Below are 121,896 nucleotides of genomic sequence, written 5' to 3' on the forward strand. Positions count from 1 at the left end.
GTGTTCTGCTGTGTCAGGCTAAGAGTACACGAAATGGGATGGGGGTAGATCCAGTTCAAGGCCATAGCGTTGTGCATTCCTAGAAACGGAATCCCTCGATTAGCGTGAACTGTCGTGAGGAGAACCGGGGACCACGGGGGTGATGGCTTCTTTGAGACATGCTGTGTCCATGAGCTCCTGTGGATGCCGTGCCTTTGTTCCTGGGAGAGAAAGGGTCAGAGTGCACTAAGGAAAGGGGTGAGAAGGAGGAGGCAGAGGGGAGACAGCTGTTCCGGCAAGTGGGGGGTATTTATTTCTTACCATTGCTAAATGCTCTCGTTACATTGCAGTGGATCTACTAATCTCCTAAGAAAATACAACCCTGTGTCTCTTCTTTCCTCAGAAGGGCATGAACTCTGTACAAGACAGCCCGCAAGTGCACAGAGGGTGTCACGCACACTTTCTGTACAAGGAACAGGGTCATGACTGCATCACCAGCCTGATGATACACACACACACACACACACACGCACACGCACACCCCGCATGACACGTGACCGCTCTGTTGAGGGGGTGCAAAAACCTCACTAAAGTTGTAGTGAGATGGAACATTGCACTTATACAAACTCCTTTCAGGGAGACAACTACGTGGAGTTGGAAGAAATACTTTGAAAAGCCATTTGGAAGTGAGGGGGAGGGGTGAGACCCTGTAAACGGGGATGCTGGAATGACAACAGATGGGCGCTAAATGGTCTTGTCTAAAAAGGGGGTCGGGGCTTTTGTTTCGGAGTGTGTTATGCACTTGGGGGCATGGCCTCCAATCCCCCCCCCCTTCCCCACGCCTACACACCACACCCAGAGAAAGGTGCGGACCATCCTATCCTCGAAATAAAATGTTGACCTCATGTTTAAAGAACGGCAGTTGGGAGGGGTGCCGAGTCTTTTTGTTATAACCACATTTCCCTCTGGTATTACGCACACTCACTCTCGCTGGTACTTCCCAGCCCCGTCTGACCACCACCACACTGATGCTGAAGTGCCAGAGAAGGCATTTGAAAATGGTCCATGGTCCACTGTAAGAGACCAGACACAAACCCCCATTTTTTTGAAGTTTATCTATTTATTTTGAGAGACAGAGAACATGTGCAAGTGGGGGAGGGAGGGGGAGAGAGAATCCCAAGCAGGCTCCACAATGTCAGCGTGGAGCCCAATGCGGGGACTTGAACTCACGAACCGTGAGACCATGACCTGAGCTGAAATGGAGAGCTGGAAGCTTAACTAACGGAGCTGCCCAGGCGCCCCACAGACCTCCATTTTTAATGAACTTACACATCAGTTTCCTAGTCCTGAGAATGGAGGTAACCAGTCAGCTGGGATGGAAGGGTCCTGCCAATGCATGAGGTTTACTGAGCACCTTCCCCTGCGCCTGGTGTATCGCGGGGCTACAGGTCTTAGTCAAGCAGGCCAGGGCTGCCTTTGCTTGCCACAACAGTAACCCCAGGATGCAGCCTGGAGAAGAGAATGGGGGTGGGGGTGGGGGATGGAGGAAGAGAACCAGAGAGAGAGAGAGAGAGAGAGAGAGAGAGAGAGAGACAGAACCACAGCCTGTTAGAGCTGCACCTCATATTCCAGATGGTGCCGCTCTGACGAGAAAGATTTCCTTGTGCTAAACACCAATGTCTGTGCCGGCCCCGAGGCTAGAAACGCCAGACTGTGGAAAGCTCACTTCCCTTTGGGACCAAAGATGGAAGCGTGGGGTGTCTCCCAGAATGTTCTAATGTGGGCTCCTGGGTCACTGACCAGACTTTCTCTTCTGGGAGATCATGGCCAAAGCTAGATAAGAACTCAGGTTCCCCAATGACCTCAGGCCAATCATTCATTCCCTTTCAGCCCATTTTCTCACTAGTTAAATGAGGTCATTGGGACTCCTCTCTAAATCTTTTTCTATAACTGTTACATGGAATGCCAGGACACCATGCCCAGTTCCCTTCGAGGCTCCGTGATGTTCACGAACATATTAGAAGGTCTGAGGAGTCCCACAGGGACTTTGTGTGGCCTCCTCTTTCACTTCCCAAGTTACCTGACTACAGTGCATTTTTTCATGGCTCATGCGCTCTTCGCGTCTCAGTCTGCTCAGGCTGCTAGAACAAAACACCGTAAACCGGATGGTTGATCAGCAGAAGTCGATTCCTCCCAGTCCTGGAGACCGGAAGTCTGAGATCACAGTCAGGGGCGGGTGAGGGCCTCCTCCAGGTGACAGCCTGCCCATTTCTCAGCGTGTCCTCACGTGGAGGAAGGGGCAAGGGAGCAAGCTCCCTGGGGTCCCCTTTCTAAGGGCATGGATCCCATTCCTGAGGGCTCCACATTAATGGCCTAATTATTTCACCAACACTCCCTCCTAATACCATCACACTGGGGGTTAGAACTGCAATGTATAATTTGGGGGGTACGTGAACATTCGGTCCAAAGCACTTGGGGAACTGCTGCCCTCCATAAAGTCTACGTTGGAGTCCGGTTCTCCTGGTATAGCCCCAGTGTGTGCGCATGTGTGAACACACACAGTCACCTGTGGACACGCATGCATACACATCGCCCATATGCACGTGCACACACGCACATACACATACACATGCACACTCATGGAGGGGAGGAAGAGTTGGGGTTTCTTAGAGGCAGGATGTTTCCATTCCTACTGTCCCCTCTCTCTTTGCTAAGATCTTACAGTGTTAGAGCTGGAAGAGGTAGAGAGATCCAATCTAAGAGACTCTACCCCTATTTTAGGAGTGTTTAGATTGGGAAGTTGACCGGCCAAACGCTGCACAGCAGGGACAGCAGCTAGGTTTCCCAGCTCTCGTCCCCCTCCTCCTGGGAAAAGCAAGTGCCTTTTGGTGGCACCACATGCTTTGGGCACTCCTGCTGGCAAAGATGTCGCTAAGGGCGTCGCCCAGTTTTCTGCATCAAGATGTAATATCTGGAGTAACTGGATATGAATGCTATCAAGACGTTAGTCCCAGAGTCCGCGAGTATCTTTCGAACATCTATTTTGCGGCGGGCAATTTTGTCGGCATTGCTAATACAGCAGTGAACAAACAATACAACCTTCAAAAAGTTACTGTATGAACAAATAAGTGCATGTAATTTGAGATACGGATACGAAAGTGTAACTGGATGGGTGTGGCAGAGAGGGCTATGCGGTGGCCTCGGGGAAGAGTTGGAGGCTGAGCAGAGGAGCCAGTGTGGGGCAACGTAAGGGCAAGCTCCATCTTCCACGGCCCCAAGAAGACTCCATTCGGATGCATGACGGTCACCACGATAAGCAGTCATCACAAGCTACCGCTTCCTAAGTATAGGTACTGTCCTAAGCCCTGTAGATCCAGCTTCCCCTTTAATCCCTCAGAGTCAAGGACAGAGCCAGTACCAGAGCCAAGTTTGTCTGTTTCTAAACCCAGCATCAGGAGCAGCCTCGTTTCATTTTCCAAAGACCACACATTTGCTCTTTGTCCTGGAGATTCAACACTGGAGTCAAGTGGTTCGTAATGTTAACAGTTTCTCCCTAACAATTTAGGCTAAACCTTACCTTTCCCTTCATTCCACCACTGGTGGGTCTACTCTCCAGAGACCCTTCCCTTCCCCAGTAAGACACACAAAATCAATTACGTCGTATTATCTGATGCCAGTTGTGTTTATGCCTCACGAGGGAGAAAAGTATGTTTTTATGAGCGGAGATTTTTTCTATTCTGTTCTCTTCTGGTGGGTGGGGGGGAGGATCTCAATACTTTTTCTGAAGTTAGATTATCGCTGGGGGGTTGGCGCTGAGTTGGCAGAGGGGATGGCCGTCCCTTATTTGTTTTCTGTGGAAGGGTCTCAGCTGTTTTTCCGCCCTTATTGAATTCTCTTACTCTTGAAGAATGACCCAAGCAGAGAAATTTCCCAAACATCTGAAATCTGAGAATTTGTGTCTGGAGTCCACAAGGCTCATGGTTTCCAGATGGAGAGACCGGAAGGAAAGGAGGCGGAGGCACAGAGGAAAGAGGGTGAGAGGATAAAAGGCCAGGGGAAGCCTGAACTCTGGATCACTTCTGACAGCCTTGTGAACCAGGCCAGGTCTCTTATTTGCTCCGCAAGTTTACCACTTGACAATGTGCCAGGCCTTAAGGAATGCAGCAGTGTGCGTGTCCTCCTGAGACTGTTCCAATGATTATGAGGAAGTAAGTCATCGTGAAATTGTCTTTTCTGGGGGCAGTGACTAAGCTCATAGCACAGTATAAAAGGAAGCTTATGGCTTGGCTATCAAGAGGGGCATAAACACTCCGGATAGATTTTCTCACCATCTCAGAAATGGCAAAAGACAGATACTTCTAGAAATCCTGGCTTCTTTGCACCACTAAGCCATAGGCAACACTGGACTCCAGGTGATCTAATTCTTCCTCCACATGTCTTGTTTTTATGCCAGAGGTGGGGAAGGGGGCTTAGCAGGCAACCCAGTTTTGAGTAAATTAATAGGCAAGTATAGTTTGGTCATAAGTGCCCATAAGGTCTGATCTCAGAAAGAATGCCCTTGTTTGATCAGATAGGCCAGTGTTTTCTAGGGAAAATAGATCAGAACCCACCTGTTAGCAAGTGGGAAATTGGTTTAAGAGCTGAGAAAATACCCATCTTTATTCTCACTAGTGGTTTCTTTATCATCACCTCCACCTATAACCACTCCACTGATATCACCACCACCGCCACCACCACAGAGCCCAAGAACAGTCTTGCTCCTCTATCATGGTTCTTTCCATTTGGAATAGGCTGAATTTGGTACCAGGATACAGCCATCCAGCCTGGTCCGAAAGGCCCCGGAAGGCCAAATGCGTGGAGAGAAACCAAACGCAGAAAACTTATTTCCTAACCAACACCTGCAATCTCTAGATATTCTAATAAAAACGGCGAGGCAGCAAACTGACATCTTGAAGCTGGAGAACCACACTCGGCCTCAATGTCGTCAAGAGCCAAGCAAAATATTCAAGCTCTCCTGAACCCGGTCTCCCGGCCTGGGATGTGTAAATGTTTAACTACACTCTGGCTTGGGGGGAGAAAACAAGCAGAGGCGAACACATTCTGGGATGGCAGAGCTTCAACAGACCACTCATCTCACCCTGAGGTGTGAAGGGATACTGCCTGCCTCCCCAAGCTGAGCAGTGCCCAGAATTTATGAACTTCTTCAGAGTATAACATGAATCTGGGGTCCAAGCCAGGCATTATAACATCGAGAAAAGGTGAACAATTTTCCTCCCTGCTGCTCTTCCTATTGCTGATTGTACTATTCAGATGTGAATTATGATTTAATCCCTTCTGTGCTGAGGGTGTTGCAAAATGTTGGTCGCAATGTAGTCATAAATATTTAAGTAAAAGGAAGAGAAAGAGGAAAGAAGGAAGAAGGAAGGAGGAAGAAAGGAAGGATAGAAGAAAGGAAGAAAGAAGGAGGGAAGGAAGGAAGGAAGGAAGGAAGGAAGGAAGGAAGGAAGGAAGGAAGAAGAAGAAGAAGAAGAAGAAGAAGAAGAAGAAGAAGAAGAAGGAAGGAAGAAGTTAGGAAGGAAGGAAAAAAGGAAGGAAGGAACAAATGAATGAAGGAAAGATGGAAGGAAGGAAGGAAGGAAGGAAGGAAGGAAGGAAGGAAGGAAGGAAGAAGGAAGGATGGAAGAAAGAAAGGAAGGAGGAAGGATGGAAGAAAGAAAGGAAGAAGGAAGGAAGGAAGGAAGAAAAAAAAGGAGCAAATGACAAAACTCATCATTGCCACCAGCAACAGATGGAGAGGCATGGAAAAATCCTTGCCTGTATACCAAATGGAATGCAGTTGACTTAGATCATTTCTATATATAATCAGCATGGCATGGGCTTTTACAATTATGCGGTGTTGACAGCAGTGCATCATGGGAGAAAAGATGGTTCACGTTGCACGCTTCTGGATTTCTTTATCTTAGGGTCATCAGAACGGGGCTACGTTGCCACAAAGTGCTCAGTGATCCATGGGAAATGGATCATGTCTTCATTCCAGGGCTTAATATATGCATTACACCACTATTAGAAGCAAGCAACTCTGTGGTTGATGGCTCCAAGGAGGATTAAGGTCAAAAGTGGCCCTGGAGACCAAATTCCCTAGAGAGGGCTTGCCACACAACTCCGTGTGTCCTTTCTTCTGAGTTTTCTTCTCTTAGCAACAACTACCCAACACCAGCTTCCCAGGCTGGTACCATGTCTACATAAGGTTTATTCTTCTTGCAGCGAAAAACTGGAGAAATACAAGGGAGAATGTGTTACTACAGGTTAAATCGTGTTACATCAACTTGTGGTGAGGGTCCAGTTTCTTTTTATTATACTCCAATTTGATTGTAATGACTATTGCTTGAAATAAATGGGCAATTGACAGGGCCTTAGAGATAACAGGGATGCTTAAGTGATTTTTATAGTAGCAGTATTTGTTGTAACAGAATTTGACCTGTATTCTGGTTATTAGTTTTATTCATCACATTGGAAGCCTGGCACTTCCATTGTTCATGCCATTATATGCAAAGCGCTGTAGCATGAAAGTCACTTGCAAAGTTACGGCAAAAACTCTCTAAACACTAGAGGCTCAAGGAACAATAAAACCTCAGGTGGGGGGGGATGTTTTGTTTAGCTAAATGCTCAGAGGTTTATTGCTAAAACCCCTAAAGGTGTTTGTTTTATTTTGTTTTGTACCATTTATGATATGAACACCTCTAAAATGTTTGATATGCAAATTCTTGCCTTCTTTCTGGGCACGATTTCATTTCTCTAGGTGTGATGCTCAGGGTCATCGTTTTGAATATGATTATATTGTCCTATAATACAGCAATCCCCTTCAAGAGTTGAGATGTGTGTGGAGCTGTTCTGAGCACTAAATAGCACAGTTTGAGTTCTTCCGTAGACTTACGTGTTTTTGTGTTTTCTATTGCTTTTTCCTTCTTGACCTAAGTTTCCTCTAGGAGTCTGTTTCTCACCCTTCTATTTAATCTGTGGTAGGCTTGAAAACCAGATGTCAAACATTTAGAACTATGTGTGATGTAGGAATAGTTTCTGAGAAGAGGCTTGATGGGTGGATGTATGGCCTTTCTCTTACGTATTTGCTTTGTAGCATTTATTTCAACTGGTCAGAGGCCTAGCTTGTCACTTCCTCATGCTCAGTCACTTGTGAGTGGGTCCAGCAGAGGTTCCAGATTTTTCCAGTTCTGTCTCAATTACTCATGGTCAGAGCACTTGTTTGGATTTCATCTTCCAGAAATGAGGATAAGTGAAACCGACAGATGGCTGAGCTGTAGGTAAATGAGTAGCTACTGAGTCCCCAAACTGGTGTGAAGTTTGTGGGCCATTTTTGTAAGGCAAATGGCCTGCTGTGTGCTGTGGCCACGATGGCGACACTCAGTAAATGGACTGTAAAATAGACAAGCTCTTTTTGCAGTCCTCTCCAAGAATATGAAGCTGGCCCGACATCAATCTGTTGGAGACATCTTCAAGATGTTTAATTAAATTACAGACTCAGTGTCACAGCTGGCTGACTTTTGGGATTCTAAGACTATGATAGAAGCCACGGCTTTGCCTCTTTCACGATTTATGGCCTTGGAATAAAGGAGACTAAGAAAATCTAATAGCTCCCTCCCTCCCAAAGTGCAGTTTCAGGTTAAAAGAGGTTTCCACTGCCATCCTTAGCCCTCCTTCCCTTATGTACCCTGTGCATCTGTAGACTGTACAGAGCAAGACCTAAAAAAAAAGGTCCAAGTCTGCTGCCCCACGGCCTTACTGTATGTGTGGTGGTCGGGGTGTTATTCACCAACACAAGGCAGACTCGGTGCCACTGAGAGCGAAAGATTAAGACAAGGGGTTGTGAACCCTTTTAGAGCTAGATTTAAATCCTGGCTTCTCATTTATTAGGATGTGACCTTGGGCAGAGCATCTAACTCTCTAAATCTGATTCTTGTGCAAGAAAATAGGAGATGATAATGTCAGTGCTCTGAGAATTAAATAAGATAATGTGTAAAGCAACGAGGCCAGTGCCTGGCCCGGAGAAAGAGCTCATTAAATGGTAGCTAGTATTATTAACACAAGGATTTAAAACTGGAGATTGCAGTTTTTAACAAGTACGGATACTCGGCACAGCCAGGTACTGACTTTAAGTGGTCTTTTCGGTTTTTTGTTTTTCTGTGATATTTTCTTCCCTTATTAAGATTGGCAGCCTGGCTTTCTCCCGGGCCAGGAGATGTCCCAGACAAGCTGCAATTTCACCTTTTTATGAGTGTAAAGGAAACGGGGCCACCTGGAAGTTGGACCAAGCAAAGATCAATGAAACAAAGTAGAGTTGTAGCTTTCCGAGGGAAAGACAATAAAATGAGAAAGGGCTGGGGCAATGGGATGTGGTGTTGAGATACTGGCACCAGGCAGTAGGGAAGGAAACCTCCAAACACGTTGTGGTTTGTTAAAACATGAGACTCTTGAGTGCTACAGGGCTTGGCAACCCCGTCTCACCAGGCAGAAATGGCCTCAGCAACCGGAGAGGGGAAGGAGGAGACGCTACAGGAGACAGAGAGTCTGCTGTCCTGGCTCTGTCGGTGTGGCTCGCCGGGCAACCTTGAGTGACCGACTCGCCTCCCTATCTTGGACAATTTCTCCGAAGTTCACACAGTCCCCCAGCTAACTAACGAGGTCTGATGGAGACAAATTTGTTCAAAGGAAATTCAGAGTAGGGTTCATAAATCGCAGCTCCTCCAGACACGCCTGGTGGTGGGTTTTAGGAGGGGTTTTTATACAGTGAATTGTAATGCCTTTAGGCAGGACTTGCACTTTTGGTTCACAAAGTGTCTACTCTCCTGGGTTCTCACATTTTGCTTCTGTGCATATGACTTTTGGTTTCACTGCAGCCCCACAGGTGGAAGTTGGGGGGCACCTAGATGGCTCAGTCAGTTAAGCGTCCGACTCTTGATCTCAGTTCAGGTCTTGATCTCAGGGTCATGAGTTCAAGCCTGTGTTGGGCTTCATGCTGGGCCTACTTAAATATATATATATATATATTTATATTTATATTTATTTATATATATATATATTTATATTTATTTATATATATATATATATATATCTCACATGTATAGCTCCAAGGTTCCACAAAGATGTTTTTGCTGGCCTACCTGTAATTTTCTCTACCAAAGATTTTTTATTTCTAGAAAATATAAAAATTAAAATCTGATGTGCCCCCTGGTTAATCCAAATTGTAAAGCTTTAATATTACTTGAAAACATCATTCAGGATCAAGTATTCTTTGGGTTATAATCTAACTTTGCTCAGAAAACTTAACCTAGGCATGGATTGTTTTACTTTGAGGAGAAAACATATCTGTAAATAACGATGACTTTAAGTGTATCCGCTTGCCCCTTCCCAGAGATCTCCAAAACCACTCTGGAGAAGTCAGGAGTAAATGAGTGTCCGTATCTAATAACCACACATCACCGTCTCCAACATCCCCACAGTTAAGGATGGAGATCATCATGAATATTTACACCTAGCAGACTCCTTTGTGCACAACTCTCAGAGACGAATGGTATTTCCAGTAATAGTTTATTGATTTCCAAATGCACAGGGGCGCTGAGTCCAAACATCCTGGGATAGCGGTAAATCTCTCTTACAAAATAATTTACAGTATGAAAATGATATACTGAAACATTAACTCAAATGTGTAATTCCCTTGGAAGAGCGAGTGTTCCCTTGTTTAACGTGAAGGGTGGAAGGAGAAGGTAAGGAGGGAATGTGACTGTGCACAGGAAAACAGGCAGAGGACAACGGATTCGTTGCTTGTCCCCACCCATGCAGTATGGCCTGTCACTGTACAAAGACTGGTCAGGTTTGATTCCTGTTAATAGAAGTCCACTGTCCCCTCAAGGTCCTATCAACCCCAGCATGGGCTCTGTGGCATGTTTTGCACCTTTATACCCACAAGTGTCTCAATTTGTTTTCATTTTCCTGCCCCGGCACTCCTTGTGCTGCTTCCGGTGTGTGTTCAGTTCCAAATGCTACTCTTCCACCAGGCAGGCCCCCTGGGCCTGAGTCTGGGAATGGGCTGGGTGGGGGCTTCAGAGCACTGCTGGGTGTAGGCCATATTAATGAGATCTCGAGTCTCTTCTCTCTCTCTTAAGTCTGGGCTGTGTCATCCCTAGGGAGATTTGTGTTTTCAACGGAAGTCCAGATGGGCTAGGCACACAGCAAACATGCAATCGATTTTCTGATTACGAAGCATGTACTAAACAGCCATTATGTGCGTATGAAACTTCAGGTGTTGGCAAGAGAACACTTTCTAGGTGGGGGGAGGGGAGGACTTCCTATACCCTGCCACCAGCACAAGTCACAAACTCTGTAGCTGTGCCCTCAGTCCTGACTGGAGTAGGCAGACTCCTGGGTCCTCAAAATGGCTGGGCTATCGTTTCCCATATCGTTAGACATCTCGGAGCAGGGCTGGAGCCCACCTTGGCCCCGTGCTTTAGGAGCCGACAACCTCTGCCAAGGAGCTGTTCTTCTCGTGAGCACCTTGTAAGCAAGCTCCTGAGCTCCAACTATGTGGTGACACTTGTGATCGGGGCTGGCAGAAGCCTCCGCGGTGGTGCTGTGGTACACAAGATCAGGAGGGGGCCGCTCCGGTCTCCCCTGAGTTCCTCCACTATGTGTGTGTGAGGGTCTATGCATGTACCCTTGTCATTTACATATACATATGTACTCAGTGTGTGTGTGTGTGTGTGTGTGTGTGTGTGTGTGTGTGTACACATGTCCATAGCAGGTATCAGCAGGAAAGTCTAGATTCACCGAACTTTGAGTTAACACATCGTCAAAGAGCACAGGACAGGCTGGGCTAAAATAGGAAGACTGCCTTCTCTGTGGCAGTGCAGCAGCAGACATTTTCAAATAAACTTAGCAGAATCCTCTTCACTTGGACCATTTCTAAGAACTTCTATACTCTTGAAGGCCTAGAAAAACTCTCATTTCTGGGGGATGGCGCCAAAAAGGAAAGGCTCCCCCAGCTCCTGGGGGCAGGCTCAAGTTAGCAATGTGGACTTCACGTATCTGCTACAGTGGCAGAATGAGGCTACCTCGATGCCATTTCTGAGCCCAAAGGATAGCCATGAAATGTAATTTTGGAAAAGAATCCATAAAGTGGGATGGTCGGATTGCAGTGGGGGGGGGGGGGGGTCTGAGGCCTCCTCCTCCCTCTGTGTCGTCGATGTGCCACCGACCACCACAAAGTGAGGGAGAGCTGGGCTCAAAATCTGGCGCCAATACTTCTAGCTGTGTAACTCAGGGCAACGGGGTCTTCCACTCCACATCCGTTTTATCAGCTGAGAAACTGGGGCCGAGGGCAGGGCCTGGCTCACAGCTGGTCCTCAATATAGGTCATTTCTCCCCCCACAGCTGAGACTCTAAGGACTTCTTAGAATCGCCCTGGATTCAATGATATCAAATCAAAGGACAAACCCACTCTCAGCCTCCAGAGAACCAAACTTTGGAAAGCAGCCAGGGATCGCTGTGGGGACCCAATTCGTTCTGGACACACTCGTGACCTGCCTCCCTCGGTGACTTCTCCCCGGGGATTTCTGCAACACCCACCCCTCCCCCCACAGCCTGCAGTCGGTCAGCACACACTTTCGAGCACTCTGTTACTGACCTGGCAGTAAGGCCTCATCCTGCTGGGGCTTGAGTCTGAGCAGCACGCTCTGGCTCCAGGGGGGGGCTGGTGCCACTGCAGGAAGCATCCTCGTTCTTACATTGATAAATGCTGCTGGCAGGAACTCAGGAGCCTGGGCAGAAGCTGTTGCACCATGTTTAATGCTTCCCTGGTTAAAGTTTTATCAGGTGCTGAAGACAGCAGGAGCCCATCGAGCAAATCTGAAATCCTAAGTAAAAGCAAAAGTGCTTTCCTTGAGGATTACAGAGATATGATAACATACGGAGATAGGCTGGCATGTATTTTTATACTTCTGTTCGTATCTACCGCATACATGCTCGAGTTTCCCAGAAACTGACTTTAAGTAATAACATATAATCAGGTATGGAGGAGCCAATGGTCTGTCCATTGCTAAGATAAAGCTACTACTTGGGAGATTCAACAATAATTATTGGGGAAAGACAAACACAAGCATCCAAATCCTCAAGTGTTCTTAATCTGTTGGTTTTTAAACTCTTGTAAGAGTGGCCCCTGGTCCTTTTTGGGGAGTTCTGTTGGGTGAGGCTGGGGGTTGTCATTAGTGGTATGCCAAATTCTCCAGTCTTTGCAGGCAGATAGGGAAAGCACCAAAACTGTCTTAGCCATTTGTTGACCACCAGTTTGAGAGAAAAAAAAAAAAAAATATATATATATATATATATATATATATATATGTTATTTTTTTTTAACTGCCCAAAGGACTCTTGGTCCCAACATCCTAACATATGTAGTGAGTCAGGGTAATCCTAACCCAGAAGCAGATATGCCCAGTAGCTTCCTGGCCTCAAAGAAATAGTTTCATAGCAAACACAGGATTGGACGATGACATAAATAGGCTTCCTACAGTAAGTATTGCTTCGGCCTCAAAACCGCCCCCCCCCCCCCCCCCGAAACCAGCTGGCCCTAAAGCTCTGTGATAGGTACACAGGTCACAGGCAGGCAGGAGGAGAGGGATTTCTCCAGGGCAGATGCCTTCAGCTCTGCTGCGGAGGCAACTAGAAGTCGAGGCCCTGAGTCAGCTGCGTGGATACAGTTCCGATTGTACTTCTCGGGAGTGAACACAAAAATACCACTAAAGGCAGAGGACAGGGAACGCATACACCCCACTCGCAAATAAGAATTCCCTGGGAAGTGTCCCATTTTATCTTAACTGCATGTACGAACATTCTATTTCATAATTAACTGTTTTATCTAAAAGTAAGGGCATCCCCTAACTCCAAACCATAAACTGATGTCTGAGAAAATGCAGGTTCTTTAGCTTGCGGGTTTGCACTCCCTAGAAATCATGGCTTACTTGGGAATAGAAAACCTGATGGTAAGGAAATGTGACTCGGGAGTGGGGAAGGGCTGGAAGTAAAACCAGGGTGTGCCTCTGCTCATGGTACTCGAGAGGGGAGAGCCTGGCTGCAGGAGAGGGTCCGAAGGCCGGTGGGTGGGGTGCCACGGGAAGAGGGGTTCCAGCTGGAGTGAAAGGTGGGTGCACCTGCTGGGAGACGGGGCTTGACTCAGCACACCAGAGCGATAAGAACTCTCCCTACACTGCATTTAAGCCAAATGAGGCCAAGGGGGTTGGGGCGAGGGCACCAAAAACCTACACTGAAAAATTCCCACTTTGCAATATACACTGTAGACTTCATGTTGTGACAAGACCCAGAAAACTGGCAGAATTCACCCAAATAACTCAGGCTCCATCAGATCCTTTAGTGACTATTTTGGAAACTCAGGCAATTTGAGTTCAGAAATACTGATTTCAACTTTTAATCAGATCTCTTTGGTCCTTTTTTTTTTTTTTTTAAAGTCATTTCCTTTCCACCTCTTCAATCATTTTTCTCATTTCCACAGCACTGAATTATGGATCTGAAGTGCTGGATAACCTCATATACTAAAAATATCTCTGTATTTCAAACTTTTAACTCTTTCTCCAACCCCATCTTCAGGCCACCCATCTTACTTCATGGAACCACATTTTCACAACTGTATAATGGGACTTTCAGAAACTATCTACAGAGCCCTACTTTGCCCCTCCCCCATTATTTCATGCTTCAGTATAAATAAAGTGGGGTTTTATTCGCAGGTAGGGAAAAAGTTCTGACTGCCCTTCAAGATTATTCCAGATCCTTCCAGATGAAGCGATGCTGTCTGGGTATACGATATTCCAAGGGCTGGCTTTCCTGAGTAAGTTCAAAGCAGCCATTGAGGGACTACCTGAAGGACGCTTCTTAATTAACTGCTCCTGGATGATCACAGGGGCACTTTTCCTTGACCTACCATGACAAGAGAATGACAAGCACAGTCAGTGACAATAAAGTTGGTCATCCCTTGGACAGATGTGTGCCTGCTGTGGACCTGGGGATGGATCCGGTGGAAGGACGTTTGTTGCTGGGCAGCTTTCACAGAAATCAGAAGCCGTTACATACACGCCGTCACATACACACAGGGGGAGGGAGGAGTTTCCACTGGGGACAGCAAGCCTTCATGTGTCCTCGTCTTCACTGGCACCGCTGCAGAGGAAAGGAGAACCAGGTGAGTTACGGCCTCACAAGAAGGGGAGTAGCCTAGTCTACCGGCTGAGGGCACAGGCCCTGTTCTCAGACCCACCTGGACCCCAGTCCTCAGCTACCACCGTTGGGCCGTTGGCCATGGGCAAGTTAGTTAGCTTCTCTAAGTTCTGATTTCTCTGACTACAGGGATAACTTTGATGATAAACCCTGCTTTACTGGGTTATTGGAGAATTAAATAAGTAAGATAATGTATGTAAAGTACACGATGCCTGGTACACAGTAAGTGAATAGCTCTAAAGGCGCAGGTGAAGGTCATAATATTTTTTAAGCTTACTTGACAAAAAGCTAGTAAAAATCAGCAGTTTGACTTCCCCTAAGCCTTAAATCCTCTATTGTTAGGAGAGAAAAACAAAGAGAAGCTCTGTCTCTGCACTGGCCAACAGCGCTTCTCATTTGGAATCAAGCCAACGTGTCAAGTCCCGCCCCAGGACAGTCACAGGGCTCAAATGTCACCTCTTCAGGGAAGGTACTCACTCTATCTAAGTAGGATCCCCTGGTCATCCCCCCATTTTATTTCTTTAATTGCCCTTATCACATCCTATGAATTGTCTGCTATTTACTCTCCACTCTACCTCTGACTGGAGCCTACAAGAGTAGCAACACTGTTTATTTTATTAGCACTATCTAATATTTTATTAGCAGTATCTAGCGTTGGTATTGTGCTAGGCACAGGGAAGTGCTCAAGAAATAGCTGCTGTCAAAAAGGGAGTGAGAAGTAAAAACAACAGGAAGGGAGGAAAGGAGGGAGCTGAAAGGAATACTTATTACTGCCCTGACCAGGTTGTCCTAAATGTCAGTGATATTTCAGGCGCCAAAAAAGTGAACTGTGAGTCCCAGAGGCAGGGCTAGGACCTCGGGCGCCTGAGGTTCGAGCCTCCCTGGCTCGGTCCCAGAAGGGAACACTGTTGATATAGGGACTGGGTAAGAAAAGGGCAGGGGCAGAAGTGAGCCCACTACAAAGGGCATAAGGAGCAAACTTGCCTGGTTTCTCCTCCTCTGCTTCTAGAGGCCACTGTCCTTAAAATCAGACGAGTCAACTTGATCACGTGCCTACTGTGTGCCAGGGACCCTGAGCTAAGCGCTGCTCACGATGATCCCAGAACATAGGGACGGGTGGCGTTATCCCCACTTTGCAGGTGAAGAAAGTGAAGCTGAGAGGTAGAAAATCCTCAGTCACCAGTGAGGTCTGTGTCCTTAAAACTTAATGATTAGTATGGGCTGGATGAAATCTGAAGTAGTGAAGTGGGGGGTGGGGGGGGGCTTACAAGGGCAGAAAAAAGTCTTCCTCCAGTAGAGATAGGAGCTGGAGAAAAGGGAAGGTCTGGGGTGCATCCACTCCCAGCTATGACCTAGAAATGTTTTATCTCGTGACAGATTATCTACGTCCATATAAAATCTGTGCTTTCTTGCATCCATTTGGGAGAAAGGAAAATATCCCAGGCAACAGACTTGTAGTGCTTCTGCTAAGAGCAAAAACATTTCGAGACACAGAGCCTGAAATTAATGTAAGTGTACTCTAGGAGCCAAAAACTCAGCAACCTGCACTATCCAAAACTCTGCCTTATTTCTCCCCTCTTCCTGCCTGTGGTCCAATCACAGGATGAAGGGTGCACGCTAGGAAGGGCTGGACAGTGGACTGTCATTCAGGAGTAGTGTTTGGTGGCATCTGTCCCAAAGGGAACAAAGGGTCTTTTACGCAAGCGTCTCACCAGAATCGAGGCACGGCTGGAACTGGCGCCATAGTCTCCCCTTTGGTACTATATCCAAAGCAAGCTCTTATTGTTCTCTTGTCAACTTTCCTTCAAATATGAGAGGTCTAGCAGGCTGACTGTGCCCTTTCCTTAAGCTGCATTTCACTCTTTAGCATTCTTAACTTGAGATGCATAGTTTAAAGGGTTCATGAACCTACTTAAATTGTACATCAAATTTTGTCTGTGTGTTCCTTTGTTTCAGAAAGGCCATAATTTTCATCATATTCACAAAAAGGTCAACAAGCCTTCCTCCCAAACTGAGTATAATAAAATTAAAAATAAATTGAGTGCTTTTCTAGTTGCTAGGTTCTTTATTCTAAGACTTGCAGGGTTGGCTTGGGGAAAGGATCAGAAGCCCATGAGAATCTTTTCTCATGACCCTAAAAGAGATCTATTCTGGAGTCTGAAAGATATAGTTCATCTCCTAGTTTAGAAGCATGAGATCTTAGATTCTGGCATATCACTGATTCTTTCATTTGCTAAATACTTATTGACTGTCTACTATGTGTTAGGCATGATGCTAGGCACAACAATGAATGATGGACACAGTAGCTGTCCTCATAGACTTTACAGCCTTGCAGATGAGGGGCGGGGGGAGAGGAGGGAGAGGGGAAGGAGAGAAATGTGGGGAAGGGACAGAGAGAGAGAAATTTTGTATCTTCAAATACAGCATATTTATTTTCACAATTAACAAACAAGCTCTTTTTCACAATAATGAAGAAGAAAAAGGATCTGAAGTGAATCGGTAACACAGAACTTTGCTCACTTTGTGTGTGGTCTCTTCTGGAAAGTTACACAATCCAATTAGTATGAGATAGCATCTCCGGAACGCTTCTTCACTTTGTATATAAGCTGGTATGTGTTCATAAGACTTTATCTCAAACAGTCTATGAAAGTCTTTACTCTCTCCTAGGGAAGTAACACAGCCTTCTACCTCAGCCACTTAACATCTTCCTCTTGAAACATCTGCTGATCACATTTAGATTTAGATTTATAATTGGATTGGTACTCGGATGTTACGGAAATTCCTCCTACTGTCCGCGTTGTTATTGATGTCATTGTTGTTGTTTTGAGAATGAACTAAGGGTGTTAGAAAGACAGCCTGTTCACGTGAACTACTCCAGAATAGTTAAATAAAATAAATAAAATACTTAATTTAAAAAAAAAAAAAAAGGAAAGACAGCCCACTCTATCGTAGGTATTGACCAATGAGAGAGGCAGCATTATAGGACTTTGAAGTCACCAAGACTGAACTAGGTTCAAATCTCTGCTCTGGCACTAATGAGCTGTGGGCTTGGGTGAGTTACTCAACCTCTCCGAGTCTGTTTTCCTCATGGTATTTCTATCTAATCTTACAGGTTTATTGTGAAAGTTCTATGTATTTCATGTAATATAAATGATTAAAAACGTGGGCTCCTTTCTTCAACCTACCTTCCTTCTGTTCCTGAATCCATACCTCCCGCCTCCTCCTAACTCCTTTAATGTTCCTGGTCCTGGCATCTGGAACACTACACTCCGGAGCAAATGTGTCCCTATCCGCAAATGCCCTTACGTTTCTGGAGAGCAACAGTGCCTTTCTTTGCTTGTTTGAGGAGTTTTGTTTTTATTTTAATGACAGCTTCAGACCTGACGAAATACAAGTACTGAATAGAAAGAAAGGCTGAGTTCTGTGGTTCTGACCCTTCCAGCTGACAGGTCTCTGCCAAACAGGAGTGAAGACAAATACCGAGTGAAGCTTAGTTCACTGGCTGCAGTCACAGACTGACGTAGTTGGAGAATGCTGTTGTAGCTAAAAGCAGGGGTTTTAAACTGGGGCACACATATCCTTGTGGTACATAATGATTCTCCAGGGGGTATGAGGGCATGTGTGATTTTTTTTTTTTAATTTTTTTTTTTCCAACGTTTATTTATTTTTGGGACAGAGAGAGACAGAGCATGAACGGGGGAGGGGCAGAGAGAGAGGGAGACACAGAATCGGAAACAGGCTCCAGGCTCCGAGCCATCAGCCCAGAGCCCGACGCGGGGCTTGAACTCACGGACCGCGAGATCGTGACCTGGCTGAAGTCAGACGCTTAACCGACTGCGCCACCCAGGCGCCCCAGGGCATGTGTGATTTTTAAGGAACTACAGGTCTAGATCCTTAACTTCCATGTGTACTCTTTCTTAAAACTCACTTGTCAGGGCGCCTGGGTGGCTCAGTCGGTTGAGCGTCCGACTTCAGCTCAGGTCACAATCTCGCGGTTCGTGGGTTTGAGCCCCGCGTCGGGCTCTGTGCTGACAGCTCAGAGCCTGGAGCCTGCTTCGGATTCTGTGTCTCCCTCTCTCTCTGCCCCTCCCCTGCTCATGCTCTGTCTCTCTCTAACTCAAAAATAAATAAAAACATTAAAAAAAAATTTTTTTAAACCCAACAAACCTCACTTGTCGAAGAACGTGCCCGTGATCTCTTAAGTCCCCACTGTAGGCCACTCCCGCCTGCACAATCACTGTCCTGCCCTTCAGAAAATAAATGCATGCCTCTCACCCTCCTGACTCTTACCAGGGGACAATTTTCAAATTCCTTGCCTCTAAGAGAGTCCTAGGAGAGCAAGGCAAGACACAATCAAGGACACAATCCTTCATTTTGCCCAGGCGACAAACTCTTGGCCAGGTTGTGTGCTCCTGTCTGTCTGTCCACAGACCTAAGGGTTCACATTCAGAAGTCAGATGCTTGTCACGATGTATGTACTGCTATTTGAATTGAAAAAAGGTAATCCGACTTGGATCTGACAGAAAGCAAGACTGATCTGGCTGGACGGTTTGACCACAAAGACCTCTGCCAGTTAGATTATGTAGCGAATCTTGCCCATCAACTTCATAGGCAGTGCCAGAGCTTTGCCAAAAACATGGGCAAGGCTCATCCCATGTCACATGTCAGATATCACACCCTTTGAACTATCTATACTTGATATGTAATTTCAGGAGTTAACTTTAAACTGGACAAGGAGGCATGTAAGTTTTCTTTTTTGAGAGAGAGAGAGAAAGAGAGAGGGAGACAGCACGAGTGGGGGAGGGGGCAGAGAGAGAAAGAGAAAAAGAATGAGTGGGGGAGGGGCAGAGAGAGCGAGTGAATCCTCAGCAGACTCCACACTCAGCTCAGAGCCCAACACCGGGCTTGAGCTCACCACCCTGGGGGCATGACCTGAGCCAAAATCAAGGGTCGGACGCTTCACCGACTGAGCCAACCAGGCGCCCTGGCACCTAATTTTTTCTAAATAATTTTAGCAGGTAGGAGACAAAGTTTCGCTAAGGAACCGAGAGTCCCTAAATCCGGACTGGGAGAGTGGCATGCCATCTGACACACCCCTGGCCGGGGAGCCAGGGTCACGGCGGGTTGGGGCTGGGATGGGACTAGGGAGCCCCAGCCAGCAGAAGGCCGTGCCCCCTCGGTCAGCCAGGCACACTGTGGAGGAGGGATTGCGTGAAATCGAGGGATCTGCCAGGGGTACAACACAGCCCCCGGCACACGCAGCCCCTGAACACCTGCTGACAAGAGCGGCGATTCTTCAGGCAGTCCACGCGGATAGGAGCTGAGCCTCTCCACTCGTGTCTCCGGAGATGGCAGCTTATGAGAGGACGTTAATAAATGAGGTGTGCGGCACTCTGACCTCGCGAGTTTAATAGCTTCTTTTCCTGAGAATATAATACAACTTAATTTGATTTGGCATCGCTCCTATCTGCTGAGTCCTTGGCTATTTATTAATTCATTATTGCCGTAAAAGGATTATTCAACTCGAGAGGATAGAGAAATTAAGAGGTATCAACAAGGGAGGAAGGTTAGATTTGAGAAGATAGATTTAGTAGTCTCCGAGAGTGAAGCCACACAGGCATCGTCACGGAGCTCACCGGCAGCCTCCATTAGCCACCTGAGGCTGTGGCTGCCCAGTTCCAGTAAGCGTGTGGCCGGTCTGGCTTCGGGGGTGGACCGCATGCCCAGATCCAGGAACACTCCTCCACCAGACAGAGCAGGACAGCCACATCTGTGCCCCTTGTCACCTGCCCTAGCCTGCCAGTGAGCAGGGGTCACCGTGCTGTAAAGAATTAGAACTTCGATTTTTAGCCGCTGCCTACGGAACTAAGTGAGGTATGAATATAACAGGAAGTGAAATGTCCTCAGTTTATCCCGGGTTAACTGAGAAAAACACGAGAGGACTTCAAAGTTTTAGTCCTGGCTTTGCTGGGGGACTCTGGGCAATCAGGATGCATCGTGTTCTAAGTGAAATTTAGGATAAGTCCAAACCGGACAAAAGCCAAGCTCCTTTCTGACACAGGCTCACTGAGCTAATTAACTGGCTCTCATTTATACTGTTTTCTCTCTTGCTTCCTGTGTACATCCCTCTCCCTGTCCCTCTCCAGCTCAATCTGAAGGCTGGCCTAAATGTTCCAGGTTCCTTCACCTCTTTCTCTGGCGGGGTCCAAACGCAGGTTGTTGAATAGCACTGCTTGATTAGGACCCACTACAGAGAGCCAAGAACTAAAGCCTGGTGGGAGCAAAAGCCCTCTGACTCGTCAGTTCATCATGGCTCTTAAAAAAGTCTCAGGTGGCTCCAGCCTTGCTGCATCTTCCTTCTCAAATCACAGGAAAGACGGGGAAAAGGATCCTTCTCCCCAGATCGCATTCTACTTTATCCCACGAACCTTCTCTTCAATAATAACCATTATTCACAGACGGCCGACTTAATGGTCCATGCGCTGTGCTGAGCAATTTATACACACAATCTCACTAAACCCTAATAGTAGCTTTTGGATGGGTATTATGATCTTCATTCTACAGATGAGAAAATGGAGGCCAAGCAAAGGTACGTAACTTCCTCAGGGTAAACCCAGTTGGTAAATGGTGGATCTAGATTATGCAGACTCCAGAACCCTGAGATATGCAACTGGGCTTGGGTAAGAGGTGTGACACAGGCCTGTATCTTTTAACACCCTGTTATGCAGTCAGTAAGTGATAGCCATGAAGTCTTCTGAGGCTTAATTTTTTTCCCCTGATAAATGGGATGATACCTACTTCCAAGGGTTGTTGTAATACGATGGAAGGTACACGCAAATTCTTTTTAGGATGAGACAGTGCCAGGTAAGGGTAGGATTACTACAGGAGGAGAAGGCAACAGACACTGGGTTTGCATCTCAGCCCTCCAGCTGCCTCTGCCTTTACAGACCAGTGTGGGCGCCTCTGAGAGAGGCTTGGGTCTCCAGCCTGGCCTCGGGTCCACCCTCTGACCACAGTGCCAGCTTTGATCTCCCTGCACCCTGCAACCTGTTTGCTGTTTTTATAGGTGGCTACCCTTCTTGCACTCCACAGGGGCTAAGTGGGTGGTGGCCTGTTTCTATGGGAGCCGGGGGGTGGGGGGGGGGGTCCGGGGGCGGTTCCAGCAGGTCTGTTCAGGTGGTGCATGTCTGTAGGGAGACACTCACTAGCCTGCCAATGCCCCATCTACTCTCAGAACTCCCTTCTTTTTTTTTTTTTGTTTTAACGTTTTATTTATTTTTGAGACAGGGAGAGACAGAACATGAACAGGGGAGGGTCAGAGAGAGGGAGACACAGAATCTGAAACAGACTCCAGGCTCTGAGCTGTCAGCACGGAGCCCGACGCGGGGCTGGAACTCACGAACCATGAGATCACGACCTGAACTGAAGTCGGCCGCTTAACTGACTGAGCCACCCAGGCGCCCCTCAGAACTCCCTTCTTAGGATGGAGTCTCCTGTTGCTGCGGCTGGATTTATAAAGGAATCATTTCCAGCCTTCTTTTTTTTTTTTTTTTAAATTGAGAAAGTAACACTTTACTTTTTGCTGATCTGTACTTTCTGTAACAAATACTGTTTCCATGAAAAGAAAGAAAAATCCATAGCATTATGCATCAGTGATAATTACCTTTAACACACTGAAAGATATTTATCTTTACCCCTTCATGCATACATAAAAATACATCCTTCACAGGCTCTTTCAGAATCTGCTTTTTCCACTCAACTAGCAATCATAAATACCTTTTCTTATCAAGAAAATATATGTCTAGGGGCGCCTGAGTGGCTCAGTTAGTTAAGTGGCTGGCTCTTGGTTTCGGCTCAGGTCATGATCTCACCATTCTTAAGGTCAAGCCCTGTGTGGGCGCTGCCCTGTCAGCACAAAGCCTGCATGGGATTCTCTCTCTCTCTCTCTCAAAATAAGTAAATAAACTTAAAAAAGAAAGGAAATACATGTCTATAAGATTGTGATCCAAGACTGAATTGTATGGATTTACTGTACCTGGACATTTAAATTATTTCTAATCCTCACTTGTTATCCCACACCTCTGTGACACATATCTATGTGGATGAATCTGCAGGTTCATCCTTAATTATTTCCAAAAGGAGAAGGAAGGGAAACACCTGGGTCACAGGGCATGTTTCTAAAATAAACTTTATTTTTTATAGCAGCCTTAGATTTACAGAAAAATTACAAAGATAGTCCCAAGGGTTCCAACATGTAGTTTTTTCTATTATTAACATCTTACATCAGTAAAGTGTGTTTTTTACAATGAACCAATATTGGCACACTAGCACTAAATGAAGTCTGTATTTTATTCAGATTTCCTTGGTTTTTCTCTGATGTTCTCGTGCTGTTCCAGATTTTACCCAAGTACCACATTTCATTTGGTCATCATGTCTCCTTAGTCTCCTCTTGGATGTGACTGTGTCTCAACTTTCTTATCTTTGACAACACTGGCAGTTTCGAGGAGTACTGGCCAGGTATTTTGTAGACTGTCCCTTGGCTGGGATTTGTCTGATGTTTTTGTCATGATTAAGTCATGGTTATGGGCCTTTGAGAACTATAGAGACGCCCTGTTATCCTCATCACATATCCAGGTCGCCAGCAATAGGACTTAGCACTGCTGATGCTGACCTTGATTGCTTGGCCCAGGCTGTGCTTGTTAAGGTTTTTCACCTGAAAGCTACTCTTTCCCTACTTCCCATACTGTACATTCTGGAAGGAAGTCACTATAAGCAAACCACACCTACGGAGTAAGGAGTTGTCTTCTCCCTCAATCAGGGCAGAGTGTCTGCACACATATTGTAAATTCTTCTGAACATGAGATTTGTCTCTTCTTTATTTATTTATTCAATAGTTTCTATCAGTATGGACTCATGGATATTTAGTTTTACACTTTGGATTATAAACCAATAAATACTATTCTGTTTATTATTGGTCAAATTGTTCAGCTCTGGCCTTTGGGAGCTCTTTTCATCAGCTCCTATGGCCCCTGACATGCCCTCATCAGTGAAGGGTTTGCTGGGGGTTTGTTTTGAGCACTTCCTTACTTTCTGGCACTACAAAATGCTCCAGGCTCATGATGTGTATTTCCTTCCCCAGTCCTAGAATCAGGTATTTCTCCAACAAGCAAAGGAGATGTACTTTTAAAGACATTTGATATACGACTGTTACACTGTCCTTCAGAAATCATCAGAGGCTGAGTTACAATCATTACTCAAATAGGTATGAGAGTGCCCCTTTCCCTACACTCTTGCCAACACTGGGCAGTTGCAAAGTGTCTGAGAATGGGGGTGTGTGTGCACACAGCGTACATGAGTGTGTGTGTGTATCTCCTCTCTGAAATGGCTTCCATGTTATTATTCAGTTTCCCATTGAACTTCAAGAGGAAAATGCCATGGGGGCATCTCTCTGTCTTTCTGTGGGCCTCCCCCAGCCTCCCTTTCTTCCCCCAGCACAACTGGATGTCACATAACTGATGACCTCCAGTGGTGGGGACTGGAAGGGAACCTTTCCTAAACCCCTATTAGGAGCCAGGCAACTCTAGAGGGTGGGGTGGCTGGAAGCAGAAAATAGCCCAAGGGCTTACCTTCCCTGCTCCCTGCACCTTCAGGAAATCCCCCTGACCCCATTTTCTCATCTTTTCTTGCAAGTGAATAATGGAAACCAAATCTCACTCAAGCAGCTTCCTTTCACAGAAATCTTAAACATAAGATTTCATAAAACGCTGGACTTCAAATTTCCTGTTGCCTCAGCTGCTGTATCTTACAAGTTACCAAAGGGAGAGGGAGAAAGGATCAATAAATAAATACATACTTGACACTAATCTCTAATCTCTGTATGAATTGTGGGCTTTTTTTTTTTTAAGTATTCCAGATTAGTTCTCAGTAGTTTTGAGTCCCACGGTGACCCTGAATTGAGGTCCAGAAGTTGAAAACTGGAAGCAAACCAATTCTCAAGACCCACTGTGGCTTCTTATATCACAGAGGGTTATAAATGTGGATTTAAGGGAAGAAGCACCTAGATTTGAGTCACAGCTTTGCCATTTACTAGCTGTGGGATCGTGAGCTCAGTGTTCCTACCTGGAAATGGAGAACAATTTAGTGCCCTCCTGGAAGAGTTGCAGGGAAGATTAAGCGGAGATGAGCATATACAGAGTGCTTGGCGTGGCATGGTACCTGGCACACAGAAAGTGCTCAAAACGTTTCATAGTTCTAGATGAAGAAATCAAGCCTAAGAGAGGCTGACGCTCATACAGTGAGTTGATGGCGGTGAGATAAACTGGAAATCAACATTTCTGGTTCCTGAATACACCGTCAAACTTGCAGGCCCCGTTTTCTCTAAAAATGCCATTTATTAACAAAGAGAAGAGCCAACATGGACATCACACATGTGCTGTAGGCGTCATGCCATCATTTGAATCAGTTCAAGATTCCTTCCCGGGCCTGTTCCCTTGGTGTCTGGTAACTGGCCATTTGTCAATGATGGCAGCAAACAGCTAGAGCCTATTAAGTGCATCATATGTGCTGACCGTTGTGCTCAGAACATTAGAAGCACCCTCTCCTTATCCCATCGAGTCCACCAGCAAGTTCTGCTGACTCACACTGCAGAATCCATCCCATGCTGGTTCCCTCTTCTTCTCCACGGCCACCACCATCTCTTGCTTGACCTACTGCCCTTGCCTTCTGACTGGTCCTCCTACTTCTACCCTTACTTCACTACTGCTTAGTTTTCAAGCTGCATTCAGAGTAATACTTCTCAATGTGCAACAGATTATGGCGCCGCCGCACTTAAAACTCCTTTAATGGCCTCCCATAGCCTTAGAAGAAAGCCCATCGTTCCCAAATCCCTGCACGATTTGGCCTCTGCCTCCCTCTCTAACCCGTTTCAAGCTACCTGCTGGCCACACTGGCTTTGCCTGTTCCTGCATGAAGGCTTTGGCATTGCTCTTTGATTCCCTAAGTTCTTCCCCTCATGGCTTGGAGTGACTGGCTCCTTAACATTCAGGTCTTAGCTTCAATGTCACCTTCTCAGAGGCTTCCCCTGACCAAGCAGTCTAGAGCAGCCACCCCAGTCCTGCACAATTACGTCAGACTGTTGTATTGTCTCCACAGCACCTGTCACTACCTAAAGCTACTCTGAGATGCTAAGCGTCCTTAAGTATTTTGTTCCCTGCTGTATCACCAGTACCGGATAATGTGCCTGACACCAGGGAAACCTCACCAAATATTTTTTGAATGAATGACCCAGTGAATTATCAAAATAACTCCTTGAGGTATTATTGTTCTAGAAACCTTCCAAACCTTCCCAGGTTAACTGCGGGCAGTTTGCCAGTCTCAGGGATACTTCCCAGGAATCTCATGGACAGCTGATTTCTACAGGTGAGCCCAAGCTCTATCTCTTTTCTGTCACTGCAATCACCGGGCACACAGAACCACAAGGGGGTGGGGGGAGGCACCAGGTGTGGCTGAGAATGCTGTATCAGACATGGTTACTCTTACAAATGACTAAGCCTTACTGGTAAAGGATGGGTGTGTCCAAGGAATGCTGTGTCACTGAGGGCAAAGCAGAAGCAAGCTCAAGTCCAGTCCTCCCCAAGCAAGGAAATCTGAGGAGCCAATCCCTCCGCGTGAGGAAATGTTCTCATCTGGCCTCCTTATAAAACAGCTGCATGTTTGGCAACTTCCAGCCCTCCACAATCCAGCTGTGAGCTGTGCTCAAGGCAGGTCTGGGTTCTCAACTTTAGCTATCCTCCCTTCCCCTAATGGTGTGCAGAGGGAGAGAGTCAAGCAGGCCAAGGTGGAAGTAAAGGGGGCCTTATTCGTGGTTCTCCTCCCTCCCTCTGTAGAAACACCAGCTGAGGCACGGGTCCAGAAGTGGGAGAGCAGGGTTAGCCACTGTGATGGTAGGGACGGTGGGAAAGGCACACAGCTAAGAGCCGGAGACAGGGCTTCAAGGCCCCGGTCCACACACATCAGCATGAGACCGTGGGTGGGAGGGCTCTTTAAACCGACGTCTCCACATCTGTGAAATGAAGATAGTGACACATGTAAGGACTCACTAAGTGGAGGCCATCGTTATTATCTGCTGGGCACTGAACTAATCCCTCTCCAACATGTTCACGTTCAGTGTTTGTAGCAAGAGCCCTAACAGCACCAGCAGTCCATTTTACAGATGAAGAAACACGAGGAACAGAGAAACGAAGTGACATCCCCAAGTCCCACAGGTAGGCGGAGTTGGAACTGCGACCAAGGCTGGGCAGGGGACTCGGTGATGGGTGACAGAGGCACAGGAGGGTGCACGTGAAGTCAGCCTGGCTGCGTTCCTCGCTCCCAGTGGCGCGGGCGGTGAGCTCTGCTGACCGCTGAAGATCTGTCCAAGGTCTTGGACACTGACACTCCAGTTTGGACATCAAAGACCAGAAACCTTCCTCCCTGCTGTAAGGCATCCCGACAGTCTCTCCGCCTGTGACCTCCCTGTAGGACCCTGGCTGCAAGTTCACTATTTTCCTCAGATGCTCACCTTGGTTCTTGTGGGCTCCAGCCAACAGTCGTGCCAAAGGGCCCGCCACCAAGACACCGTCCCGGGGACTTAGGGCAGGATGTCTCTGGGTCAGACACTGGTTTCAGTTTCAATCCTGTCTGTCCTGAGGTGAGAGGCATCCACCTCTCACCCTTTTAATTAGGATGCTCCTTTCAAGGTTTCAGCCGATTTCCACTCTACCCCCTAGAGGAGAACATCTGAGTTAAGTTGGGCTGACACCCCCTTATCTGCCTGCAGGGAGCCAGTGATGAAGGTGGTCTGACAGATCCCTGCTTCTCCCCCACAGCCTCAAGGGGTTCAGGGATTCAGCACAGCCCTCATGCGGTTGTATTATAAATGTGTCTTTGCCACTCGGGCTCCTGGGAGGCTGAATCTGTTTCTCATTCGCCATTTTATCCCCGGTGTTTAGCAACATGCCTGGCACTTAGGAGGCATCTGACGGCTGGCACACAGCACCTCACACAACCTGCACTGGCCTAGGAGAAAGGATTTAGCAGGTAAAGTGGAAGACGGGGAAGAATGGCCTTCAAGGCAGTAACTGTATCCAACAGAAAAGCAGACTTTCTCCTAGGAACACGAAGATCTGTCTCCTTGGAAAACACCTAACGAGGGTGGTATCATCTGTGAGGATCGTCCACTTTGGAATAAAACCAGGATTCCCAACCAAGCCCTTCTAAGCTGGGTGACTTTGGCAAAGCTATCTGATAACCTAAGCCTCAATCTGCTTATCTGTGACACGGGGCGTCTTCATTCACTCCTTTGCTCTTCCAGCGAACAAACGCTCCCCGAGTGCCCACGGTGTATTAGGCACTGTACTAGTGCTGGCATTGCAGCAGTGAGCACGACGACAAGGTCCCCATTCTCATGAAACTTCCTGTCTGGTGAAGGAGACAACTAAGAAACAAGGAAACAGATCGTTTCAGATAGAGGAAAGTATTGTGACGAAGGTAAGCAGGACGCTGGGGCGGAGAATGACGGGCGCATGGGTGCCGGAGGGCAGCTCAAGAAGGGGAAATACCAGGACCTCCCTCCTAGAGTTGCCAGGAGTGGTAAATGAGGTCATAGGTAGGGCGTTTAATGTACTTACTGACAAGTAACGAGCACTCAACCGCCTTCAACAGTTTTCATAGTACTCCTATCCCAAAGCCAACTGCTTCTATTTCATCTCACGGCGGCTGAGCCCCTACTGCCTGCCGGCGATGGAAAAACAGGGGGTTCGGCTGGAGCTCACGGACTGGCAAAGAATGCAGCCTATGTGCTATGAGACAAGGAAGAGATGGTAAATTCTGCTCACAGAGACCGAAAAGACCGCCACTCAGTGCTGACAGATGGACTGGTAGTTTGCAGGAAGCCTACGGGGCCAGAAGGAGGGCACGCCAGGTGGAGGGAACAGCCTGAACAAACTCCTGAAGACGTGGAGCAGCGCGGCATGTCCAGGGAGCTGTGGGAGGTTCCCAGCGGCTGGAGATAACGTGTGAGAGGGTGCATGAGGGAAAGAGCATCTCAGCAGCAGCTCCTAACACTTATCTTCATGGGTCATGTTCAAAGCGTCTCTCAAGAAGATGGGAGGGATGTGGGTGGGGAAAAGCAGGAGACGAGAAGGGGGTCAGGGCTCCACATGGCGTCTGCCACACGGCCAGCACTCCACAACGTGAACCGGGGCTATGTTTAGAATATTCAGCCTGGGTTCCGTGTGACATTCTCCAAGGCAGCGCAAGCAGAATTTTAGGGGAAAAAAAAAACACCCAGCAGTAACTCATAATAAAGCCTGCATGGGGGCCAGGCAGGCATCAAGCTGCTCACATGTGATTATGCACCATTAGAGCAAGTCCAAGACTCCCCTTGGATGGACACTACAGTTGCCAATGTATGATGCTGGGGGTCTGGAGTGAACAGACGCTTGCTCCCAAGCAGAGCCACAACTCCCTCTTTGCCAAAGCCAGACTCACTTGTCCAGGAGTCGAAGGCCTATGCCAGGGACAGTGAGAGGGCTCTGAAATAGGGAAACAGTAAACTACAAGGCGGTGTCTTATGCCTAATTAACAACTCAGGCATCTCCGGCCAGCTTATATTCTCTGAAATGAGCATAACTAAGAAGAGGTTTAGAAAAAGGAACCCTTCAGACGGAGGCCTGGCTCCCTGCCTCTTTATTACCCTGTCCTATCCTTGCCCTTGCAGTAAACACTCTTGCTAGGAGTCCCCCCGCCCCCCAGGAAGTGGAGAAGGTAAGAGAGCTATCCCTACCCCAATGTTCCAAAAGCTCACGGTACAGCCAAGATCTGGACCGTAGGAATCTGCTCCACTGATGCAGACAGAGAGCCAAGGAGAACATCCCATCCAATTTACGTTCGGCGAATCCTGCAAGAGGCTCTCCCCAGGTTCCACGTCAGTGCCATCAGATGAGAGAGGGCACCAGTATGGCCAGGAGAGAGGAAGATGACCCAAAGCGCACGGACACACCACACCGGAGAGCCAGACCAAAGAGAGAAAAGAGGAACGAGTGCTGCAGGTCTCCGCTCTTTGCACGCCATCACCCACTCTCAAGGCTGAACAAAGCCCACTGCTCTGAGTCAAAGGGCTGCCCTAGGCACCGGGGAAAGTCACAGGTACCCAACATGACATCATGGAAAAGGCAGCTACGGCCCCTGTCATGTTCAAAAGATCTCCCCATAAGCCACTAAACCTGAAGACCTTATCGACGTTGTTCCTTTAGTCTGAGGTACGACACTTTTGGCTGAGTCCCTAGAGTGAAAAACTTAGTAGCTATTGTAAGACAAGGGTAGGTCATGGGACCACGTATGCCACTTGAGCACAGATGAGTTTCTGGGTGAGCCAGCTGACGTCTTAGAAGCTGACGGGACAAGGTAGATGGCTAAGTTTTGTGAGAGAAAGAGAAATTATCATCTTTACAGGGCCAGGACTAGGGTGTAAGCGCAGGGTGCTGAAGGATGCAGATAAAGATTATTAAAGGCATCTTCTGCCTTCCTCCTGTTTTCTTTCTGAAGCCAGCTCTGCTGTAACGCTCAAATGACACAGTCCCACCTCTTCAGACCTGTTCTATCCATCTGCAGAACATCTTGATTATGGCCCAACATAAATCAGATGTCGGAACATTTATTCATGATACCTGAAAAGCAACTGTTCTCCGCTGGGGCCAGCCAGAACAAGATAATCCAAACGCCCCAAAGCATCAGGGGAATGTTCCCCTTAGTATCAAGGAAGGCCCAGCCACCCTCCAAAGCTGCAGAGTTGAGGGGCATCTGTCCGCAATCTAGATGGCTCCCTGCTGTCAGACTTTTTCCACCCTGGCTTTCACACTGAGAGGAGCAGGAAGGACAGAGAAATCAAGGTTTGAATTCAGTCCTTCCACTTATTAACTGGGTCCCCTGGGCAAAACTTACTCCACTGGGCCTCAGTTTCCTCGTTTGTAAAATAGGGCCGATGATTCCAGGTTCTTTATGAATGTAAAAGCATATGGCACATGGTAAATGCTCATGCTTAATGAGCTCTTCTCAGGAAACGGTGTGCAAGATAGTGCCTGACATAGCAGCCTTTCACTCCACGTTGCTCCGTTCCCTTCCTCCTTCCTGGATCAGATGACAGCTCAGGTTCTCACTTCTGCGTCCTAATCAGAATTCTGTTTTGTATAGGATAGTACACATGTCTGATGGCTCTTCTACACCAGCATGAGACATTACCAGGAAGTGTAGAGAGCTTGTGCTTTCCCCGCCCACTCACCCACTCACTGTTTAAAACATTCCACTGCAATCTTCACTCCGCCCGGCACTGAGGGGTGGAGGGAGGGAATGACAATGAAATAAATATGCCAGCTAACCACTTTGGGGAAAAGATGAGAGAATTCTTTCAGGGCCTGTTTTTAAATTAAAAAACATTTGCTGTGAGACAATAAAGCCACTCCTCTCTAAAAACTATTTTTAGGGCCCTTGACTGAAATATACACGAGAAAGAAAAAAAAAAAAGGTTAAAAAAATGACAATTCTGTAGATAGAGTTTCAGCAGAGCCTATGGAACCACTTGCTTTATGCTCAGCTGGAAGACAGTGCTTTCCCAAACTGCTTCCCCAAGCTCTCTGGAGTCTGGTCCCCCCCCCCCCCCAGCTTTATCAAGATATAATCGACACGTAACACCGTGCAAGTTGAAGGTATACGCTGTCATTATCGGGCACGCGTAGATGTTGTAAAATGTCTGTCACAATGAGGTTAACCCATCCTTTGCCTCTTGTTGTTGCTCTTATGATGTCATCTGATGTCCGACAGGCCTTGGAGCCCTGCTGGGCCGGAGGACTCTGGTGGCTAATCACATGCCTCTTCCTGCCCAGTGGAGATGGCAGACCAGGCTTTGGAAATGGGGTGAGATTATCTGTAGGGGCCTAGCAACCACGGCGGGAACTGCGGTCCATGTAAAAGAAAAGATGATCACCCACTTAGCTCTTACTCATCTTAACTGGAATGAACGGTCATATCAAGGCTTTATAAAGGGCACTCCTGCCAAGGGTTAAGACCAGACTCTCAAATCAGGCCCACCATAGGAATGCAAAAACTGTCTGGGGGAGGAGTGTAAAACTCCATGAATCTGACATAACTCTGCACTAGAGGCTTTATTTTCTCCTTCGTTTCAACCTCCCCCCTCCCTTGCCCTCCAGTAAAGAACAGTAATGGCATTGAAATCCACAGATAATCCTTAAATCTCTGTGGCAGCTCCAGTTCTAAACTCCTCCTTCACACTGACGGCTTTAACAGCTGTTAACAAGTCATAACAAGGGCCTCTCTTGCTCCAGCCTGGAATAGCAATATCCTCTCCCTTTCCCTGCCCAAATCAGAACCAGCCTTCCAGGCTACGTCTTCCATGCAGGGTGTCCCGACCCTTCTGGCCTGCACAGACCATTCAGCATTCAGCTCTTGGGCTCACAGAGCCTGGGACTTGGCGGTGACCCTGCTCACGGTAGGGGGGTGGGGGGTGGTACAAATGTAGAATCCCAGGGGCTGGTGAGACCAGCAGACCTAGGAGCAGCCTGCATGGGGAAATATGCATGAACAACTGCCAAGGACGCAGGGTTGGAGCTGGCAAGAGGGGCAGAGGGACAGCCGTGAGCCAGGTCCATGAACAGGACAATCCATTACAAGGTCCAAACTTCAGAAGGTCCAGGAAGGCTCGGGAGTGGACAAGGTGAGCAGGGCTGAGAGGTCAGGAAGGAGGCTGTGAACAGTGGTGGGCACAGAAGCCTCTTTTATAAAGTCCTGGCTGTGTGGCTTAGGGCACAGCCAAGCAGGTACAAGAGAGTCACACACGACTTAATGTGAAATCTGTTTCCCTGGCACTGGTCGCTGGCCACCACACGTGTCTCTTGGGGTGGTATTAACCCCGTAGGATACTTGGCTTTTTCTCCTCTAGACAGTGAGCTGTTGCTCGAGGGCACGTATTATGACTAAACGCTTACAACCCTGCTTAGCAGCTGTGTGTCTATTTGCGAAATGAAGACACAAGGGATTTGCATTTTTCCTCCATTTCTTGCACCTCATCACCTTCCCCTTGACGAAGACAGTCATATTTAGAAGGCTAAAAAAGAGTGGGAGGCAGTGTGGGCCCCCAGGTGGCAGGCAGTGGAATAATGGCTGGCTGGCGCTGGCAACTGCAGATGACCCTGAGGACACCGCAACGCTCCTCACAGCGCCGACCCAGAGCCACCGCGGAAATGTACTTCCAGCAGCCCTCTGTGCACTGTTCTTGTTTTTGCTTTGTTTGTGGCTGGTGTCAAGAATGTGGGAGTCTACCCATACCATAATCCTCTGCCGAGGACACTTCCGGACGTGCAGGAGAGAGGTGGCAAAGGTGTGAAGCAAATGTCTGCGGCCATTCCTCCAACTGCCTGCCGGCTGCTCAGGGACCCACCACCCTGCTTTGCTGGAGCAGAGCCTGACTCCCTGCTCACCCCCCACTGCTCTCCCAGAGGTCAGCCGCAAGTTCACATCAGGCAGCCAGCAGCCATTACAGATGGAGTGCCTGCTGGGAATATCTTTCTAGTGTCAAGCAGCCATTAAAAGCACTTAAGGAAATCACAAAAGGGAGGTGGGAGAATTCTTCAGGGAGGGTATAGGATAGAAAGGGCAGGAGGGAAGGCTTCAGCTGACCTCCCACCTTGGAGGGAAAAACAGGCCATAAAAATTAGAACTGGTTCTGAAGAATGAACCCGCCTCTGGGGAAACTGCAGAGCACTGGATCGCAACCATTCTCCTGCCGGGGCCAAAACACTTCAGGGTGCCTGGGAAACAGTCTGTTAACACACAGTAAAATGACATTTTAAGCAACCATGTTTTTTTTTTTTTTTTTTTTTTTCAACGTTTATTTATTTTTGGGACAGAGAGAGACAGAGCATGAATGGGCGAGGGGCAGAGAGAGAGGGAGACACAGAATCGGAAACAGGCTCCAGGCTCTGAGCCATCAGCCCAGAGCCCGACGCGGGGCTCGAACTCACGGACCGTGAGATCGTGACCTGGTTGAAGTCGGACGCTTAACCGACTGCGCCACCCAGGCGCCCCTAAGCAACCATGTATTTAAAAAAATTTTTTTCTAATGAGGGGCACCTAGGCCGCTCAGTTGGCTAAGCGTCTGACTCTTGATATCAGCTCAGGTCATGATCTTGCGGTCATGAGACAGCCCCACGTTGGGCTCCACGAGGAGCGTGGAGCCTGTTGGGACTCTCTCTCTTACCGCCTCCCCACCACCCCCCCCCACCCATGCTTGAGCTCCCTCTCTCTCAAAATAAATAAATAAACTTTAAAAAAATTATCCAAGGAGCATGCATTACAATTGGCAGCTATATACACTCTCCCATCCCATTTGGACCACATCTCTGGGAAGAAGGCATTATGATGCCCTGTTTCACAGATGTGGAAAACTGAGACTCAGAGAGGCCAGTGACTTGATCACATCTGGGGCCCGGATTTGCCCAACTGCAAAACCAATGTTCTTCCCACCAAAAAGAATGTGGGGCAGGGCAGTGACCCTTGCCAGGTGTGCATCGTGCTGACCTACCTGTTGGTACCTGTCACCCCTGGGTTAATTAGCTCTGGGTCTATAGACCACCATGGCCTTTCCTATCCACCTGATTAAAGTAAGAGGAAACCTATCTATCTTAAGTGGGCTAACAGAATCTCTTTGATGACATCTTTCTTCACTCTTCTAGTTGGCAATAACCATCTGAAAGGGAAGGACTGGGTTCTGAAGTAAGTAGATACAAAATCTTGGGAAAGTCACTTTCCCCTCTGCGTTTTAATACCCTCCTGTAAAATGGGTCCAAGAACCCCTACATCGTAGAGTAGTTGTGAGCACTAAACAAAATACCTTATTAAAGCCCTCAACATTGTATCTGGCACAAGGTCCATATAAATGATGGCTATTATTATAAATTGCTTTATTTCAGTGAACAGTTTTAGAAAATACAAAGATTTGGTGTCAACCTGTTCTCATTCAGTAGGTGCCACTTGTTGTTGAGGAAAAATGTAAAGACCCTGAATTTGTTTCACGGCTAAGGACAACTGTAACCAAAGGATGGCAGTGGAAGTACAGACAACTTAAGTCCAGGGAAGAGGGAGCCACAGTCTCTGTGGGGCCGGTCCCCCTGCTGTCCAATCATCTTAGAGTGGACTACGCGCACAGCTATTTAGAGACCAGACGCTTGTGTCTGCATATGGCAGGAACCTTGAACATTTCAGGAGGCAAAAGACATGTGTAGGATGAATTAACGCAAATGGCTCTGCATCTGGTTATATGGTCCCCTGAAGGCACATTTGCTAGAGGAACTCTCTTAAGATCAGCAGCTCCCCCAGAGAGCAGTTCAGGCTGCTTCCCGGGCTTGCCCGCCAGCTTAACCGAGCAGGTAGCAGTGAACTGAAAGAGAAGCAGGCTGATACTGTGTCCTCACCCCTGCTCCTCACTCTGGCCCCACAGCGGCGCACACCTCTGACCCAGAGGTTCTTGGGCTTCGGTCTCCTACACTTCAGATTCCAAAGCGCTCTGGTGGTAAACTGCAACTTCTTCTGCCGTCTGTCCGAGGAGGAGACGTGAAGCCATTGCTCTAGGAGACAGCTTCTATCTGCACCCTCATTCCTGCACTCCCTTCAGACCAACCCCGCCCCAGGGCAGAAGTGAAATCACTGCCCCTCACCTGGGTGACTCAGTCAGTGAAGCCTCTGATTCCTGATTTTGGCTCAGGTCACAATCTCCCGGTTTGTGAGTTCGAGCCCCATGTCGGGCTCTGCGCTGACAGCGTGGAGCCTGCTTGGGATTGTCTCTCTCCTTCTCTCCCTGCCCCTCCCCTGTTCTCTCTCTCTCTCTCTCTCTCAAAAAATAAATAAAAACTAAAAACAAAAAACAAAACAAAAAAACAAGTCACCACCCCTGAGGAAATGGTGAGCAATGGGGCAGACTGCCCAGCCTTGTGGCTCTGAAGTGTTTGCCTCCTGCTGTGTTCTTGGAGAGGATGCAGCGAGCAGTATGGGCATTTGAGTTCGTAATAATAGAGAATGTGGGACTCGGAGATTCAACTTAGAGCTGGTACGTTCATGGTGTTTTCTTTTTTTCTTTTTTAAGTGTTTATTTATTCTTGAGAGAGAGAGAGGCAGAGTGTGAGCAGGGGAAGGGTGGAGAGAGAGGGAGACAGAATCCGAAGCAGGCTTCAGGCTCTGAGCTGTCAGCACAGAGCCCGACATGGGGCTCGAACCCATGAACTGTGAGATCATGACCTGAGCCAAAGTCGGACGCTCAACCAACTGAGCCACCTGGGCGCCCCAAGGTACATTCATGTTTGAATAATGTATTTGGTCCAACAGAATTTCCTGTAAAATGGAATTTTCCATAGAGGACAGTGTTAGTAGATTTTTGTCATCAAAGAAGTAAAGAACAATAACTTCTTTAAGATTACTGCACTGGTCTTCTCTGGGTTCATATTTCTAGAAAGATTTGGAAAAACTAGTTCTTTCGAGTCTGTGTTCTAAGTATTGACAGAAGAGTCAGGTGATGAACTATGCAAAAATTAAGGCTGCAGAAACTTGGAGGGGAAAGCACTGCCTATGAAACAGAAAAGGACAAACAGTGAAATGCTACAGTCTAGATTCTGATAGATTTTCTTTTTTAGCAATAAGAAGCTAGTGAGATTTAAGATCACTTAGATATAAAAATGTTGCTCTCCCCCACACCAAATTTTAGAAAGGGTCTTTCCCTTTTTTGCTAAAAGAAAAACATTTCCAGACCCCCCAATCTATGCGCATACTGTATATACATGTGTATATGACATCAGGAGTCCTAAACTGAGCACACAACTTTTACTAAAGGGCAACTGGAATAGGTGTGATATAAAAATGTGGGATTTGACAGAAATTTAGGCTACTCTTCTGTAAACCACCAAGTCAGCTTCTTCTGAATTCCTAGAAGCCCTGAATGAAGATTCCTAATAATGGGGCTCACATGCTATCTTCCAGGGTGCCCTGTAACCACCTCAATACCAAGCCTTGGAAAGGATATGTTTGGCATAATGTATCTGAAAAGATACCACCCTAAGTATCCCCAACAGATAGGTCCAATGTCTAGAGACTTATGGCCCACATATTGTTTCAAACGTAGGGAAACCATTTCTTGGACAGCTGAATACTTCAGCCTCTCTCCACAAAGAAGCCACACTCTACCACAATTTGGCATTTCAAACTCTATGCCTATCATCATCCCTCCACCTCACAGATAGTCTCTCAAGGTAAGGATCGGTTCACACAACTAGCCCCAAACCAAGCACCTTCTGCTCCCCAGTGGGCCTGTCTCATTACTCACCCTCAATGTCAAAAAGGCTATAACAGTGTGTGGCTGGCTGATGGGGTGATTTGTTGGCACTGAACACATCAGCAACCTTGCCGGCTGTGCACATGAAGGCAAGCTCTCGGGATACCCCAGGACCTGGATCCCTCAATCAGCTAATCTTTCCCTCTTCCCTTTCTAACAAAATCTGACTATAATTTGTGTCCCTTCAGTAGGCCCAGACACTCATTCATAGAGAAACCTGCTTGCACAGGTTCGCCGATAGGCACAGCAAATTACCTCCAGTGTGTCCTTCCAGGAAAGGGCCAGACTCATTTCAGGCACACAATTCATTCTGACCAAAACATTCTATCTGCTGCATGAATGCAAAAACATATGCATACACACCGGGTGTCCCTCATTTCCTCTGGAGTAATGGGAGCCTGGGCAATACTTTAAGTATTCATTTTCCAGCATAAATTAGAATGGAGCATCGAAAACACCAGTGACATCTGCACGAATACAAAATGTACTCATTATGGTCGGTGCTATTACAATGAAAGGAAATGCATTCATAATGGCAGAACATTTGAAATAATGTGTTGCTGGATTCTCTGTCCATAAAGGCAATAATGAAGAAACAGGAGTGGCTCAAATAAATTAACAAGAGTAACAGGGGCATGGGATGGCTTCAAGGGCTCTGGGCAATGTCAGTGAGATGGCACATTTACTGGATCCATGGGGAGAAAGTTCGGAGAGGTTCCAGGTAGAAGAGGCAAGAAGAGCATTAGGAGGACTGAGGCTGGAATCCCGGCTCTGCTCCAGGCTAGCTCTGTGACCCTGTGCAGGTTATGTCAACATCTTACACCTCAGACTGCTCATCTATCAAGTAAGGAGAGCCTGTCTCTTGGGGCTGCGAGGACGAAATGAGAGAACAATGTAAAGTGCTTCGCATAATCTGGTGTGTAATAAGCACACAATCAACATCAGCCCTCATCTGTTGCTGTTGTTATTGCTAAATAAAGGTACAGCTCTGTGATTTCACAATCTCAGTTTCTTCTTCTGTAAAGTGGAGCCAAGAACACCTGCTTCTCCTACTCTTGAGCTTATCATGAGGAAAACTAAATTGAAATGTGTTTGGCAGACCACTGTTTGGTTGATCTAGTCATTGCCAACTTGCTTCCCTTGATGGTTTCCACTCTGGAGGGTGGAAGGGTTAAGTATGTGCATACACTGCAGGGCGAGGTGGGGGAAATGTAGCCTAGTCTAAGCCCATGACACAGAAGAATAAGTCTTCTGCTCTGGGTGGGGGATGTTCACTTTTCTGATTAAGACAGACATGGCCGTTTTTCTGACCCCTTTTTCATGCTTGAACACAGATATGATACCCAAAGCCATAGCCCCGTTTTGATCGTATGGCAACAAGTCCAGGGAGCCTCAGAGACATGTGGCAGACTGATATCATTAGCTACTGAACCAAAGCCAGCAGTCACTTCCCTCCAAACATAATATGTGCGACAAATAAACCTCTGTTTGCTTAAGCTACTGATACCAGAGTTTTACTCAAAGCCCAACTCAATTCTGATACAATGCATAAGCACTCTAGAGAATTAAAAGCCTTGCATCTAAGTATATGATCCTTCCACTGCCAAGAATTTCATTCCCTTCGACCCATCTGGCTAATTTATATATGTCCTTTAAACTTAGATTTAGTGATCCCTCCTCTAGGAAGCTTTCCAAGACCCTATGGCTAGCATTTGCCCCACTGTGTGGACTTCTCAAAGCACTCCATAAACACCTCTATCAGTACATGTTATAGTGCTTTGTAATGATCCATTTACTTGTCCCTTTGCTCTCCAGACGCTTAAAATGTCTCCACAGCAAGGATTCTTATTTTAGTCATTTAAAAAATTTCCTAGCACTTCGCATACTACCTGGCACACAGTGGATAACTCATTAAGGATTTGCTGCAATACGGAAGGAACCAATGTAAGAGTGACCGAAAAGGGCGCGGAGTGAATGATAGCCTGTCTAACCTTATTAGCCATTCATATTCCTGAAACGCTGCAAATAGCTTTCTAATTCCTATTACTACGTTCAGGGTGTAGAGGCTGGGAACGCACTGGTCGAGGCAGTGATTCTTAATGTTTCGGGAGTTATTCCACTTGAACCTTTTTGAGTTCATGGCATTCCTTCTACTTCCTAAATTATTTTATGCTCTGTATTTAGTCCACACTTTCCTAAAAAAAAAAAAAAAAAAAAAAGTTTTTTTTTGTTTTTTTGTTTTAATTTCCTTGTTGTTTTAGAATTTACCCGTTGGGATAACCAAAAACATCCCGGGAATGACCTCGTCTGGTACCAAAATAAGTGTTCTCATCATCGGGCGGCTCCCTTCCTAGATGTCCCAGTGCCGTCTGTGTGATCGGGGCTCCTGGAGGCCTCCCCCTGATCCTGCCATATCTGGGTCCTTACCATCCCTGAATGCAGTGTGCCACTGCCCAGGCAGAGCCTAAGGTATGTGGGTCTCTGCCAGGAAACAGAGGTGTCTTCTTCCTACAAACCAGCTTGTGTCCCTGACTTGTATAGCTCACAGGCTTTTTAAAGTAAGTTTACTAGCCGCACTGCCGAAATATCTAGAAAAATAATAATATCAAATAATATAATATTGTCATTCAAATTATAAATCAGAAACATTGCTCCACTGTTAAGCACATTACATTAAAAGAAAAAAAGTCTAAAAGGTGAAGTGGTCTTCCTGTGACAGTCCCCTGAGGCCAGCCTCTAATCTGAACTTCCTGTTCCCTTTGCCTGCAATGCCCCCCACGCCCATTTGTGCTTGACTGGCTCCTTTGTGCAGCCAGCTTTCAGCTCAGAAGTGACCTCCTCAGCTTTTCTCTGAACACCTTATCTACAGTAGTGTCTTCTCCCCAGTCCGTTTCAATCAAATCCCTTCTTTCCTTTCCTAATACTGACATCTGAAGTTATTTTATTTAGTGGTTTACTAGTGTTTTTGGTTTTTTGTCTGCCTCTTCCCACTAGAGTTAAGGAAGGGACCTCCTTTTATCTGGCTTGTTCACCCTGTATCCTCTGCAACAGCAGCTATTCCTGGCATAATGTAGGTGCTAAATAATCATGCGTTGAAAATGAGTAAGAAGAAAGTGAGCAGTGTGTATTCACTTAGTAAATCTACTCTGCTGGCCTTTACTTGAGCTTCCTTTTGGGAGCAGGGATGAGAATGGGTTGGGTGGCCAGCGTGAACCCTTAGAGATGGTGAGGTTGGCTCTGAGAGGCTCTGTGTGGTTATGGGAAGAGCCAGAGTCCTGTCCTGCCGTTTACAAGATGTATGAGAATTGGAACGTGTCTCTTAATCTCTCTGAGCTTCAGTTTTGTCATCTGTATAATAAACTGTTTCACAGGATCAGTGTAACAGTTATATGAGACAGTAATAACACAGAGTAAATAAGTCCATTCCCCTCTGCCTGTCCCTTAAGGCTGTGAAAAAGAGAAGCAAGCAGTCCAGGAGCCCTGGGAAAGTGGCCTAATGCGTCTTCCCATTCGGGCCGTCCCCTTAGCAACCACGATGCTTGTTCACAGAGATAATGTCAACCTGCTGTTTCGGGGAGTCTTAGCCTACAGGCCAACTCTGAAGTCCTGGGTACATTCTCAAAACACTAAGCACAAGTCTACCTTGCAAGATTACTGGAGATTTATTCCTCTCTTCTCAACTTTGTATCACCTTGTATTAACCTGGGATTGATATTATTCCACAGAGGTAAGCTTATAAATGTGTTTTACAGCAGTCTGGGTGCTGATTGTGCCACAACATGCGCTTTCTCTAGGCTCATTAAAACCAGAACATTCAAAGCCATCAAAAATCTGTGGTTTCCAGGCCTGCCAGGGACACTTTTGGTGACATCATCCTTGACAGCTATTTGCCTGTTTAAACACATTTAATTCTTTACACTTTATTCCGCCCACTCGCTTGTTAATTCAACAAGCATTAATTGAGTGCCAACTGCATGTCTAACCCTAGTAATCAGAGTCACCATACACTGGCAGTTATTAAATGTAAGGCACCATGCCTAACCCCTGATGACCATCAGGTCATTCAATCTGCATTTCACCCCACAGGCACTAAGATTATCCCCATTTAAGAGACCAGAAAACTACAGCTGAAGAGTTTACTTAAATAGCTTCAGTGGGCAATAATTGGCAGGTCAGTGCTCTGACCTCAGTCTTTCTGAGGTCATATTCTAGCAAGTAGGTCTTGAACCCGCACTTTGTACATACCAAGGTGATAGGTACTTTAATGAATTAAAAAAAGATGATGCTGAGCTGTGATATTCCTCAGGGTAGGACCTCCATTTTACTGTTCTTTTCATTCCCAACCCCCCAAACCATGCCAATGATGTTTGCTGAACTGAAGATGACAATGTGGTTCCTGTTGTCAAAGACATAGTAGAGCCAAATAGACAAGTGGGCATGAAAGACCTTAAAATAGCAGAATAAGAAGGCCAAGGCACATGGGGCACCTGGGTGGCTCAGTTGAGAAGTGTCCAACTCTTGATTTCAGCTCAGGTCGTGATCTCACGGTTCATGAGTTCGTGCCCCAAGTCGGGCTCTGTGCTGACAGTGCGGAGCCTGCCTAGGATCCTTTCTCTCCCTCTCTCTCTCTCTCTCTCTGTCCCTTCCCTGGCTCATGCTCTTTCTCTCTCTCTCCCTAATAAACTTATTAAAAAAAAAAAAAAAAAAGACCAAGGCACAAAACAAATGAATAAATTGGGCCAGGTGAACACTGGTAAATTGGAAAGCACCTGCCTATCTAAGAAGCCAGCTGGTCAACATCATGGAAAAATATGGATCTAGTATTGTCAGAACTTTTGAATTTCCAAAAGAAGCTTTAAAAATCTGTTTTCTTTTGGGGCGCCTGGGTCGCTCTGTTGGTTAATAAGCGTCTGGCATCATCTCAGGTCATGATCTCACTGTTTGTGGGTTTGAGCCCCACATCAGGCTCTGTGCTGACAGCTCAGAGCCTGGAGCCGGCTTCGGATTCGTTGTCTCCCTCTCTCTCTGCCCCTCCCCCACTCACGCTCTATCTCTCAAAAATAAAATGTTAAAAATTTTTTTTTAAAAATTGTGGGTTTTTGAGGTAAAATTGTCCAAGTTTTAAATGTTCATCAGTAATTCATAAAAGTATTCATAAAAAATACTTTAGGAGCCAAACAAAACACTTCCTTAGGGTAGATTTGGCTGATGACCCATCAGTTTGCAGTCTTTGGATTAGACTATATTTCACAATCTTTTTAACCACCAATGACCCCTATATACCTTTCAGGAGCTTCAGAATCTGAAACTCTTTGTCTAACAAACAGCATTTTTGAAAATTTAATTAGTTTTCTTGTATTAATTAAATAATCAATAACTGACAAATTAGGTCAGAAGGAGGGGAAATAGCTAACATAACTCAAAATCCTGTTATAGTTAAATGTTAAGATTTCCCATTACAATTTTATTTCTATCTTCATAGATCCTCTTGGATCTGAGAACCCCCATTAGAAATCACTGGATTAAAGTGGGCTCTAAGATCTGGTGCCAGTGACACATAGAAAAATGTGGGAATTTGAATCAGATGGAACTGGACTGAATCCTAGCTCTTCAACTTACTACTTGAGTGACCTACGACTCATTGTTTCTTTTACTTGTTTGCAAAATGGAAATAATTTGTGACCCACGTTTTTTTCCTCACCATCACCATCTAATTAAAAGCAACCCAGATAATAAAAGCACCCCAGATAACAGTCCATGTAATACCATTATAATGATTAAAAAAATTCCACCTCCGAAATGAACAGAAGGCCCTCTATCATGACCAGGAACCATGATGATATGCACACCGATGAAGAAGCATACACCTATTACCTCTCATTACACCTTTCATCCAACGAACTCCAAGTGGTTCACGACAGCCCTGAGACTTAAAGGTGGAGAGCCAGAAACTTGATGTTTAGGGATCTTGCCTAAAGCCACGACCTTCCTTGGGTAAGCAAATGACAGACGGTCTATTCCATAGCACCTCATGTTAAATGCCAAACAAAAAACTATATCTTTGTTCCCATCTCTAACATAATTTATTAATACCTGAACTCATCTGTATAGTGTTTTACTATTCACAAAATTATCCAACACACGTTTACCATGAGCTCCTCACAGAGCACCCAGAGAGGCTGGTGAGGAGCAAGTCAACCCCATTCTGTGAATAAGGGAACAGAATCTAAGAAGTTGGAGCTAGTTCACAGTCACCAAACTAGCAAGAGATGGCAGTAACTCCTGTGACTTCAGATTCATAGTTTTTCTCATATACCCTGGCTTGTAAGAAGTCACAGCAAATGAGAGACAGGGGTGCCATTAGGAACCGTATGTTGGTCGAGTGTTTCATTCTGTGAAACAGTTAGGTGAATAAGAAATGGAACTTGTCTGCGATGGGCACTCTGTTGTCTATCAAAAACCGTGTTAGGAAAAGCTAAATTGTCATCCTACATTATGCACTAGTTTGTCTCTCTAGGGGAGCATAGCAGAATTTCATTCAATTGTGCCTCCCTTCCCCAACTCACTTTGCTGCCCTGCCCCCTCCTGTGGAGAAGCCCTACAAACCACACATCCTCCCCTCCCCCTCCCCCCACCCCCTTTGTTACTGAAGCTGTCTGGGTGAGGTACGACCACCTAACTCAAGGGCAGATAATTAATAGACATGAACTAGCTGGGTCTTCTCTTGAGACCCGTGATGAGGCAATACTGAATCCTGCATCAGAAAACTGCCATACAGCTGGGCCCACAGTGGCACCAGGGCGAGCTGAAATTACAAGGGAAGAGGAGGGACAGAAGCAAGCACAGGAGGCTGCTCTGTCAGGTGGAAGTGAGGCAGGAAGAAGACAGGGACGAAGAACAGAGACGGAGAGTCTCGACCAGCTGACACTCCTGTCTCCACCAGGCACAGGAAGACTTCCTTCAATCGGGTTCTGTGAAATGCCCCATGTCCTTGCCGAAGCCGGCTGTGCTGTCTGAACTAGTTTGGGTGGTTCTGTTCATTACCAACAGTCTCACTTAGGAAGCTGTGCTTACAACACAGAACTGCTGAAAGAGGAGGAGACCGTTAAAAGGAAACTAATCTCCTTCTTTTACATTGCACAGAGAGGGAGAGAATGCACGAACGGATGAATGAATGAATGAATGAATGGATGAATGAATGAAAGTTCCAAGGTGAAAAGGCCCCCAAAATAGCTTCGAAATATGCCAAGTTTATTTCTATTATGTCCATGCTCTTTTTAGAATCAGAAGGATGAACGTTGGCAAAACTCTCTTCTCACGGAATAAAGCACAATGCTTACCAAGGGCTTAAATCATGAGATAGCCAACATCATGTCAGGACTTAAATATCTGCCAGTTAAAAGGCATATTTCAAAACACTGCCTGGTACTAGGGATAGGAAAGAGGCTAAAAACCTCAAAGTTGTTAGGTACAACTGTCATCCTTGGTGAACTTAGACTGCACAATAAAGTCGATACTGAAAAATCAAAGTAGTCATTTAACTGAAATGACCACATGAAAAAAGTAGCAAACTCAGCATTTTGGCTGAAGTGGTTAAAATGCCAGATACAGAGCTGGACTAAGCTTCCTAGAAACACAGCTTCCGGGTCAAGCAGACATTGGCTGATGGCCACTCAGCTTCATAAACACACTACTTGCTGTGATGCACGGTGACGAGCAGTCCCCTCTCTAACAGCTGCACTTGCCCACTGGAAACGCTGAGGAAGGGGGTCTGAAAGCCCTTACCAACCGCGATATGATGCCAGAAAGTGTTCTGTGGAAGGTCATTGTGCCGCTTCTTCACTGTATTCTCATTTCAAACAAGGACAGCAGGGACTTAAGGAGCTAAGTTGCCATCAAGGTGCTACTTTTGTTAATGGAGACCCAATTAATAAAGTTCCGTGCTGCCTGAGACGGACCCGTGTCTGAAGCTACACAAAGTGCCTCCTGCCACCAGGCCACTATCTCAAAGTTACCTGAATTGCAGGGCAGGAGTGACTCACTCATCTAGTCACCACAGATAGGGAAGCTGGAACAAAGACCTATCTGTGTCCTTGAGAGGCAATTCCTTCCTAATCTGCTTACCACAAAGGAGAGCAGAAGAGCAAGGGATCCCCATCCTGCCTGAACCAGGTGAACCGAGAAAGCAAAAGAGAAGAGAGAAAGATATGGCCATGTTGTCTTTTCAGTGCAGTGACTGTTAACATATTCGCCCTGCACAACACAGAAGAAAAGCCAAATGACCGCCAGACTCTTGCCAGTCAGACAAGTTACCCCTCTTCCCAAGGGCAGGGGCCAGTAGAAGCTAAGGGAGGCAGAAGCATGCCCTCGAGAGGAAGTGTTGGCAGAAGTTTCTCGCCGTGAGGATATATGGGGGAGGAGGCAGTAAGTTTTCTCCCCAGACCCCCAGGCTGACATCGTGAAGATGGTCTCATAAGATGAAATATGCTGGAAGAAGCGTATAAAGATGCCAGGATACCAAAGATACTGGAGAAACACTGTACACACAGCTACATAAGTCCCACGACCTCAGGCCCTGTGTGTCCACAGATCCCACTTTGGAGATGAAAAAAGAAATCCTATCTCCTGTTTTGGATTCACAACAAAGCCCAGGAGAAAGTGAAGATTATGAGCAGAGAGGCACAGTGGAAGGCAGAGAAGCCAGGGGGCTGAGACACATGCAAACTGGAGTTCTCACAACGTCTTCCTTTCCAAACCAACTTTCCCTGCCAACAGCCTGGGTCCCCACAGTCTGTGGCCTCCTGAGACAAAGACCTTGTAGTCTTAGAGCCACAGAGGGACAGAGCTGGAAGGAACCTCAGGGGTCACATCAGACTCAGGTCTCCCCTTTTATTAAAGTTCACACTCCAGCACCGCAAGCCAGCAAAGCTCAACGACTTGTCTGACTTTATGTGAGGAAGTCGTGGCAGGGCTAGGCGTGGAAGCCAGGGCTCCCGATTTAGCTCCCTCTTCCTCCTTTACTCCTCAAATACGGTCGTTTGCTACGTCCTCTCCACCTCCCCAGCCCATGCTGCCCCACCTATCCTTTTCTCCCCACCGCTCCTGTTCTTATCCAGGCCTAGAACTTCGAGATCTTTTACCTAGATCCCTGCAACGATGCTTGGGCCATCAGGACTCTTCTCTCTGTCTGAAATCACTCTGTGCACTGTCCCAACGGTGACCCCCTGCTCTACAGGGGTGGGGTGCATGGTTTTGGCATTGCTCTTTTCCCTTTTCAGGCATGTTCCACATGGGAGCTGCTCCTTAGTTTTGGCCTTAGAATGAAGAAGGGAGCAGAGTTAAAGCTGATCCCCCATGGACACAGACTATGAGAGAGAAATAAACACCTGTGTTGCAGCCACTGGGATTTCAGGGACATGTGCAAACTCCATACACTTAGACACTGCCTTGCACAAAGAAGGCACTCAACAGCCCTTTTTTGTTAACTGAGTAAATACATCATCTCGTTAATCCTCGCAGCAACCATATTTTAGACACTATTAGCATCTCCATCTTGCAGATGAGAAAACCAAGCCTAGGGAGTTTAAATGAGAGGACTAGGCTATACAGGCACTAGGTGTATAAGGCTAGGAATTCAGACCCAGAACCTCTGATCCCAAGGTCGTAGTTGTTTAACGAGTATATCTTGCTGATTCTAAGAACTCTTAAAACTGTGAGAGTCTAAAACACACATTTGGTTTTTAGTCTGTATTATCTCACTGTTGTTGTCTAATTACTTCGTATATTCCAATCTTGACTATCCTCCCCATTTCCTCTTGGTTGTAAGCAACCCGCATGCTACCACAAGCCTAAGCACCTGGTTAAGACTCAGTAAAGACCTGTTTCCTTGACTGATGATGGTTGATGCAGGGCAAGAGCTCACTTTCTCGCTTCTGGCCCCGTGGGAGTCAGAAGTCTGGCCCAAGCACTGCTCACCTTGACTCAGAGCCCCAGAGGCCACAACTTAATTTTAAACAACTTTCGGGTCTGGTGGAGATATAACCTTTGAAGGAGTCGATCACTTCCTTCTTCCCAGATGTCAGCCCTATTACCCAAAGGCAGGAAGGAAGAGAAATGTCTTCTAGAAAGATTGTTTTAAAAAAAGAAAGAGGAAACAGCCAGGCCTCAGCTGGAAAAGCAGGAGTCAGAACAAAAAGTCTGTTTATTTTAGGAACTATCTTGCGATGATACATCTGAGATCGCCCCTGCTTTTGGAGACAGCAGCTTGCACGGGGGCTGGCTCAGATAGGCTGCTGTTCTCCAATCTCATCATGCACAAGGCACAGGGGTCTGAAGCTGAATGGGCGGCTACGGTCATGCTAGCACCTCTGTCGCCTGTTACTTGCCAAGGACAGGAAAAGAGCACTGCCCAAACCTCTCCAGGGGCTCTTCTGCCACAGTCCTGGGAACACAGTTTACTCCCTCCAAAGCTCTCCCTGCTGCCTCGCTGCCCTTCCCAGAAGCTGAAACATAGCAGACAGAGCAAGTGTGCAGCTTTAGGTGAAAACAGAAAAGGAACTAGCCTTGAATAATTAGGTTAAAACCCCTCATTCGAGTAGATGTGCATGGGAGAAATTTCATTTACTTAATATTTATTTGCTAAATATTGAAAATTTTTGTTTATTTATTTCAGCGCAAGCCTACAGTGGTGATTTGAGAAGGCAATCGAGACAGGTGGGTGTCCAGATGGCTCTGGTTCAAACCTTAGTTCTCTCCCATTTACTGGCTGCGTGACCTTGGACAAATTATTCCATCTTTCCATGTTTAATTTTCCTCGTCTGGAAAATGGGGACGGTAGCAGCCTCTACCCCTAAGGGGCTGTTGTAAGAATTAAACGAAATCATGACACATAACACCCTCAGAACAGTGCCTGGCGCCCAGTAAGCCCTCCATCAGTGTCAGCTATTATGGCCATGATCATCATCATCCAAGGGATGGCCAAGGGCTCACCAGTCATGGTCAGTCACTTTCCCAGTCTGGAACGTGCTAAAATCCTGCTCAGGTATAGGATTAGCGAAAAGTGTAACACACCTGCTACGACTTCCTGAGAGAAAGAAAAGTAAGTACAGACGTTGCCATTCCAAAGCTCACAGGCTGTTGGTGTGACACAGCACACACGTGATTACAAAACAGAGGAGAAAGTGGTAAGTCCAGAAATGAACCATAAAAGCTGGAGGACCACAGGAGGATTCAAAAGAAGGAACTGATTTGGGCCCTGAAGGAAGGGTAGACACGGTACAGGGTGAAAAGCAGACAGATGGCGGAGTCTCCGTAACAGCCGAGCCCTGGAGGGACGGCAAGAGAAGCTGCTGCTGAAGAGGTGGCCCGGACACTGGCCACGAGGGTGGCACGAGATCCAGAATGGTGTTTCCACGAGGCCTGTAAGGAGGCTGACTGTTGCCCGTGCTCTTTACTTACCGGCGCATCTTTATGAGAACTTCTTAACTAACTACTTAGCTCTCTTTTATGCACCCGAAAGATGACCACTAACACCAAGCCTGAAGGCTCAGGGCAATGTTTACACACAGGCAGAGCGCTTAGTGCTTACTAGGCACTTACTAAGTATTCAGTGAGTGGATTCTATTACACTGTTACTATTACGTTGACCTAGATCCAACATTTGTAATCTGATTCAGGTCAGGAAGAACAAAAGAACCCAAAGCGCGAGGAGGAAGGCAGGATTCTCAGCTCCGCATTTTCCAGAGGCAGCTTCCTCTCCTGAAACTCCTCCTGGGACTACAATGTGTCCCCAGCCACCAGGCTGCCTCCAGGGCCTGCTGCAGAAGCAGGTAACGGTTCCCCCCCCCTCTATACTTCTTCCCCTCAATCTGGGGTGCTAGAAGCAGCAGCTTAGGCTCTGAGAACAGTCCGGTCCTTCCTCTTCACCCACAAACCATCCCCCTGTCCTTTTATGTGAACAACTAGATTTTATTTATTTGGTAAGGCCCTTCGTTGCCGCAAGACTCATGCTAAAAGTGTCAGCACAACTTACAGTAACTAGAAATTTCACTGCATTACCAGTCAGCTTCTAGTGAGAAAGAAATGGTTCAGGATGACAAGTGCCTATATCGGTCGGAGGGTGAGCGAGACGGCCCCTTAGCGGAGGTACGAGGAGAAGGAGGCTGGAACCAGACACCACATTAAGGCTGAGTGTCCAGGGGCAGAAAAACAGCAGGGTATGGGTCTCTGAAAGGAGTCCTAGCCCCCTGTGGTGTCGACACACAGTGTTACGACAGGAGGGTCAGTTCCTTTAAATCAATTTGGTAGCTGCAGAGGATGAGGCCTTCCCGTTCCAAACCGCATAAAGGTTAGATCTGGTCTGAGAAGTGACAGTGTTACTCATCTATTTAAACACAGGCATGTTCAGAGAAACAAAATAAGACTGAATATAATCAAGAGAATATTTTCCCATTGTTAAGGTAGCCCCGTGTAAGGAAAACTGCCCCTAGATACTTTAGTTATCAGTGGGTTGTAAGCAAAAATTATGATGCATAAGCATTATTTTGCATCGTCATTTGGGAACCCTATGGCTTGGTGTTCTTTAGGCAGGGTTTGAGGATGAATGAGAGGGCCTAGGCTTACGATTTTAGCATTGCCAGAATAGTCTCTGCCAAGCCTTATGGGTACAGAGCTCAAGAGCTCTGAAAGTCACATAAGGGCTTTCTCTTCCATGTCTTTTCAGAGGATGCATACACATTTGCTCGTTTCATCTCCACCTACTCCTCCCACTCCAGATTCTATGACCTTCTTACGCTCATTCTGTGAAGTTTTGTGGATAACAAAAGCAGACTCACCAGTAAGAGCTGATGGTGAATGGCCTGCCAAGGTGATAGACTGAAAATGCCTTCCAGTGAATCTAAGGGTTTCCTATTCCAAACCAGGGTTCCCACCACAACTCAGAACATGTATTTTGCACAGCTATTTATTCATTCAAAAACTTAACTGTGTGCCTAGAGCGTTCTAGGCACTGAGAATGCAGTGGTGAGAAAGGCAAGGCTTTTCCCCTTATGACCCTTATTGTACAGTGAGGAAGAAAGAAAGTAACAAGTTACATACATAACGTATTTTCACGTAGTGATAAGTATGTGCAGAAACCCAAAGCTGGGTAAGGAATGGAGGTCTCAAGAGGCCTACATAAGGTGAGAGAGTGAGCTATGTATGAAGATCTGGGAATGAACATTCAGGCAGAAGGGAACACCACACAGAGGCCCTGAAGCCAGAAGGAATGCCACACGTCACACCTGTTTGAAGAAGAGTAAGAATGCAGTGTAGTTAAAGCGAGCCTGGGGTGAGCGGCAGGCGTGCGGGGACAGAGAGGCAGGTGGGAGCCACGTCTTGTGGGACTCTACAAGCTCCCTTTCCCCCAGTTACTCTGGAGCAAATTGCAGACACGACAGAACTCACACTGGAGGACTCTGAGTGGACAAAACCGCCTGATCTTCACATCCCAGAAGATCATTCTCGGCTCTATGTGAAGGATGCAGTTGGAGGTAGAGGGGAAGGACAGATAAGGATGGTGACAAGGGGAAGGCAGGGGGACTCTTGGAGAGAAAGGATCTGGTTGGAACAGGAGGTGGGCTGGTAGTGAGAAGTCCTTGGATCTGATGTATACTTGAGGGCAAACCTGACAGGATTTGCTGACTAATTGGATATGGAGTGTGAAGAAGAGAGAGATATTGAATATTATTAAGTTACTGCTGAGACATGATGATGCCATTAGCTGAGAAGGTGAAGTCAAGGGCAGAAGCACGTTGGAGAGGGAGGAGAAAACAAGAATTATCCTTTGAACCCAAGTAGCTGTGAGAGCAAAGATACAGAATACAGAACAAGAAGGCCTTACTTCCAATGGCGCGGACCCTCTCCACTACCAGCTCTAGCTGGGAGACCCTGGACAAGTCACTTACTCTCACTCAGTCCCCTCAATCTGTAATGTGAGGACAGCAAAACCACCTCTCAGGCTTGTCAGTACAAGGAAATGAGATGTCTGTGCATACCCCGTAAGTTGTAAAGGTGGTGAATCAAGGTCAATCTTCTTGTTTCCTTCATTACTTCTGGTAAATGTTTATTTATTTATCCTGGTGTTTATTTAAATGACTCACATATGAACCTCAAGTTGTAAACACAATTATGTCTTAGCAGATACCATTATACAAAGACTTCATCTTCTACCATCCAATCCTACTGTGCTTGCTTCACGCTTTATACTTCTGAAGGGCACAGAGCATCATTCTCATTTCTTATCTGCATCTCACATACTATCATTCACATATATGCTCACTTGATTCTCAATACAGACAGAGAGGGTGCCCTTAGAAGGCCGAGGAGAAAGCGGATGGGCAGAGGTTCTCCCGAAGGCCTGACATCTTAGTCCCGTTGCCAACGTCTCTTGGGCCTTTAAGTCAAAATGCTGTGATCCTGATGTATAATCCATCTGGCATCAGTGCTTGGTTATATCCGGGAAATTTCTGAGACCGAATGCTGAGCACTTTCATAATCATTGGTAAAATACAAAATACAACTATTCCCTGGGTGAAGCACTTAACAGTTTGCAAAACACTCTTATATATGTTATTTTCTTAGTTGCTCCCAAACTATGATAAGCACATGACTGCTACTGGATATAAGAGGCACCATCATGTGATAAAAGGGCAGGCCCACTTTATATACTGACTTAAAGCAAACAAACAAACAAACAAACAAACAAAAATGACCTTGTTCTGGATTATTCTGTGCTTAGTAACGTCCCTAATCATTGTCTCATTCATTCATTCCTTCACTCAACCAATATTTAAGGGTCTACTCTGTTCTAGGCAAGGTGCTGGGTGCTTGGTATGCACCGGTATCACAACTTTTTTGTTGTTAAAAAGTGAAAGGAAATACATTAAGATGAAAAGAACAAAAAAAAAATTAGTTATGATGTCTTATTTTTAACGGAATTATGGAAATCCAGGTTTTATCTTTTTTCATGTCAATTAAAAAAAAAATCCCAGTGGCCCTTTCTAGGTTTCTTTTTCCCAAGAATGTATATCAGCTTCAATTATTTGTACCCCTGATAAGTACATTTCCAATTGTACCAGAAATAAATCACATCAGTGAAAGCAGTTCAGAAATCCCAGTTATTTGACATGAAGTACAATGAGGGGGAGATTTCAGCCTGAGAGATGTACACTCCTAATATATTGCCTTAGGTCTCCTGCCCTCTTTGAGTGGCCAATTGTCAGCATCCGGTCTCATCCTCTAGTGGAGACTGAGCTGCATTCCTCCAGGTGAGGAACACTGTTCTGGGGGATATTTATGTGACAGGAGTTAAAAGAGCCTTATAATCAATTAGTTTGGGAACGTTGGGTTAAACAAGGAGGCAGGTCTCATTATCACAAGGCTGCTCGAACTTCATCATACCATGCACGGTACTTGTGGAGCTCCAAGATAAACGGGTAGCATGTTCCACACTGACTGGACGTGGAACTCTACCTTAGAAGAGTAAGTCAACAATTCAAATTAGTGTTCAGTCCACTGTATCTGGGAAGCCTTGCACTGGGGGACTTCCATTTACAATTGCACATGACATGCAGTTTTTTAGTAGGCTGCTGATTCTTTACGCTTACAGAGAGATGAGCAGACAGAGCAGATGTACGCCCCTGAAATGCGGAGGAGAGACCGACCACTGTACGTAAACACGGGCTGGTTTTGATTTTGACTTCTACGACAGCTCCAACATCTAGCACTGCCTAGGTCATAGCAGACACTTGGCAAAATCTGCTCAACAAATGGGTAAAGGAATAAAACTCGCAGAAAGGAAAGAAGGTTATGTTGATTTCAGTATGAGTGGCCACACTGTTTTTCTGTCTTCAATGATTTCAATTTCCATATCTAGACTTCTGGACAGTGCTTAATTTATTTTCTTAGAACAAAAGACTGAGAATTGTTCCCACAGCCTTTTGCATCATGACCCTGTACTAATCTAATAAGAGAAAGGTTACACTGCTCTTTGTTGATGAGCAGCACATTAATGAGATCTCCTTGAAATAATCCCACCTCTATTATGCAGGCAAAATTACATTTTCCAGCATAATTATTGTGTCAGTTGAACTCCCAAATTTTGATATTAATTGTTTCACTTACAAAGGCAACATCAACTTAGGAGAGTTTGTCAAACTTCTGGAAAATCGAGGGGAAGCTCATAGTTTTAAGTGGTGATTATCAACATACACTTCACTTTTATTCTATTTTCTGCATATTTTCCTCCCAGTCAGAAGGACTGGACAAGTTTGACTTCCTATAATTGGTTTTAGGAGAGAGGCTAACGGATTTCTTTAAAATGTGTTTTTAAATTATATACCACTTTCATTTCACAATCCTTACTTGAGAGTCTAGGATATAACCTCATTGAGGACATGAACCTTGAATGTTTTGTTGGCAACTACACTCCTAGCACCAAAGACAACACCTGGAAGCAAGTAGGTGCTCTGAAGATACTGCTGGATAAATGCTAGGTTTCTCTTTCCACTGAGACTCATCACTTTAGTTGTTGTCTCATAAGTAATCTCTACACCCAATGTGGGGCTCAAACTCATGACCCTGAGATAAGAGTTTCATGCTCTACCGACTAAGCCAGCCAGGTGCCCCTGAGACTCATCATTTTAAAGCAAAATTTTTCTCTCCCTGGTCCTTTCTCCCTCTCCACCCACCCCCATCTCTCTCTCTCTCTCTCTCTCTCTCTCTCTCTCTCTCTCTCTCTGTCACACACACACACACACACACACACACACACACACACACACACACCTCTCTCTCTCTCTCTCTCCCACACACACACACACACACTCACAGAATACAGGAAAGTCTTGCTATACAGTATGACATTTTTTCCCAATGAAAAATACATAAACCAAGGAAGTTTGACTAAAATACATCGTTAGGTGGGCATCTATCTGGGTGGCTCAGTTGGTTAAGCATCCGACTTGATTTCAGCTCAGGTCATGATCTCACAGTTATGAGATCAAGCCCTGCGTCAGCTCTGCACTGGGTGTGGAACCTGCTTCAGATTCTCAATCTCTCCCTCTGCCTCTGCCCCTCCCCCACCTGTGTGTGCCCAGTCTTTCTCACTCTCTCTCTCAAAAAAAATACATCAGTGGGGTGCCTGGCTGGCTCAGTCAGAAGAGCATGCGACTTTTTAAAAAAAATTTTTTATGTTTGTTTATTTTTTTTTTATTAAATTTTTTTTTTCAACGTTTATTTATTTTTGGGACAGAGAGAGACAGAGCATGAACGGGGGAGGGGCAGAGAGAGAGGGAGGCACAGAATCGGAAACAGGCTCCAGGCTCTGAGCCATCAGCCCAGAGCCCGACGCGGGGCTCGAACTCACGGACCGGGAGATCGTGACCTGGCTGAAGTCGGACGCTTAACCGACTGCGCCACCCAGGCGCCCCTATGTTTGTTTATTTTTGAGAGAGAGAAGCAGAGTATGAGCAGGAGAGAGGCAGAGAGAGAGGGAGACACAGAATCCGAAGCAGGCTCCAGGCTCTGAGCTGTCAGCACAGAGCCTGCTGCAGGGCTCGAACCCACAAACTGTGAGATCGTGACCTGAGCCGAAGTCGGACACTTAACCAACTGAGCCACCCGGGCACCCCTAAAGAAGAGCATGTGACTCTTGATCTTGGGGTCATGAGTTCGAGCTCCACATCTGCAAAAAAATAATCTTAAAAAATATATAACAAGTTAGGAAGGAACCATGACACACACTTATTCCCCGATCAGAACTGGAGACACAGGGTTAATCTGTGAGCTAGGAGTGTGACAGATCTCAGAAGCATGACAGGACATTCTCCAATATTTCTCACTCAGTAATTTTTATTTTGTAGCTCACCTTACCTCCACTAAAAAAAAGTATTATCTTCCTTTTTACCGTAAAGTGTTCATATCTACTTAAGTCTGATTCTTCCCTATAGAGTAATATAGGTTTTATTTTATAAATACAAATCAATAGGACAATAGAATTCAGCACAGTGACTTACTAGCTCTGTGACCTTGGGCAAGGTACTGAATATTCAAATTCTTTTAGGAGAATAACAAACACCTTCACGCTAGGCGGCTGTAAGGATTAAATGAGATGGATAATCCATGTGGAATGCTTAGCTTACTTTCAATGTTACAATCTCTGAGGGTTTACAGACTAACAGCCACAATGATCAAGCGCCTCAACAAGTGCCTTGTCTCTACAAGTCTTCCTTTTACTCTCTATGAAGCCGCTGTCCCTCATTCCATACATAGAAGTACAAACTCAAAACAGGTGTGCTTTATGGGCCCTGCTTTCTCCCCAAGCACGAATTCTTCCCGCAGAGTTCAGATGGCATTTCTGGATTGCTTCTAGACGGCTGCCGTCATTTAGGGTAGTCATTCACCTGACCCCCTGAATTTCTCTTCCCAGCCTATGTAACATTCCTCTTTCCTCATCTGGTTCCTTAAAGTGTCTTGGTTGGCTGGGGACGAGTTATCAAAACTTCCTAACCAGAGGGGATAGGCACTGAATTCCAGGGGCATCTGTGTCTGGCCTTTTCATCTATGCAGCTTGCTGGTAATTGCTAAGTTTTCCCTCCTGAAACAATTATCCCCCCATTCCTCTCCTTACCCCCCTCCCCACCCCCGAGTTAATTATCAGTTCTGGAATTAAACTTGCTCGCCTCTCCTGCCGTTGCCATGACAACAGTTGGCCTGCACCTGCCACTGGGTGAACAGTGGCTCTTTCAGAAAAGGCGATGGCAGTTGCTGGCTCCACAACAGCCAGGGAGTAAACTCATGTTTACCTGTCTGGGGAGAGAAGTTCTGGTTCGTTCCCCCTCAGGCAGTTTCCTGGCAAGCTCCGCTTCAACTTCCATCTCAGGCAAACTGCTTGTTGCCATTCAACAAAGAAAATGAAAAGTTTTTCTGATAAAAATGCCAAATCCCTGCTGCCTTGTCACTTATTCCCAGCCAAGACGTTGGAAGATACGAATCCTGCATCACCTTAGAAAGGCAGTATGGCGCAGTGGTTGAAAGCACAGAATTTTAAGCCTGACAGATCTGGGTTCCAGTCCCGATGGACTCACTTTCTGACGGTGTGACCATGGCTTAATCATGTAACTTCTTAGAATATCAGTTTCCTCCTCTGCAAAAAGGATGGAATAACTCTACCTCACAGAGCTGTGTTCAATGCCTGAGTACGCTATGCAGATCCGGCTCCTGTTTAACGTTCGGCACATAAGCAGGCAGCGCCCCTGCTGCCGAAGAACTGTGAGTCCTGGACAAGCGTGGAAGGCAAAGCCGGCCGCCTGGGCGGTTCTCACCTGGGCGGTCCTCAGGTGGAAGCACCTGTTCAGGTGTGGGGGACCACACAGCACCCCACTGCATCTCCACCGAGACGCGTCTAGCAGCCGGGGGGCGGCTGAGAGATGCTTCTCTCCCACCTTCGCCGTAGTTCTCACATCCCCTCCTGCTCTGGGCTGTGTTCCTCATGCTCCACCTCACTTTCCTTTAAATAGAACTGATGGAGCCAGAGGGGAAGGAGACGTGTACTCACCAAGGAAACAAATGCTCTTCCACTTTACAACCACACCACAACCTACGGGGAACAATCGGCAGCGGTGCGAAGCAGTGGGGGGAATGAGACATTTATATAAGAAGGTGCTTTTCTTCCCTGAAACCCCTGCTTGTGGCTAAGGAAGTATTTCTTTTATGAACATACACACGCTCATAGTTAGGTCCTAGGTCCAAACAGGCACATACATGAACACTGGTCCTTGGCAAAGACCTCACCATTTAGGGTGCCCAAGTTTCATCTTGGCCTTCGGCCACCTCTTACTGTCCTGAAGCTACCTCCCTGGGTTTAAAGAGACCTACGCTTATTAACTCTTAACTTCACATCATCTTTGAAGGAGAAAAGAAAACAAAAACAAACCAAATCACAAAAACACACCAGCTTCTGCTCCCAGCATCTGTCATGGATGCTGCGGGTTTCTGGGTAAAGAGGTGAATGCAGTTCAGGCACACGGAGCTACAAAAAAAGGAAAGATCCTTGGAAGCTTGTTGGGAAAATGGAATTATTGACCTCTTACGTGCCTCTCACTGGGAGCAAGTGAGAAGATGCTAGAGCTTGGCTGGTTTCTCCTAAAATGAAAAAGACACCACTAACGACAATTTTACAATGGCTGCCCCAGGAGGGGGGCACAGGCAATGACATCCAATCTAGTTATTCTTAAAACACAGACTGGAGTTTGGTGACTTCCTCAAATGAATTATGTTTAATTGCTGGTCCAAAATGGCTATGAAGACAAACAAGGAAGAAGAGAAGTAGGCTCCAGCCAGACTCTTCAGCACCGGATCTAACTCAGGGACAAATGTGACATCGATTTAATTCTTTGACAAGGTTTTAAAAAATATCTTTAGTCCTAAATCTATTTGGAAAATGTCGGGGCTTTAGTACTCCTTTTCTCTATTAATTTGGAACTAGATAACTACTTTCCAAACCCGATTTTAAGTTTGAGGAAGGCAGGAGCTGTCAAAATAGGGTTATAAGACACAAATCAAACAATTTCCCTCTTCAGCTACTTTAGCTCAGCTGGTTGTTTTTCCATCTAAAAAAAGAAACCCGAAAGAACACACTTTCAATGCTTCACGGCATACTTGTCTTTAAGTATAACAGGATGTGTTATTTTGATGGGGAAACTGAGGCACAAGAGAGCAAACAATTTACCCATAACAAATCACGAGATACAACTACAGGAAGAGACCCGCAAGATTTAGAAGTCTGTCCACTTCTTCTATAGTAAGGACAAAGCAACAGTACAACCTTCTGGCATCCCAGCATAGCGCACAAGACCCTCTGCAGGGCGAACCACCCATCTGTTAGGCCCACCTCCTGCCACAGTCCGGCCATGCAGTGGCTCACCATTCCTCACACAGCACATGCGTTTTTCCTCCGGGCCTTGAGACATGCTGGTCCCTCTGCTTGGATGGCCTTTCTACCCTCTCCACCTGGAAAAGCCTACCCATACCCATTCGAAGTCCAGCACAAATGTTATCTTTTCTGACTCTCTGCTCTGCGTTGGCTGCACCCTACTCTACATCCAACATACTTCTTATCGAGCACTGTGACCGTGCAGCGGTTAAGAGTCACGTGTCCGAGTCAGACTACTGGAGTCTGAACACCAGTTCTACCGTCTTTCAGCTGTGTCACCTCACGTAGGTATCGCCTCTCTGCAGCTCTGGATAATGGATTAGCCACCTATGAGGACTGATATGAGAAATAAATGAGGTAACACACGTAAATGTTCCCAGTAAAACCACAGTATGCAAAGGGACACCCGGGCCCCTTCCTACTGGGGCTCTTGCTGTTGCTAGCGATATGCACAGCCCAAAAAGGCAGGCAGCTGCTCCTGGCCGCCATTTCTAGTGTGAGGCCGATGGAGGTAAACCAGAGGCACCCTGGCTGAATTTTCCAGCTGTGCCTGCATCCTCTGGTTGTATACCAATATGCATAAAATAAGATAAAGTGACTATCATGGGTAAATATCTGAAAATCAATTACGTTAGCTTCTATTACTGAGAGGCAGCATAATGCACAGCAGAACTCCATCCCTCACCTGGGAGAGTAGGGGATAAACGATCCACATCAGCAGGGGAAAGCAAAGTCAACCCAGGTTCTGTGACAGAGAAATGCGACAGTTAAGAGATTCTCTGTACAGGAGGCCAGCTTAGATACTGGGACCCCACTTCTGTATAATAAGCAGCCCTGTTCACTCCATCCCATGTCACAAGTATCTGAGCCATTTTCTTTGGCTTCGAGCTAGGTCTTCTGAAATGAAGAGAGTGCAAAAACCAAGTCATGAATTTGCAATCAGAGGACAAAAGAAACCTAAGTGTATCACTGATTTAGTTCTCTTTTATCTCTACAAACTGAGTTGTCAGGAGGAGAGATGTCATGTCTAAGAACATACGGTTATTATTTTGGGGGTGGGGAAGAGTACCTTGTATACAGCCCCAAGAAGATTTTTAAAGAAACAAAATTCAGAAGATTTTTTTAAGAAATCTACTAAATTACAGAATCTCTAAGAAGCAGATTCTTTCCACTCCATATGTGATATAAGACTGTATTTCTTCACACAACCACATCCCCAAAAAACTGGGTGGAGAGCAGGGGGAAGAAAGGCTAGTGTTTACAGAGAAATAAAAACAGATTACACAGAGGCAACGAGGTTGAATGACTAGCCCAAGGTCACACAGTCAGTCTCAGGCAGACCAAGAATAGAAGGCAGGTCTGCTGACTCTCCTTGAGCTCCTACTCCTTCAGAACTTGCTGCCTGTTTGATCACAGAATCGGCACGGGTCAGATTCACACTGATCTCAGCGGGAGCTTTTTGCCTGAATAAAAGCCAGCTCTGAAGATGAAATATTCTACAGAAGTCCCAAATATGGTTGTTACTATTAAAAAGCCATTTTCCTCTATGTTAAAAAAAAAAAAAAAAAGAAAAAAATCACAGAACATCTCAATAACAAATCAAGATTTCATATTGATCTTGCTCCTTTTTCCTCCGAGCACAAGAGTTTCGGGGTCCTTCCCTCTCTGACTTCCTCCCACTACAAAACAGCTTTAAGGCAGCAGCATCTATTGCCACCCCCTCTCCTGGAATATATATCACTTCTCAGCGGGCTCCAGCAGGCGCTGAGGAGCCGATCTGTGAGGGAGTGAACACAAGATCTCCCGTAATAGCACAGAGAAGACAGAAAATTGCTGCCAAAAGTGTAAATTGCTTTTTTTGCTTGGAAAAAAAAAATCACTCTGGGCTTCAAAGACACCCTCTTAAAAGATGACTCCACGATGGGTAATATCCATGTTGTACACATGAGGACTTTTGTTCCTCCACGCCCTCCAAGGACCCTCACCATCTATGTAGCCATCACGTGGATTTGAGGAGTAGACCACCAGATGCAGGGGCAACATGCGGCCGATTCTGCGGGGGCGGGGTGGGGGGAGCGGGTCAAAGGAAGGCCTGGCCGCCTGCTCCCCGGGGAGTCTGAAAGGGCCCCGTTTGCTGCTGACCATGAAAGGGCACTGTGTGCGGGTAAGCGAAGAAATATCCTTTTAGGATGACAGAGGCTAAGGAGGGGAGAGGCAGCTTGCAGAAAACAGAGGCCCCAGCAATTCAGTGTCAAAGCTAGTCAAGACCTCCCAGGTCAGAGGAACAAGAGCAAGGTGATCCCCCGAGGAGTAGGCGTGAAGCCTCCCGGCTCTCACAGCTTTCGGGGAGGAAAAGCAGTGCGCTGGCCGATGAGGGCAGATAGTCCAAATGGTGGTGGAGGGCATGAACCCTGAAGCCAGACTGGATTCAAATCCTAGCTCTGCAACTTACTAGCTCTGTGATCTAGGGCAAGTTCATCCTTCTGAGCATTAATTTCCTCATTTTACAAGTGAGATAATAACCACATCATAGGCTTTACATGAGGATTAAATGAGGATATATATAAAAACACCGTACCTAGTAAACCTTCAGTAAGTGACAGCTATGATTATTACTGTTATTGATTAGTAGGACAACTACACAATACAATTCAGGGCAAGGAACAGACAGGACCAAAAGTACAATACTGAGACATGTCATGTCAAATGGCTTGGGGAGTCAGAAGGGAAAGGAGGAAGAAGGCAGGGAGACCCCAGCCGAGAGACCTCTGTTACAAACAGAAGACGTTTCAACAGGACAGGAAATCTCCTTTGTTCCTGCCACTGTGGAGAGAGGCTGGACTTCCGTGCAGACAGTGGGGAAGTGGCTGTACGGAAAGAATGCCAGCAAAGGAGACACAGGTATAACCATCCAAGAGACCTGGATGCAGAGACTCCCGATTCATTCCTCTTCCGTCCCCTGTGCAGGCAGACCCGCACTTCCTTTCTGTCTCCCTCACACATCAAACTCTCATTTAATACTGTCAGCAACACAGGAGCCTTTGGAACAAAACTCAATTTGGTTTATTGGGATGGTGAAGTGTATATCATAAATGAGAGAAATTTCAGATCAAAGGCAATCCGCCCTGAAGTGTTAATTGGAATTAACTGAGCCAAATGGTAGTTCAACACAAACTGAATGGAACCAACGAGTATAAATTTAAAGTTTAAGAAGAAAATTTGACTCCTCTTTTCTCTTTCTGCCAAATCAGAACATGTTCTTCAAGTGCTCATCGTACCACAAGAGGGTTCTGTTGAGTCCCGGTCCAAAAGAGTCCCTGCTAACATCCATGACAGCCTCGCTTAGGGAGACAGCTTGACTTCGTGGCTGCTCGTAAAGAAACTATGCTTCATGACTGTCTTGTCAAAGTGACACGAGGGTATCTGCAATTAAACTCTACAACCAGGATCTTACACTAAATAGTATCTTGGAAGTGAGGTATTCTCTTCATAAGGTCCCTTGTATTCTTCTACTCAACATGCCTCTGACATGTACCCATGAAGACAAGACGAGTGTGTTTATCCTAATCAGGCTCCTCCAAGCCACATTACCTCTGCTAAGGTGTTTTCATTATTTGGTCTTGTCTGAATGTTCTTTCTGGGGACGAAGAAGGTTCGGGGCTGTACTCGGCCCAGACTTTCAGGAGCTAGAGCTAGTCTTGACAGTAGGAGAGATGGAGTGCCAAGGAGACAATTTAGAGTCTGTTGAAACCGAAGGTCTATGCAAAATAGTAAAAACCCGGTCAACAACTAGAGAAGATGTGGATTTAGGCTCCCAGGCTCTGGTGTTAATCCACTTCCAGTTCAGGCATGCAGGGGGGACTTCCAAAATGCAAATCTATCGGGGTCAATTCCCATTTACAATTCTTTAATGCTTTCTCACTGCCGGCAAGCTAGTGCTCATATACCATTGGTGGCCTCTAAGGCCCTAAATGATCTGGATTCAGCTTTCTTTGCTCCACACTTCTCTTATCTAGAGCTTTCCCACAAGTTGTTCTCTCTCCCTAGAACAACCCTACCCCCTCCTCCTCCTTTGCCTGCCTTCTCATCTTTTAGAGCTCTGTTCATATATAACCTTTTCTGGAAAGCCTTCCCTTATCCTCCAACACTGACTTAGGAGCTTTCCTAAAGCAGCCTAAACTTCCCTTAATCATAGCACTTCACCCACAGTGTAGGGGCCCAATTATACGCTTGTTTCTCCCACAAAGATAAGAACCATGTCTGTCTTAGTTATTACTGTATACCCAGTATGTAGCACGGTGCCTGACACATAGTAGGTCATAAGAAAAGAAAGGTGGGGGGGGGCACCTGGGTGGCTCAGTTGGTTAAGTATCTGACTTCGGCTCAGGTCACAATCTCATGGTTTGTGAGTTTAAGCCCTGCGTTGGGCTCTCAGCTGTCAGCACAGAGCCTGGAGCCTGCTTAGGATTCTGTGTCTCCCTCTCTCTCTCTCTCTGCCCCTGCCCTGCTCCTACTCTGTCTCTCAAAAAGTGAATAAACATTAAAAAAAATATATTTTTTTTTTTTAAAGAGAGGGAGGGAAAGAGGGAAGCAAGGAGGGAGGGAGGAAATAAGTGAACCACAACACAGAAGTCTGTTCCTGAGAACAACTGGGAAGAGGAGTTTGAAGAAATTTCCTGAGGCTCTGCAGTTTTAAAGCCAGGGCGCCTGTGGCTTTAGCCACAGTAGACAAGGAGCTAGATCTACGCTGAGAAGCACAGTTCCGAAGCATTAGGAGAGACAAGATGTGCGGTAACATGGCACCGAGGAAGAGGCTCAGGATATGGGGGCAGAAAAAGAAAGAAGAAGAAACTTTATTTGTTTGTTTATAAATGAAACCAAGGAAGGACCAGACGCTGATTCCAGTAAGGTACCTTGGACAAGTCAGTTAGCTTCTTTCAATGAGAAATTTGAACTAGATAAGTGATTTTCACACTGAGTTCTGAGGAACCCTAGGTTTGTACATTGGGATTCTACTCAAAAGCTCATTTGAAAACAAGGGCACTTCTTCTAAAACTAAAGCTTGAATAGCAGTGGCCTAAATGAACTTCCTGGTATCTCTAGCCTTAACAGTCCTTGTTGATCCTATGTGACACAGGGGACCCATCTGGACGTTGTATTTTACTTTGCACAGAAGCCCCCTGATTGTGTTGATGGCCAAGCTGCAGCATTTCCGAGAGCCCGTTCTCACCATCTGAACAGCAGGACAGCAGAGGTAAGTAAACCAAATTCCAGATTTACTGCAAGGCTGAGGCAATAATGAAACACGCTTTCAAATCTCATGTGATGATACAGAAGCAGAAAGGATTTTTTTTTTCCTAAACGAAGTTCCATAATATCATAGGATTCATGGTGTAGGTGTCTGTAGTCAGACACAAAGATGTTATAGATCAGAAATAAAGAATATTGGATCCAGAGCCCATTAAAAAAAAAAAAAGCAATCCAATTCCAATCAAGAAAGAACAATGCAAAAGTTTATCTAGGCAGTCCACCTGAGAGCCTAATTACCATTCAAATATAGTGCCTACTCTTCTTAACAAGGTATTCTGAAGTTACTGTCATTACATGCTTTAAAGTCTACCTTTATCTGAAGGTTACAGGCAGGAAATGGCATAGATGGGGAGGGAGATGGGAGCCTTACAAAATAAGATCTTCAAAGCCCCGGCTTAAGATGTTGAGCCCTTTTCTGTGCTGTTCTTTGGCTGTCCATATTTCATGGGGCATTAAAAGGCCACAAATGTCACTCTACTTCATTTCTGAGAAAAGACAAGCAGTAATAATGTGATCTTACCTGGGTCCTTCCTCGTCACCCTGAAAGAAACAGAAAGAAACAGCATTAGAAATCAGCATTGGTAGAGACAGATTTATTTTCCTTCTTTTCCCTCTCCTCTGGCAACGCAGAAGCATGGCTTGTGCATTTATTTTAACAGAGATATACCAGTAGATGTCCAAGGGCTAAGACAAGGGCTAATATAATCCTATGCTCGAACTGCCCAGCAGAGATGAACTGATAATTTGCCCTTGCAAGCAGATAAGTGAATGCACAGACCTAGGAGGCCTAAATAATAGCCTTGCCTTTTTATTTGTATGGCTGGCAGTATTTAGTTCTGAGCAAACCGAGAGCCCAAAAATAGCAGCAGGTCTTAGGCAAAAGCTGACCAGCTCCAAAGGCATCAAGCTGTTTCCTTCAAAGACTCATTTCTGCCTTGGTCCAGCATTTTTTCTCCAAACATGAACATAGCAACTCTAATATAGAGCACACTATGGTAGAAAGGGCACTGAACTGGGACTCAAAAAATGGGGATTCTAGGCCCAGCTCTGTTATTTATTAGCTATGTGCCCTTGGGCAAGTTAATTAATGAATCTGGACCTTTGGTCTTCTCCTTTGTAAAAGGGTAGCTCTGGCATTTGATGATCCACAACATCCTTCAGCCCAACACCGGCTTTTCTCTTTTTCTCATCCCTGTCTGCAAAAACGGTGTGTGATGGTTATTTGTCCGGGTACTGGATTTTCTGAACCTAACTTTACCAGTGATCAGAACAGAGTCCTTTGAGCCTCTTCTTGCGAATAAACAAAATTTTTCAAATGACTCTCAAGCCTTTTCCAAGGACCTCACTCATCCTTTTGGTTACAGGGTATTTTACATGCTTCTCTTTAGCCATTCAGGGTTGGTCTCAATAGAGAATCTATCTCCTAGTTGTTGGTAAGTCCCCAGGGAACGTATCAGATTGACTGTTTCTGTCGGTATAAAGGAATGAACTCTGGAGTCAGACACTCTCAAATCTTTACTCCATCCACTTGTGTCAACCTGGTCAAGTTATTTTGCCTCACTTAACTTCAGTTTCCTACTTTGTAAAACAAGGCGTAATACAGTATACAAGGAGTATGAGGATTAAACAGGGAAATATTTATGTATAAACATCAAGCACAGTGCCTAAGATATAGGATGCACTTAATAAAGGTTACTATCAATATCAGTAACGATTCAGTATGATCATTAAGAAACTACTACATGTGGGCACTGAGGGTGAAAGATAAATAATGATCTAACCTAGGAGCTCCCAATCAGGAGCAGGGGAAACAGACAAAAAGAGACAGAAAATGAACTGTGTCGAGGGCTCTACCAAAGAAATAGACAGATTGCTTTAAGAGTCAGAAGGGAAATGACAAACACTGCCTCTTCTGGGGAAGGGGGAAGGGAGGGCTTCACAGAGAAGGTGACATTTATATTGGCCCTTGAAGGATAAGCAGGATTTTCCCAAGTTGACAACAGAAGGTGAGTGGGAAGGGCACCAGACTAGTAAGAGCAAAGGCATAGCAATTTAAAAGAAAAAAAAAAAGTATTTTTAAGGAATTTTGAGTTTAATGAAACTAGAGAACGGGGACGTGTTTGTGTGTGTTCCAGGCAGGGGAGGTGGCGGTGGTGTGGGGCCGGAGGGCTGCGAGTGTGACTGAGGTCGAGGGGGACTGCCGGGGCACAAGTCTAAAAGGACAGCTGTAGCCAGAAAGGTGATTTAAATCAGATGATACATTGGAGGTTGGAGAAGGAGGGCATTTTTAGCAGACTGCTAAGGACTTGCAGTCTTGGTCAGGGCACTAATCATCCACACTCCAACGAGAGAAGTGGGGCGAGCAGTGGAAGGAGGGCATAGGGGTGTTGGAAGCTTTCTTTGCATTTTGATCGACTGGCAGGTCTTATGGGAACTATAATCTAGTAAGAAAAAACTTCATAGAATTTAAATTGAATATGAGTTACATAACTATCAATGACTTAATTAAACCTGAATACAATTTTTCAATTATCTTTGGATGTTCAAAGTAATTGTCTAGGAGAATCTTTTGGAAAAAAGTAGCCAAACTCTCCCATGATTTAGAGTCAGTCCTCCTCACAATCCTGTATCTTGGCGCAGCAGTTAAGAGATGGGGTTTCTGACTTAGAGAAACATGGTCTCAAATTCGGGTCCGTCAATTCCAACAGTGAAGCTTTTGGCAATTTGCCTTAACTCCCCAAGGTTCAGTTCCCTGCTCTACACATAGGGATCCTAATTCTTACCTCACAGGGTGGCAATACGGGTTAAAATAAATGAGAAAACATGTAGAACACTGAGTAAGTGTCTGGTACATTATAAGTGTTCGACAAATGGCGCCCATTATTGTACTTTCCCTGAATTGATTAATAACGTCTCTAGGGAGAGTGGGAAAGGACAGAGAAGATGGGGCATAAGACAGTGCTTTTACATTCATTCATTTCAGCTTATAGATATGTGGCTTTTCAGAAGCAATAATCACTCTCACAAAGCATGGAGAAAGACTAGGGTGAGCGTTTCAACTGTTGAAGGAATGAATAAATGAACGAACAAACACACACACACACACATAGGGCAATTTTGAATAGGTCAGCAGACATCCAGAAGTCTGCAAATCTTCCTTGTAAGAGTGTGCATGCTAGTCCCTCCTATTATGAAAGCCTAATTCCTATCCATCCTGTCAGATCAAGCCTCACTTGGAAATTTTCCCTCACTGACAGATTGGGCGAGGTAATCCTACTCTGTCCTCCATATTTCCATGGCTCATACTTCTGGGCTGGTTCTAGCAGAAAACCAACAGTGACAGTACCATACAGTAGTTCCCTCTTTGGATTTTAACTCCTTGAGAACAGAAACTGTGTGTTGTTAATCTCTTTATTCGTTGCACCTAACACAGCACAAGGCATGTAATAATTATTCAAGAATGGGAAGGAAGGAAGGCAAGATGTAAGTAGGAATTAAGATTAATTTCTGCCCCCATTGCGAGTGAATTTTGGTGTCAGAGAGTATTAGAAGTGAAAGCCTGCAAAACAATAGCTTCTCTTTAAATGACCTGTTAGACTAAGCAGTGCTTTCCAATCCCTCCATCAAATATCCTGTATGTTCTTGGCTGGTCAGCTACTTTCTAGTACCTACGACCTCTTGTTTCTCCTTCCACCAGAGGAAACGTATGTTCACCAAGCATCAAGCAAGTTTGTTGCTAAGCCTGTTTATGTCAGCTGAACTTGTAATTAGGACAGCACATCTTACTAAATAGCAAAAAGTGAATGAAGGAGGGTACTGTTGCTTCCATGAAAACTAAGTTGAATGAAGAGGAGTTACTTAAAAACTGCTGTCAACTCCGGTGTAGGTGAGACACATGCAAAATATTAGAAAAAATAAAATATACAAGTCTAGGGTTCTACATTCAGTTTGCTTCAAATGTTATCCTGGAATTGGGCCTTATAAACAGTGCAGTATGGATGTGGTTTATACCAGGAACACGATGCTCCACTCCACGTGGCAAACCCATATTCTTAAAGAAAAGAACCTGACTCAAAATCAAAGAAATATACAGATATGTATTTCAGGTTTAAAATAAATGTTTAGGGTATGCACATATCACTTTTAATTATTTGCTCATTGGAACTTTTTCTAAAATTATCTCACGTAGCTCAGTACTCCTCTCTCCCAACTAGACAAGAGATGGAAGTACTCACGACGTGCAAATAAAAATACTTGAAAAGTACTTGACTTTGGAAAAGAAGTTGATAAAATTCAGGCAAAAAACGAAAGACTGTCAAAACTGATGATGAAAATCTACACTGATGTAACTGTTCTATGGACAGTTTACAAATAGGTACAAAAGCCTAAAAAATGCCCATACTTTTGACTCAGTAATTACTTATGACTTATGCCCTGTAATGTAATAAATGGTAGTCAGAAGTCAGAGGTAACCTAAGATTAAGTAAAGTTTGTATCATTGAGATTCAAGCATTATGCTTATGAAGAATTTCTGATAATATGAGGAAATTTAATATATAATGTTAAGAAAAAAGAGCATGAGGGGATGAATAGGTTAACCAACTTTATTGTGGTAACAACCATTTTGCAATATATGTATGTATTAAATCATGACACTCGTACACCTGAAACTTACATATATGTCTATTTATCTCAATAAAGCTGGGGGGAAAAAACATATACCAAAAAAAGAAGAAAAAAGGAAAAAATGCCCAATGATAACTACCAATTTAGTGCATTTACTTTCTGCTCTGTCTATAAGTTTTTAATATTCTATAGTGATTAAGAAGGAAACAACTTTATTTAGTTAGTTATTTGAAGAGGGGAAAGAGCACCGCCCATTAGACCTATGGGAGTGGTACTTAAATTCCTCCCGTACCCTATATTCTATAAGAGGACCCAAAAAGATTTATTAGAAATGCATTTTTATTTTATTTTTTTTTTATTTTTTTTTTAACGTTTATTTATTTTTGAGACAGAGAGAGACAGAGCATGAGCAGGGGAGGGGCAGAGAGAGAGGGAGACACAGAATCTGAAACGAGCTCCAGGCTCTGAGCTGTCAGCACAGAGCCCGACGTGGGGCTCGAACTCACGGACCGTGAGATCATGACCTGAGCTGAAGTCGGCCGCTTAACTGACTGAGCCACCCAGGCGCCCCAGAAATGCATTTTTAAAAAGAAATGTCACTAAAAAACCTTGTCATCTCTGGACTTCCTCAACCAGAAGCTCTGTGATTCTACTTGGCCTAATCAAATTGATCCTACTGAAGATTTCTTAAAACAGGCACACTGTGTTAATGGACGGGTTTTTAAATAATCTTCATAAATCAAAGGCAAATGGCACTTGAGCAGGTAGAATATTTACAATTTTTGTTTTTAACAGCTTCATTGAGGTATAATTTATCATACCATAAAATTACCTGTTTTAAGTGTATATTCAACAATTTTAAATTCACAGTTACACAACTATTATCACAAACCTGCTTAAAAACTAGATATATACAGATACAAAATTATGATTTTATTGTCCTTAACTTAAAAAAAGAATTTTATTTATTTTGGGAAAGAGAGAACGTGTGAGTGGGGGAGAGGGGCAAAGGGAGAGTGAGACAGAATCCCAAGCAGGCTCCAGGCTCAGAGCAGAATCCAAAGTGGGGCTTGATCCCATAACCCCGGAATCATGACCTGAGCTGAAATCAAGTGCTGGGCACCCAACCGATTGAGCCACCGAGGAACCCCTGTTTTCCTTAACTTCTTTAGAAGCATGTGACTGTTTGATATAAAATTATAACTGCCTTGTAGTGTTTATAATGTATATTTTTTACATATGACAACTATAACATAAAGGACATAAAAAGAGAATTGGCCTATATAGTTTCAAGGTATCTACATTTTATAAGAAGTGGTACTATATTAATTATAAGTAGACAGAAAATGTAAGGATCTATACATATATATAACATATATTACATACATCACAATATATATGTTACAATCCCCATTGAAACCACTACAAAATAAGAATAAAGTAACAGAGCTAAAAGCCCAAAAAATATATTAAAATGGAATTCAATTAACAGTGAATTCAAAAATCCAAAAGAAGACAGGAAAAGACAAGAGGAATAGAAATAGAGGGATAAACAGAAAACAAATCATGGCTGACCTAAATTCAACCAGGTTAGTAATAACATTAAATGTTAATGGGCCGCATACTTCAATTAAAAGGCAGAGATTATCCGGAAGATGAAAGAATAAGTAAGACCCAGCCATACGCTGCCTAAGAGAAACACACTTTTAACAAAAGATAGACCAAAAACAAATGGACAGAAACATACCATGTATAACAGTAAGTAGAAGACTGGGTCAGCTCTACTAATGTTAGATAAAATACACATGAATACAAAGAGCATTGTCAGAGAAAAAGAGGGACTTTTTATAATGATTAAAGGGTCAGTTCATCAGAAAGACATAATAATCATAAGCATGTATTTGCTTGAAGAGACTTCCAAAATATCTCAAGAAATTGATAGAGTTAAAAAGAGAAATAAATAATTCCTTAATCATCCTTAGAAATTTAACCCTTCTCAGCAGTTGATAGAACTGGACACAAAAATCAGTAAAAACATAAATTATTTGAGCACTAAGTGATATTTAATAGAACACTACAACCACAAACTACAAAACAGGTGCACATATGCATTTACCAAGATAGACCATATGCTGGGCCACAAGATACGTCTCAATAAATCTTAAAAGCTTGAAATCATTCAGAACATGTTCTTTGATCATCACAATGGAAAAAGTTAGGAATGAATAACAGTATGACATGTAGGAAAATCCCTAGTATTTGGAAACTAAACAAGACACTTATAAATAATCAGTGAGTAAAGAAAAGATATCACATGGTAAATGAAAAATATTTCAAACTGAATGATACTGAAAATAGAACACAGCCAAAGTTTAGGATTCAACTAAAGCAGTGCTTAGAGAGAAATGTACAGGTTTGAAAACTGACTTTAAAAGGTAGTAAAATCGATGATTCATAAAGCTAGAAAAAAGAACGAGTAAACTCAAACTAAGCAGAAAAAAAGGAAATAAAAACAGATATAAACAAAATAGGAGAGAATAAAATTAGCAAATCAAAAAGTTCTTTAACACTCACCAAATTAATAAAATAGCAATTAGACTGCTCAATAAAAAAAAGAGAAAAATCACAAGTTATCAATAATGAAAGATAGGTTATCATTCTAGATGCTGTAGTTAAAAAAATAACAAGAAAACACTATGAACAACTTCACAGTAAAAAATACCACTTAAATGAAAACAACAAATTCTGTGAAAATTACAGCACAAATTTAAATAAACACAACACAACTTAAATACAACACAAATTAAATTTAAATAAACATGAAACCAAAATAGCTCTATATTAAAGAAATTAAATTGGTTATCAAAAACCTTTACATTAAGAAGTTCCAGGGTAGATGATCTTGCTAGTAAACACTACCAAATATTTAAGGGAGAAATAACATCAATCACACACAAACTTTCAGAAGATGAGGAGGGGATACTTCTCAGCTTGTTTTCTGAGGCCAGCTAACCCTAATATGTAAGCCTGACAACGATGTTATAAAAATATCAAACTACAGATGAATATCCCTCATTGAACACAAACATAAAAATTTTAATTGAACCCAGATGATAAATACATAATGGCCAAGAGGGAGTTTATCTCAGAAATGCAAGGTTGATTTAATATTATAAAATTAATCAATATAATCAGCCATTACAATAAAATAATTTAAAACACCCATATAATCACTTCGATAGATACAGAACAAATTATCTTATATACACCACATTCATTCAAATTATTGTTCCCCATAGCTAATGTGTCATTTCTCTGTAGCTACTTTGCTTTCGAGATTTTTTTTGTCCTTCATTAGTTTGATTTTAATGTGTCTGGGTATGAATTTCTTAGATTTATCTTGCCTGGGTTCATTCAACTTCTTAAATCTCTAGGTTTATGTCTTTCAACCAAATTTTAAAAGTTTTGAGCCATTATTTCTTCAATTTTTTTTCAGCCCCACATTCTTTCTGCTCACCTCCTGGATGTGGGTGACGTGTATATTAGGTCTTTTTTTATTGTCCCACAGGTCCTTGGGACTCGGTTTTGGTTTTCTTTTTTTCTTGGTTGTTCAGATTGGATCTATATCTTCAAATTCATCAATTCTTTCCTCTCTTATCTCCAATTTGCTACTGAGCCAATCCAGTGAATGCTTTATGTCAGTTACTGTATTTTTCAGTTCTAAAATTTTCATTTGGTCCTTCTTTATATCTTTTATATCTTTGCTGAGATTTTTTAGTTTTCATTTGTTTCCAGAGCATGTGTTCATTGCTCACTGAGTCATTTTCATTAAATAGTGGCTTTAAAATCCTTTGATAATTCTAAAATCTGTGTCATCTTGGTTGTGGCCTTTTCTCAGAATTGAGATTTATTGGTTCTTGGTATAATGAGTGATTTTGGACTGTATCCTGAACATTTGCGTATTTAAGAATCTGATTCCTATTTAAATCTTCTATTCTAGCAAGATGTCAACCTATTTAAATTCAAAACATATGTCCTCTTACATTAATGTAACATTGTACATCAGCTATACTTGAATTTAAAAATAAATAAAATAAAATAAAAATAAAAATAAATTATGGTTTTTAAAAAAAAGAAGAATCAGAACACATGTCCTAGATCAGGTCTGTGGACTATGGTTCAAACATCAGTTTAGTTTAAAAGATTCTGCAGTGCTATTCTGGTCTGCCCCACTACATGACAAAACTCCATGCTATAGTCAGCACAGTGCTACCTGGAGCAGGGGCACCAATTCATTACTACCGGGTAAGAGTGGAAGATGAGGTTCTACGCGCTGACCCGTTAGGGAGGTATATTGTCTAGTTAGTGTAGGGGTGGGGAGGGAGGAGTTAGAACTCCATCTACAGTCTCCATAGGGGAGGGATACTACTTCCTTCCTGATGCTGCAGGGCAGGGGTGTAAGTAAGAGTTCTACCCACAGGCTCCATGGGAGATGGGCACCACTGACTACTGAGAGAGGCAGGGGTGATGACAGAAGCCAGTCTTTCACCTAGAGGCTCCAGGGAAAAGCAGGGGAGGATAAAAAATAGGTTTTCACTCCACTGGCTCCACTACTGCAGTGCCATCTGGGGCTGGGAAAGGGTGCAGCATTATTCATAGTGTGTGTTTTCAGAATATGTAAGATGGTCAAAAGCTTTCTCTATAGCCGAAGTGCCCTTTTTCCTAGTCCTCTAACTAAAGAGAGCAGGCTTTTCTTGGAGATTTTCTTTTTGTCTGTGCTCACTAGGATTTCCAGTTTGCAGGGCACCCAGGCCAGGACATATGGAAGCAAGAAAAATCCCAGAGAACTCGCTGCCATGCAGTTCCTCAAATCCCAAGATCCCAAGATCCCAAGTCAGGACCATCTTTTCTCCATGCTTTTAAGAGTCTTCTGGTAGGTAATTTAAATATTTTGTTCGGGAATTTTTGCTGTGATTAGTGGAATAAAGTGAAATATGTTTATCTTGCTCAGAATCAGAAGCTGCAATTTGATTTTAAATGCATCAAAAAATAAGGTGCATTGAAGATTGGAAGGCTGGAAAGATGGCTATGTATATATCATGATGCAGGTATATTAAAATGTTAATTAAAAAATGTTAATGGTAGAATCTAGGTGGAAGTATAGGGTGTAATCTGTAAAATCCTTTCAATTCTGCGATATGTTCGAAAATTTCTAATAAAATGTTGCAGGGAAGAATCTTTTGGCCAAATCCAAATGCAGATGATTAAAAAAAAAATCTAGAACATGCAAAAGGAAGAAAAGAATTCCTCTGTTGAGTGAAAGAGAGGTACTGGGGATTTGCTCTGATCAATAAGTTACCAGATTAGCTGGAACAAGAGGCTATTAGATGAGAACAGCTCTTTGTAAAAGCCCTAGCCAGCTGAATGCTACTTTTTGTCTTTAACAGCTTATTCTGTCCACAGCCTGGTCCTTAGGCCTTGTCAGTTTTGCATCCCTAGGAGTAATTCCATCAGAGTTAACAAGCACAGCTCAGCTGAGCAGCTGACGTGCTTAGAGGGCAGTTAATGCAGGGGAGGGACTAAATTCGTTATTTGAAATGAAAATAAAAGAGATATCTCTAAAAATTAAATCTTTACTTTTGAAAAAGCAACCTAATCAACACACAGAAAAATGTGGGGGTCCGATTTGCAGAGAATTTGGGACAGAGTTAGGTCATTGATCCCTTGAGTTAACTGTGGTTGAATTTTTTGTTTAAGATACAAAGTGAGCACCTCAACACTATAAAAGATCTTAGGAGTGCAAAGCCGTCTAGGACACTAATTCTCTTCATTTTCCCCACATAAACAAATGGGACACTTGGCATACAGCATGCAGTAGGGAAAACACACAGGCAACTGGGACAAGATGGACTTAAATCTGAATCCTGGCTCCATTTTCTACTAACTAAATGATACTGGCTCTGGATCTCTGCAGTTCTCTGTATCTCAATATCCCATCTGTAAAACAAAGATAATGGATGCTGATATAAGAATTAAGTGAAATGATGAATATAAACTGCTCTCTTCCTAGCTAGAAACTTACTTAGGCACACACTTTCTTAATTCTGGGGAGGATAAAATGAAAAGAACAAGACCTATTTTATCCTTTTCACACACGGATGAAAATTAATCAAGAACCTTGGGTGAGTGAAGCAGATAACTGTCCAATAGTCTCTTACATTTTCTGTCAGGTAGGCTCAGACAATACCTGCCTCCTGGATTATACCTTGGCTCTTCTGTTGGCTGGTGTATTCTGTGGCTAGGCTGTACCAGGCCAAGGCAAGACTGCTAGCTAAGCAGTAAGCTCAGTGAGTCAGTAGCAGTCCTGGAAAGTCCACAGGACTGCCGTAGGTTTTCTTCTAGAAGGGCCTACCCTTCTCGCATAAGCTTGACCAGAATTTTCAACAGTGGCTGAAATATAAATTCCATAATATTTTTTCAAATGGCTGTCTTAAATTTTATTTTACAATTATATTCTAAATGCCAGAATATGTTGTTTGGTAAAATGCCTAAGACCTTTTCTGCCTGTTACAAAATAACAATGAATACAGTGACTAACATCTGTAGTGATTCAACATATACCTTGTGTCCTTCATTCACACCTTTTTTTTTCTTAATTTTTATTTATTTTTGAGAGAGCGAGAGCGAGAGCAAGTGAGCACAAGCCAGGGAGGGACAGAGAGAGAGAGAGAGAGGGAGATGTAGAATCCCAGCAGGCTCCAGGCTCCGAGCTGTCAGCACACAGCCCAACGCGGGGCTCGAACTCACGAACTGCGAGATCATGACCTGAGCCAAAGTAGGGATGCTTAACCTACTTCTCCTGAGCCACCCAGGTGCCCCTCATTCACACCTTTTTTGATCCAGTGCCACATGCCTCTCTTAATCCAACAGTTATGCCCCCAATTTATGCAGTTGGCTCCATATAAAAACCAAGCTGAGGCTCCTTTTCACTACTCACAAAATCAGTCCAAAACGTTTCATTCTGGGCTGCTTTATGCCCTACATCCTGACTTACTCTCATTCACCTTGTTGTCATCCCTGTGATGACTTTATTTGGAGGCTCATTTCACAACTGGGAATCTGTCAACTGCCTTCTTCTGTGACTCTGATTCTCACTTCCCTCCTTAACTGTGATTAGTATTTGCCCTATCGACTATACTCCTTTAAGTCATCGTAGACAAATATTTTGCCAGCTCCAGCTGCCGAGTGTAGGCCCTAGCAGCCAATACTTCCATATTGGTTTATACACCAATATAAACACTTACACCCTATCTGAGCTTTCAATTCACTCATGTTTAGGGACCACAAAGGAGAATTTCCAGAGCTAACAAACACGGCAGTCCGTTTCCTCCAACTTCTGCTACGAATAATTATAGGCATTCTCCTTTACCTCCGCCTTTGGCTCAGCTGATTCATTAGAGGTATCATGTTGTTCCTTGGCTTGGGCCATCTGAGTCATCAACCTATCCATGTGGGACTGGATGTCTGCCAGTATCTCAGTCACATGAGCGGTAGCCATTGCTTCCTGGATGTCCACTAGATGAAGGGCCTTCTGCTCCTCATCAGCAATCACTTTCTGAACTTTCTTAAATTCCTGCTGTATAAACACCTTCATCTGGTCCCGGGTTACCTGCAGAACACAGACAAGTAAGAATAATGAGTTGGACACACAGAGAAATGGAACGGCAGAGCTGCTACTGTAAGTGCTGGACCGCCCTGGCCAAAAGCGTTTCCTATCTGATCCTGAAGTTTTAGGAATATCCCCTAAACAATGTTCGCCTGATATTGTCAATGAATTTCTTACTAATCTTTTTGCCTTTTTTATAATCTTTATGAAGTAATTCCGTATCCTTCCCATTTTGCTTTTCCTTTTGTTCATTTTTATACCAATAATACATATTACTTTTTACAATTTAATAGGTAAGTGTACATTGTAAAAAATGAACTTACTCCTCTCTCTCCATCTCAATACCATTTTTCTCTCTGGAGGGTAATTACTGTTAACAGTTTGGTATGTAACCTTCCAGCCATTTCCTATCCAGTTATATACATATATGTACACAATTATGTTCTTTTTATATAAATGGGTCATAGTGAACATACGTTATGTGTCTTTTCTATTTAAATTATGTCAGTACATACAGATCAACTTCATTTGTTTTATTTTAAATGTCTGTATGATACGGATGTATACAATATGAATACTTGCATATATAAATAAAAAGTCAAACATACCCATTAAATATTTTCCTTCTTAGTGGAAATACAAGATATTTCCAAACTTTTGCTATTACAAACAACACAGTAATGAACATCCTTGGATAGATCTCTTAGTATTTGCATATGAGTTTTTTTCAGAGACTTTTGGAGTCACCGAATCAATTTATATGTACTCTAAAAATACTGACTGATACAGCTAAACTGCCCTCCAAAAAAAGATGTACCAATTTCATTCCCACAACGTGTGAAAGTAAGCATTCTCTACACCTTCACCAACATTAGATAATGTCAAGCCTTAAAATTTTTATTCTCTGATGAGTAAAATTATATTACAGATTTATTTTGCAGCAACCACCGAGCCAACCAAATAAAATATGGCTGCAGGCTATACGTGGCTAGGGCATTCGGTAAACAAAGTGAGAAACTACCAAAACGAGAACTTCTAAACTCTTGTCTCTTACCAGTAACTACACTTACTGATGTTTCCCAACGACCATGTTTATCTGAAGAGTACTTTCAAACCACTATGCATGGTGAATAGCTAACGTAGGGAATAGGGAAAAGGTAGAGCAGTGGACAGAAGAAAGGCCAGTAGAGAATTTTAGAGCTGAAAGAGAAAGTAGTTGTCACCTATGTGACACCTTTCTTTTACAGACAAGAAGACAGATGCAGCTGCAGGGGACTCGTAAAAGATGCAGGGGACACCAATGTTCCTGTTCCCAGTGGTGCTCTGTTCACTATAATAGTCTCTGGGAAGGAAAAGTCAAACTGGGAAAACCTAAAAAGTAGACTGAAGAAGAGAAAGTCTAAAGAAGAGGGAAAGATGGGGCCATTTTTAATTAGCTCTTAAAAAGTGCAGGAGGCCTGATACTTTAAGCAGCTTTTGTAACACTGCCATAAGAACACCAATACAAAATAAAGCCTGTATGACAGTATCCATATCCTTTCACACATCAAGTGACTAAGTGACATGAGCCCTCAGGAATTCATTATACTCTCTCCCCGTGCTAAAGAAAAGGGGAGGGGGAGTGTTAAATGTTATTAATGTCCCTGCAAATTCTGTATCAGATTTGAGAACTGTGATTTGTGTTTATTTATATAATATCTTTTTATTTTTAGTGTGTTTATTTCAAGGCTCTTCTACTTTATGATGATCTTTTACGAATGAATCTGTAACCTTGAAATAAATTACATCTTCTAAGATCTAAGACCTTCTCTTGGAGACTAAACCTAGAAAGTTTTAGCTAAGAGATGAACTTTTCTGAGTGCCTGAAAAAATCGCTCAACAGTTACAAGTGACTAAAAATGAGAACACAATAAAAACTGACTCACAACCTATTTTACTAGCCCTCACGTATACATGTGGTTTGAGTCAGAAGCTATCAGTCAGGAAAGGTGTGACTAGACCGCAGCAGGTGACTAAATCATGGGTTAAAAAAAAAAAAAAAAAAGTCAAATTCTCGACTTCCCATTGCTTTACATAGGTTTTCCAACATTTATTCTGTACAGCTTATCTTATTCAGACCATCCACAAATAAGAATTGAAGGCAGAATAACCTACTCCATAAACCTTTATCCTTTTCACTCCCGTTCCCTACTAATTAACAAATAGGTATTCTCCAACCTATTTCAAAATGATAAGAACAGATTTCTGGGCCTTAGCATCCATTCAAATTCAGAGGCCAAAGAAGGGACTCCCGGGGTACCTGGCTTGTGACAGGTTGAGTAGTCAGGAGAAAGGACTCCTACCAACGGCAGGAGTGAAACAACTTTCAAAATTCCTTTTCAAGTTTTATTACACCTCCCTGCCATCAAAACTCCATTCTGCTACAAACTTCACAGTTCTCCAAGAGCAGCAGACTCCTCCTGTCAGCACCTCTACTGACATCATTTCTGAGTGGGTTTCTTGGAACTTCTTCAGCCTCTATCCTATAGCTCCCCAAAGGTGAGAGTGATAGTCTTATATTCCTAACTGTATTACATACAGTGTTAGTAAAAAAGAAAACTCCACATATGCAGAGAAGAGAAGGGTGGGTGTATCACAGAACGGTGAAATTGGCAATGTAAAAGATTCCTTTTTTTATAGGATCTACTAGTAATTGTTAAACTTTTTTAAAGCCCAAAACTTCTCTTACCCCAAACAAAACCTTAATGTAGAACCCTAAAATATAACAGAACCCCAAATAGAACTATTCTGCTTAAAAGAAAAATCTCCTCCTCCTTAAAGTAATTCCTAGGGCACTGGTAGTGGTCTCCAGCAAAATCTCCCCTGAGGTACCTGGGTCCTCTACACAAATGAAACCCTAAAAGGATTTTGCTTCCTTTGGTCAACTGGCCCCTAAGCTGCTGAAACTTAAAAGCCGTGGGTTACACACAAGTTGATATATCTTTGTTATGATTGCATTAGGGTGAGAAACTATGTTATTATTTAAACATAGAATTTTACCAAAATTACTTAAACACAGCATTGTAATTTGAAAAACTTGATGGCTTATTTGTGAATAGTTATAACAAGTGAAGATCTGAGCTCATCAGAGTGGAGTCCAACCTCTTCATTTTATAGGTAATACATACACACATACACACACACACAGAAGTGCAGTAATAAAGTCAAGTTTAGAAATCAACTTCCTTTGGTCCACCCCAGTATATTCTGTGTGACAACATTACCGCCTGTAATGATCCCTTTCTGCCTGCTTCAGATCCTTCAAATGTATTTCTTCCTAATTGAGATGTTTCCTTGGTTAACATGCAGCACTGATATTATCCCCACTTAGATGTTATTCCCCACAAGTGAATCTTGGGATAAAGGATGCACATCTAAAGAGGTAAGTTTTATCCCATGGTACATCTATATGCTCTCATAGTTAATATTTCCAAGCCAGGCTGGACCCAAGAGGCATACAGACTGGCACTTTACACATACATAATTAAACACATAAAACCTTGAATTAAGAGTTTGTACTTAAAAACAACACCATTCAGTATGCTTGACATGGGTTATAAGCCATTAACTCCTAGCTAGCTGGCTTGTAGGAAACCAATGTTTATTTTTCTATTATAGGCAGATTATTTTTTCAAAAGGGAAAAAGCACACTAGCTAGAAAGCATCATAGCTTAAGAAAGATTTGTTCCAGAAAAGTGTTGCTGACAGGAACTGAGAAAGATGGAACACGGTCAGGAGCAAGAAAGCTACACAAAAGAAAAGCATCAGAGTCTATACTGATTGAAGAGTCAGAAATACTTGTTCTACTAGACAAATTTCCTGCAAGTAAGTTTAAAGGGTCTACTCCAAAAATGACCTAAAAAAGTGTGAGCTGTATGAAATGGTTTGTGAAGACTCTAAATTCCTTCCCCAAAGGTCAAGAAGTCCACTTTTACTCCCCCTTTCCTTTTCTGAATGACTACAATTCTAAAATAGAAAAATAAAAAAGCACGAAATGGAATTTTTTCAGATGCTGCAATCTGTCTTCACTCCCACCAGCACACTGCCCTTCCCTGCATGCCAGTGTCCATGGAAACTTTCATGTTGGGAATCTCAAAGTTCAGGCTTCTATATAGCCTCTAGTGTTTATTCTGGCATTTTGTTGCATGAGAGCACTGTCCAAATCTCTATCGGGCTCCAGTGAGGGCAGGTAAGGGAAGAGCTTCATCAATGAGGAGGATAAAGTCCTTTTTCAGTGTCTTTTGTGTATCAGAAGAATAGCCACTGTCTGTGACTAAAACCAATGCTCATTCCTAAGGCATGGAAAATTATCCAGCAGCCTAGAAACACAGCAGACACAAACTATGAACTACATTCCATTACTCACATTCTGAGTGAGGTCAAGTATTTTCCTGACAACCTGGTTAGAAGCCTGAATTGATTGGATATTACGATGGGGCACTGAGGAGGGTATAGAAAAGGTAATTAAGGTGAATATTTAATCTCTTCCTTAAACCATTTTTCTTATCTTCATCAAAAGACTCTAGACAAAAGCAGTCATGTATATCCTTACTTTCTTTCATTATCCCGTTGTGTAAATACAGCACCATGGGATCTCTACCTCACTTATCAATTAGTTACTTCAAGTATCCACTCAATGAAGTAATAATGATATTTACTGTTGCTGTTATTAATATTTCTATTATAAAAGACAATAAGAAATACACCAAAATGTTGGAGAGTGGTTACCTCAGAGCAATGGGATTAAGAGTATTTTTCTTTTTTTCACTTGCAGTCCAAATTTCCTATAATAATGTGTGACACTTTTCTTGAACAGTAATTTTTAAAAAGAAATGAAGCTCAAAGAAAAATCCTCTGTAAGATGTTAGCAAATTGAATCCAACAATGTTATAAAAAACTTACACACCATGACCAAGCAGGATTTATCTCAGGTATGCAAGGCTGTTTCAACATTTGAAAATCAGTTCATATAATCTATCATGTCAACAGGCTAGAGGAGAAAAGTCACATGATTATATTAATAAATGCAGAAAAATCATTTGATAAAATCTAAGTTCCACTTATGATTTTAAAAACTCTCAACAAACTAGGAACAGAGGGAAACGTTCTTAACTTCATAAAAAACACCTACAAAAAATCTATAGCTAATGTCACACTTAATGAGCAACTACAGTTTTCCTACTAAGATCAGGAACAAAGCAAGGATGTGTCCTCTTACAGCTCCTTTTCAACATCATATTGGAAGTCCTAGCTAATGCAGTAAGACAAAAAAGGAAATAAAAGGTTTACAGATTGGGAAGGTACAAATAAAGCTGTCTTTGTTCACAAATAACATAGCTGTCTATGTAGAAAATATCAAAGAACTGACCAAAAAATTCCTGGAACTAATAAGGAATTGAAACAAGGTTGCCGGATACAGAGTTAATATACAAAAGTCTATCACTTTCTTATATACCAGCAATGAACAAATGAAGTTTGAATATAAAAGCACAATACCATTTACAATAGCAACCCAAAATGAAATACTTAAGTATAAACCTAATAAAATATGTATGAGGAAAACTACAAAATTCTAATGAAAGAAATCAAAGGAGAACTAAATAGATCCATATTCATGGATAGGAACACTAAATATTGTCAGATGTCAGTTCTCCCAACTTGATCCATAAGTGCAATGCAATGCCAATAAAAATTCCAGCAAGTTATTTTGTAGATATTGATAAAATGATTCCAAAGTTTATATGGAGAGGCAAAAGACCCAGAAGAGTCAACATAATATCCAAGGAGAAGAACAAAGTTGGAGGATACTACCCAACTTCAAGACTTACTATAAAGCTACAGTAATCAAGACAGTGTGGAACTGGTAAAAGAACAAACAAATATATCAATAGAACACGAAAGAGAGCCTAGAAATAGACCCACAGAAACCCCTTGAACAAAGCAGCACAGGCAATACAATGGAAAAAGAGTCTTTTCAACAAATAGTGCTACAACAACTGGACATCCATGTGCAAAAAAAAATTAAACTAGCCACAGGCCTTTCATCTTTCGCCAAAATTAACTCAAAATGGATCACAGACCTAAATGTAAAATGCAAAACTACAGAACTCCTAAAAGATAACACAGGAGAAAATCTAGATGGCCTTGGGCATGGTGATGACTTTTTAAATATAATTCCAAAGGCATTATCCATGAAATAAATATGTGACAAGCTGGATTTCATTAAAAACTTCTCTGTGAAAGACACTGTTAAAAGGAGGAGAAGATAAGCTACAGACTAGGAGAAGTATTTGGGGGTTTTTTTTCTTTCTTTTTTTTTTTTTTTTTGGAGAGAGAGAGACACAGTGAGAGCAGGGGAGGGGCAGACAGAGATGGAGGCAGAATCTGAAGCAGGCTCCAGACTCTGAGCTGTCAGCGCAGAGCCTGACTTGGGGCTTGAACTCACAGACTGTAAGATCATGACCTGAGCCGAAGTCAGACGCCCAACTGACTGAGCCACCCAGGCGCCCCCTGGGAGAAATATTTGTAAAAGACACATCTGATAAAGCATTGTTATCAAAATATACAAAGTCTTAAAATGCAACAATAACAACCCAATTAAAAAAGGAGCCAACAACCTGAACAGACACCTCACCAAAGAAGATATACAGATGGCAAATAAGCATAGGAAAGATGCTCAACATCATGTCATTAGGGAAACTCAAGTTAAAACAATGAAGTGTCATTACACACCTACTAGAATAGCCAAAATCTGAACACTGACAACACCAAATGCAGACAAGGATGTAGGGCACGAGGAACTCTCATTCGTTGCTGATGAGAATGCCAAATGGTACAGCCACTTTTAGAAGAGAGTTTGGCAGTTTCTTAAAAACTGAACATACCTTTACCACATGATCCAGCAATGATGCTCCTTGGTATTTACCCAAAGGAGCTGAAAATTTGTGTCCACACAAAAACCTGCAGAGGGGTATTTACAGTAGCTTTCTTCATAACTGCCAAACCTTGGAAGCAATCAAGATGTCTTCAAGTAGGTGAACCGATGAATAAACTGATATATTCACACAATGGAATACCATTCGACGTTAAAAAGAAATGAGCTACCAAGCCATGAAAACACATGGAGGAACCTTAAATGCATCTTACTGAATTAAAGAATTTAGGGGCGCCTGGGTGGCGCAGTCGGTTGAGCGTCCGACTTCAGCCAGGTCACGATCTCGCGGTCCGTGAGTTCGAGCCCCGCATCAGGCTCTGGGCTGATGGCTCGGAGCCTGGAGCCTGTTTCCGATTCTGTGTCTCCCTCTCTCTCTGCCCCTCCCCCGTTTGTGCTCTGTCTCTCTCTGTCCCAAAAATAAATAAAAACGTTGAAAAAAAATTTAAAAAAAAAAAAAAAGAATTTAATGTAAAAAGGTTACACATTGTATGATTCCAACTACATGACATTCTGGAAAAGGCTATGGAGGCAGCAAAAAGATCAGTGGATGTCAGAATTCCGGGAAGAAGGAAAGATGAATATGCAGAACATGGAGAATGTTTAGGACAGTGAAAATACTCTGTATGATACTATAATGGGAGATAACATACTACTATACATTCATTCAACCCCCCAGAATATATAACACCAAAAGTGAACCCTAATGTATACTATGGACTTGGGGTGATAATGATAAGTCAATACAGATTCATCAAATGTAACAAATTTATCTACAGCTCTGGTGTGAAACATTGAGAGTGGAAGAGGCTAAGTGTGTGGAGGCAGAAGATATATGGGAACTTGGTTATTTTTTTTTTTTTTGCTCAATTTTGAATCTAAAACTGCTCTTTAAAAGTCTATTTTTAAAAAAAAAAAGTTAAACAACTGAAACAAAACTAAATAGCCACTGAAATGGAGCCTAGAAAAGGTCTGGGGGGTGAAGTGAGCATCCAAAGGGCCAGGCCAATTCAAGTTCTTCTACATCTCAAGCACATCAACATTTTCATTCTTTGCCTTCCCAGTTAATAACGGACCCTTCCTTCCTAATCGGACTTCCCTTTTCTATAAGAAATCAAAGGGTTTTTTAAAGCCCTTTTCAACTTAAGCCCATTAAAATAGTGGCTTCCACAACAGTCAAGCACTTAGCACATGCTACTCCCGTCATTTGAAGGTTCTTCCATGGGAGCTTCAGTCCTCCCGAGGCTCCTCAGACGAGTAGGTTTCAGCGTCTTGAAAAATTCTAAAAAAGATCTAACTAACTGATCCGATGAGTAACCAAGTGTGAAGCCACATATTTTAGAGAAGTATCAGGCTCATCAATGAGAAATGGACATCCTAACGATACGTCAGAGGGACATCTGCTTCAGGACCTCATATAACCAAGGAGCACTAAGCCTCATGATACTGCTTTTATTACAAAGTGGGAGATGGAGTTAGAAGCAACGCTGGGTGAAAAGAGAAGGTATGCCTAACTTTGGCCTGATTCCATCATTGGACATTCTCGGATCCTTTAATCCATGACAAAGACAGGGCCTTATGAATAATGACAATGAAAATACTAAGAGCTACCACGTGTAGTCAGTGTTCCAGGTGCTGTTACAAGTGTTTCTAGTCTAACTTTCAGGTAGGTAATAACATTTTCATTTTATGTTAAGGGAAACTGAAGCCCACAGTGATTAAGTCACCTGCCCAGTGTCAGGCAGCAGGTAAGCTGTGGAGCCAAGATTCGCCTCAGTCGCCCCTGTTCCAGGTCAGTGCCCTGACAGCCACCCCACAGAGCACCATGCCCCTGAAAAGGAAACTGAGCCCCTGCGAACCAGTATCAGACAACAAGAGAGCAACTCTAGTAGTTGCACAGAGGAGAGCACTCAGGATGAGAAGTCAGAGGCCCTGAGGGAGTCAGTCCTGTCTTCTGGAGCCAACCAACTAGGTGACTTGGGGCAATCACCGATGAATCTCTCAGGGCCCCAGGCTCCCGAGTTACTAAAAGTGAAAAGCCAAACGGTGTCCCTTTTATCTCTAAAATGATATAACTGCATAAATTTAACGTTCCTGGAGCAGTGCTTCGCCAATTTGGATTTGTCTCTAATCACATTTGTTGCCAAAACTAGAGGGGCTTTTGGGAGACTAGGAATCTGCTATAGAAATTCTAAAGGGGACACAAAACAAGAAGTAAAGAAGAGAATAAAATAAACTTTTCCCTTGACAATGTTGCCCTGTCAAGCAATTACCCTCTCTCCTACCTTTAACCACCAAGCTTATTTAGAAAGTCACCTAAAACCCACTCATGAACACCACTAAAGAGTCGACTAGTCACCAACTCCATTTAACCTCACTAGTCACCTGTCTGCAGCATTTAGACACCACCGATGTCCCTCAGTCTTTAATTTCCTTCCAGGGTTTCTGTGACCCTGGACTTCTCGGGCTTTCTGTATATCGGCTCCCTCCCTGCAGTTCTACCCTCTCTCTCTAGGTGACTATGATTGAGAAACTCCTCTAACCAGGGTTTTTTCAACCTCAGCATTATTGATACTCGGAGCTGACAACTCTTCGTGTAGAGGAAATGTCCTGTGCCTTGTGAAATACATAGCAACACCCAGGCCTCTTCGCAGGAGGTGACAGTAGCGCCGCGCCCCACCTCCAGACATCGTCAAACACCCTCTGTGGTCAAACCACCTTCTCTCCACACCTTCCTCCTTAGTCATTTCATCCCATTTTTGCAGTTCAGCTACTGCCTCCACACAGATGGCTCCCAAACCTCGATTTTCTCTTCAGGCCTCTAGTGTCGCAATTCCTTTTGATGTGTGGCTCTACCTGGGTGCTTTTCTGTTACTCAAACCATTAAGCCTCAAACTGAGGCCTCTTCCTCCTCCTCAACATTTTCCTGCTGCCTGGTCTGAGTGGCCAGATATTAAGTACTATGGAAGCATTTCACGTGTTTTCCTTCAACTAGTCATCACAATGATGATACCAAGTGGTGGCAGTTATTATTCCATCAACTTTACAAATAAAGAAACTGAGGTCCAGAGGGGGTGAGAAACTCACATAGAGTAAGTGGCAGACCTGGAGTTTGAACCCACATAGTTTGACCACACATCTGCCTTTTAACCACAATATTATTCTTCCATATTTTCCCTTCAGACCTTGTCCTATTCCCCGCCTTCCCTCTTAATGACACCAGGGTTTAGGACATCAGCCAGGCTCTAAACTCTGGAGTTCAGTTTTATTTTCTCCACCAGATAATAGGTCTTTTGACTTAGTATCTAGAGGAGAAACGATGACACCTTTGCTTAGGCTCTTGCACAAAATGGTTGTCAATACATTCCGACTAAATGTGAGAAGCCATCCCACATCTGCCTCTCCTCCACCACAGTGGCTAAAGTCTGCCCTGTATCTATGAAAACCCCTTTCTTTGCATTCCCTTCCATGACTCTCCACCAAATACCTATACCCGGTCTCCAGACCCACACTCTTCACTTTAGCTCCAACTGCCACCCACCCCCCTCAGGCCCTTTAGTTCAGTCCCACTCTCACTCATACCTCAAACTTGCTAACCAGAATCCTAAGCCCCAGAGAAATTCCGGCTGATCCTCCCTTCCCTCCTCCTTGGTGTTTAGACTTTGCTTTGTCTTAGGCAGTCCTTGGTTTGGCGTGTACCTTCGATTCAGGTAGGAACCCCGTATTCCAGTCAGAATACTCCAGCCTTCCTTCATTTTATGCTAGAGTGCTTCTTCCCGTGACTGTAAATTTTGGTACCTGAGCCTAAGTACTCTCTTCTTTAACAGCTTCATGCTTATGAACCTGTTCTATGCTTCTTCTGAATCTCCTCCTTCATGGTTTTCCCTCCCCCAAATGCAAATATGAACATACATGTACACGCACGCATGCACATACACTCACAGCATTAGAGGCTCAGGACCGTGCTGCCTAAAGGCTTTGTACTGGAAAGGTCCTAACAAACAACTGAAGTGAATCTGCCAATCAGCTGTGAAGCAGACAGCAACTGTGTGCCCCCAGTCATCTGAGAGAGACATGGTCACAGCAGACTGATGAGCAGCTCTTACTGTGAGAGACGGAGATCTAGCCACGATGATTGTGGCACCACTGCCAAGCATCCTCTCCTCCCAGGGCTGCCTGTTCATGCTGTCAGCTGCTATGACTCTATTGCCATGACAACTTGATGTGAAACCCAGTGTCACTGAAACCCAGTGGTGCTGAACTGGAGGCACCGGAGAACAGTTCAACGGGAATGCTAGGCTCACTGACAGTCCACTCAGTCTACTGCTTGCTCTTTGGAGGCCTTTCTCCTTGCCTGACCCCAGGCTGGCAATAAAGAAAGCAATCACAAACTTCTGAACACAACTCTTCCTGAGTGAGCAGAAAAATAATTCTGAGTGACCCCCCCCCCACAGAAATGTGAAAGAAGGAGTCCCCCAGAGACACCCAGGACCTGTAACAGGAGTAAGAGTCAGAGCTTCCAGTTTACCTTGTTCTCTTGCTTTTCTTCCATCTTAACCTGTGCATAAGCTAAAAAGACAGTTTTTGCCTCAGAAATTATCCTGTAGGAGGTGGGAGGTGGGAACTGACACTGAAAGTTTCAGGGATAACTAAACAGAAATACTATTTTTAACCCTTTTAGACTTGAATATACTAAGTAGGCCTATATTACCTGCTGAAGATTAAAGCAATTTTAAAATAAGACTTAGCCCTCCTCCTCTATTCCACTTCCCTTTTTGAGCATTCTCCTTGCAAAACCACAGTTATTTGTTCGCCATCAAAACCAAACAACGGCACACCACCAAGAACACCGAGGAAAGGGCACTGAGACGCAGGTCTCCTTGGCTACATGTCAAAACGGTAAACCTCACGGAGTCTGTTGTGGTAGAGAAACAGGTTTGAGTACTAATAACTGTGTTTCTGAAGCTCAGAAAGGTGAAAGTTTCGTCTGTAGAACGGAGGTAATAATATCTTTCTCACAGATATTTTTTGTGAAGTCTACACAATACACAGAAAGAACTTCGTATTCTCCGGGCACACAGGAACATCAGCAGAACTATTCTGCAGATGCAGATGACAGTAACCATGAACATGTATTGTGTGACTTTTACACGGTACCCACTGAGCTCTCACAGACAAAGAGCCCCCAGTTAGTTTTCTTACAGAAGGAGAACGTACACCCTTGGGAGAGCAAATTTAGATTTCCCAAAGGAACACAGGAAGGACCTTCTCATACAACCTAGGCAGGAAAAGTAAGGATGTCAATCAGGGGCTCCTTGCCTTGGTTTCAGTAAATGGCCACAGGCCAGCTGTCAAGGAGCAACGTTTGTCTCTTCTAGTTTGATAAGATCAGATACAGTCTACTTCAGTGACACCAGGGCAAAACACAGCATGCGGGAAGGGTAGGTCACATTCTGCCCCGCAGCTCCTAAGCACAGTCTGCCTCAATCTCACAACCTACCTCTACCATATTGTCTCTCTTCTGCAGACTGAAGCCCTATTACACCTCTGGAGCAGCTAACAGTCTGCTTACCCAAGAACCACAGGGTTCTAAGGTACTAAGTACAGTTGCGAAAATACTTTTTCGGTCCCCAAGGCCATGCTTCTTTTTTTTTTTTTTTCATGTTTATTTATTTTAGAGAGAGAGAGACAGACAGAGCATGAGCAGGGGAGGGGCAGAGAGAAAGAGGGAGACACAGAATCCGAAGCAGACTCCAGGCTCCGAGCTGTCAGCACAGAGCCCGACACGGGAATAGAGCCCGACACGGGAATCGAGCCCGACACGGGGATCGAACCCACAAACTGTAAGATCATGACCTGAGCTGAAGTCGGATACCCAACCGACTGAGCCACCCAGGCACCGCCCCCCCCAAGGCCATGCTTCTAACCATCCTCCATTATTTCTTATCTCCTTCTCAAAAGTTTCCGTTTTCAGGGTACTCAGTAATAAAAATGTAATATGATTAGTCCTAGCTTATGGGTGACGCTAAAAGCTCAGACAAATCAAGACGGACAGGTAACAAGTGCCAGAAGGACTCAGGTCATCTGACTCCAAAGTCTGTGCCCTTACACCACAGAAGTAAAGAAAGCATGTCATACTCGATAGGTTTTTTTTCCCTGGAAGTCTGAACAAACTCTCTATTGGTATACTCTTCCCAACCCATTTCTATAAGTAAAAGTTAGTAACTTCCTACAACTACTAACATTTCCACATAGCAATCATAAAAAGGCAATTTATTGGCATCATTAACCTTGGACAAGTCATTAAACCTGTTAAATCGTTGTTTCCTCCTCTGTAAAATGGGGATTATACCGTCTAGCTAATCAGGTTGAGTTAGGAATTAAGGATCTACCATAGAATTTATTTCACCAGCCGCAGAGGTAAACAGAAGCCATTCAACAAAGGTTAGTAATCAACTAAATCACTGGGTTGAACTGACCTTCTCTACACAGCCACAGACGGGTTTTGCCATTTGGCTAAATGCAGTCAGGGGAGAGATGTGGTTCTCAAATTTTACATTTTATATATACACACAAGCATCTACATACAGACCTGAGGTAGACTGAGAGTCGCACTCTGTAACTTTAGCCTTAAGAGATCAAGAAAACATCTTTTTTACTTTAGCAGACCTGAGTGTTATTGCCTAGCCGAATGAGAGGTGGAACTAACAGGAAAAGGGGAAGAAGGGAGAAAGAAGGAGGCCGAGGCCATTACATAAAAGTCTGGGTGGTTTTTATCGCTATTATCACAATAAAGTTTTATATCTAGGCACCCAGCCTCCTAAATTAAATGTCAAATACAATCCTGCGCTGGCAACATGAAGTGTGGCTGCTCTGGGGGGGCCCTGACAGCCCCACTCCCCTCTCCACACTGGTCACGTAATAAGTCCTTCAGGCTTTGGCAGAGAGTATATTATCAGGTCTCCCGTCAGTGCAGACAGGACCTGGAGCAGGGGGAAGAGGACATCACAATGTATTAATTTTATTAAGCCATTTAAAGCTCAATCCCTTTGCTTTCGAACAATGCTCTAGCCCACCAGGCAGCTCAGAAACCATGCCTACCGTAGTTTTAAATGCCCAGAGTTGATTTGTACAGTACTTCAATTAGGAGCTCTGGTGCTCCAACAGAAAGAGGATGGCCAAAGGGTAAAGCTGCAGGAGAAGGCAGAAGTAGGAAGAGAAAAAGAATCTCAGTGGTGTTTAAAGTAGAGACATATCTCCTAATGTGTTTCTTAAATGTGACACTTAATTTCTTCTGTGACTCTTAATTTATTTTTTTTTTAATTTGGCACCAGGCAGTTTTGCTAACTACAGAGTCTGCTCCACAACAATAAACATAACTGCTTCTATGCGCTGATTTCTTATTTCTATTGGGAATATATGGACACACAGCTGTAAACTCCCAAGGCAGAGATATGTGCCTCAACTTGAACGGGCCACGTTGCTACACTGAACTAACACCAGGCAAGGAGGCCACGCAAGGCCTAGAGCCAACCAGCCAGCCAGAAATACCAAGGGGCTCCAACTTGGGAGATCTAACTCAACTTAACTGCATGCCATTATCGCTCAAAAGAGGTAGCAGTGGCCCTTAAAAGTGTCACTAATCCTGGGAAGCGTTAATTGATCAAAGCATAGAATCTAGTTAGGTATTAACAGGTGGCTTACTTTTCTCCACAGGGATCAGAAGGCCTCCTCAACTGTGGCTTGGGACACGGCCCCCACATAACCATAGCCTTCCGCTGGAAGCAGCAGTGGTTCTCAGGACTAGGAGAAAGCTAGCAGCAGCCTTCGTTCACAGGATATTGTACAAAGCACTTTAAATGGATTATCTCACTTAATCTTCCTAACAACCCTATGAAGTATGTACTATTATCCCATCTTTTGCAGCTGAATAAAACAAAAACCTGAGCAATGAAGAGATTAAGCACAGGATCTGCCTGGGCTGGAAAAGCGGTCGACACTGGAGGTAATCTGACCAGCCGCGGTCCCATCCAGAGCCTGAGTTTCCACTAACTGTAGAATACTGCCTCCCCATGACAGAGGCTGACATCAGGTTTCTGCCCCTCATCGTTGTCTGGGGAGAAAGACTATTCCCTGATGATGCTTTTAAGTGAAGGGCTGAAAAAAGGGACTGGGACAGAAATCTTTCTTCCTCTCTCAGAAGCTTTATTGAGCTATAACCCACATAATCATACAACTCACCAATTTAAAGATGCAATTCAGTGGTCTTTAGTACATTCACACAGTTGTGCAATCATCCCACAATCAATTTGAACATTTTCATCACACCGAAAAGAAACCCCCCAGCCCTTACCAGTCACCCCCACCCCATTTCTCCATCTCCCTCAGCCCCAGGGAACAAGAGGTCTATTTCCCACCTCTATAAATCTGCCTGTTCTCGACATGTCATATAAATGGGATCACACACTATCTGGTCTCTGGGGATTGGCTTCTTAGCATCACATTTTTGAGGGCTATCCTTTTTGCAGCTTGCAATGGGTGCTTCATTTCTGCGTGTCGCCCAGCAGTATCCCACTGTATGGACATACCAGGTTATAGTTACGCGGTCATCCGCTGAGTGGTCTCCACATCCCAGACGGTATGATCATGCTGCTGTGACCACTGCTGTGCAGTGTTGGTGTGGACACCTGTTACCATTCCCCTTGGGTATCTATCCAAGAATGGGCTTGTTAAGTCCTATGGCAACTCTGTTTACCCCTGTGAGGAACTGCCAGACTGTTTTCCAAAGTGACTGTACCATTTCCAATGTTTCTACAACCTTGCCAAGTTGAAAACATCTCTCTACTGGAAAAACTAGAGCCCTGTAGTCCGAAAACTGCCAGCCAGCTCTGGCTCTGCTATCACTACCTGGGTGACCTCCGGCAGGGGGTCCTGGCACCTCAGTTTCCTCAGCTGTTAAGTGGGGGACTGGAGATGGCCTCAGACTTTCTACTGAGCCCTACGTTTATTCGTTTAGTCACATCACGTGAGACACCCTGACCAGTGGGAAGGCAGATGCTGTCAAAAGCTCAGCTTGGGGCTGACTGCACGCCTGCGTACCTGACTTCGCATTAACTCAGTTTCCACTGTACCTGAATAATCTTACACGGTGACTGGCCTGCCTGAAAAAAAAATTAACAGAATCTGCTTATGCTATTAGGAAGAAAACAGAAATGCCTTACTGGATAAAACTTCCATTTAGCAATAATGGCAGACTGGCCTTTAGGATTTTAGTTTTCCAAGTAACAGTTCAAAGACTGAAATGGATTCAAATGATAAAAATGTTTATAAGGGATGATGTTAGATGAAAAAAGCAGGATACAAACTATGTATGCATGGTGTGTGTGTGTGTGTATATATATATATATATATATGCATACACACACCCACAAATACACAGTCACACTAATACATACACATAGATACACACAGGATGACAGCTACACAGAGAGAGACAATAATACTAATTTTCTATTTGAAAGACCGAGCACCATTAACCAGTTTTCTCCTACGTGTGTCCTCAAGTGTGAAGAAGTGACCATGTGCACCAGAATCATGCAGGCCGTGTATCACAAGAGCAGTCTCAGAACTACCCAGCTGGACGTTCTGGGTGAGGCTCAAGAATCTGCAGTCAAAAAAAGAGGCACTCGAAGCTTACAAACCACTGCAAATAGCATAAGGCTTTTTCCTTTCTTTTTGACGCTTGTCTGTTTTCCACATTTTTCTACAGAGAGAATGTATTATTTTGATAACTGGCAGACAGGGAAAAAGGGAAGCTGTCTCGCTTTGTTTTGATAAAGGCAGGGGGACAGTGAAGGAGGATAAAGAGCATGCTTCTCCTCTTTCTGCTGCTCAAGTGTCCACAGAGGAGGAAAAGGGCCACGTTTGTTTCCCAGTGGATTCTAGGCCTCAGAGCCTAGATCGGACCTGAGAAAGCACAGGCATTTTTCCCACTTGGTGTTCTACACCAATAACAGGCAAATGCTGAAACACCAGCCTGGGTTCTTCATTTAGTCAGGGCTAAATGCTCCGGGCTGTCATGGCTCCTTTGCCACCTCCCTGTACTCTTTGTTGGAAAAGGCCATCCTCCAGTCCTCGGACCCTGGCGCTGTAGGCTGCAGGACCCGGTAAAGGCAGGTAAAAGAAGAATGTGAGGGAAAAATAGAGAAGAGTCATACTGCTAAGGACGACAGCACATCTATCTATGTTTACTCATCCGTGGGTTCAACAACCGTGTGTGGGGTAAGAACAGGAAGCACCCCAATGTGGAGTCCAGCTCCCCTCACTTACTAGCAAGCTATTTAACCCCGCTAAGTCTCAGAGTGCTTACCCACAGAACAGGGCAAAGGATAGTATTTCTTTTCATTCTGTTGTTGTAATAGATAATGTGTATCTATTACTATGGCCAGGTACCCGACTAGGGCTTGAGGGTACAGAGATAAAAAATACAACAAAACACTTCAGATTACTACTTACAACTTCCTTTATTTTTTATGAAAAGTGCAGAAATAGGTCAGTAATTCTAATTGCTTTCCAACCAAAGAATCACTTTTGAATGAATCATCTTGATAACTGAGGCATCTCAATTCTCTGCTTCAGTTGGCTGAATAAACACTGTCCCAGTGAATGCTTCTGTCTTAGGGCAGAGCAAGGACCAGCACCGAGACCTGGCTTGACCCTGGTGAATAACAAGACACTAACAACAGGAATTTAAGTTAGATTTTGCTTACATCCATTTCTATTTGTACATGCCAAGCCTACCATTTTTTTTTTTTAATTTTTTTTTTCAACATTTATTTATTTTTGGGACAGAGAGAGACAGAGCATGAACGGGGGAGGGGCAGAGAGAGAGGAGACACAGAATCGGAAACAGGCTCCAGGCTCCGAGCCATCAGCCCAGAGCCCGACACGGGGCTCGAACTCCCGGACCACGAGATCGTGACCCGGCTGAAGTCGGACGCCTAATCGACTGCGCCACCCAGGCGCCCCCCAAGCCTACCATTTTAACAAGAGTCTGATTCGCACAGTAGAGTGAAGGACTGGGCTATGTTCCATTCAATGATATCAGCTACTAAAATGGACTGCAAAGTTCTCTTGCAATTATAAAATGCTATGTAAATGCTAACTAAAAATAGGACAATTCTCAGATATATTTAATTTCACGTGGCCAGACAATTCTTTGGTTTCACACTTTAGTACGAACACCTTTAGAAACTGAAGAAAATACAAAAAAACAAACAAAAAAAAACCCTGTTATGCTTTAGGCAGTCTTCGTATGGCTAGCTCCCATGTTTAATCCCACTCCAGTCTGAAAGAATGTGAGCCATTTGGCTTGAGTTTAAGGCACTTTTTTGAGAATTACTTCTTAAAGATTAGTATGATTTTTTTTTGAGACACAACTGTGTTTTTAACTACTTGTTTCAAGCACACCAGACATAGGGAACAATGAACAGAGCATCTTAGATGGAAAGAAAAGCAATCAATACTAATAGAGAAAGCCACTAATAGAGTGGCTGTTATTAACTGCATAATAAGAGGTTAGTTGGACTGAGTTTAGCATGTTATCCTTTTGGTTCAATGCTTTCTGAGAGGCTGGACAGGGGGAAGAAAGGGAAAGGAATCAATGTGTTTTCTGAGTTTTAGTTTCTTCTGGGTAGACTATGAAAGATTATTGCATAGTCACTTCATAGAGGAGCTGTGAAGAACTCAGAATGCTTTCAAGCTGTTAAAAATCCAGATGTGGATGGACACGGACACAAGGACACACGGACACACGGACACACACACACACACACACGATTAACTACATGTTTTAATTTCCCTGAAGTCTAACATAAATATAAGAATTCTACAGATAAAAATCCTGCTTTGTGCAATAAATGTTTCTGAAAAGTAGGACTGAAAAAAAATTTGTTTGCAAACTGGTTCGTATCAAACACATCAGGATGCCTTATTATTTAAAAGACCACTTCCAATTAAACAAACTAAAGATTGCTTGTTACTAAAAATATTCTCTTTCCATCGTAAACAAAGTTCTAGATCCCCGGAGATATGCACCCTTAAAACAGGGCTCACCATAGCAACATGCATGCACACAACTTAATCGGGTTCTGTGCCTTACTTCCCAACCGCCACTGGCTCTGATTCCTGTCCTCAGGCTCACCCCTAGTGGCTAGAATTTGGTGTCCCCTGATGTCCTCTGGTTTTAGAACTCAGCCCACTCCTGTACCATGGCATGAGCCTCCATCACCCTCTTAAATCCTGACCAGAACTCTTCTCCCTCTTTCGGGCCTTGGTGTTTCTCTGCTGGACATGGTGCCTTACAGGAATCCTGTCCTCTCAGGCAGCCTCGGTGTACCTCCCTCTCCTCTCCTCTGCCCCCTCAGCTCAATTTGTTTGTTTTCTAAGTCTGAAGTTTTATGTATCTCTTTTTTTTTTTGAAGTTGAAATCGCTTAGATTTATTTATAAGGGCTCTTCTGGCCATCTGCTGAAAGGAATGAAAAAAAATCAAAACAAGAGGGAAGGAAAATCACTAAGGTCCACCATAGTCTCTAATCACCACAGACCCACTGAATCAGCAACCATGGGGGGTGGGCCCAGCACTCTGTATTTTATAAGTCCTCCAGGTGATTTTTAAAACATTAAAGGTTAAGAACCAGTGGTCTGAAAGAAAAAGGGGCATCGGACAAATATTTTGGACAAAATGAGGCTTCTCATTCAGAATAATTAAGTCTACGTTATTGACACAGAAGTATACCCAAGATATTCTGTGTAATAAAACCACAGGTATAGTATATTTCTTGTAAAAAAAATCTTAGAAGTATATTTCCACATGGAAAAACTGTCTAGAAGGTTACACACCAAACTGTTAGTAGTGGTTAGCTTGGGGGAGATTCACTTGACTTTCCTTTATGGATATCTGTATTTTTTAATCTATAAGCATATATTATTTTATAATTTTAAAAAATGGTTAATCTAGTCACCTTCCACTCCTCTCTGACAAAACTCAGAGGTAAAAATTAACTCAGTCCCCTGTAGATTTCAGTGTCTGGACTAATGAAGCTTTGTGATGCTTTAGGGAATTCTAGAGGAAGTGAGGCAGAGATAGTGCTCAGTGCTCCATGACTCAAATCAGTGCTTCTATGAAAAGCTCCTGTGCCAGGAAATGACAGGTCATAAAGCCTGAGAGATTCTGTCCCTCTTAAATAGGCCAACTTAAAAAAGATATGGTGGAGTTCTGAGGGAAAGCAGAACAAACTAAAAACTTCTCTCGGAAGACGACTATTTATTTGTTGCAAAAATTATATAGTGTCCCATTTCCCACACACCCCCCTTAGTGATCTGACATTCATTCTGCAATTACAGTGGTCCTTCTTCAAGCTAGCTCTGGGTCCATATAGCATATGTATACGGGAAACTGGAATGGGGCTTGAAAATAAAATAGATTGGTGGAAATAATCTGGGACAAGATAAAGAGAAGATAAAAGAGGTGAGTGTGTATGCACATATCCAAGATCAAGTCTGGTCCTAACAAATATCCTTTAGCTTATGATGCATCATGGGAAAATCCTGAGGCTTCCAGGAGTTGCTCCCATGGGACCACTCAATTTTTTCACCTCTGGCAAGCTTCCCATTAGAAGCACTACATGCATCCATAAAGGACCCCAAAGCACTTTACTTGTATTATCATCATGCACAGAAGCCACTCAATGTAATCTGTACACATCCTCTTGCTCCATCACTGCCCACAAGCACGTGGGTGTGGCAGAAACAGAAAACACAGTTGTCTCCTTCAGGATAGACGTTGCCCCAGAAACCAGAGAAACTCCGTTAAAAAAAAAAAAAAAAAAAGCTTTCAGTAATCTTTAATAATTAATTAGCTCATCTTCACTTAAGGAAAACTACTCATACCAGGGGTCTTTCTACTCTGAGCTAAGAAAATTGATGAAGGCTACCCCAATATTTTTCTGTCAAGATCCTCTCTATCTCTGGAACCCTAACTATACCAGAAGATAAGAGATACTACCAATGTTCCAATGCTGTCGATGCTATATGAAATTTTGCAGATTCAGGACCACAGCCACCTTTTGAAAAGCCTGTCATTGTCTGTGACTCTGCCCTGATAGTGTTTCTGATTAGAAAATCGAGGCACAATGTGATTAGAGGATAGAAAGGAGGTGAATCCCAGGGCTTGGTCTGCAGCATGACATAAAAGAAAGAGCACAGCTACTGGAGTCAGTATGAATCGCAGCTTTAAATTATACTAGATTCAGGGCAAATGGCCCTAACCTCCCTAAGCCTCAGTGTCTTTATCAATAAAATGGGAATAATAAGCTACTCTACCAGGTTGTTGCAAAAATCACAAGAATTTAAGTCAGGGGGAATAAGAAGCATTTAATGGGCAGAGAGTTTCAGTTTGGAATGATGAAGAAGTTCTGGAGATGGATGGCGGTGGTGGTGATGGTTGGACAACAATGTGAATGTACTTAATGAGACTGAACCATACAGTTAAAAATGGTTAAAGGGGTAAGTTTCATTATGTATATTATACCACAATTTTTTTTCTTTTTTTTTTTTTAATTTTTTTTTTAATGTTTATTTATTTTTGAAACAGGGAGAGACAGCATGAACGGGGGAGGGTCAGAGAGAGAGGGAGACACAGAATCTGAAACAGGCTCCAGGCTCTGAGCTGTCAGCACAAAGCACAAAGTTTGATGCGGGGCTCGAACTCATGGACCGTGAGATCATGACCTGAGCCGAAGTTGTACGCTTAACCGACTGAGCCACCCAGGCACCCCTGTACCACAATTTTTAAAAAAGGAATGTCAGGCTCCCAGCACAGTGTCTGGCTCCCAGTGGGTACTCAAAAAATGCTAGTCTATTCACCATATGAAGAACTTTAAATTAAAAAAAAAAAAAAAAAAAAAAAAAAGGTAGGGGATACAAAACGTGAAACAAAATTGTGCTCTTTTCCCTATTTAATTGTGAGAGGCTCTGTCAGGAGAGCCAGCTGGCATCGATACCAAGTAGTGCCACAGTAAGTCTCCGGGTAGGAGAAGGGAGGCTGTGTTAGTCATAATCCCTCCGGCATGTTCAGTTCCCAGTCCACCCCCACCCTGGTATGGAATCTCCCAGAATATCAATCCTACAGCTCCTAACATCTTGCAAAGAAAGCTGGGAAGCTGAAACCATTTCCCAGACCAGACTCGAGGTCATGAGGACAAAAGCATTCGTGGTGGCAGCTGGTTCCTGTAAGTGGCAGAGAGACAAGACGCGAGTGCTGAACACCAACTGGAAAAGTCTGGAGCCTGTTCCAGTCCCCAGCATTAAGCTGATCAGTACCTCGGATGCCTTTGGCTGAATTAAATGGGCACAAAGGACAGTAGTCTCAAAGGCCTGTTAAAGGAAGATTAAAAATGCACTTGTCTGCAGTTCAGAGAAAACAATTAATGATTATGTGTTGTAAGTCATAAAACAGAGAAGGGAAAAAACAGATGACTTATCTCTAGGCATATGAGAACAATGCTTCTGATAGGCAGACTTAATTAGATCTTGATGCGACGTTCAGATAGATGATCATTAACATCCCTAGAACTTAGCTCAAGGAGAACGAAATACTTGGAGTACCAATACCAGATCAATTCCAAAACAATACTTACTTTAGGATCTGAGCTCTTGAACTTTAACCTTTCCACCAACTCAATCATAGCCGCCTTCAGTCCGCCAGAGTCTTTGCTCTAGAAGAAAGAAAAGTCAGGGGTCATTAGACCGCGTTTTGTTGCTCTTTCAAACACAAATAGCATTTCATGGGACAATGAAATGGAAAGCAATTTTTTCTTCTTATTAGCCAAGAGAACTAAACAACTAAGGAAAGCTGCACTGTCCCTCTTCCTCTATTGGACAAAGAGGGTCGGGACATAAATTGCCCACTGACCTGAGAAACTACTGGAATGAAAACTAAATGCAATTTGTACAGGCTGACACATTGCTTCATCTTAGGGTTCAACTGCGCCAGTGCTCACTGAGGGCTGAGGGTCTGAAAAGAGATTTTGATCTGGGATGTCCATTTTATGACTTAGTGGTTTTTATTTTGAACTTCTACATGCCAATTACAGAAGTATGCAGTATTAAATATTCTTGTAAAAATAAAAACAAAGAAAATGCCCCGAGATTTCAAATGGTATTACAGTGTGCTGTTGAGTACAGGCTTTTGAGTCAGACATGTAAGGTTTCAAATTTGGGGTCTGTCATTAACTAGTTGACTAACCTCAGATAAATTACTTTCTCAAAACCTTCTCCCCTTCTATAAATGGGGATAATAAGCAGCATTATTTTGAGACTTCACTAGAACAGTGTAAAGGTATTTGCCCAGTATGTGGCACTTAGTAAGTGCTCAATAAATGTCTATTATTATTGTTATTTCATTAGAACGATTAGAGTAACACAATCCAAGAGAAATGTAATGTAAGCCATAAATGCAAGCCACATATGTAATTTTAAGAGTTCTAGTAGCCACAGGGGCGCCTGGGTGGTTCAGTTGGTTAAGCTCAGACTTCGGCCTAGGTCATGATCTCGCGATTCATGAGTTCGAGCCCCTCATGTCAGGCTCTGAGCTGACAGCTCGGAGCCTGGAGCCTGCTTCAGATTCTGTGTCTCCCTCTCTCTCTCTGCCCCTCCCCTGCTCATACTGTCTCTCTCTCTCTCTCTCAAAAATAAATAAATGTTGGGGCGCCTGGGTGGCGCAGTCGGTTAAGCGTCCGACTTCAACCAGGTCACGATCTCGCGGTCCGTGAGTTCGAGCCCCGTGTCAGGCTCTGGGCTGATGGCTCAGAGCCTGGAGCCTGTTTCCGATTCTGTGTCTCCCTCTCTCTCTGCCCCTCCCCCGTTCATGCTCTGTCTCTCTCTGTCCCAAAAATAAATAAACGTTGGGAAAAAAAAAAAAAATTAAAAAATAAATAAATAAATAAATAAATAAATGTTAAAAAAAAAAAAAGAGTTCTAGTAGCCACAAAAATAAAGTGAACTTAATTCTAGTATATTTAACTCAGAATACCCAAAATATTATCACTGCAACATGTAATTTCAACATGAGATATTTTATACATATTTTTCATACTAAGTCTTTGAAATCTAGTGTGTATTTCACAAATGCAGCCCAATTCAATTTGGACAAGCCACATCTCAAGTCCTCAAAAACTATAGATAGCTAGTCAGTACTGTGTTGGTCAACACAGACTCAGTGAATGGACTCTACAGGCACACAGCCTGGACTCAAGTCCCAACTCTACCACTGGCTGTGTGACCCAAGACAGCTCAGCCTCTCTACGCTTCTATTTCTTTACCTGTATAACACGAAGCTAATAACAATACTTGCTTCATGGGGTTATATCAAGATTAAATGAACTAGTATACATTAAGGTGCTTAGAAAAGGACCTGGGACATGGTAAATGCGACAGATACATGAGACACTTTTATTATTGTTGTCTATCTGCCTCATAATGTTTTAAACTCCTTAAGGGTAAGAACTACATCCATCTCTGCATCTATGCCCAGCATCAAGAAGGGTTTGAAAAAGTCTACTGAACAAATGAATGAATATGCAATCTGAAAAAAATGAATGACCTAATTATAATACATGTGTAGCACACTCTAAAATCACATAAATTAGCTTATTTTATCTCAACTCCTTTGTGGGATACGGTAGGATCATCACCCGCATTTTACCAGTGAAGAAAAGGAAGCATGAGGAAGTAAAATGATGGTCATTTTTATGGGGAAAAGGATAATAAAGAGGTACAATATAAACAAACACTACAAATATCTGTTACTCAAAATTGGTCTCAGAATCAGTGATATTTTCCAAATTTGCAGAACCAATTCCAATTCCTCTAAAACAGGAAATACTTAGTAAGACCCCTTTAAGTAGATTAAAATAGACTAAAGGCTCAATGTTTTTTCCCCTCTAACTCTCTTTCTCTTCCAAGTCTATCCAGTAAAAGCCTGGTGTAATACGACTAGACTGGTATCTGCTTTAGATGTGCTCTCTAAACACAGAGTAGTTAACATTCCCATCCTAGCTGTGGTTCTAAATTTTAATAATTTGTAGTTTTAAAACGATGGTTCACAACTCTCCAAATTTCATCACCAATTTAAATCCTTAATCTCTGTGGTCTCACAGCAGACAGTTGGGAAAAGGAATCCAGAGGTCACATACCAGAGAGTTGGGTGAGACCGAAATACCTAAAAAAGGGTTAAGTCGCCAGACACAATCCTGCTTTTATGAGATGATCAAACAATAAAGCCTGTCTGGTGATATCATTTCTCTAACCTGCTTCTCATTGGCTGAACAAGCAGGTCACTTGTCCCTGGAAAGCTCTCTTCCCCCACATCCCAGCTGCCAGCGCCCAATTTAAGCTCTTAAGCAAGAGCCCTGATATATTATGACGTCCCCCCCGGCTCTAGACAACAGAAAGGAATGCACCAAAACTGTGCCTTAAAACATTCAGAAAAGAAATGGAACGACGAAGGAATCCCTAAGAAGCAGACAGCCCCTTTGCAGGCAGACGTGCCTTGTGTGGAGAGATAAGGGAACCCTTAGCCTTCTCTCATAAAAATACAGTGTGTCAGCAGAATCTTTCCTCCTCTTCACTAAGCATCAGCAGCACTGCCTACCCAGGGGAGAGACAGAGGAAGATGCACAGATACTCTCCTTTCAGGAAATTCACCCATTCCACCCCCACCCCACTGTTTTTGAGAATTATTCTCAGACATTAACTGGGGTCTATATTGAGCCAGCTATACTCAGCCTCTAAATGGGTGGTGAAGAAAACATGCCCCAATGGCTCCCCCCCCCCCCCCATAAAATAAGCAGATGGTTAGAAGGGAGAGGCTCCTCTGGGCAGACCTGCCCCCAACAGCTGCAAGGCTGGGGCAAAAGTCCAAGTGGAAGACCCTGGCCCCAGATTCACCTCGTTTCTTTCCCCACACACCAGTCCCTTCCTCCACCTGAAAAAGCCTTGTGCACAGATGTGAAAACTAGTGCACCCAAGCTCTGGGAACATCTCTCTCAAGGAGTCACCCTTGGCCACATCTGAGATCTAGTTACACACATTCAGGGGTAGAATCTAACGGCTTGATCCATCTTCGGAGGAACAGACTCAGAAAGAGGCTCTACAGGCCTCAAAAGCAGATTCAAGATATTTCATCAGGTAATTCTTGAGTCCTGGATACTTGGGAGAGTAGTCATGAAGGGGATGGCGAAAGAAAGGGCCCTCTACAGCATGCTACGTAGGGTAGAAACACAGGGTTATCTAGGTCTGAGGTAGCATTTGAATTTGCCTGTCCCCAAAGCATAGGGTAGTATGTTTTAGTCAATCATCTGTTTGCAAAAGGTAACCAGGATAGGAAACTATATCCTCATACTTCCCTACTGTGGGGGGATAGAACTACTGCCTATGAAGCTGTGTTCTATTTGAGAAGTGGACCATAACGGTAAGAATAGGCAGGCTAATTCTAACCCTGTAGATACCTGGTTCCATAAATGGCCAGATTCTACTGTGTCACTCCTTCAGCAGGCATTTTGAGTGGCAAAGTGAGAGTCTCCTGATACTGCTCTCCTCCACCTCCATCCCACCCAACACCTTCCAAGAACACAAGAGTTCAATGTAAGCGTATCTTGTTTACACATCTCTTTCCTTCCCTGAAAGAATGTAGAACACAAAGAGACAATTGCTATGTTGTGACACCCGACTCTTAAGAGTTTGATCAATCTGTGGAGATGTAACATCCTTCAGAAAAGTCAGCTCATAGGGGTGAGTCATAATAAAGCCAAAGAAAGGAAAAATGCCTTACACTGGAAGGTGTTCTTTACTCTCCAAAGCACTTTCATATGCTCTTTCATTGGCATTTCACAATAAACTTAAAAACTAGTATACTCGCACTTCACAGCCAAGAAAATGGCTCGTGGAAATCAAATGAGGAACCCAAAAATCACACGGCTCATACACTTTGTCAATGGCATTTCACAGTGACACAGTAACTAAGAGGTGCTACGTTCTCACTTTACAATGGTGAAAAAATGGTTCTGTGGAAGTCAAATGAATACCCAAGTGATGCCCCCAAATCACAAAGCTAGTAAGTAGCAAAAACCAGGATCAGAATGATTCAAATGAAAAAGATTGAGAGAGATATATATATATATATACATATAACAGAAGAGATTGGTGTCAAGAATACATAAGAAAATACAAAAGGGATTCCTATAAACAAGTAAAAGTCAAATATGCCCCAGTGAAATCCAAACATAGGATAAGCACATAACAGAAATGTAGAATGGCTAATAAACATCTGAAAAGATGTAAAAGATGCTCAAACTTCTTGCAATTAAGATATTTTTTATTCATCACATTGAAAAAAGAGTTCTGGGGGTGCCTGGGTGGCTCAGTGGGTTAAGCGTCAGACTCTTGAGCTCAGCTCAGGTCATGATCTCGTGGTTCAGGAGTCAGGCCCACATTGGGCTTTGCACTGATGGCACAGGGCCTGCTTGAGAGTCTGTTTTCTTCTCTCTGCTTCTTCTCTACATGCGCACTTGCTCTCTCTCAAAGTAAATAAATAAACTTAAAAAACTGATAATATGAAGCGATGAGGGGCTTTGGTGAAACTAGGAACTCTGCTATATACCTGGATTCAAGGCAAGACATAGTGATTTTTTTTTTTTTTAAAAACCTCGCAAAAAGAAACATAGTATACCTATCATTTATTTAAAAACAAACAAAACTCTTACTTTTTATGGGCGCTATGTATGTATGTAAAAGACCTGAAAGAAATGACTGCAAGTGCTGGTATTGCAGAGAGTAGTAGGAAGGGTCTTACATTTAGCTAAACGTATTCCTATTGTCTATTTAAGATTTAGTATCCATAAAGGCGGGAGTGACGGAGGGAGGATAGGCCTACAGCTTAAGTACCTCTCTACATGAGTTTGCTTAAATAAATACTAGGGCACTGTTCCCCTTATACTGCAAACATATGAATCAGCAGGTACTAGAGAGGTTTCTTTACCTGGTGTTCATGTAACAATTCCAGGGAGTTAGAAATCCCTAAAAGTGTATGCAAAATTTGCAATGTACATGCACTTTTCTAGGGAAAGGGGCTTAGTTTTCCTCAGAGCACCAAAAAAGTTTAACTTTCCTAGTGCAAAGACAATTGCACACAAAGAAAGAAGACCCAGGTTCTAGTCCTACTTCTGCTACTAACTACAGCGTGAGCCTGGGAAAGTCATTTTATATCTTTGGGTTTCTGTTTCTCAATATGTGAATAAAGAAAATGGACCAAATCAGAATCTACAAATTTGTAGCCTGCAGCCTACAGAATTTTTTTTTTTTTTTTTTTTTTTTACTTTTTAGTGTGTTATCCCACATAGCATACTGGGAGTTTTAAATTGGTTGCCAGCATTTAAAAATCAGGAGATAAGCTAGAATCGTGTTCTGTCGAGGACAAAACACGATCCTAGCTTCTTTGGAAAATCTAAAAGACCTGATTTATACTGGGCTTCCATTCTCATACAGCAGCAACGACTGAGTAAGGAGCAGCTATCTGCCTTCTACCAGGCAAGCTCTCTCCAGTTTGCCATAGTCACCCTCATTGGCTTCTCTCATTTACATTACCTTCCTGGTCCTGCAGACATCTGAAATGGCTATCCCTGGAGGCAACACTGGAAAGTTCTCTACCTCTAAGGGTCCTTGTATTTGAACACCAAAAGTTGGGAGGTCTTTCTTCACAGGGGTTGAGAACACCTCATCAACACATGTCCATCCAGTCACCTCCAAAATAAAAAAATAATGTAGCTCATTCTAATGTAAATGTCCTTTGAAAAAGTGTAAGGGCAGAAACAAAGGTGGAATACGGTAGGTGAAAGTGGCATCAGAGCAAGAAGTATCTCCTGACTTTTGTCTCTTGACAAGAAGTATCTCTGTAGTTTTATGGGAGTTAGTCTAGTCTAATGCCAATAACCAGCTGGACACCAAAAGAACAATCTTTCAGTAGAAATGCAAATGTTAATCACTTAAACATCCTCAACGGGTTCCTAAGTATTGACTTCTGCATTACAAAAAAATCAGAAGATACCGAGTTCAGAAAGCACACTGGCTGGCTGTTTTGGTTTTTTTCCTATCCCACTGGCCTTGTGTTGGTAACATGCTTTAAAAAAAAAAAAAAAAAAATCAACCCAACTTTGTTATTTTTACAAAAAGAGTTTTTTTGGGAAAAACAGTGGAAGAGGACTAAAGACAGAATATACAACAAGTCCTCCTAAGGAGTCAAATCAGAAAGCAAAGCCTTGTCAAAAGGAAATGATGGGGTGCCTGGGTGGCGCAGTCGGTTAAGCGTCCGACTTCAGCCAGGTCACGATCTCGCGGTCCGTGAGTTCGAGCCCCGCGTCGGGCTCTGGGCTGATGGCTCAGAGCCTGGAGCCTGTTTCCGATTCTGTGTCTCCCTCTCTCTCTGCCCCTTCCCTGTTCATGCTCTGTCTCTCTCTGTCCCAAAAATAAATAAACGTTGAAAAAAAAAAAAAATTTAAAAAAAAAAAAAAAAAAGGAAATGAAGCTGAGTTTTTGTATCACCACGCCATGCATAAAAATTCTTTACTGTCTTCAACATGACTTGATTTTCCAGCTCCAAGTCCACTCCTATGTTGGGCGACCACCTTCATACAGTTGCTCAGATCCAAAATTATTTCCTGGTCTAAGGAACCCACCACCAAGTCTTTCTAAACCTAACTCTAGAACATCTGCCGCCTCCAACTACTCTTCACCGTCCACACTACTCCTCGGGCCAAGCAGTAACACCGCCTCCGTTCTCGATACCCTACCGGCCGTTCTCCACACAGACACGGTGGTGAAACTGTAAGAACACAGGCCATGTTGCTCACACCCTTTCTTAAACAGTCTATGGCACTCAATCCTCATCATGGCCTACCTCATCAAGGTAATCAGACCTTATCTGTTACTATTGTTCCTTCATCCCCTACCCTTACTCATTTATTCTCCAACCATCCTTTTTATCTTCCAGCAAGCTTATTCTGGCCCCGAGCCTCCTCACATTCTACTCCCTCCACATGAACCACTATGCCCCCAGATCTTCCCATCACTGGCTCTAACTCTACCCAAGTCACTACCCTCGAAAAACTCCTCAGATCCTTAAATAGCCTCCCTCTCATTCCCCATCCTGGTCAGTCTCCTCTCCTTCTCCTAGTTTCTTATTCACGGTATTTATCATTATTTGAAATACTGTTTACTGTTGAACTTCCACATGTCTGTTTTGCTCATACAATATGAGCTCCATGAGAGCAGGGACTTAGAACTACTTACTGTTAAATTCCCTGCTGTCCAAAAATACTCCACACCTGATTAAACGAATAGAGCAAAGAAAAAAATCACCATGCCACTAACTTTAAACACTACATAAAAACATCTCAATAAGTACTCTACCTCAAAGAACGGTGGTAAAAATTAAATAAGATAACGTGGGAAGCTTATAGTAAGGAACTTGACACATACTAAGTTCTCAATAAGTTTTAGTTACTGTTGTTATTATTAATTGAATAACAACATACTGAGGGACTACTAAGTACCAAGTACCAGACTCGAGAAGTGATAAATGGAAAAAAAATGACAAAATGATCTGTTATTAATCAAAATACTCTGTAAAATATCTAAGAGGAAAACTTCAGATAGAAGAGAAAGAACAGTTTTAGAATACTCAGAAAGTATTAAATGCTTTCATACAGAAGGTAAACATCAGAATGTGCTGGTACAACATTCAAGTTTAAATGTAAGTGGGAATAATTAAAACGTGGGAGTAGAGGCAACAGGAGGTGGTGGAAAGAACATGTACTTTGGTATCAGACCTGGATTCAAATGCTAGTCCTTCTACTTATTAGCTAGGTGACCTTCTGCAAAGCTCAAGCTCTTTGAGTATCAGTTTTTTCATCTGTAAAATGAGAACCATAATATAACTTATTGTGGGAGTTGTACCGAGATCAACTGAAATAATGAATGAAAAGCACCTGACCTAAAACCACTCAGTAACTATTATTATTATATTCTCATCTCCAGAAAGAGCCTCAAAATTCAACAGCAGACAAGAGTTTCTAGACCGCCTTAGTTTTATAACCTCAGCCAAAGATTAGCATTTTCATTCTTCGTGCACGTTAAGTCAGAGTCTACCACTCAACACAGGTTATATCCCACCACGGTTCAGGCTGACCCAAAGAACAGAGAGGAGAGCAGAGGGGTGCCTACACTACCTCTCCCCTACTGGAGAGAAAACGGAGGCTATTTTCTAACCAGAAAGTAAAGAGTGTATTGCCTCTGCCTCCCCTCTGCTTCTATAAAAATTTCCCACAGTTCAGAATGTAAAACAGAATTTAAAGAGGACAACCAGCAAGACTTGTGAACCTAAAATTAGACCTACCAGCTGTGTTTTGGTTAGCTAGTGCATAAGGCACCAGCAGGACACTGAAACATACAGGAGCCTCTTCTCAAAGATAAGGTTTTCACCAGACTATCTTGCCACCAGAATAGAGCAGGCAGAAGGAGCAGAAGGAGAGGAGGCTGAACACTTTTCACCCAAAGAAACTTGGTGTCCAGAACTTCTACTGCTGCCAGACTAATCGGTCTGGAATTGAACTCAGAACGGAACCTTAGATGGCTTTATAATGGTAATAAGAATAAGAGCTACCAATTGCTGAGGGCTTATTATATTCCAGGCACTATGCTAGCCTCTCTACATGTATGATCTTTGTTTATTTTTCACTATAACCCAATAAGGAGAAACAATTATTATGCCCATGTTACAGACAAGGAAACCAAGACTCAGAGACACTGAGTGAATTATCCAACACGACACAGCTAGTAAGTACTCAAACGCACAGACTGCAAAGCCAACTGATGCAAGACTGCTTGGCCCTTCATATTTATTGTCCCATTTTCCCTTAGTAACAGACCCCAGCTTTTAGCTGGACACAGCCTAGAGAAAACATCTCCCCTGCAACTAGATAAGGCCACAGGACTGAATTCTGGCCAGTGAAACATAAGCAGCAATGTATACAACTTCTAGAGGGTTTTCTTAAAATGGAGAGGTGTTCCCTTCTTCACCTTCCTGTGCCTGCTATCCTGGAACCTGGATGTGCTGGCTGGAACACCAGCAGTCAACTTGGTCCATGACAATGACTACACCCTAAAAGTAGCAGAGCAGAGCTAGAAACAGCCTAGATTCCTAATAACTTCACAGTTCCTCCATACTAGCCTTAGACTGCTTACATCCACATCCCTTTGACACAGGGAGAAATAAACATCTATCTTTTATTTTGGATTTTGCTATTATTTGGGATTCTTCCAAATTACTTCATTATTTTAGATGCAGCTGAATTAATGGAAACACTGATATACTAAATCATGCAATACTGTCTCTTTCAGTTTTCCATTGATACCCTAGGACTAGATATTTCATATCATGTATTTACCAAATATTATATGTACATCTACTACTCAACAGGCACTGTGCTAGGTACTGGGAACACAAAGATAAATAACATAGAAGAGTGGCCCTAGAAGAGTTTATAACCCACATTAGACATGAAAAGATATAACACTGATACAGTACGGTATTTAATACCACAGTAAATGTGCATAGGCTGTTGCTATGGGAACATAGAGGAGGGGTACCTAACAGTATCTAGTCTGTATTTACCTAGTAAAATCCTATCCATCCTTTCCACCTCGAATACCACTTCTGCCAAGACATCTTTCCTAATTCCATGCTTACAGATGAAATTAATTTCTCTTTTCTTTGAGCCCCCATAGCATACTATTTGTACCTCTCCTCTAACATTTACACACAAACAAGCACATGAAGACTATCTCTCCTACTAGACTATAAGCTTCCTAATGTCAAAAACTTGTCTTTATTCTCAATATACATCATACAGCTCACCAAAATGACTCAAAAATTACTCAGATAAATAAGATTAACTTAAAAATACCAGTCGTTAACAATAAGCTAACTATATGCTATAGTTTGTACACATTAAAATGAATGTCTCCTTTAATCTTTTACTGAAGTTAAAGAGTTACCCTGCTACCTGATCAAAACTATCTAAACACATCTGAACTCAGTTTAGCACATAATGAAATGTTGAATAAGAATATGGTTATTTGGCCTACATTATGGAGAGAGCTTTAGCATATTTGCAGAATTTTGTTTTTTTCATTCTTGATATATTTTGTGACATCTGAAAAGGGTATCAGTATTGGTATTTTTTTTCTTTGATGCCATGTTGGCTTGATCCTGATCATAGTGATACACACACACACACACACACACACACACACACACACCCCAAAAACAAAACACACATACAAAGGATTTAAGTCTCCTAGGGCCACAGTTCTGTTTCTTCCCCCATTCTCATCTCTACCCCACATATCAGGACTAAAGCTTTCATTTCACCTATTCCTTGTATATATTCTTTCCCCTCTTCTGAGAGGTCCGTGAGCATCTGTGCTTCTTCCTGTCACATACATTTAGACTCTGGCTCTGGATATTAAAATAACCAACAGGGACAGGAATGTGAAACTGAGCTGGTCATCTCAGGCTGAACTGTTATTTCAAGCAGAAGACACAATGAGCACTGACACAGATCCACCTCTGGCTTCTCAGTCCTGGGTCGGATGCAAGGGAAGAGAAGTGGGTGCACCAGTGAATAGGCAGGGCGACTTCCATGCTACAGGCTGTAGTTAAGAGAAGCTGGTGCCACAGGCACACAGTCCTTAATTCTCAGAGGGGTTTAAGAATTATAAGACTACTGCATCAGCAACCTTACCCTGAAAAGCAATAATCTAAAAATATAAAATGCCCATTAACCACTCTATTTTGTTTTCTGGTTTTGTTTGTAAAGTTTATTTATTTATTTTGAGAGAAAGAGAGGGAGAATCCCAAGCAGGCTCTGCACTGAAAGTGCAGACGCGGGGCTCGATCCCACAAACCATGAGCTCATGATCTGAGCCAAGATCAAGTCAGACACTCAACCAACTGAGCCACCCAAACACCCCAACCCATTCTATTTTGATTGAAAGGTCAGGGAAGAGAAAAAGAGGGCATTGGATTCTTGGGAGAAAGAAAAGGAGAAGCCTGGACCTTTTCTGTGAAGAGTCAGCTGTTAAGACTCCTGGCCAAGCTCGCTCACTTTCCAACTGTAGGACTCTGAGCAAGTTATATGAACTCTCTATGACTAAGTTTCATTTTTCTTTAAAATAGAGATAATAGGGGCGCCTGGGTGGCGCAGTCGGTTAAGCGTCCGACTTCAGCCAGGTCACGATCTCGCGGTCCGTGAGTTCGAGCCCCGCATCAGGCTCTGGGCTGATGGCTCAGAGCCTGGAGCCTGTTTCCGATTCTGTGTCTCCCTCTCTCTCTGCCCCTCGCCCGTTCATGCTCTGTCTCTCTCTGTCCCAAAAATAAATAAACGTTGAAAAATAAATAAATAAAAAATAATAAAATAGAGATAATAATGTACCTCCAGGGTTGTTACAAGGATCAATTTAATATATATAAAGAGCTTAGAACAGTGCCTGGCACCTATTATATAACTGCCAGCTATTAATCCATTCTGTCTCCCAGACACCAACAGTGATAAGTCATCTTGATAGTGTGTACCCTTAACTCTGCGGTCTTCCTTCCCGAAACTACTAACTCCAGTCTAATCACGAGACGAACACAAGACAAATCCGAGTAAAGGACATTCTACAAAATACTTGACCATTCCCAGAGATTTTGATTTGATTTAACTGGCTGGGATAGAGCCAATCCAGGTATTTTCTAAACAATCACCTCCACAGATGATTCAGAAACGTGGCACCGAGGTAAGGAACACACTGTTTACTTTGTTGACCTCACCTTCTACTCCTTTTTCACTCCACTCTACTTCATAAGGACCTTCTGTTGTCCCTCCAATACCCCAAGTTCACCTCTACCTTAGAACCTTTGCATTCACCATTCCTTCTACCTTCACCACTCTTCTCCCGGAATTTTTTTTAATTTTTATATCACAAGGTATAATTTTCATTCTTTCATGCACAAAAAGTCCATTTCTTTAACAGGACACACTGAGATGGCTTTTTCCCTGCATTTAACCCTGCAGAAGCCCTCCAGGCTCTCTTTAATGAAGCACTGCCTTAGGGGATGTTGACTCCCCTAATAAAGTGTTGTAAAAGGGATCCCCATAAGCTCATACTCCCTCCATAGGGTAATATTTTCTCTGTGCTAACAGAACATTACAACTGCTAGAATAATGTTATTCTTCTTACTTCAAGAGTCACTATCCCTTTATGAAAATTTACATGAACCAAAGCAATCATATCTGCTACGAATCACTGAACTTTGCAAAAGCAATACTCAATTGGTAACACAACAGAAGAGTTTCCCTAGATCTCATAAATTCAGGTCTCTGCCCAAATGTCATATGCCCACAGATGCCTTCCATGACTACCTCATCAAAATATAACCCTCTGCTGCCATGCCACTCACTCTTTGACTACTATGACTTGACAAAGATTTCATACTACATACTACCATCCAAAATTACCTCTCTTTCTCCCCAGCTAGAGAGTAAAGTCCATGAAAGCTGGGGCCCTGTCAGTCCTCTTCACTGCAGAACTCTAAGATTTATTACAGGGTCAGAAAGTACATTTTGGAGGACAGACTCATATAGGGAATCCCAGAACTACAGGCCTCTCACAAACTTTTCACAGAACGAACCACTGGGGTGGAACTGGTAGGAAGTCATTCTCTTTACCTTAATCTTAGTTTGTCTTATTCTAAACAAATAAATAAGACACTGAACCACTACACAGCTAATGCTTCATGGTTTTATTAGAAGTTAGCCCAAGGGTGCCTGGGTGGCTCAGTCGGTTAAGCATCCGACTTCAGCTCAGGTCATAATCTCGTGATTTGTGGGTTCAAGCCCCACGACAAGCTTTGTGCTGACGGCTCAGAGCCTGGAGCCTGCTTCAGATTCTGTCTCCCTCTCTCTTTGCCCCTCCCCCGCGCGTGCGCATGCACTCTCTCTCTTTCTTCCTCAAAAATAAACATCAAGGGGCGCCTGGGTGGCTCAGTCAGTTAAGCATCTGACTTCAGCCCAGGTCATGACCTCAGGGTTTGTGAGTTCAAGCCCTGCATCAGGCTCTGTGCTAACAGCTCGGAGCCTGAAGCCTGCTTCAGATTCTGTGTCTCCTCCTCTCTCTCTGTCCCTCCCATGCTCATGCTCTGTCTCTCAATAATAAATAAACGTATGTATAAATAAATAAAATATTAAAAATTAAAAAAAAGATATCCCAAATCTTTCAGAGAATTAAAAATAACATAGACAGGTCCATTTCAGCAGACCTTCAAGCTTCTGCCTCCCTACCAGAGCTGCTTCTTATGAGCTGACTGGAGAGCCGGAGTCAGGCACCATTGTAGGATGTAGCAGTGACCTACCTCCAACTCCAGGCCTTCCAGAGCCGCAGCTGTTCTGAGCATATGCGTATATCCTTCTAACCTTCCACTACTAGTGCCCCTTCACCAGCTCTTCTCTGCAGTTGTTCCCAATGTCACTTAACCCAACATTCTTCTCCCCAAATACCCATCTTAAAGACACACTCGAGGGCAGAGGGTGTGGCTTCAAATCCTTTGATCTATCCATAAGAAAGCCATATTAAGAATTCTAGGGGCGCCTGGGTGGTTCGGTCGGTTAAGCATCCGACTTCGGCTCAGGTCATGATCCCACAGTTGGTGAGTTTGGGCCCCACGTCGGGCTCTGTGCTGACAGCTCAGAGCCTGGACCCTGCTTCACATTCTGTGTCTCCCTCTCTCTCTGCCCCTTCCCTGCTCATGCTGTGTCTCTCTCTGTCTCAAAAATAAATAAACATTTAAAAAAAAATTAAAAAAAAAAAAGAATTCTACAGATGCTCGTAAGCACTTGCTGAACTCTGCACCACTTGTCTCAGCCATTTTATAACTTACCTTTTCCTCAGTGATCCTCGAGTGAGCTAGACATGTACTATTCAAGTCACAGGACATAACCCATTAATGTGCAATACAATCAACTTAGCAGGAGAATCCAGAACAGAACAAAAACAGAAAACATCATATCTGGTAAGCCATACATGTTCCATTTGAGTTAAAGGAGTGTGTATGTGTGTGTGTCTAAGCAAGGTTACAGTATAAAGCACACTTCCCCTACTGTAAGTTGTGTTCAATTTTTTAAACTACTGGTCTAGAATTCTGAGTATATCTAATTGCACTTCTTTGTTTAACAAAAATGATTCATTAACGTAGCTATGAATGCAAATCCCCTTGACAATATAAGAATTTTCATGTGACTAAATCCATAAGCCAGATCGAGTTCCTTTGTCAGACCCAATGACCCATTTTCAGGGCCAGAAATTATGGTAAGAGAAACCCGCATATCTGGACGAGATGTTATGACCCAGATGAGAGATCATAATTTGGGCTGTGTAACTAACTATATTTCTATGATAAAGCTGGAACACATGTTCAATTCAAATTTGGACCCACAAAATTCTTTGAAGACAGAATCCTCTGGATCCAAATGGAAATAAATACAGCATAGGAGAAAAGGCAGGACTTTAAAAATCACTTCAGGGACTAGGTGTTAAATCTTGTCCCTTCAAAGTGTTCACTTTAGTTCTTTTGGCCTAGCCTTCCAATAACCTCTCCTCAGTCCCCTCTTGCTTGACAACCGCCTTGGTTCTCTGCCTATTCTTAAGTTTGCTTTCCTCTAAGTGTCAGCAACCCTTGGCAACAATTTGGCCTCTACCACCAACACCAGACACTCACAGCCTGGCTAGGCATGAAGCTACCAAAACATAAATTATACAAAGTCCTCTCAACTCAGGATGTATATTTCACTACATTCCTTATATTAATAATAAAAATAGCAGCTAACATTTGCTGAGAACTTACAATGTGTTAAGCATTGTTAAAGTGTCTTATCACAAGCTAAACCATTTTATTCACATCAAAATCATATTTTATTTTTAAAAATGTTTTAACGTTTATTTATTTCTGAGAGAGAGACAGAGTGTAAGCGGGGGAGGGGCAAAGAGAGAGGGAGACACAGAATCCCAAGCAGGCTCCAGGCTCTGAGCTGTCAGCACACAGGGCTCGAGCTCACGGACTGCAAGATCATGATGTGAGCTGAAGTCAGACGCTTAACCGACTGAGCCATCCAGGTGCCCCCAAATCCGATTTTACTTTATTTCATAACTTTATACCCATTTTAGAGATACAGAAGTATAGCCAAACTATTACACAGCTTGCCCAATGTCAAAAAGCAAGCAGCAAAGCTAATTTCTGTCCCTCTCTAATCCTGCACTGTTTTATATTTTTCTTTACAACACTTATTACATGTATATTTGCTTATCTGTTTTTCTCTATTTTCTTAGCTGCAACAGATACAGGGACTTTTTCCACCGCTCACTGCTATATCCCCAATACTTAGAAAGCACCTGTCCTTGGCCTATACTCCATAAATACTCGCTGAATGAATGAATGCAGTAGAACATGGATCCTGTTATCGCACCATCATCATGCAGTGCTACTTTTATAATATTTTTTTAATGTTTATTTATTTTTAACAGAGGGAGACGAAGAGAGAGAGAGAGAGAGAGAGAGAGAGAGAGAAACAGAGCATGAGTGGGGGAGGGGCAGAAAGCGAGGGAGACACAGAATTTCAAGCGGGCTCCAGGCTCCTAGCTGTCTGCACAGAGCCCGACACGGGGCTCGAACTCACGGACCGTGAGATCGTGACCTGAGCCGAAGTCAGACGCTCAACCGGCTGAGCCACCCAGGCGCCCCATGCTGTGCTACTTAAAAAAAAAAAAAATTTTTGTTTTAATCTTTATTCTTGAGAGAGAGAGAGAGAGAGAGAGAGAGAGGGAGGGAGGGGCAGAGACAGAGGGAAACATAGAATCCAAAACAGGCTCCAGGCTCTGAGCTGTCAGCACAAAGCCCGATGTGGGGCTGGAACTCAGGAACTGAGAGATCGTGACCTGAGCCGAAGTTGGTCGGTCACTTAACCAACTGAGCCACCCAGGTGCCCCCATGCTATGCTACTTTTAATATTCCAAGAGCCTTACTCTCTTCCAATAAGCAAATGTACATTGGCCTCAAAACATCTGAAACCAGAGTGAACTGAAACTAAAGCTGTAACTAAGCTCTGATCAAGCTCAAATATTTACTGGATCAAAATAATTAGCCCTTCATCCTAGCTGCCTAATAGAATAAATAGCATATACCCCTTCTGAGGGACAAAAAAGAAAATACTACTGTCCCCAGCTCTTTTAAACACAATATCTAGTATTAGATGAAAAATCATGAGACATGAGAAGAATTATGAAAATGTGACATAAAATCAGACCCCAAAAGAACTTTTAAAAGATCTTTTAAAAATAAACAAATAAGCATTCTAGAGTTGAAAAATACATTATAAACTAAGAATTTAACAAATGGGGGCGCCTGGGTGGCTCAGTCGGTTAAGCGTCCAGCTTCAGCTCAGGTCGTGATCTCGCGGTTTGTGAGATCGTGTTCTCTCGGGGAGTTCAAGCCCCGCGTCGGGCTCTGTGCTGACAGCTCAGAGCCTGGAGCCTGCTTCGGATTCTGTGTCTCCCCCTCTCTCTCCCCCTCCCTTGCTCATGCTCTGTCTCTCTCTATCTCTCAAGAATAAACTTAAAAAATATTTTAAAAAAAGAATTTAACAAATGACATACAACAGAGTATATGTAGCTGTAAATAAATAAACAAACAGATTTATCTATTATTTCCCAGACATACTAAGTAAAAAAGCAAAGCAAAAGAGATAATTTATATCCTCCAAAACCCCATTAATTCCAGTTTCACCATGTGAAAAACATCAAACAAATCCAAACTAAGAGACGTTGTACAAAACACCAGACTAGCACTCCTCAAAACTATCAAGGTCATCAAAAGCAAAAAATGTAATGTGACCACAGGATCCTGGTACAAAAGTCATTAAAGGAAAAACTGGTGGAACTGTAATACTGTCCATAGTTTAGTTAGCAATACTCCAACGTTAACATAAGAAGAGTACAGGAAGGAGCTCTTGTTTTTTGTTTTATTTATTTTGAAAGACACAGAGACAGTGTGAGTGGGGGAGAGACAGACAGAGGGGGGAAAAAGAGAATTCCAAGCAGGTTCTGTGCTGCCAGCACAGAGCCCGACCCAGGGCTTGAACCCATGAGATCATGACCTGAGCCAAATCCAGGAGTCCGATGCTTAAGTGACTGAGCTACCCAGGTGTCCCTGGGAAGCAGCTCTTGATCTGAGCACATTCACTGATCCGAAATAAAATGCGTTGTACATTTGACTGGGGGTGCAAAGTGAGGAGAAGGTAAGAGAAAGCAAAGTTGATGACATGCTCAGAGTGACATTTTTTTTATTTTTATTTTTTAAAGTAATCTCTATACCAACGTAGGGCTCAAACTCATGACCTTGAGATTAAGAGTCAGATGCTCTACCAGCTGAGCCAGCCAGGTTTCCCCCAGAGTGAGACATTTAAGAGACCCTATCCACATAGACCTGGGATGCTTTCACAACTGCCAAAGAGTAAAATCCTAGAGTAAAGACAAACTAAAGTAAACCTTTCACTGTCTCACCCTCCAAAGGGGACTGTGGGAGTGTTGCCTTGGAGCTGAACAAAAGGGGGTGAGGAGCTGTGGGAATGGATGAAAGTAGAATCTTTAAGAAGTTGTAAACGTGGGCAGGTACCTCCTAAAAATTTGGTCCAGGAAATCTCAAGCAATTAATTTAGTTTAAGGGGGTTCTAAACAAATTGTACCCTCAGGCCTTTGTACAAGCAAATTCAAATCCTCTTTCGAAGAGTATAGCTTCATGCCGAAGAATACAGCTTCGTGCCAAGGCTTGGGAAATCGCCACAAATAATTTTTCAAAGGCATTGAGAAGCTATGCAGACATAAAAAAGCACAAAAGGAAATAAACATGAAAAACACCATCAAAGTGTTCACATACTGGATCCACAAAGTCTTCACAAACTAGAATAATCAAAAACAGATTATGACCAACATATTCACTGTTCTCAAAGGAATAAAGAGAATAGTTACAATATGAAGAAAGACAATAAGAGCATATGATTCACAAATTTATATTAATACATTTAAAAAGTGAGACAAAATGGACAAACTTATGGTAAAACGTAACTTTTCAAAACTGACCTGAGGAAAAACAGACAACTTGTACAGACCTATTATCATTAAAGAAATTGAATCCATAATCAAAAATACCATAGAAACGGGGCACCTTGGGTGGCTCAGTTGGTTAGGTGTCTGACTTCAGCTCAGGTCATGATCTGACAGTTCATGGATTTGAGCCCTGTGTCAGGCTCTGTGCTGACAACTCGTGAAGCCAACATAACTTTGATAGCAAAATCTCGTAAGGACAGTACAAAAAAAAATTTATAAGCTAATTTCTCCCATAAATATGTGAAAAAATCCAGATAAATTATTAATGAACCAAATTTAAAAACATAAAGATATTTCATCATGACCAAGTTGTGTTTCTCCCACAAATGCAACGTTGCTTTAATTGTAAAATATAATAATAATGACATGAAGGGATGGAAATAAGACCATATATATGCACACCCCTGTGTTTTTGTGTACAAATACAAGAACATTTGAAAACTTAGCAAGAAACTAATAGAAGTGGTGACCAATAGTCATGGGGGGGGCACCACGTGAAAAGTACAAGGGTGAACAAGAGACTTTTGAGACATGTGAATATATTACTTTTTTAAGTTTAATTGAAAAAATCAATTCATATAATTCACCACATCAACATAGTAAAAAAGTAAAATCACATGAACATCCCAATAGATGCAAGAAAACCATTCAAAATTCAGTATCCATTCAATATTAAGAAAAATTTTTAAACTAGGATTAAAAAGGAACTTTCTTGGGGCACATGGGTAGCTCAGTCGGTTGGGCGGCCGACTTCAGCTCAGGTCATGATCTCGCAATCTGTGGGTTCGAGCCCCGCGTCGGGCTCTCAGAGCCTGGAGCCTGCTTCCAATTCTGTGTCTCCCTCTCACTCTGCCCCTCCCCTGCTTGTTCTCTGTCTCTTTCTCAAATAATAAACATTAAAAAAAAAAAAAAAGGGAAATTTCTTAATCTGATGAAATATATCTGTGATATATATAATATATAAATATATTATCACACTTATTTGTGAAATGTTGTAAATTATTCATCAATTAGAACAAGACCACAATACCCACTATTACTTACATTCAACATTATACTGGAAGTCCTATCTGAAGCAATAGGCAAGAAAAAACACATATAAGGATTGGAAAGAAACAAAAAGTGTCTCTCTTTGCAAATAATAAGGTCATGTATGTAGAATAAATCTACACATTATTAGAATATTTAAGAGAATTTAGCAGACATTTTAACACAAAAATCAATACATAAAAGTTAATCATACTCCTATAAACAATTAGAAAACAAGTTTTGGGGGCACCTCAGTTGGTTAAGCATCCAAATTCGGCTCAGGTCAGGATCTCACAGTTTGTGAGTTCCAGCCCCGTGTAGGGCTCTGTGCTGACAGCTCAGGAGCCTAGAGCCTGCTTTGTTCTGTGTGTGTGTGCGTGCGTGCGTGTGTGTCTGCCCCTCCTCCGCTCATGCTCTCTCTCTCTCTGAAGTAAATAAACATTTTTAAAAATTTAATTTTTTTACAATACTATAAAGTTTTAAGTGTCCAGGAATAAATTTCACAATGAGGTACAAGATCTTTCAGAAAAAAAAAAAAAAAAACTATAAAACTTTATCATGAAGCAATTTAGACCAAAATAAACATACCAGAAGACTTTATCTTGTAATGATGTTAATTCTTCATATGTTGCTTTATAAACTAAATGCAATACAAAAAATGTCCTGCAGGCTACAGTTTGTTCTAAGAAATATAAAAGGCCAAGACTGGCTGAGATACCCATCTAGAAGAACAAAGTGGAAGGACTTGCTCTACCAGATATTAAGTCTTGTTACAAAGCTATGATAACTAAGAAAACATGTTTTTCACACAGGGATACACTAACAGATCAATGGTACAGAATAGAAGACCCAAGAAACACATTCACACACATATAGGCAGGCAGTATAGCAAATCCGTGTAGAAAAGGCAGACTTTTCAATAAATGCTGCTAGAGCAATTGGCTACCTGTATAGGGAAAAAATGAAATAGAGTCCTTACTTCCGCCACACAGAAATCAATACTAAGTGAAATAAAACACAAAAGCACTAACAATAAAGGCAATTATTGATAAATTCTACATTAAAATGAACAACTTCTACCCAAGACATAATTTAAAAAACAAAGATATTTTCAACCCTTATAAACAACAAAGAAGTCAAAGAAATACATGAATACGACTATAAGTTAATGAGAAAAAGACAACCTAATAGAAATACGAATAAAAAAACTGAAAGGGTATTTCACCAAAGGAGAAATAGAAAAGATACACAAAGTCCTCAGTAACTAGAGGAATACAAATTTAAACCACAAGAAGATACTATCACATATCCACAAAATTGACAAAAATTTTAAATTCTATAATAGTAAGTCCTAAAGATACAGAACAACAGGAATTTTCACATACTCTTCCTGGCAATGTAAACTGGTACAACCACTTTGGAAAATAATTGGCAACATCTGGTATTATTTCAGATATGCACAGTCTGTGACCGGACAATCTAACTCCTAGGTTTATATTCCATTTAAGCATATGCAGATATGTACCAGGAGACTTGAACAAGAATGTCCATACCAACATTGTTTATGATAGGCAGAAACTCCAGAATTTGTAAGTCAAATTTCCATCACTGACAGAACAGGTAACTTGTGGCACAGTCATAAAATCGAATTCTACACAACAACGGAAACAAACAAACCACAGCCACCCACGGGACAAATCTCAGAAACACAGTGTTGAAAAAATGAAGCATAACTCAAAAGAATGCACAATAACGATATGGTATCAATTGTGTCAAGTTCAAGTAAGTTTAAGAATGGGTGGACAGATGGATGGATGGATGGATGGATGGATGGATGGATGCATGGATAGATAAGCAAGGAAATACTACCTCAGAAGTTGGATAATGGTTACTGGGAATGGGAACTGGTTATAATTGGAAAGGACACTGGGCTTCAATATTGCTACTAATATTCTATGTCTTAATCTGGATAGAGGTCACATCAGAATTTGCTCTATAATGACTTGTTAGACTGTGCACGTTTTCACACACTGCGTATTTTACAATAAAAAAGGGAAAATCTCATAAAAGAGATACTCATTAACCAAGTATTTGTTATTCCATTGCCAGCAATTGCAAGGTTGCTTAAGGAAACCAGTCATCATAATATGACAACATTCACTAATAACTTGATCATTCGGTTTCCTCCCTAGTTAACTCCAGCGATTTCTCTCACTGGCTGTAAATAACCACAATATAAATAAAAGGCAAATCACTTGCAAATCCATTCGCCCAGCAAATATTGATTAATGTCTACTACTTTCCAAACACGTCCAGGGGACTAGCAAGGTCCAAAATAGAAGGTCCTGCCCTCCCATCAAGACGGAGCACACAGGGACTCCCACTTGCATTCCAAGTTTGCCTCCAACCTCTCATCTTCCTTTCCAAATAAGTATCACACATGAAGAACCTAAAAGAAACTCAGGGTGTGTATGACCTTAATAGGATACCACCATCTCCGAGAGGCTCCTCACTACAGAGGAACTACCTGGACTCATCTGGCCAAACCACAGTTTCCCGTGTTTTCAAGCAGGCGAAGAGACTGCCTTACCAAGTCAAGGCACTGGGCTCAACAAGGTGACGTTGTGGGAACTGGCTTACACGGAGTCAAAACTCCCAAGGAATGCTTCACCTGGGATCCTGGGACCAGTGGCTTGCAATTTTCCAGAGAAAAGTGTACACTAAGCTTTGTGTGTACATATATTTCCCTTGGGTCAGAGTCCAGAACTTTCATCTGATTCTCAAAGGAGTTCAACCAAAAAGGGGGAATAAGCACTGCTCCCAACAAGTTGCATAGACTGGCTTTTTAGGGTTACGGTGAAAGCGAACGTGGCCACAAGTGGGCCACCTGAGTTGACACCCAGGTGTCCTGACCTCTAGACCTATGCTCTCAACTCCCAATACTTACTCTTAGTTCCTCGAAGGCTTCATCTAGAGTGGAGAGCTGGTGGCCCTGGTGAGTCCCAATGACCGGACACAGGACACAGATAAGCTGCTTATCTTCCTGGCAATAGGTGCTCAAATCGAGCCCATGGTCCGGACACTTCCTCTTGGCCACTCTCTCCGCTTCCATTTCTATTTCTGGGTCAAATTCGCTTTCTGCCTCCGTTTCTCCCTCGGCCTCAGATTCTCCTTCTTGGTTGTCTTCCTCTGCTTCGCTCTCTTGCTCATCCTCCATCTCTTCCTCACTGTCGTCTTCACTGTCTTCATCGCTCTCATCCTCACTCTCTTCCTCCGTCTCGCTCTCTTCTTCGGATTCACTGTCTTCCTCGGACTCGCTCTCCTCCCCCACCTCGCTCTCTACATCCCTCTCATTCTCCACTTTGGCCTGGGCATCTGCCTTCGCGTCGCCCTGCGCGGGGGCGTCCGCGGTCCAGGCCGGGGCGGCGCCGTGGACGTACTGGGCCAGGTGGTGGCTGGGGAACTTCTGCCTGTGCGCCTCGGCGTGGCGGTGGCAGTAGCAGAAGGCGCACTCTCGGCACACTTGCTCGGCCCCGGGGGCCTCGTCTGGCTCACACTCGTCACACGTGCCGTCGTGCGGCAGCTCCTCGAAGGCCGCGCCCACTCCGGAGGCCATGTGGCTGCGGTGACGCGGCCCAGGCCGCTGGGCCTCCGAGCTCGCCGCGGGGCCTCCTCCCGTCCTCCTCCCCGCAGGGGTCCCGTCCCAGGAACTGGCCGCGCCGGGTCTCGGAACAGGCCTGGGGCCGCGGCGCCGCCGCCGCCCGCTCGCGCCAGGCGTAGGAGCGAGGGGCCTTCCCGCCGGCTCCGCCGCTCGGCGCCCGCTGCGCTTCCTCCCGCGGCGCGGGTACTTCCGGCGCGGCGGCTCCGCGCCCCCGTCGGCCCCCGCGCCGCGCGCCTTCCTGCCTCGCGCTGCCCGGGGCGAGATCGCCGCGCCACCAGCCCCGCCGCCCCGGTTCTGCTTTCCCTTTCCCTGTCAGCGGTCTCTTTTCACTTCCTGAGTCATTTAAAGTGGCAAGGGCCCTTTTCCGCGTTCTATGGGGGGAGCTCGGCAGCCCCGGATGGAGGGGGAGGATGGAGGAGGTCTCCCGCTCACTCCCGAGGCGGGAATCGGGCCCCGCCTCCCAGGGTCCCTCCCTGTAGGTGTCAACCTGACTTTTCAAGGCCGCTAGGCAGGTGTAAGTGGGTATTGATTGCAGTCTCTGTCCTTCCAGTTGGTCGCCGCCCGTCCCAGTCCCCACCGCCCCGTGTTCGG

The 121,896-nt window shown here is 43.6% G+C and overlaps 1 protein-coding gene across 4 annotated transcripts; it reads right to left on the reverse strand.

Annotated features, from left to right (window-relative positions):
* Positions 1–9,563: 9,563 nt before the first annotated feature.
* Positions 9,564–121,612, reverse strand: TRIM44 (tripartite motif containing 44). 4 transcript variants are annotated; one of them, XR_015240897.1, is made up of 6 exons: positions 120,592–121,610; positions 97,943–98,020; positions 75,037–75,276; positions 63,502–63,521; positions 18,200–18,383; positions 9,564–14,214 (listed from the first exon to the last, which is right to left on the reverse strand). XR_015240897.1 is itself a non-coding variant. In XM_086677676.1 (5 exons), the coding sequence occupies exons 1-5, from the start codon at positions 121,258–121,260 to the stop codon at positions 14,187–14,189; spliced, it is 1,035 nt and encodes a 344-aa protein (XP_086533802.1). In that variant the 5' UTR covers positions 121,261–121,607; the 3' UTR covers positions 9,564–14,186. The 4 variants fall into 4 exon arrangements, 2 of the variants coding, with proteins under 2 accessions (XP_086533802.1, XP_086533803.1); XR_015240898.1 differs by lacking the exon at positions 18,200–18,383 and adding an exon at positions 26,831–27,034 and having other exon boundaries at positions 120,592–121,608; XM_086677676.1 differs by lacking the exon at positions 18,200–18,383 and having other exon boundaries at positions 120,592–121,607.
* Positions 121,613–121,896: the final 284 nt, after the last annotated feature.

The sequence above is a fragment of the Puma concolor genome, chromosome D1 (assembly GCF_028749965.1).
Source record: "Puma concolor isolate L17-30 chromosome D1, mPumCon1.1.hap2, whole genome shotgun sequence".
In the NCBI taxonomy this organism is placed as follows: domain Eukaryota; kingdom Metazoa; phylum Chordata; class Mammalia; order Carnivora; family Felidae; genus Puma; species Puma concolor.

Bases quoted from the DNA above. Each gene is read 5' to 3' on its own strand.
- TRIM44 (XM_086677676.1), bottom strand. From the start codon at position 121,260: ATGGCCTCCGGAGTGGGCGCGGCCTTCGAGGAGCTGCCGCACGACGGC. The intron at 98,021-120,591 runs GTAAGTATTGGG...TCTTTCTTCTAG, and splicing joins AAGCCTTCGAGGAACTAAGA to AGCAAAGACTCTGGCGGACT. The intron at 63,522-75,036 runs GTAAAGGAGAAT...TGTTTCTTTCAG, and splicing joins CAGCTGAGCCAAAGGCGGAG to GGTGACGAGGAAGGACCCAG.